This window comes from Gasterosteus aculeatus, chromosome 4 (genome assembly GCF_964276395.1).
Source record: "Gasterosteus aculeatus chromosome 4, fGasAcu3.hap1.1, whole genome shotgun sequence".
NCBI lineage: Eukaryota > Metazoa > Chordata > Actinopteri > Perciformes > Gasterosteidae > Gasterosteus > Gasterosteus aculeatus.
The window spans coordinates 21000530-21136236 of record NC_135691.1 but is presented as its reverse complement, the minus strand read 5'-3'; the positions used below and the strand labels follow the sequence as shown (position 1 = coordinate 21136236).

General features: G+C 44.7%; 6 protein-coding genes, 1 long non-coding RNA gene and 1 pseudogene across 27 annotated transcripts; 3 read left to right on the top strand and 5 right to left on the bottom strand.

Annotated features, from left to right (window-relative positions):
- The first annotated feature begins 701 nt into the window (after positions 1 to 701).
- On the top strand, positions 702 to 26232 carry LOC120817188 (NXPE family member 3). Of its 9 annotated transcripts, none has more exons than XM_078101001.1 (13): positions 705 to 2683; positions 4965 to 5014; positions 5434 to 5524; positions 6575 to 6723; positions 6990 to 7040; positions 7148 to 7591; positions 11934 to 12229; positions 21904 to 21974; positions 22136 to 22336; positions 22415 to 25195; positions 25326 to 25394; positions 25646 to 25764; positions 25856 to 26232. In XM_078101001.1, the coding sequence occupies exons 4-10, from the start codon at positions 6616 to 6618 to the stop codon at positions 22966 to 22968; spliced, it is 1725 nt and encodes a 574-aa protein (XP_077957127.1). In that variant the 5' UTR covers positions 705 to 2683; positions 4965 to 5014; positions 5434 to 5524; positions 6575 to 6615; the 3' UTR covers positions 22969 to 25195; positions 25326 to 25394; positions 25646 to 25764; positions 25856 to 26232. The 9 variants fall into 9 exon arrangements, with proteins under 9 accessions (XP_077957123.1, XP_077957126.1, XP_077957125.1 ...); XM_078100996.1 differs by having other exon boundaries at positions 709 to 878; XM_078100997.1 differs by lacking the exon at positions 6990 to 7040 and having other exon boundaries at positions 702 to 2683.
- An 11916-nt stretch (positions 26233 to 38148) lies between these two features.
- On the bottom strand, positions 38149 to 40174 carry LOC144406172 (NXPE family member 3-like). 2 transcript variants are annotated; one of them, XM_078101019.1, is made up of 3 exons: positions 40002 to 40174; positions 39702 to 39846; positions 38149 to 39623 (listed from the first exon to the last, which is right to left on the bottom strand). In XM_078101019.1, the coding sequence occupies exons 1-3, from the start codon at positions 40026 to 40028 to the stop codon at positions 39070 to 39072; spliced, it is 726 nt and encodes a 241-aa protein (XP_077957145.1). In that variant the 5' UTR covers positions 40029 to 40174; the 3' UTR covers positions 38149 to 39069. The 2 variants fall into 2 exon arrangements, with proteins under 2 accessions (XP_077957145.1, XP_077957144.1); XM_078101018.1 differs by having other exon boundaries at positions 39702 to 39905; positions 40002 to 40147.
- Positions 40175 to 46206: 6032 nt separating this feature from the next.
- On the bottom strand, positions 46207 to 71884 carry LOC120818304 (NXPE family member 3). Of its 7 annotated transcripts, none has more exons than XM_078101009.1 (8): positions 69673 to 69808; positions 58379 to 58841; positions 57397 to 57530; positions 56126 to 56569; positions 53073 to 53368; positions 48346 to 48416; positions 48046 to 48249; positions 46207 to 47967 (listed from the first exon to the last, which is right to left on the bottom strand). In XM_078101009.1, exons 3-8 carry the CDS (start codon positions 57493 to 57495, stop codon positions 47414 to 47416), a joined length of 1668 nt encoding a protein of 555 aa, XP_077957135.1. In that variant the 5' UTR covers positions 57496 to 57530; positions 58379 to 58841; positions 69673 to 69808; the 3' UTR covers positions 46207 to 47413. The 7 variants fall into 7 exon arrangements, with proteins under 7 accessions (XP_077957135.1, XP_077957132.1, XP_077957136.1 ...); XM_078101006.1 differs by having other exon boundaries at positions 58514 to 58841; XM_078101010.1 differs by lacking the exons at positions 58379 to 58841; positions 69673 to 69808 and adding an exon at positions 70816 to 71884.
- Positions 71885 to 73989: 2105 nt separating this feature from the next.
- On the top strand, positions 73990 to 94922 carry LOC120817087 (anoctamin-4-like; annotated as a pseudogene). The gene is made up of 20 exons (XR_013467359.1): positions 73990 to 74276; positions 74416 to 74565; positions 75632 to 75732; positions 76086 to 76130; positions 76204 to 76335; positions 76563 to 76669; positions 77229 to 77284; positions 77788 to 77925; positions 79018 to 79078; positions 82125 to 82207; positions 89513 to 89653; positions 89752 to 89916; positions 90062 to 90098; positions 90224 to 90331; positions 90449 to 90546; positions 90946 to 91088; positions 91339 to 91491; positions 91889 to 92008; positions 92784 to 92889; positions 93383 to 94922. The product of XR_013467359.1 is annotated as an anoctamin-4-like (transcript).
- On the bottom strand, positions 79402 to 82391 carry LOC144406174 (uncharacterized). The gene is made up of 4 exons (XM_078101021.1): positions 81456 to 82391; positions 80708 to 80809; positions 80163 to 80306; positions 79402 to 79780 (listed from the first exon to the last, which is right to left on the bottom strand). The coding sequence occupies exons 2-4, from the start codon at positions 80796 to 80798 to the stop codon at positions 79611 to 79613; spliced, it is 405 nt and encodes a 134-aa protein (XP_077957147.1). The 5' UTR covers positions 80799 to 80809; positions 81456 to 82391; the 3' UTR covers positions 79402 to 79610.
- Positions 94923 to 96016: 1094 nt separating the features above from the next.
- On the top strand, positions 96017 to 110843 carry LOC144406177 (uncharacterized). Its single transcript, XR_013467375.1, has 3 exons — positions 96017 to 96228; positions 97085 to 97243; positions 110680 to 110843. It is a non-coding gene; the product is annotated as an uncharacterized LOC144406177 (long non-coding RNA).
- Positions 105551 to 106922, bottom strand: LOC144406173 (uncharacterized). Of its 2 annotated transcripts, none has more exons than XR_013467372.1 (4): positions 106363 to 106547; positions 106195 to 106272; positions 105977 to 106091; positions 105551 to 105877 (listed from the first exon to the last, which is right to left on the bottom strand). XR_013467372.1 is itself a non-coding variant. In XM_078101020.1 (4 exons), the coding sequence occupies exons 1-4, from the start codon at positions 106816 to 106818 to the stop codon at positions 105846 to 105848; spliced, it is 465 nt and encodes a 154-aa protein (XP_077957146.1). In that variant the 5' UTR covers positions 106819 to 106922; the 3' UTR covers positions 105551 to 105845. The 2 variants fall into 2 exon arrangements, 1 of the variants encoding a protein (XP_077957146.1); XM_078101020.1 differs by lacking the exon at positions 106195 to 106272 and adding an exon at positions 106563 to 106922 and having other exon boundaries at positions 106363 to 106424.
- Positions 110844 to 113609: 2766 nt separating the features above from the next.
- LOC120818191 (amphoterin-induced protein 2) lies at positions 113610 to 118120 on the bottom strand. 4 transcript variants are annotated; one of them, XM_078101015.1, is made up of 4 exons: positions 117873 to 118120; positions 116547 to 116625; positions 116099 to 116357; positions 113610 to 115814 (listed from the first exon to the last, which is right to left on the bottom strand). In XM_078101015.1, exon 4 carries the CDS (start codon positions 115615 to 115617, stop codon positions 114301 to 114303), a length of 1317 nt encoding a protein of 438 aa, XP_077957141.1. In that variant the 5' UTR covers positions 115618 to 115814; positions 116099 to 116357; positions 116547 to 116625; positions 117873 to 118120; the 3' UTR covers positions 113610 to 114300. The 4 variants fall into 4 exon arrangements, 3 of the variants coding, with proteins under 3 accessions (XP_077957141.1, XP_077957140.1, XP_077957142.1); XM_078101014.1 differs by having other exon boundaries at positions 116099 to 116625; XM_078101016.1 differs by lacking the exon at positions 116099 to 116357.
- Positions 118121 to 135707: the final 17587 nt, after the last annotated feature.

The window sequence follows — 135707 nt, the reverse complement described above, 5'->3', positions numbered from 1 at the left end:
TAGTCAATTTGACCCAGCATTTGGGTAGAATATATAACAACTATATGTAGCTGAAACAACCCAGAATTGTAGTTAATTTTACCCAGTATTTGGGTAGAATATATAACAACTATATGTAGCTGAAACAACCCAGAATGGTAGTTAATTTTACCCAGTATTTGGGTAGAATATATAACAACTATATGTAGCTGAAACAACCCAGAATTGTAGTTAATTTGACCCAGCATTTGGGTAGAATATTTAACTAATCTGTTGGGTTAAAATGGCCAACCCATAGTGCTGGGTCAAATTAACTACTGCTAGCTTGGTGCAATAGTGACCCAGCGGTTGAGTTATAAAACAACCCAAATCGGGTTATTTTTAACCCTACCTTTTTTAGTGTGTGCCTTCACTGTCCCTGATCTCTTCGACAAGGTCAAAATTAAGAGTTGTGTATTAGTATGGCCACTCATCTTTCTGCAGTTTGCATTGGAGCTTTAGAAAGTGTTCTTATATCCTGTTAGAAGAATTCGACGTGAAAGCACAGATTGTTTTGCGATTACTGTCATCAAAACCTCTCTGCGACCGTAGTGACGTCAACAATTAGCTGCAAAGAGCCTGCGCATGCGCAAAACTCGTCATTCTAACGGCACCCTTCTTTTTTTTTTTCTACAGACGAGACCGACCTTTCGCCAGTCACAAGGAGCCTGCGCATGCGCATATCTTGTCATTCTAACTACTTTCAAACGGCACCCTTCTTTTTTTTTTTTAAGTGGCGGAAATGGGCTTCCACCGGTTTGAGGGCGGAAAATGTCAGTAGCTTTCGGTGCAAAAAAATGAATTTGGCGGGTGGTGATGTTTAGGCATTTATATCAGGTACCTCTTCAGCGGCGTGTATGGTAAGTAACTTTCTGTTCCCAGCTGATGCCCGGTGTCTGCGGCAGGTCTCATCAGGAATCAGTAAAAATGTATTGCCATAATATGTCCGACATACAAGGAATTTGACTTGGCGGTTGGTGCGTAACAGCAGACAGTGCGACAATGGCCAACAATGTTTAAAAAGTAAAAATAAAGTGCACCAGCGAACAGAAAGTGACGGGAGTAAGTGACGTGTGTCGTGTGAAGAAAGTGACCGGTGGAATGTCAGAGTCACTGGGGAACCGCGATCGGTTGACGAGCCCGACTGCCGACGGGAAGAAACTGTTCGTGTGGCGGGAGGTCTTAGTCCTGATGGACCTCAGCCTCCTGCCTCATGTCTTCGGCTGCGGCGTTGTTGTAGACGCAGTGGATCCTCATCCCGGCCGGGTACGGTGTCTGGAAGCGTATTTGATTCTCTTTGAGTACAAAGACATAAAGAAACGCCTTCAGTTTGTTTGCGCAAAGGCACAACTCTCCCTTCGTATGTGATCTTTCTGGCACAAGCTTTTAAAAGTATTTGGTTTGTGTCAAGGGTTCGCTCTGTCTTCCATAAATAACATTGAGCTTCCATCACTACCCTTCACCAACGGATATTGTTCCGACACGAGCGCGCTTCCTGACCCGCACTAGACGTGGAGATGCTGTTTGAGGCAGTGCCGCCGCGCTTCCTTCAACGTAATGTCCTGTACCCGTGTGAATGTTTTTTCATACTTCTACTACTTCTGCTCCACCACATTTCAATGGGAATTTTGTACTATACGTACATCACAATACATTTATTTGACGGTGTTGTTGTTGAGTAGCTTGTCAATAAAAGATTCACATACAGTTAAAAACATGTTCGAAGAGATTACATCAAGTATTTTTTTAATAAAACTGGTTCCTTGGGACAAATAAACACAGAGGTGAGGTCAATTTGTTTTCTATTTTGATTGCACTACAACATATCTGCCTTCACTGTCCCTGATCTCTTTGACAAGGTCAAAATTAAGAGTTGTGTACTAGTATGGCAACTCATCTTTCTGCAGTTTGCGTTGGATCTTTAAAAAGTGTTCTTATATCCTGTTAGAAGAATTCTCACTCGACACCGTGTAATATCATTAAAAAGGACATTTAATTTTTGAAAACAGTTGCCACAACACCACAACATTATAAACATCATTGCACAAACATGTTGATTATCAGATAAACCCAGAACACCATGTGCTGTGGAGAATTGTCCTCTTTCAAGTAAGAAGCTTTGCTAAAGAAAAGTATCTCCACCTGCACCCCAGTCACGTGTGGTTCATCCATATACCAACAAATCAAAATGACAATGGGGGGATGTATAGAAGTTCACTTCCGCCACAAAAATTATTTTTGTGGTGTCTGACGTGAAAGCACATATTGTTTTGCAGTTACTGTCCTTAGAGAGTCTTACAGAAATCTGGCGGCTTGCAGCAGTCAGGCTGCAGTCAGAGCACAGAGGAGACGCCCAGACTGAAAGTCGCGCGCGCATGCGCAGAGCCGACACTACAAGAGAACGACGGTTACGGAATAAATACCACCCGGAACGTATTTTACCTCCCAATAAGTTTGGTTTATTTCAGACTCGGAAATACCGAAAATGATTTAGACTCCGTTAAAAGCGGACCACTGTGCGCAGTGTGGTATTATATTCACAGATTCGGACTTCCCGGCGAGACGTTGTTAAAACACAAACGAAACCTCTCTGTGACCGTTATGACGCCAACAACCTGCTGCAAGGAGCCTGCGCACATCTCGTCATTCTAACGACTTTCTAACGGTAACCTTCATTTTTTTTTAATGGCGGAAATGGGCTTCCACAGGTTTGAGGACGGAAAATGTCAGTAGGTTTCGGTGCAACAAACAAAAAAGAAGTTGGCGGGTGGGGGGGTTCAGCGGCGTGTGCGGTCACTAACTTTCTGTTCCCAGCTGATATCTGCCCCCCCCGAGTGGATCCTCATCCCGGCCGGGTACGGTGTCTGAAAGCGTATTTGATTCTCTTTAAGGCGTTTCTTTAAGCTTTATAAAGTATTTGGTTTGTGTCAAGGGTTCGCTCTGTATTCCATAAATAACTTTGAGCTTCCATCACTACCCTTCACCAACGGATATTGTTCCGACACGAGGGCGCTTCCTGACCCGCACTAGACGTGGAGCTGCTGTTTGAGGCAGTGCCGCCGCGCTTCCTTCAACTCCGTTCTGGCGGCCTGTCTGTTCAACTCGTTGTTCTGTTTCTGTTAAACGTGTCACGTGGCCGCTGAGCTCTGTGGCGACACATGGACATAATGTGCATCTTAAAGTTGTCGAAGTCCTCCCAGTGAGCACAAGACGTAATTTCAACGTTGAAATATGGTTGAAATCGGGTTGAAATGAGGTCTGAACGTCTAAGACCTAATTTCAACGTCTTTTCAACCAAAAAATGCTCACTGGGTAAGATCGAACCGACCAGGTTGCGAACCCATGCAGCAAAATCCAAACACATCACAATGCTAGTCGCGCTGTGCGCAGCGCCACGGGGCAGTACGCAGTATTTGGTCTTAATATATTAATGGAAGGTGATTGACATGGAGGAAACTTTCTGGTGTCGTGGATCTGAAACAACTGGTTACCTTGGGCGTGTCTTGGAACACATCCAAAGAAATGTATCGATTCTTAATTGTCACCCAATTAAAGTTAACAAGCAGCATCCCTATAAAAACGCCATGAGGTCGTACATACGATCTTTCCGAACAAGAGATGGACACACAAAAAGTGAAGGAATTGAGTGAAACAGATTGTACACTTGCAAAACTTCTATTAGGAATCAAATACCTTATAAAGCTCCCAAAAGGAAATTTTATTAAATAATTGGGTTTTAACAGTCACGATAAATAAATCATTGAAAAACAAAATAAAGTAGCTCTAAAGAAAGCATGCTGGACAGCAGACGTCCTGCTCCAAAGGTGGTTTCCCAGTGCAAACCCAGTGGAACCACAGATGGATGTCACGGAAGACACGCCCAAGGTAACCAGTTGTTTTAGATGCCCTCCACCAGAAGGTTTCCTCCATGTCAATCACCTTCCATTAATATATTAAGACCAATTCCTGCGTACTGCTCCGTGGCGCAGCGCACAGAGCGAGCAGCAGCGTGATGCGTTTGCATTTTGCTGCATGGGTTCGCAACCTGGTCGGTTCGATCTTTTAATATATTTTCTAAACTTTGGCCGTAAGAAAACAATATCCTTTTTTTTATCAAAATGTGTCGCTGCAGCCTCGTGAAGAAGTAGCGTTGCACATGTCCTGAAGGGTTCCAAGACACCCCCAAGGTAACCAGTTGTTTTAAATCCACGACACCAAAGGTTTCCTCCATGCTGATCTACATCAACGAAATGAATAAATTATACTGAGGGTCAACAAATTGCTGTGGGTCTCCGTGGTGCACTGCTAAGAGCAGCTACCAGGTTAATATTTTGATGTTTTGATCCCCCGGGTTCGAATCCAGGTTGTGCCAATCTTTCCTTTAATATATTTTTTTATGTAAATGTTTTCATACGTGGCTGTGATGTGGTGCTCACTTATACAATCGTAAACGCTGCAATGGATTTGTGATGCGTTTTGAAGATTTTCAGCAATATGTTTGTGAATGTGTGACGAATCAGGGAACTGAGGCGGACACATCTGCAGCTGTGGAGTGAACACAAACACGCACGCGTAGGGAAACCAGTAGGTGGAAAAACCACTAGGGGTGTAACACCGGCGGTTCGCCAGAGATCATAGCAGTGGCAGAATGGCGTAATCGCAACCACGTTTGCCGGCGGACCGCCTTCTTTTCGCGGACGGACAGCAGGTCAACCTCCGTTCCGCCGCAGTTATAACAAAGGCAGCTTTACCGCGGCCCGCCGGAAGCAAACGCTATTTTGGAGCGATCTGTAATATATATATATATATATATATATATATATATATATATATATATATATATATATATATATGTATGTGTATATATATGTACATACATACCGTTATGTATTTTTCTTAAAAACACGTGTTGAAGTGGCGTGTCTCCTACTTTGTTCTACTCAAAGTTGCTACAGCCTGGAGTCTGAAGTCATCAACGTTGACTACCATCGTTTAGGTAAGTACATTTTTCCTTTGTGTTTAACGCAATAATATGTTTATATTCTTTTCAGTTTACTCATAAAATATGCTGTCTGGTAGTAATCACCTCAGCATTTAATAAAAATGGGTTTTAATCAGTAGTGTAAATTGTAGATACACGGTTCATTCCGAGCGCGGGGGGGCGCCTAACTAATGCCATTGTAGTTATTATGAAGAAAAAAAAGTTCAAATGTAATATGAAGTCAAACCCTTCTTAAATATAGTTGTTTTGCCAAGTTTCAAAGTGCTGCCGACTGTTTATCTGCACACAAAAAAACGACCTCACCAGCCCACACCCACCGGTTAACTTTTGGTGTTTCCTAACAAACGGATTTGTAATTCTGTGAACTGCATAACAACTGATTCCTAACGTTAACAATGCGTTTTGTTCCTTAGTTCACATTTTCTTGCAGATACCTTGACCAGAGCATTACCGGTTATCTTCACCCAAGAGACCTACTGTTGGACAATCTTTTTGGATTTAAAGGTAAATGCATTGTTAGTCACAATGTGTAGTTACTGGGCCAAAAGGAGAAGAATATTGAAAGTATTCGAGAGGGATAAAAAGGAAATTGCGGCTGCAAACAATGGTCTACTTGCTCTTTTTCCTGACTTTGACCAAGTAAATCCCCATGTTAATGAACATCTACATGGAATGGCTACAACAAGCCATGTACAAACTGTAACCCCTGTAGCACAGGAAATAATTGTTGATGAGGCATGTGAAGCTGGTGAGATGTTTTCCTCAAGCACAGAAGATGATGAAGAGGAAGAGGATTGCCTAAGGACACAATTGGCAGGGTGGGCTATTGACAACATGATCCCACATGTGGCACTTGGTAAGCTTTTAACCATTTTGTCCAAGGATCATCCAACCCTTCCTAAAGACCCAAGAACCCTTCTGAAAACGGTGACTTGTGTTAAAACAACAGAACTTTCAGGTGGTGTATTTTTTGTTTGTTATATCGGCCGTCTACACCCCTCCCTCTCCTTTTGTTGTAAATTGTTTGTTTGGTTAACATAACTAATATGGTTCCTGCTGCGTATGTAACACTGTAAATATAGTGTTAAGCTGTAGATGTGAGTAAGTCTACAGATTTACTTTGAAGAGCCACGAAGTAGCATCAGTATTTCCCCTGCCTCCCCCCATTTCTCCTGAAAAAGTGCATTATTATTAAAAAAATAAAATAATACATTGAAACACTGAGCATTGTACGTTGTCTTTTGTCTACGCAAAAAATATGATTATACATAGAAAACCTCATGTCGAGTGCAAGTGCGTTCAGCTCACAGTTGTAATACTGGAGGTAAGATAGTGAGAAAGTTCTGTTCAAACAAGGAGTGTCCTGCAAGTCAAGTGTCTTTGACTACCTTTTTAAACTCTATAGAAATTTAACGTTTTTGTATTATTACTCAAGATTGAAAGGCAAAGATAAAGCATAGAGGGAGAATTTCACAAATTCAACCCTAACTAGTAATATTCTCCCGCATACCAAAGCCTCAATTACCCATTTCCTTTTTCTTTTTTTTAATACAGTCAAGGAGGATGTGCTATGCTGAAGTTGAAGAGCAAGACTAATGACCATGAAGACAACATGCTGTACAAGAAGGTTGTACCATGCCATCTTCCTTTTTCTGGCTGTCTTTGCCTTAATGTTTGTGCTACGTCGCATGGATATTTTGCAGGTAAGAACTTGTTTTTATTGGGATCGTTTGATGGGTGGACTTTGCAGACTTATTTGAAATATCTCATCCACAAAGTGCATAACGTTTCTGGAAAAGTTTTCATCTCCTGCATTATTTGCATCTGTCAGAGTTGTATCTCTATTGGAAAATCCCAAAACCTCAATCTAATCGTTCAATTTAACAATCGCTTTCTTGGCTTGTGGCCTTTTACTTACTCGTTTGTTTGATGCATCTTTGACACCTTCTCTCCTTTGTCCCCCTGCCAGTATCATCCTCAAGTCAACCCCATCAAATCGCAAGATTCAATCATCCCCAAAGTAATTTATGGGTTTTGGGGAGGAAAATAATCCTCCCTGTCTTTTGCAGAATTTAGTTAAATATCTGTTGCATATTTGACACCCTGTCTCTCTTTACCCCCTGCCAGTTTCATCCTAAAGTCAATGCCACCATCATCATCCCGAGAGTCTCCCCTCATCATATCGTTAATCGCAGCTTCTGCACCTTCCAGCCGCTGTCCCTCCAAGACGCTCTGGAGGAACGTCTCATACTAGACTCCATTGCTTGGCCTGAAACTCCACTTTTGCCATCTCCTATTTCCTTGGAGCAGACCACTGATCCAGCCCACAGCACCTTCACCATTCTCCCAGGGAGGAAAGGGGGGCAGTGGCATGTAGGGGACCAGCTGGAGGTTATGATACAAACCTTTGACTTCCAGGGTCGTCCAAAGAAGTCTGGGGGGGACTTCATAACTGCCCGTCTGCACAACCGGAAGCTTGAAGCAGGTGTGGCCGGGCAAGTTGTGGACCATCTGAATGGGAGCTACTCTGCTGTGTTCTCTTTACTCTGGAAAGGAGACGCACAAGTTGAGGTGATGCTAAAACCATGATCTTCAATGAATTGGTACATAAAGTGTTTTGCTATCATTACATTCCATGTCATTTAGCGGATGAAACAAGACAGTGCTGCCAATGTTCCCAGTCTTTCACACCCATCCTGGAAAACAATGCAGCCGGTTTTCTTTGTTGTAGTGTACAGGGCCCCAGGTCCTTATTCAGAATTTCTTAACAAGTTTGGTTCTTAAAACGGACCAAGGAATTATATATTTAATATTCATGTGGATGTCGATAACGACAGCCTTGGTACTTCATTTCTCTAATTGTCATATTGTACAGAAACCTACTCATTGTGTTGAGCACACACTGAAATTGGTTCTGGTGTACGGTATTGGGATAGAACATTTAACGGTCTTTCCACAGAACCCTCCCTTTACCAGAATGAATTTACCAGAATCTGCTCCTCTTTCAAAGGGTTTTTACGGTCAAGGCTTTTCGGATACCGCTGAAGTCCCATTTAAAGAAGCCATTCCTTCTACTCTAAGTTCTACTCTGGTATAACCCACAATTTAAAGCAAACTGTGCATAAGCTTGAACAGTTATGCTGTTAGAAGAATCTAGGCTAGTATGGCGAGACAGTCTTAAAGCATATAAGAAGGCTCTTCGTAATGCAAAAGCAGCTTAGAGAAAAATAAAAATTAAATTACGTGACCTACTACAAAAACAATGTTTCGTTTGAGGATTTCCAGTCAGGATTTCGCGTGCATCATAACACAGCTCTGATGAAAATTACAAATGATCTACTACTTGCATCGGGCCAATCTCTTACCCTGTCTTGCTGGACCTGTCTTGCCATGGTTGTTGTCCCTGCAGTGGTCCTGCTGTACACCTGGCTTACTACTCTCACTTCATTTCTGTTATAGGAATTGAATGTATTCTACATATTTTACATTGTTCATTCTGTACACATGACATCCATTGTAGATTCCTCATGAAAGAAACCCTAGGGAGAAAGGTTTCTTCCATTTTTTCCCCATGGAGGGGTTTTCATTTTTGGAGGGGGGGGTTGTCTTGCATTGGACCAAGGGCTTGTCTCTGTTCTTATCTTGCTGGACCTCAGTGGCATGGACCATTAGATTGGTATTAAAGGAACTGCACTCAGATGGTTCAAGTCGTATTTATCGGATTGATCCCAGTTTGGGTTTGTAAACGGTGAAAAAATCTTCCCTCAAGATGTGTCATCTATGTAATATATCTAAAATCAGGAGCTTCCTATCTCAAACGGATGCAGAAATGAGTTACAGTGTCTGTTACTTCTAGACTAGATTACTGCAATCCTTTATTATCAGGCGGCTACCAGTTGATTCAGAATGCTGCAACACGTGAATTAAGAACTAAGAAAAGGGATCATATTACTTGTGTATTAGCTTCTCTGCACTGGCTCTCTGTTAAATCAAGAATAGTCTGATCTTAATGAGCTTATAATACCGTATTGCCCTACTAGAGAGCTGTGCTCCATAAATGCTGGGTTACTTGTTGTTCCTAGAGTCTTAAAGTAGGATGGGAGCCAGAGCCTTCAGTTATCAAGCTCCTCTTTGGTGGAACCAGCTTCCACTTTCAGTTCAGGGGATAGTCACAGTCAGCTCATTTAAGACAAAGCTTAAAACTTATAACGCTTATAGTTAGCTCAGGTTCAGGTTCAGACGTTACCCTGGACCACCCCTTAGATAAGCTGCTATAGGTCTAGACTGCTGGGGGATTTCTTCCCAAGCGGATCTCTCTCTCTCTCTATCCCTCTATTAATTTACATTTCATTAATGCACATCGCTAATTCAGCTTCTTGTGCTGTCTCACTTCACAGGTTTCCATGGTTCTATCTGGACCCTGTTCCTGTCTCCTGCCATAACCCTGCTGAAAACCGCTGCTGCTATTATTATTATTACTATTATAAATATTAATTCCATTACCACTAGTATTATTATTATTATCATCATAAACCAACATTACCCGCTTTTCTTCTTTCCTCCCTGCTTTCCCTACCCACAGGCTTCTGTGGATGGTTCTTGTGTCTGATGGTGGTTGTCCCTGCACTGGTCCTGCCATACACCTAGCATACTACTTGCAATTCAAGCCAAACTCCTCCCTCGTGAATTCCTTTCTGCTCCCAGGCATGACTCTCCCCTGGTTTTATCTGAAGGCCGAATCTGAAAGCCCTCACTGACCTGACCAATCCCTATTCAATATTATTATTTTTTCTAAATATTACAATACATTCAATGATCACACCTTTGGCTTAAAGCTTCTACATGTAAACATAACAAAGCATGCATAATATTGATATATATTTAATAGCTAGTACACTTTAATAATAACACATCTTAAATCATCACAGTTAATCACATTTTAACCATTATGTTTAACTCCATTTATTTGTTTCCGAAATCTAAATATTTGCCTCGCAAGGGAGACCTACATCCTTTTGCTCATAACAGCTTAACAGGAGACAAAAACGTCCAAAAAACCCTCTTTAGGGAGAAAGGGTGTAAGAAATCCATCAAGGAAGGCTTAAGTGTCCTTCCCCTAAGTTTTACACTGTGGGAGGATGTTATCTGTACAGTAATTTAAGTAGTTTAATTAAATGACTGTACATTATGATTAATTCATATTGCAGTTATTTAATCTAACATGTTAGTGTAATAACTAGTATCTAATAACAGACAAACTACAATTCTAACACTAATCATTATCGCATGTATTATAATTTTCACCGCTAGGTGTGATCCTCTGCTTAAATCCCTAACAATGGCCAGGTAATATTTTGCAGTTTAAGTTAAAAATGGAATAACATTGCTTCAGAGAGTGCAGTTATTGACAGTTAGGGCTAAATGGAGTAGCCAAGTGTATGAGGTGCCAGGCGGTTGTGGAGATACTCACAAGTCCCCAGCTGAGAGCTGCTACATTGGAGTTTACCCTGGTAGCAAAAAAGGGTTTCTTCCATACACCATTGAGTTATGGGGGCAGGGGGGACACTGGCTGTTGTCTGTTTGTAACAGACAGGTAACCCTCGAACATCATGGTGGACACCGGTGGTCAGGGAAGCCGTCCGACTATAGGAGAATGGCTTCCGGGTCATTATATCTGGTGGGACGCATGCAGTGGCAGTGCACCGACGGGCCCGAAGGTTGAGAAAGGATCATCATCAAATTGCCTGGTGAAGGTCGCTGAAGTAGTCAAACAACTCTGCAGAGGCAAGGCCCCATGAGATCCATCCAGAGACGCAGAGGGCAGTAGTTTTTCCGGGGAAGTCTGGGACAGTGCCTAAGGAGTAGTAGACCTGGGTGATGGTACCTCTCATCAAAAAGGGGGACCAGAGAGTGTATGCCAATTACAGAGGTATCACACTACTCAGCCTCCCTGGTAAAGTCCACTGCAGGGTTCTGGAAAGGTGCTTTTTGCCGAACCACGGATTGAAGAGGAACAATGTAGATTTCGTCAACGGACCAGCTGATCATGGAAGGGGTGTATGCTAATCTGGTCTACATGTATTTTGTGGACCTGGAGAAGGCTTATCACCAGGCCCCCCGCAATATACGTAGAGAGGTGCTGCAGTAGTACAGGGTGAGGGGCTCCCTACTTGGGGCCATCCAATCTGTCGTCAGGTTTTCTGCAGTAAGTCGCTTGTTTCTGGTGCGGGTTGGCCTCCGTCAGGGCTGCGCCTGGTCACCAATCCTGTTTGTGGTATTCATGGACAAGATATATAGGCGTATTTGGGGCGAGGGGGGTTTACAGTTCAGGGTCCTGCGGATCTCATTGTTCCTTTTTCCAGATGATGTGTTTCTGATGGCATCTTTGGTCTATGACCTCCAAAAATGAAGCGGTTCGCAGCAGAATGTAAAACGATCGGGATGAGGATCAGCACCTCTAAATCTGAGGCCATGGTTCTTGGCAGGAAACTGTTGAGATGTCTGGTAAGAAAGCCCCCTGTAAAGATCTAGGCTAGGTGGAAAGATTATATCTCCGCATTGGCCTGGGAATGCATTGGAACCCTCAGGTAGATGTGGCATAGAAAGTTTGAAGTACCCTGCTGGAAATGGTGCCCCCCAACCCGGGATGAGCACACGTTGAAGTATTGTAATGTGCAGCTCTGCAAAAAATATATATTTTCTCAATGATTGATCACAAAGTCTGCCCTCCCTATGTTACTTCTGGTATGCCTGTTAATGTTCACTTTTTGTACTGTCAGTATTCAGCTTGTAATGGTGAAACTATAAGTCAATTTTTAACACAGTTCACCTTTTCATGTTATACAAAAGCAATGTGTCATTTATAGCCATGAATTGTAGATTTCCATTGAGTACTGGTTATCTTTCCCATCAGGTGACTCTGGTTCATCCTAGTGAAGCTGTCACAGTGCTGAACAGACTAAACAGAGAACAGCCTGACAGGACTTACTTCAAGAGCCTCTACCGCTCAGGCTCATTCTCTGAAACCACCATCTGTAACGTCTGCCTCCGGCCAACCCAACAACTGCTGTGTAACTACACTGACCTCCGTACTGGTGAGCCTTGGTTCTGTTACAAGCCAAAGAACTTGAGCTGTGATACCAGGATCAACCACTTCAGGGTAGCATTCAAACAGAACATCATATCGAAGGAGGAGAAGCTCTTTCAGAGGTGAGTGAACAGAGAATCGTGAGAGGCATAGAGGTTTGTGACTTCAGGGAGTTAACATTGACCCCATAGTTATTTGAGATTTAAAAATAATACAAATACATTTTACTATTTCTGCAAGGATAATCATGGGCGCCTTTGTTCACGTGTCCGTTTTGTGAGCTAGCACTTCTGTATCTTTCAACAGCAAATCTCCCATTCTGATGCAGCAAACTGCATAATACATTCGGTGCTTATTTATGGCTGTATACTGAAAGACCTTAAATTGTTCCTGTAACTCGTTCTGAAAATACTTTTTGTATTTGGTTTTAAACCCACCTTAACTCTACTCTCTCAACACACTTAGCAGCTCACCCTCGTTGCTCTGAACAGTATGTTTGACCAACGGCACTAAGTAGGCTTGCAGCTGCTGTACCTTGCCACAACTGCTGCTGGCGCAGGGCTTGGTGAACTTTGTTATTTTTCGCTAGATTGTATGACGTGTATTATATCGATTGCCTCTATTCATTACCGCTTGGTCTTGAGTTTGCTTGAAGTTGAAGTTTTTTACGACAACAAAGCGCCATTTTGTGTATAGATGTAGAGTTAGTCAATTGTTGGTTGCATTCATTCAATCGCAATACATTTACATTTTTCATTTAGCTGATGGTTTTATCCAAAGCGACTTACAATAAGTGCATTCAGTCAAGAGGTCCCGATGGTCCTGATGTCATTGGGGAGCTCATCCCATCATTTAGAAGCTTTGACAGCAAACAGTTGGTATTTTGTTAAGTGTTTGTTGAGACGTGGAGTGAGTGTGGTGTAGGGCTGTCAACGAATATTATATATTCGAATAGTTGTTTTTAATAGCTATTCTATACTTGAACGTGAAAATTAATATTTGAATGTAAAAAAAAAAGAGAGAGTTTCAAAAATCTTTTTATTATATCTTTTTCTGGTTCAGATATAAAAACGTTTTACAAATGTGCTCTTAGTGAAAAACTACAACAAAACTAAGCAAAAGGAACAACAGATATCACAGGTGGAGAACAAGAGCGTTCTCCCTGACTGAACAGACCTCCAGACCCCAAATATTCATAAAGAGTTTGGTGGTGTTGGTGGGTCTGTAGTAGCCAACTCCACCCTGAGCCGAGCGGCCAGCAGCCCAGTCAGTATCAGACTCACATCCTCCGACCCTCCACCCCGCATACGGTTCTTCCTTGTTTTCCAAATGGCCAGTTTGGACATTCCTGAAAGGAAATTCAAGAGTGTGTGAACATTTTTTGTCCAGCAGAATATTTAGGGCCGTAAATGAATAGTGGTAAAGAGAAGGGTTCTCCTAGGCCCCAAAACCAGGCCTGCAAGCGTCCGAAGAGCCCCCACAGTCTGGAGCACTCAACGAAAAGGTGGTGGACGGTTTCTGGCAGTTGGCAAAAGGGACAGCCTTCCCCCAAACCCAGGTCCAGGTGTACCAGATATTTGTTGGTGGCTATGGCTCCATGCACGACCCTTCACTGGAGGTTTCCTGTCCGTTTGTCCACAGGAGGCTTGTACAGGGACCGCCAGCAGCCCCCCCGGGGATGACTCCCTGCCAAAATATTCATCCCACCGACACCCTCACCCCCGCCAACGAGCGTAGGTTGGAGACCTTCACACAGACCTGGTACACTGCTTTCCTCCCCAGAGACTCAAAGTCTCCCAACTGTGGTGTCTTCAGGGACAGCAAGGCATCTCCACCCGCAGTCCACTCTCTTACAGCAGCGTATTCACCCTCACCATCCCATTGGTCACCAAGTGATCGGTCCTCTACAAATAGCCTGAAAGCTTCTGGCAGGGAAGCACAGACCTCCTCCACCAGTCAGAACAGCAGCCTGTTGGACCGGACGTGGGTCATCTCCGCCAGGTGGGGGATGGAGATCTTCACCAGATGGCCCGGCTTCACACAGCTGGCCTCTTTCAATCGAGACCTCATGCTGACGGACATCAGGACCTGAGACGTGATGAAGCTGTGGCTCCTCAAAGAGCCACATCCCCGTTGTTGTCTCAGCACTCTGCTTGTGGGTGAAAACCTGCCACGCCTGGAGGACGGACTGGTAGAACGCTGTCAGGCCAGTAAAATCCACTGTCTGGGGCTCAAGCAGAAAGAGATGTTTGTCGTACCCCATGCATCCAGCCCTCCTCAGCAGCACACAGGCAGCATCAGTCCACAGGAGACCGAAACTGTAGAGCAGTCTCTGGGCGGTCTGCAGTCTTAAAGCTGCTACTCATGAGGCGATGTCCACTAGGCCCTGAACCCCCTCCTGGATCGGTAGGTACAGCACGGCAGATTTTAACCAGTGGAGGCCCAACCAGAAGAAATTTACAACGGCCTTCTGGATCTCTGCAATCAGGCCCTGCGGTGGAGGTAGGACTGCCAGTTTGTGCCAAAGAGCTGAGGCAACCAAGTTGTTAACAACGAGGACCCTCCCCCGGTAGGACAGCCGAGCAGCCATATCCATTTTGACAGTCTAGTGCGTACCCCGTCCACAGGCCCTTCCCAGTTCTGCCTCTGAAACTCTTCAGTTCCCAAAAAAACACCCCAAACCTTTAACCCCTCCCGGCCTCATCTGAGGTTGCCTGGTAGCCTGGTAGGAGCTGGACATCCCTCTGATCCTTCACGAAAAACAGTTACGTCATCAGCATACGCCAACACCATCAGAGGGGGGCGCTGAGGCAGCCCAGTTAGCATGACTCCTGACAGACGGGATCTCAACTTGTTGAGTAGGGGTTCAATGGCTATGGAGTACAGCTGTTCAGAGATAGGACATCCCTGCCTGATGCCTCTCTGGACCTGAACTGGACCACTCAGCGCGCCCCCCACCTTCACCAGACAAGTGGCTTTCGTATACATCACACCCAACAGGGACATAAACCCTTCGCCAAAACCAAAAGATCTTAACGTGGAAAAAAGAAAAACCATGATCCACCCTATCAAAAGCCTTTTCCTGATCTAAGGCAATGACACCAACATCAATTTTACAGTTTGCAAACATCCAACAGGTCCCTCACAAGAAAAATGTTATCCATTATGGATCTGTCCGGCACACAGTAGGTCTGGTCTCTGTGGATAATACAGTCAAGGCATTTCTTAAGCTGGTTGGCGAGCACCTTAGAAAACAGTTTATAGTCTGTGCATAGCAACGGCACCGGTCCCCAGTTCTTTAGGCAACAGAGACAGTACCGCATTTCAACACGACGTTGGTAGCAGGCGTGTCTGCAAGCTCTCCTGCAGCACCTGCCACAGGTTGGCTACCAAACAGTCCCAGAAGTGTTTATAAAAGTCCGCAGTCAGTCTGTCAAGTCCAGGAGCCTTACCAGCAGCCATCTGACCCACTGCAGCAGTCAGCTCCGCCAGGGAGATGTCGGTGTCGAGGAAGGCTTTGTCCTCAGGGCCCAGCTGTGGGAGACCCTGAAGCAGCTCAGCAGTACTCTCACATTGGTCGGCCTCTTTCCTGTAGAGGGCGCTGTAGAAGGCGACGGCATGCTGCCTCATCTCAGCAGAGTCGGTTGTCGTTTTTCAGGTAGGCGGAGACACACCATCTGTTTGGCCCGAGATACAGACCTCTCTAGGTTAAAGAAAAAGGATGTAGGAGCATCCATGTCCCTCACACTAGTGAACCTTGACCTGACCAAAGCACCTTTAGTAACCAGGTGATGGTCAGTGAATCCCACCGGGTGAATGTGACAGGCTAATAGGCGGTTACCATAACTTGAGGACAAGTAAACCCGGTCCAGCCTGGCTGCCCTAATGTTCCCCTCCAACATCTTCACCCACGTGTACTGCCTGACTCGAGGGTGCTTGACTCTTCAAGCATCCACCACGCCTGCCTCAGCAATCACCTGGGACAGAGTGGCAGATGACTGATGATGAGGCTTCTCCCAGGTCCTGTCTACAGAGAAATTGACAGTACAATTCCAGTCCCCCCATCACTATACACTCATCTTGGTTGTACTGCCGCAGGACATCCTTCAACTTGAGGAAGAGGTCCGTCCGAAGAGGGCCCTGATTCGGAACATATACGTTGACAAACACAAAGATGATGCCAGCTATAGATGCCCTGACCACTAAAGCCCTGCCTGTCTCTACCTCTGTGGAGGAGAGGATGCTAACATCTAGCCCGGGTGAGAAGAGGACGGCCACAGCTGCAGACAGGTTGGTCCCATGACACAGCCTCCACCCCCTCCGTTTCCTCTGTAGTAATACCGATAGCGCTCAGATCGCTCTTCTGAGCGCCTACCTGTCCGCCTTCACTCACCCCTACTTCGGCTCAGCCGGGGGCGCAGCGCGCTCCGCCGGCTCGTCATCCATTGGAGACCCGGTGTCACCGAGCCCTTCTGCCGGTACGGGTCCCGACTCCTCGGCGGGTTTGTGAGGACAAGCGGCACGCTTGTGCCCCACCCCCCCCACCCCCGCACAGAAAACACCTGATGCTGCCCGTATTTACATAGATCATGTAATGCCCCTCGCCATGCCTCACTCTGAAGGACACGTCTAGCATCTGTGAGGGACAAGTGAGGAACATGGACACTTGTCTCCTGAAGGACTGGACATGCTTGAGCTTCTCGCTCTTGCAGCCCAGTCCCACGGATTGGAAGCTACTCGCGAGCTTCCCGAAGCGCAGCAGCTCGCGCTCCAGCACCTGGTTGGGGATGAATGGGGGGACACCAGACAAAGTAACCCGCGTAGATGGCATTGCGAGCGGGAACACCTGCAGGTACACACCGTTCAGTAACACGCCGCTAGCCACTAGCTCCGCCACTAGCTCCGCCACTAAACGCTCCTCCTTAAGGAAAACCAGCATCCCCCGGTTCATTCGGGAGGCGTGGGACAGGTTAGCGTGACCCACGCACTCCCCAACGGCCAGCAGAACCGATTCTACCGGGACCCCCGGGTCCGGCTGGACCCGAATTCCATGCCTCAAAGACAGGGACGGCATCTCGGAGGACGCCATCCCCGACACGAGGTCCTCCGTCCCCTAAACCACCACAAAACCCTCTCCAAAAAAACACCCAGAACCAGTACAGACTACTTACTCATTCACCCTGTGAAATAGATAGGAGATAGGAAATTTTGGTATCACAGCAGCATGTACAGGAAAGAAAATAGAATAAAAAGACACATTATATACAATATAATGAGAGAAATATTAAATTATTAAATAAAATAAACTGAAACAAAAGAATAACCTTCCAACAGAGACAATAATAATAATAATTTGTAAAAGGAGAAGAAGAAAGAGCAGCAACATCACAGCAGTACAGGGGTATTATTGTCATTATTTAGCCTGGGATGATTTATTGTAGAGTGTTATTGCACCGGGCAGGAATGATCTCCTGTATCGGTCCTTGTGACAGCGGAGCTGAAGGAGTCTGTTGGAGAACGTGCTCCGCTGTCCCTGTAGCAGGTGGTGTAGGGGGTGGTCAGGATTATCCAATATGGATAACAGTTTCTTCAGTGACCTCCCCTCCAACACCTTTTCCAAGCTGTCCTGTTTGCAGCCAATGATGGAGCCGGCCTTCTTAACAAGTTTGTTAAGTCTGTTGGTGTCACCGGCTCCAATGCTGCTCCCCCAGCAGACAAAGCACTGGCCACGACAGACTGATAGAACATCTCCAACATCTTGCTGCACACATGGAAGGATCGAAGCTTCCTCAGGAAAAAGAGTCGACTCATCCCCTTCCTGTAGACGGCGTTGATGTTGGTCTTCCAGTTCAGTCTGTTGTCGATGGAGACACCCAGGTACTTGTAGTCCTCGACCATGGCCACCTCCTCTCCCAGAACCCTCAGCGGTAGCGGAGCCGTCGTCTTCCTCCCGAAGTCGACCACCATCTCTCTGGTCTTGGCCACGTTCAGGAGCAGGTGATTTCTGCCCGCCCACACCACAAAGTCCTCCACTACTGCCCTGTACTCCTCCTCCCGTCCATCCCTTATACACCCTACCACTGCAGAGTCATCAGAGAATTTCTGCCGATGGCAGGACTCCGGGTTATACTGAAAGTCAGTGGTATATAAGGTGAACAGGAAGGGAGACAGAACAGTTCCCTGTGGAGCTCCAGTACCACTGACAACTGTATCAGACAGCACGCTGCCCAGTCGGACAAACTGTGGCCTGCCTGTCAGGTAGTCAGTGATCCAGGAGACGGTGGACGAGTCCACCCCCACCACCCGCAGCTTCTCACTCAGCAGCAGTGGTTGGATGGTGTTGAAGGCACTGGAGAAATCAAAGAAAGTTATTCTCACAGAGCCACCCTTTCCATCCAGGTGCGACTGGGCTCGTTACAGCACGTAGATGATGGCGTCATCCACTCCCACACGGGGCTGGTATGCAAACTGCAGCGGGTCAAGTGAAGATTTCACCTGCGGCCTGAGGCGGGCCAAGTCCAGCCTCTCCAGCACCTTCATCACATGGGATGTGAGGGCGACCGGTCGATAGTCATTAAGGCCAGATAGAGTTGTCTTCTTGGGGACCGGAACCAGGCACGACGTCTTCCACAGCACTGGGACCTTCTGCTGCTGCAGGCTCAGGTTGAAGAGGGGTTGAAGGACCTCACCCAGCTGGAAAGTACAGGTCTTCAGGACCCTGGGGCTGATGCCATCAGGTCCTGCAGCCTTGCGTTGGTGAAGTCTCCTCAACTGTCTTCGAACCTGGTCAGTCGTCACCGAGAGGGGGGGGGTGGGGGTCACGGTCAGTTGGGGAAGGGCCCCTTGAAGTGGCCTCACAGTACATGCCGCTCACCAGGGGAGATAGAGGGGGGAGGGAGGAAGGCAGCAGAGGTGTGGGGGGGTGCAGGAGCCCTTTGAAGTTGGGGGCTCTGTGTCCATGCAGCTCACCAGAGGGGAACGGGGGGCGGGGGGAAGTCAGCTGAGGTGTTTGGGAGGTGAGGTGTGAGGAGGAGACAGATGAGGGCTGTGAGCTGAACCTGTTGAAGAAGCAGTTCAGCTCGTTTGCCCTCTCCAGGGAGCCCCCTGGTTGACTCTGTCTTCCCTTGAAGCCTGAGATCTCAGAAATAAGAGGAAAAGAAGAAAGACAGTCTGAAAAAATCACTAAACTCTCCGCCAAACTCACCAGCTCACCACGTAGAGAGAGCGAGAGAGTCGAATGTCAAAGCAATTTTGACAGCCCTAGTGTGGTGTCCCAACCCCACCGCATAAAGTTTGATCATGTTCTGGATCCCGGGCTCGTAGCTCTCACAGCATGGGCGTTGAGTTTTTGAAATTAACGAGACTGTTTGAGCTCAGATCAACCTTTGAGGAACCAAGATAACCTGACATCAATTATCTTGTTAATTTGAGCTGGCTAGTGGGACATTTGATTGACTTAGTTTAACCACGTGCGAGGAATAAGGCCCTGATCTGGAGAGACAGCGAGATCCTCCTTGTAGCAGTGGCAAGCAATGGCAAGTCTGGCAATCGGTAGAATGAAAAATTCGGCCATTCTGGGAAAATTTGGCTCCGCCCACTCAGCACACCGTTGTGACGCTTGCCCCAAACTTGCCACTCAGGCACTGTTACGGACCTGCCGGCTCCTCCTCCTCGTTTTGTCTATTTGCATCTCCCCTACAGGTGAGCGGAGCACAGATGTGACGGGTTTCCTATGATTCCTTCCAGGAACACCTGGGATGGCTTTATGTATCCTGAGGGGTTTAAAAGCAGGGAGACCTGGTGGAAGGGGGGGCTGCCGCTTCTCCTTCTCTCCCGCACCGTTTTCTGATTTTGTTTCCTTTTACATGACTTTTCATATACCCTGATTGCATACGCTTTCAGTTCTCCTGACTAACACTTATACTGACTTTATTTACTTTACGTTGCTCATTCGTTGTCCTTAATAAACGGTATTTTCTTTCAATCAACTCATCCGCGTGGTCTTCCCTCTCTGTTGCATGGCCAGGCACAGGCAGAATGTAACAGAATTGGGGGCTCGTCCGGGATCTTTACAAAACGACGTCGGTAAATATATAAATAAAAAATATATATATATAATAATTTATGCGTTTGAATGTATTGAGACCGTTTAGTTTAGGTGCGTCTGATTCGGAAAGTGCTTTTGATCGTTCATCGATTTGAACGTGTTTTTTTGGGAAGACGCATGCGGATTAAGGTGAAAATCAATTGCGTTTGGAACAATTGGTTTATTTATTTATTTTGTTGGTGCATGAGAGGAGGAGAACAATTAGGTAAATATGTACCTTGGCCGTCGTTAAAGTAGGCCAGGTTGAAGTATTGGCGTCATAGGAAACCCGTCACACCTGTGCTCCGCTCACCTGTAGGGGAGATGCAAATAGACAAAACGAGGAGGAGGAGCCGGCAGGTCCGCAACAGGCACTTTCACAGATAGACCTCTAGTGGTGCTCAAGCACCTGCCCTTTTGCCCTGGATGAGAAAAGTGCCCCTTCTGCTGGAGCACAATTTTTTCTTCATTCAACAATATTTAAGAATAAAAATAACTCATCAATTCCCCCAAATATTATTTGATATCTGACAGGGCATATATTTGAGTTCTTGTGAGAATTTCGCCCCAACATGCTCTGCGGCGCTCACAAACTCCGCTCCTCCCTCCTCCTTCTCCTCTTGCAGTGCTGAGCGCCAAACGGCTGTAGCGTCGGACAAACCGGTGATGACGGTGTACTTACAAACCTCCCAGCGCTGTTTGGTGATAAATTAAAACATTACGTCGCAACTGGTCCGACGTTTTCCAATAAACAAACCAAAAACTCACAAAATCTGTGATTTCAAAACCTTGTCCAGCTATTGACTGACGTTTGTCATGTTTAATGAAGAGAGAGATACAGACAGGTAGTGAGGCAGATCATTTAAAGGTAGTTTTACTATTCTACAAATAAGACAAGTTCACTAGTTTTGTTCAATTTAATTATTGAGATGAAATGTAGGTCTTAAGTTGAGCTACATGCCAGTCTGGTGAGTATATTATTAGTGTAATGCTAGTACTAATCCTTCAACTTTTCTGTCAGAAAAACTGTAAAAAAATGTGTGTTGTCAGCTTTATAGAGATTATTTCAGTCACTCCTGATTATTATGCACAACATTGATTTATCTCATTTACAAAATTTGCAGTATAATGCATAAAGAGATACTCCAAAAGCAGAAGGACAGGGGATATATATATCCTGTGTGTGTGTGTGTGTGTCTGTGTTTATTTTATTATTAGTATTTTTAGTTTCATGCCCTTGTTTGAGCACCTGCTCCCCAAAATGGCTGTGCACATGCCTGTGATTTACAGAAGATTGTCACTGACTTGCCAAAGACCTGCCATTGCTTGACGCTGCCACAAGGATCTCGGCCCTGCTGCTGATCTGTTGGCCGCACAGTACGCAAGTACCAATGTTTTGAAACGGGTGCAGGCAGCCACTGGACAGGAGAAAGTTACTAAAATGAGAACCCGGTCTGGAGACAGGGGGACGAAAGAGAAAAGACTGAAAGTGGATGGAAATGTAGTCACAGAATGTAATCACAAAATAAAATGGAATAAAACACTATATGAAAATCTTGATAAAGCGAGATAACTCATACAATGTGTTTTGTTTTAGTGGTTGATTTTTTTCTAGATTTAACTTTATTTAATTTATGTTTGTCACCTTTACTTTTATTTGAGTTGTTGTACTATGTTTCAGACATGTTTTATTTTTGCTTTCTTCTTCAGTGCTGTCAATCTGAAAGTTCCCATTCAGGCTACGGGACCTTCCAAAGTCGCTGGGTTGCCAAAAGAGCATGGTAAAGAAAGATTTTACTCATACTAATAGCGATCTTTTCGTTAGCAACATATCTAATCGTTAGGTTATAAGGATAGCCGATAAATGGTTCATACCTTCAACCTTTATACCTAAGTTTTGTTTTTTAATGGGACAAACCAAGCCTTATTATTTTCCTCTCAGGTCAGCTGAAGGTGAATAGCAGCTCTGTTACTGGACCCTCTGGTTATTACTACCAGGGTGTGTGGCGAGCACTAGGTGGCACCACAGTCTCTCAATTCAACAGTTCTGCCATCACTCAGTGTCTGAAAGGCAAAGCAGTTCACATGTATGGAGACTCCACAGTCAGGCAGTGGTTTGAATTCCTCAATGAAGTTCTACCAGGTAACTGATCCACAGGGATTCTAAGGATTGTTTGATTTTGTTTTGACTGCAGTTAAATATTTTATGTCAAACTTTCAGGTCTCAAGGAATTTGACTTACACAACCGGAAACAAGTTGGACCTTTTATGTCCTTAGACTATGAAAACAACATCTTGGTGACGTACCGCTGCCACGGTCCTCCTATTCATTGGATCACCATCCCAACCAGAGAGCTTCGTTACATTGCTAATGAGCTAGATGACTTGAACGCAGGCCCCAACACTGTCGTAGTCCTTAGCATCTGGGCTCACATCACCACTTACCCCATGGAGATCTACATCAGGAGACTACAGAGCATCCGTAGGGCGGTGGTGAGGCTTCTGGACACAAATCCTGGCACGATGGTCATCATCCGGACCGCAAACTCCAGAGCTTTGAGCCTTCAGGTTTCGCTAACCAACAGTGACTGGTATTCGCTGCAGTGTGATAAGGTGCTCAAAGCCATGTTCAAAGGACTGAACGTTCATCTGATAGATGCCTGGGAAATGACCCTGGCCCACCACCTGCCGCACGACATCCACCCACCACCTCCCATTATTAGGAATATGATGAACTGTCTGTTTTCCTATATATGTCCTCAAAAGCATTGTTAGATGTTTTTGTTTTGGGGGCGCAAACTGTATTTGAGCACATCTATGGCAGCAAATCACTGTCAAAATTCACGAGCGCAAATCAGGTTGATGCGCACGTGTAAATCAAACATCCACGACCAAAAGTCTGTCTCGCGCGAGACGGACATGTGTGAAGATGAAAATGAAGTCTGAATTTGTGAATATCTTGTCTGTAATAACTTTCAATTCTGATTGCTTTTTGGAAAATCTTAATTACGAGATAAGATATGCGCAGCCTCCTTCATAGTTAGTAGAATTAGTAAAAGTAAAATTGGCAAGATATTCACAGATTCAGACTTCATTTTACCAATACGAACTGGTCTGCGAGCTGGACGCATTAGTCGTAATGTGCGGCCGGAGGAGTGCCGGTAATGATGTTAACACATACAGCATTGATTGTACCGAGGCCCTCACACCAGAATGAGTAAAACTCTACCCAAATCGGAATTTTTTGTCGTGTGTAACACTGCATGAAAAGTGAGATTTTCGGCAGTATGCGGCACTGGAAATTGTCGTGGAATTTCAGGTTTGCGGCTGTTCACGGCAATTTGCGTTAGCATTTCATTCCACTTTATTTTATTACCTGTGCACTGTTGTCTTGTCTGTCTACTGTCGCGCACTAACCGCCAAGACAAATTCCTTGTATGTTTGACATATTTTGGCCAATAAATGTTTCCTGATTCCTGATTCCTGCGGGCCACGCCGAAAACTGCCGTAAATTGATGTGGGCCTCCCTTGGCAGTTGTCCCCCCATGACCCCCCTCCTCGTAATTCTAGGGGAGGCTTTGACATGTAAATGAAAATGCTGTGAGCTATACAAATGCAAATCAGGGTCGCAGAGGGAGTTTAAGCCCAGGTGACATTTTTTTAAAAGGTAAGAAAATCTCTGGTACAAATAGATCAGGCTCAGTAGCCTAATTATAGACTCTTACATTTTAGCTTGAATTGATTTATTTAATTCAAATATGCTAGATTACTGTGTACGCCATTAGCAATGGCAAATGTTATGTAAAAAAAATACACAAAATAACTTCTTTAAAAGAATGAGTTTTAATCAAGGTAAAATGAGCATTCCATGCAAACAACATTTGAGAATCAGAATGAGGGGTCTGCAGAGATCACTGTCTCCTAGAGCTCAACTACAGTGAATAGTGGCAGGACTACGGTGACCTTTTCTTTGGTTTTACTTAAATGCACAGAGGATGTATTAACCACACATCTTCTAGCAATGCGCTCAACTGGCAGAAATGATGCTGGGTATGACGTATCTGTTCCCTGCAAGTCCCAAACTTCTATTGGCTATCCATAAAAATGTCTGTCCGGGTGGGGATGAAGCCAGGAAACTTGTGCAAGAACATGTTTAAATGCCGTACCCTTTGACACAACATTAGCAACTATAAACTGCTTTATAATGGCTGGTCGTAGTTCTGCTAGAGGGTCAAGGACCCTTAGTGTTTCCACACCACTTAGCATAAACATATGCTGACCTTTCTGCTCTGCATCTATCGATTGAGTAAGTTACATTCATATATGTTACCCGTTTACATGGCAAAACATTCAACCTCAGTGACACAAGGGTACATCTGATGATACATTGTCAACATTGCATGTATGTCAGACTCATCCAAGATTGTCTGGTGGAATGGAGAAAGAGGCACCACTATACAGTTTTCTAAGGAAAGTCGTTTTGCTGACACCAAAACACTGCTTTACATAAAGCATATTAGCTGTTTAAAAGTCCCAAACATTTCTCTTCCTAAAATACTGGTCCTTCCGTACAACAATAACCTCGTATGTGATTGGAGGACCCTTAGACTCCTTGTCCAATCACGTGTGAGGTTATAGGCATGACTCAGACAGCAGTACTTGCATGACGAGCATGTTACTATATTCAGTATCTCCAGTTCCTTTGTTTGGTTTTTGCTGGTTCGTGAATAATGGCTGGACGACGTCTCGCGTTCAACTCGCCTTCAACTCCCCTCCGCGGTCAGCAACTTTCGGCCAGTCCACAGACAGACGAGAAGAAACTGCTGAATGCTCTCAGAGGATTGTCTCGTCAACTCCAACAACAAACTGCCGATATCAACGAGCGGTTCGCTCCCCTTGACCGTTCGGGACTCTCCAGGTTGCTGTCCATAGAGGAGAGGTTGGCGGCTCTGGAGGAACTGACTCAAAGAAGAGGAGACGGGCGCACAATCCCAAGATAGCGGTAAGAATATGTTCGATGACTGCTAGCTAAGCTAAAAGTAGTGAGCCTAAAACGAAAGCTAAAAGTAGCCTAGTAGCCTTACATGTGAGCAGAAACAGCTTTATTAAAGTGTATTTTCTTTGCCGTGTAGTTTATGGGAAGCGGTGCGCCGTCTTCACAACTCCGAGACGAATTATAGGCACTACGAACCAGAGCAAGGGTAAGATTTAAAGAATATGCTTTCATTCTGCGGTATAAGGAAATATATACGTATAGATACCATAGGATGGATACCGATCATAACTGTACATTTTGTTTTCAGACTAATCTGGCCTCATAATGAGGCGGTGACCTCGTATTTGCTCTGGGAAAAGTCCAGATTTCGGTTTAGAGAAAAGACGTCATTCCTTGTTCAATGTTACTGTGACTTGCGTTTTTTATTCATACCACACTCATTAAATTGTTTTCCAGCCGCCTGTAAGACGTATTTTGAGACGGTACGCAGGAGCTTCAGGTTTTGCCAGCCGGAACACTCATTGCGAGCGGAAGCTCCGAAGGATTCAGCGCTGAGTCGAGCGAGAAGAAAGAGGGTAAGAGTTTATTTGCTGACTTTTTTCAGGTGCATTGATAGACGTGTTGTGTCCATACGCATCGCACAGTACTGATTCATTGTTTTTACAGTTGCTGGAATTGAGGCAAAGTGTGCTGGCTGATGACGAGGTGGAACTCTGGAAATCCGCCACCGTAGAGCTCACGTTGGACGGAGAGGATGGCGTTGTTGGTGGGGTCTCGGGGTGGATTGTATGGTCGCCGCCATTTCTGAGTCAGTCCCGGTTAGAGGCGACTCAGAAATACAGAGCCACACACACTAGGCGCCTGCACAACAGACCTGCCTCGGAAAACACGCCGCCAGTGATGGTCTACAACCCCGAGGAGGCAAACAGACAGTTTACTGAGCTGTAGTTTTTTAAACCGCCTTGACCCAAGTGTGGGCAGATCCTCACTTTGTATATAGTTGTTGTTTGTATCTTGTTAATAAAGCTCTTTCTTTGCATAAACATGTGGCAAATGTTCATTTTATCTATAAATTTATGGATGTCCTAATAATAGTGTAGTAGCCTACATAGGATAACAATGAAATGAATATTCAGCATAATATGAATATATAAATAAAATGAGGCGGGTGACCAATAGCGGCAAATCTGCCAACCAAATCACGAGTGATTGAAAGTTGTGGTTTCATCCAATCATGAGCAAGGAAACTCAAGCCTGGTCTGCCCAGTTGTGGTTTTGCTGCCAATCACGAGGGAATTTTCTTGTTTGAAAGTTGTGGTTTCATCCAATAAGGAGTAAGGATATTCAACCCCGCTCGGCTTGGCCACCCGCGTTTTGCTGCAATCATATGCTAATTAGTGCCATTCGCACCTCCGCCAGCTCTCTACCTATGTCATGGTTCATTTCCGACAATTTGTGGCACAGACAAACGCGATGTGCGCGGGTTGCAAATTGTCGGAAACTGTCGGAAATTAGGGAGATTTCCGGCCGTTTACGGGAACGAAAATCTTACTTCATGCAGTGGCCTTGAAAGGTAAGCCCACGCACACCGTGGACTGGACTGAGGGCAGGGACAAAGCATTCGTGGACACTAAGGCAGCCCTGGCGCGGGCCACCATGCTGGCACATCCTTCAGCCAAAGCCTCTGTCGCCATCGGACACCTCGGACTACGCTGTCGGTGCCATCTACAAGCAGTGGGTAGGCGGGCCTGGCAGCCGCTTGCTTTCTTTAGCCGCCAGCTGCGCGCTAGCGAGCGTAAGTACAGCACTTTTGACCGGGTGCTGCTCGGTCTCTACCTCGCCATCAGGCACTTTCATTTCCTGCTGGAAGGTCGACCCTTCACCGCCTTTGTCGACCACAAGCCGCTGGTTTTCGCCATGGCCAAGGTGGCCGAGCCATGGTCCGCCCGCCAGCAACGTCATCTGTCTTACATTTCCGAGTTCACCACGGATTTCCAGCACGTGTCAGCACCTGACATCGTTGACAGCTGTCGAGATGACCCGGGCATTTATCGGCACCTGGGTTGCCCGTTTTGGCACCCCTTCGGACATATACTCTGACCGGGGCGCGTAGTTCACGTCCGAGCTGTGGAACGCGGTGGCCCAGAGCCTCGGAACGAAACTCCACCGCACGACTGCATACCACCTGCAGGCTACTTCCACCATTCCCTGGTCTGCAACCTTACAGCTGGCCGCACTACTGGACAATGCAAAGCTTTTCGCACCTGTCCCTACTTCCCGTCACGGCCTCCCTCAGTCGCACGTCCCTGCTGGGCTTCAGACGGCTGAATACGTCTTTATTCGCCACGACGCTCACAGAGGACCGCTGCGCCCGCCCTACGAGGGCCCATTCTGATTTTTGGAGACGGGAGACAAACATTTTGCGGTGGACATGGGTGGTAAACCGGAGCGACTCTCCATCGACCGCCTCAAACAAGCTAATTTAGACGTTGCTAGGCCCATTGAATCGGCCCAGCCCCCACGTCGCGGGCGTCCTCCAGCTCTGCGCCCACCCCCTGTGTCCCTCCCTCCCGGGACTCCCACACTTAACGCCCCACGCCCGTTTCACGGTGGTATACCTGCCACGGTTGTGGCTCCTCGACCCCCTCTGAAACACAGCCGTTCTGGTCGGTTAATACGACCACCTCCCAGATGATTATTTTTCTTACATGGTGAATTCTGGGGGGACGTGTGTAGTGAATGTGACTGAATAATTCACCTTTGTTCTTGTTTTGTTCTACACGTAATTGCGACTGTTCCGGGATCGCGGTCCCTTTAAACGTTTTGTTATTTATGACGTAGAGACCCTTGCTTGTGAGGTTACAGGGCTGCGCCATCTTATGAGTTTGTGGTGGTAAAAATAAACGAGACACACGCTGGTGTTCTCAACTCGCGGAATTGCCTTTTATTCCAAATGCAACTTCCACAATGTAACTATTGATAGTTTAATATTCAATCTAATCTGAAATTGACCAAAAGTAGTCTCGTGATGGAGAGTTTGAAAGAAATTTGCTCATGTATGGTATTTTGAGAGTCTTTAATTTTGGAATGGTAGATCAGAATGACCTGCTTATCCCTGGGTGACACGTTCGGCATGTTTACTATTACTCTGAAGTGAAATCATCCTGTTAATATTGATAGTATCCTTTTAAATCTAATGGGAATTAGATTAATTGACCTGAAGTAGTCTTGTGAATTAGATTTTGAAGGAAATTGGATGTTAAAGATGAAGTTTGCGAATCGGCATTCCTGGCGTCGATCCGTATGGTTAACGTGTGGAGTAGCGAGGACCTGTCCAACGTTGCTCGCAGCTTTAATTTTTCCTTTGTAACTTCATACCGAGACCCGACGAACAATTTATTTTGTAAAAAGAAAAAAAAAAATTGTGCCTTCAGAAGGCTTATTTCACAGAACCATCTGAAAAGCATGCAATTGAAAATTTCTTTAGAAAAGGGCAGGTACATTAAAGAAAATAATTATTAAATCATAATTTAGATGAACATTCTGTCAATAAAACATTCAACATAGTTAATTGGGAGATTAAACTACGCTTTGTGTCTGACCAACCCAAGCCACTACCATAGCTTCGGACTTTATTGCGCATTTGTTTACAAACTATTCAAGCTTCTTTTTTCTGTGATGGAACCAGTTAATGATAACTAGCGGAATATACTGTATATAAATCTGACACAGCGGTTAGGGGTTATCGCTTGTTCAAACATCTTTCTGGTATCTTAAAAGGTGAAGTATCAGTTGTGTTCAAGGGAGCTTTGATACAACAATAACACCTTATCTATGCTGAAGCATTAGAGAGTCCTGCATGAGAACAAGGAGACCAAGCAAAGTGAATCAAACCTTGGACGTTTGGAGAAGTCCCTGGAGTATTGGGAAGAACATAAAAAGTGTATCCTAACTTGTATAAACTTGCTGTGACTTTTCCATGTAGCCCAGCTTCATTTGTGCCCTGTGAAAGGGTTCTCTAAAGCAGTGTTTTTCAACCAGTGTGCCGCAGCACAGAGGCTGTCAGGTGTGCCATGAAAAAAAAATATTTTTACACACTGTCACTTCATTGGTGAAAAAAAAAGAGCCAACTTGTGTGTTTGTGTGTGTATGTGTCGTGGCGCTGTTGGTGGTATGAGGGCTCAATACTCGCCTCTGCCTGTGGGTGGCGGTACGCAGCGTAATTAATAGGTAGATTTGCTTAGGCGACAATTTATAAAAGTGAGTGTAACAGGTTGGTCCTCTGGGGGGGTCTTGGAATGACGAGCACGAGGCAGTCGGGTCCATTGTAAATGTTTTTATTTATTATTTCACACCAAAAACGCCACCTGGCTCCAGCCTCCTCGCCTCGCTCTCTTGCTGTCGCCGGATCTCTCCTACTTAACAGAATACTGATTAACATCAGCTGAGGCCAATTGCCTCCCCCGGCACCGTTCCCTGAACCAGTCCCTTCTCAGTCCCCCCCTGCAGCCGAGCCAAACCACGCCCGCCACCACATACCCCAACCGCCCGACCTAGGCCGGGGAGCCATCCGGCCGAACCCACCTCGCCCTCGAGAGGGCGGGAGAGAAAGTCTGCCACGACCATCTGCGCCCCGGCCTATGGACCACCTTGAAATTAAAAGGCTGTAGAGCCAGATACCACCGAGTGATCCGGGCGGAGCAATTGGAGCGGGCAAGCGAGCAATTGGAGCGGGGGGGCGTGGTCCGAACAGAGGGTGAATGAGCGTCCCAGGAGGTAGTAGCGTAGGGAGTCGACCGCCCACCGGATGGCCAGGCACTCCTTCTCTACTGTGCTGTACCTGGCCTCCCTCTCGGACAGCTTCCTACTGGTGTACACCACAGGGTGGTCCACCCCCCCCCACCTCCTGGGACAAAACGGCCCCCAGCCCCCTGTTCGACGCGTCGGTCTGCAGAATAAAGGGGAGAGAGAAGTTAGGAGTATGAAGGAGTGGTTCCCCACAGAGGGCCCCAAACAGCCCGAAGGGAAGTGTGGTAAATTGGTACAACCCGTACGGAGTGGAGAATGCAGTTTTCTCCTTGGACTCTGGCGATAGAGGAATCTGCCAGTAGCCCTTGGTTAAATCCAGTGTCGTGAAGAAACGTGCAGTGCCTTGCCGGTCAGGGAGTTCGTCGACCCGGGGCATTGGGTAGGCATCGAACCGTGACACATCATTCACCCTGCAATAGTCCACGCAGAACCGTACAGATCCATCCTTCTTAGCCACAAGGACGATGGGGCTGCACCAGGCACTGTTGGACTCTTCTATTACCCCCAACTCCAACATACTCGCCAATTCCCTCCGAACCACTTCTTTCTTGTGTTCGGGCAACCTGTAGGGTCGTGACCTCATTGTCACGCCCAGGGGCGTCTCGATACTGTGAACTATGAGGTCGGTCCGACACATTAGCAAACCGCTCCTGCAACCTGGCAACGTCCGCCCTCTGGCTCTCGGAGAGATGAGCGTCTCGAGAGAGCGAGGTATGATTACCTGCTTTTGGAACCTCCGGCCCCAGCTCCTCCCTTTCCGATACCGCAGAGACAAGAGAGACGGACTCCACCCCCCTCAGGCTTTCAGGAGGTCTGCCAGGTGGTATATCTGTGTACCCCCGCCCCTGTCAGACTGCACCACCTCGTAGTCGACATCCCCCACCTGCCGTGTGACCTCGATGGTAATCAGGTCCAGCACCGAGGTGCCCTGGTCAGTCAGAATCTCCTTAGGGATTCCAACTCGGGAGATGACCTGAAACAGAGCCTGCGCGACGGTCTTGCCGTCTGCAGAGATATTGCGCAACGGCACTGCCTCCGGATACCGCGTTGCGTAATCCACGAGAACTAACACAAAGCGATATCCGCGTGCGCTCCGGTGAAACGGCCCGATAAGGTCCATGCCGATCCGCTCGAACGGGACCTCCACCAACGGCAGAGGACGCAACGGCGCCCTTGGAATGGCCAGAGCGTTCACTAACTGATACTCCGGGCAGGACGCGCACCGGCGGCGCACGTCCCCCCGGATGCCTGGCCAATAAAATCGGGTCATTATCCGGTCTAGCGCTTTCTCGTATCCCATGTGACCATGAGTTGAGAGTTGACACTTTTCTTGCCCGACAGTGTGAGGCAGAACAGCAGTACTGGAAAGAAGTCCTTCGACGTGTGGTTGCCGTTAATACATTTTTGGGAGCGAGAGGACTGCCATTTCGAGGCGATAACGAACTGCTGGGCTCCGCACACAATGTGAACTATTTTTGGGACTGCTGGAACTGATCGCGGAGTTTGACCCCATTTTAAAGGAGCACCTTGAGAAGCATGGCAACAAGGGAAGAGGTAAGCCGTCTTACATGTCCTCAACTGTGTGTGAGGAATTTATTTCGTTAATGGGTGACAAAACTAAGCAAGTTACAGCAGAAGAAATCAGACACGCTAAATATTTCTCAGATTTAGCACACATAGATCAGCTCACATTTGTTTTTCGTTTTGTCAGTGCAGATGGCAGAGTAGTGGAAAGATTCATTGGGTTTGAGCCCATCCACAGCCACACAGGTGCAAGCCTAGCTGAAATGGTGCGAGGCTTGGGGTTAGACTTGTGGGGTTAGCCTTGTCAAAGTTTTGATAATGCTAGCAATATGTCTGGCAAATACAGCGCGCTCCAGGCGCACATGAAAAACAAAACCCACTAATTCATTATACACCGCGTGCTGCCCATTCGCTGAACCTCGTGGGTGTCAACTGAATTGATAATTGCTGTGAGGAGGTTAACTCCTTTTTTGAACTGTTGCAGTCGTATACATTTATACATTTTGCAGCACATCAACACATCGCTAGAATACAGTTTACAGTTTACAGCGAACATTACATTAGATACACTCTAAAATCCCTCAGCAGCACTCGATGGAGTTGCAGAGCAGACTCCACAAAAGGTCTCAATGAAAATTACAAGGCAATCAGAGATAAATAAGCCAAAATAGCTTTGGACCAAACACAAACCAAACTCGAAGCTGCTGCATTGGTCACAAAACTTGATAAACTTGAGACAGTAAAAATTTACTTTTGAATTGTGGGAGCGGGTACTGCATAGATTTAAGGCTACAAGTGACCAACTCTAAAGAAGCGATATAGATTTAGCTACTGCTCTTGGCCTTTTGCGGTCACTGCATTCATATGTTGGCACACTACGAGAACAGTTTGCAGAGCTCAAAGAATCCGCACACACTGTTTGTGCCACACAAAACTACCAGTTTGACACTCGACGTGTGAGAAAAAGAAAGAAATTTGCAGACGAGTCTGGTGATGGCAGTGAAGTAGCTTTTACTGATAGTAGTCAGAGATTTAAGGTTGAAACATATTATGTCATCATTGACAGACTTTGTTCGTGCCTATCCAAGCGCATCGAAGCCTACACATGTGTATGACCTCTTTGGAGTTTTATTTGAGAGGGACTGCAGTGATTGTAATGTGCGTGAAAGAGCTAAGCTGTGCTCCACTTATCCGACAGATCTGGATACTTCCTTCACAGACAAACTCATTCAGTTCAAGCACTGTGCAGAATGCGACTTCACCTGTACAGCTTCTGCAAGCTCTTGGGAGACATAGACTTAAGACAACATTTCCAAATGTTTGTGTTTTTAACCTTGCCTCTGTCTAACTGTGAGGGTGAGAGGTCGTTCTCTGTTTTGAAACGAGTTGAAAATGAGCTGAGCACCACAATGTCACAGACACGGCTCTCTGCACGTTCTCTCTTGGCCATTGAACATGAACTTGTTAGTGCCCTTGATTTTGAAGATATTGTACACCAGTTTGGACATTCAAAGTCCAGAAAAATGCCACTGTAAGATCTGTTTGCCAAATGAAATCAAGCATTTCACATTTAAACTAGGGCTGTCAAAAATAGCGCGTTAACGGCGTTAATTAGTTGTTTGTTGTTAATTACGTCAATTTTTCTAACACAATTCACGCATGCGCAGTGGGACAAATTATCAGGTCAGGAAAGTACCTCTTCCTCTAGGGAATGCACTTCATCTTATAGAACACATTACTGCCACCTGCAGGCATAAATCAGTACTCAGCAGTGGAGACCAACAGCCAATCACAATGGACCTTTAATTCTCTGATTGGTTGGTTTTGTGGCACAAATGTAACGCTGCTGAAAGTCGAGCGAGCGCAGAGTGAAGAGGTGGAGAGAGCGCAGCAACGGCTCCCTGCGCGCAGAAAACCAGTTTGTGGAGAGGGCACCTGAGTAAACTGCGCGCACGGAATATGTTTTTCTTTGCTAAAATATAGTTCTCTGTGCTCAAAACTTAAAATTACGCGCTCAGGATTGTGGCACAAATATAACGCCATAGACGACAACCATTGGGACTGACGCATTTTGCGCGCAACATGGTTGCCGCAATTAGACTTACACGCTATGAACACATTAACTGTGTCGCTCACATGGTGCAGAGAAGTGTCACAGTGTGTCTTGCTGACAGCGGCTTTGTAAATTCTTTGGCCAAGGCTCGCAAAGTTGTCGGTCATTTTAAGCACAGCCCAGCAAAGGCTGCGGAGCTTCAAGCACAACAAGTCAGCCTGGGAAAGAAGCAAGAGCCACTGATCCAGGATGTTCTTTGGTTTGATTTAAAAGTTGAAAATGTTTTTTTCCACGTAAAAACGCAACACATGACTCAAATTGTGCAAAAATGTGGTAGAGCACTGTTATGATTTGACTACATTTATTGCTTTCTGTTCTGAATACTGTAAATTGTACATCCTGGTTAAGAGGAATGCCAAAAAGGAAGCAATGGAACATTACAAAGACAAATATTATGGTGTGTAGTATGTTTCAGCTTGATTTAAACCACCATTATATGGCTGTGTTAATAAACAGACATAATAGGAAAATTATGTATCTGTGTCCTGTTATCTATCTTTTGGTATGCATTTCAGAAAGAAAAAATGGTTAGGATTCAGGTGTAATTGCAAATAGTGATTAATCCTGATTAATCCACAGAAAATTCTGATTAATTTGTGCCCACTTTCACATTGTTTAGGATAAAAATTGTGTATTGCCAGATTAAGTAGCATTTCTGTATATTGTTTATTGTTGTTGAGAAAAAAACGACAGATTTAAAAATGTTTATTTTTAACGGGTAAACGCCGTTTATGCACCTCTAGAATTTTGGAAAAAGGGTTTACGCACCTATAAATAGAGTTTACGCACCTTAAAGTTCCCTGCGCCTTGTATTCTTCCGTTGGAATAATCCGAAATAAAATTGGTGTAATTTTAAAACAGCTAAGACTACGTTTCCTATTGTTAAACATATAAACGCCGTAGTCTGAATCATTTTCATCTGCGCTGTATTACGGTCTATGAGCATCCAATCAGTGCCTTGCGGCTGCAGCAGCGACCCCAATCAGGATCCAGGAGGCACATACATGCTGTGGATCAGCCCAGTGGTCCCCAACCTTTCTTACCTCACGGACCGGTTTCATGTAGTAGTCGCGCGCTCTGTGTTCGCCGGTCGTGCACTGTAAAAGGACAAGAAAAACACCTGGTGACGCGTAGATTAGAAAACAAGTCAGTTCTCAATGTGAAAAACCTGACGTGGAGGACAAGGAGGCCCTCTGGGCACTACTGTAAAAAGGTTTTGTTTTCTTATATTTAACATTTAACATAATGCAATATAGCTAGGACAGCCTAACAGAGTTGCGACGCTTCACATCGCGTTGCTTCGCATCGCGTCGAGGTCTGTATGATCACAAAATTCAGAGTTTACCCACCTCTAATTTTACCACTACAGCACTGAGGTCGAATAGAGTGAGGAGAAGCACAGAGGAGCCATGAACCCCAGCAAGGCAGGACCTGACGTGGAGGACAAGGAGGCCCTCTGGGCACTACTGTAAAAAGGAGACTCCGTATGTAGATAGTTCTTAATCTGCAATTGTGTTGTTGTGTTGTGTTGACATACTTTTCTTTACTGTTTTCTTAAATTTAACATTTAACATAATGCAATATAGCTAGGACAGCCTAACAGAGTTGCGACGCTTCACATCGCGTTGCTTCGCATCGCGTCGAGGTCTGTATGATCACAAAATTCAGAGTTTATCCACCTCTAATTTTACCACTACAGCACTGAGGTCGAATAGAGTGAGGAGAAGCACAGAGGAGCCATGAACCCCAGCAAGGCAGGACCTGACGTGGAGGACAAGGAGGCCCTCTGGGCACTACTGTAAAAAGGAGACTCCATATGTAGATAGTTCTTAATCTGCAATTGTGTTGTTGTGTTGACATATTTTTCTTTACTGTTTTCTTTTAAATTTAATAAACTACAAACTACTAACACATTTATTCATTGTCATTGATTGTATATGACTTTTACTGATAACATAATGCAATATAGCCAGGACAGCCTTACAGAGTCGCAACGCTTTGTGTTGCATCGCGTCAAGGTCTGTATGATCACAAAATTCAGAGTTTACCCACCTCTAATTTTACCACTACAGCACTGTGCTCCACCAAACGTTGCAGCATCAAATATGTGCTGTTCAATCTGGTCTCCACTTCTTGCATTAGCTTCATGTTTGCCCATCCCCAAATAAAGTTGCACTTGTGTGAGCTTCTCCTAGAAAGATACAGATGAGTAGGCCATTAAATCACTGCAGTAGGAACACAGACAAACTCTTAGCGTTATTAGGAATTGGAATAAAAGGGAAAGAACATACCTTAGCACTGGTGCTGCTTCTAAAGAAGCCAACCAGCTTCCGTGCTTTGGCCCAGATGCCAGAGAGCACAGGCTGCTGGTCAAGTGCCTTCTTCAATTTCAGATTCAGTGTGTGTGCAATGCAAATATGGTGCCGAAGCTTCAGCTCTCTCACACAGACAACCATATTAGGAGCACCATCAGTGACCATACATGTCACCTAATTAGCAATTCCCATTCCTCTATCATGGAGGCTTTCACACAAGCTATATTTTCAGCAGTGTGTGATTGGGGGAATCCCTGCACTCCTAACAGCACTGAACTGAGTGCGGTTTTCTCACCCACAAAATGGCATGTTACAGCCAGGTAGGCATCCCCATTGATGTATGTCCACATGTCAGAAGTAAGGCTAACAGCAGCCACCTTTTCTACTTTAGCCTTGACCTTCTTCTTAGCCGACTCATACTTGGCCTCCACCATGGCCTTCAGAGCCTAAAGGAAAAAATGTATAGTGCTGAACTGTAAGACATAATAAAGTACTCATTTGTTTCATGCATGCACCCATACATACCTGCCTTGTAGGTAGAGAACCTAATTAGGATCCAGTTTGGACACAAATGCCCTGAATCCAACATCATCGACAATACTGAAGGGCTGTTTGTCCTTCACTATCATGGAGACGAGGGCTTCATCCAGCCCAGTTTTCTGGTGGCTGGATAAGAGAGAATAAATACAGTGTCTGTTACCTGTCTTTATTTGCACAATAAACAGTGAACAGGGAAGACGTGAAGGCTTTCTGCGGTCCTGGTGTCTTCAGAGAGCTCGTTCCACCATTTCGGAGCAAGGACAGCAAAGAGTCGTGATCTAGTCGAAGTGTTTTGCACTCAATGAGGGAGGGACAAGCAGTTTATCAGATGCAGAGCGGAGAGTGCGGGTCGGGATGTGGGGTTTGACCATGTCCTAGATGTAAGCTGGACCGGTAGCCAGTGAAGAGAGCGGAGGAGTGGAGTATTGTGGGAGAATTAAGGAAGGTTAAAGACCAGTCAAGCTGCTGCATTCTGAATGAGCTGCAGAGGTCGAATCGCGATAGCGGGGAGAACTGCCAGGAGTTACGATGGTCCAGGTGGGAGATGACAAGAGCCTGAATCAGTGCCTGTGTAGCAGTAGGAGTAGACTCCTAATCACCGTATGCCCGCGGGACCAATCAGAGGGCAGGGACCGGTATAAACAAACCACAGTAGTCTCCTCCCTCCTATCGCCCTCTTGGCCAGGTGACGGAACAGTGTCAGTCTTCCGCGTCATTCACCCGGCATGGTTGTTCGGTGCTGCTGCAGGTAAGGTTGTGAACTGTCTGTCTCCGCGCACTTTATCTCGCTACTGCCGTCACCTGCTTTTTATATCTCGTATGTGATCCCCATAGATCCCCGGCTGTCGGAACCGCGTAGCTCCCTAACATAGAGCGACCGCCACGAAGCTTGCAGAGCGGCGTGATCGCCCGAGCTGTCTCCTTCACGGCGACGTCAGTAACTTGTTTAATTGGGATTGTACCGGAGGATCTTGGCCACTGTTAGCAGTCCAACTAGCTGCTGTTTTGCCTATACGCCTTCTACCTCGGTTTGCGTATGAGAATCATGAGGTTGAAGGAACTGCTCAAGGAGCTCAGAGACAGAATTGTGGCAAGGCACAGATCAGGCTCAGACTCTTCCTAGACCTGGCTGTCCAGCCTAACTGAGCAATCGTGGGAGAAGAGCCTTGTTGAGAGAGGTAACAAAGAACCCAAACCTCACTGTGGTCAGCCACAGTGATCTTTGGGTCCCAAAGCTCCAAAGATGCAGTAGGGTGGTGGGAGGAAGTTCCACAAAGTCAACTATCACTGCAGCCCTCAACCAGTCGGGGCTTAATGGTAGAGTGGCCCGACGGAAGCCTCTCCTCAGTGCAAGACATATGAAAGCCTGCATAGAGTTTGTCAAAAACACACGAAGGACTCCCAGAGTATGAAAAATAAGGATCTCTGGTCTGATGAGAACAAGACTGAACTTTTTGGCGTTAATTCTAAGCACTATGTGTGGAGAAAATCAGGCACTGCTTATCACCTGCCCAATCACTGAAATATGGTGGTGGCAGCATGGGGGTGTTTTTCAGCTGCAGGGACAGGACTACTGCTTGCAATTGAAGGAAAGATGAATGCGGCCAAGTACAGAGATATCCTGGAAACCTCATCCAGAGTGCTCGAGACCTCAGAATAAAATAAAATAATAATAAAACCAGACATTAACCCAAACCGTGACAGTTACTCACGTTAAGAGACTGCAACAGAGACATAAAGACAAACATGTGATGCTATTTTTCATAGCTAACATCCCCCAATATATTTAATTCATACAATACCATGTGTAGAAGATGAAGCCTGTGAATGTTTTCTAGATTATAATAACATGCGACCGATTGATAATGTTAGAATATAGAGCATTAAGTCTAATTGCTGTATCTCTTTTTTTTAATTAATTGTAGTTAATTAGTAATTAGTTGAGGCAGCACGGTGGCGTGGTGGTTGGCACTGTCGCCTCACAGCAAGGAGGACCTGGGTTTGACTCCGCCCAGTTGCCTTTCTGTGTAGAGTCTGCGTGATCTCCCTGTGTCTGCGTGGGTTCTCTCCAGGTTCTCTTGCTTCCTCCCACAGTTCAAAGACATGCTCTGGCGATCAGGTTAACTGGGGACTTTAAATTGCCCGTACGTGTGTGAATGTGAGTGAATGGTTGGTTGTTTGTCTCTGTGTAGCCCTGCAATTGGCTGGCGACCAATCTAGGGTGTACCCTGTCTCTCGCCTGAAGTTGGCTGGGATAGAATCCAGCCACCCCCGCGACCCTGTGTGCGGTTTGACAATGGATAGATGGATTTTCTAGTTGTATAAATCACTATTGTATTTTGCATTTAATGTGTTGCAACTCTGTTATACAGTTAATTCTGTATGAATTACATTTGATTTAGTTCTGTCCATCCTGGAAAAAGGGATCCAGAAATAATCTGATTTGGGAGTTTTTCTCGTGCCGATTTGAGGGTCTTGGGACAATCAATGTTGTATGTGTGGAGATTGTAAAGGCCTTTTAGGAACATTTGTAATCTGAGCATTGAAAATCTAAAATAACCGTAACTTGTGCTTAAACACTAACCGTGCTTTAGAGGACATATATAGGACAACAGACAATTCATCATATTCCTAATAATGGGACGTGGTGGGTGGATGTTGTGCGGCAGGTGGTGGGCCAGGGTCATTTCCCAGGCATCGATCAGATAAACGTTCAGTCCTTTGAACATGGCTTTGAGCACCTTATCACACTGCAGCGAATACCAGTCGCTGTTGGTTAGGGACACTTGAAAGGTCAAAGCTCTGGAGTTTGCGGTCCGAATGATGACCATCGTGCCAGGATTTGTTTCCAGCAGCCGCACAACTGCTGTGCGGCTGCTCTGCAGCCTCCTGATGTAGATCTCCATGGGGTAAGTGCTGATGTGAGCCCAGATGCTAAGGACTACAACAGTGTTGGGGCCTGCGTTCAAGTCATCTAGCTCATTAGCAATGTAACGAAGCTCTCTGGTTGGGATGGTGATCCAATGAATAGGAGGACCGTGGCAGCGGTACGTCACCAAGATGTTGTTTTCGTAGTCTAAGGACATAAAAGGTCCAACTTGTTTCCGGTTGTGTAAGTCAAATTCCTTGAGACCTGAAAGTTTGACATAAAATATTTAACTGCAGTCAAAACAAAATCAAACAATCCTTAGAATCCCTGTGGATCAGTTACCTGGTAGAACTGCGTTGAGGAATTCAAACCACTGCCTGACTGTGGAGTCTCCATACATGTGAACTGCTTTGCCTTTCAGACACTGAGTGATGGCAGAACTGTTGAATTGAGATACTGTGGTGCCTCCTAGTGCTCGCCACACACCCTGGTAGTAATAACCAGATGGTAGAGATGTCACAGAGATGCTCTTCACCATCAGCTGACCTGAGAGCAAGTCAAGTCAAGTCAAGCTTATACTTGAGAGATAGATATATTGCTAACTAAAAGATAGCTATTAGTATGAGTAAAATCTTTCTATACCTTCTTCTTCTGGCAACACAGTGACATTGGAAGGTCCTGAAGCCTGAATGGAGACTTTCAGATTAACACCACTGAAGAAGAAAGCAAAAATAAAATTATCAAATGACCAATGTCTGAAACATAGTACAACAACTCAAATAAATGTAAAGGTGAAAGACATTTGAAATAATTTAAATCTAGAAAAATCAATTTTGTATGTTGCTTTATCAAGATTTGTATACTCTTTTACTGTATTTTATTGTGTGATTATGTCACGGTGTGGTTCACTTCCTGTCTTATATTGTCGTTTTCTGCCACTCGTGTCCCCGGGTAACTTCACTTCCTGCCTTGTCTCGTCATCCCCTGTGTTCGTCTAATAGTTTCCACCTGTGTTCCAATCACCTGCACCTCCCTTGTGTATTTAAGCCATGTGTCTCTTGTGTCACTTGTCGCGTCATTGTCTTTAGCCACGCATGTCCTGTCTTGGTCTCGGATCGCCGTAGTTTCTCGTCTGTGTGCTTTTGCCCCGGTTCCTGTGTTTTTTGAGCTTTGACTATTAAAGTCCTTTGTGTTCCTGTTGAACTCTGCGTCTGAGTCCTGCCTTCCACCCTCAGCCCTGACAGAATGACGCGACCAAGAAAGGACTCAGCAGAGTTTTTTCCCCTGGACGAGTTCAGGGGAACCCGTCTGGCAATGGGCGGTCCACGGAGTCTCCAGCGGGCTGCCCGTAGTGGGGGAACGGTCCTCCCGGGGGTTCCAGCTGGGTACCTATACTACTCTGTCTCCCCTTCTGGAGCCCTCAGTAGGCATCTGGGTCACCATCCGCCGCCCCCCACATGGTCCCCAGAGGAGGAGACCATTTCGTGGTCGTCTGGCGGCGATTCACACTGGGAGCGGGTAATGGACCTTGCGGTCCGACTACAGGCCACCTATGCTCCCCACGCTCGGCCGCAGCGCACTATGTCCAGCGCTGGGCCGCAGCGACGTCCTGACCCCGCTCGGTCGCAGCGCAAGATGTCCAGCGCTGGGCCGCAGCGACGTCCCGACCCCGCTCGGTCGCAGCGCAAGATGTCCCGCGCTGGGCCGCAGCAGATTCCCGTCCCGGCCTCCCGACCCAAGCCCATGACCCCCGAGCCAGTGCCACGATCCATGCCCCCGACCCCCGAGCCAGTGCCACGATCCATGCCCCCGACCCCCGAGCCAGTGCCACGATCCATGCCCCCGACCCCCGAGCCAGTGCCACGATCCATGCCCCCGACCCCCGAGCCAGTGCCACGATCCATGTCCCCGACCCCCAAGCCAGCGCCACGATCCATGCCCCCGGCACCGGCCCCACGTTCCATGCCCCCGACCCGACCAGTACCGGCCCCACGTTCCATGCCCCCGACCCGACCAGTACCGGCCCCACGTTCCATGCCCCCGACGCCCCCGACGCCCCCGGTCCCCGCTCCGAGACTCATGGCCCCGACGCCCCCGGTCCCCGCTCCGAGACTCAGACTCCCTCCCTCCCATCCCATGGTCCTCTCCCACCCTCCCGTTGGTGATTTGGGGGCCGTCTGGGATCCGGCCCTTGAGGGGGGGGCTGTAGGGTGGGTTATGGGGGGGGCTGAGCCGCCGCCGACTGCGGAGGTGTTCCGTGTCCCCGAGCTGGAGGCGACTATGGAGGTGTTCCGTGTCCCCGAGCTGGAGCCGACTATGGAGGTGTTCCGTGTCCCCGAGCTGGAGCCGACTACGGAGGTGTTCCGTGTCCCCGAGCTGGAGCCGACTACGGAGGTGTTCCGTGTCCCCGAGCTGGAGCCGACTACGGAGGTGTTCCGTGTCCCCGAGCTGGAGCCGACTACGGAGGTGTTCCGTGTCCCCGAGCTGGAGCCGACTACGGAGGTGTTCCGTGTCCCCGAGCTGGAGCCGACTACGGAGGTGTTCCCTGTCCCCGAGCCGACTACCCCGGACGTTTCCAGTGTCCCCGAGCCGGAGCCGACTACCCCGGACGTTTCCAGTGTCCCCGAGCCGGAGCCGACTACCCCGGACGTTTCCAGTGTCCCCGAGCCGGAGCCGACTACCCCGGACGTTTCCAGTGTCCCCGAGCCGGAGCCGACTACCCCGGACGTTTCCAGTGTCCCCGAGCCGGAGCCGACTACCCCGGACGTTTCCAGTGTCCCCGAGCCGGAGCCGACTACCCCGGACGTTTCCAGTGTCCCCGAGCCGGAGCCGACTACCCCGGACGTTTCCCGTGTCCCCGAGCCGGAGCCGACTACCCCGGACGTTTCCCGTGTCCCCGAGCCTGCCATGCCAGAGACGTTCCGGAGCTGGCCAAATGACCGTCCGCCGGGCCGACCACCGGAGGCTCCCCGGCAGTGTGCCTATCCGCCAGGCCGACCCCCAGAGGTTCCCCGGTCGCCTGGCCGCCCGCCGGGCCGCCCGCCAGAGTTTCCCGGGTGGTCCGACCAACGTCTCTGGTTTCCCTGCCCCCCCACCCCTTGTTTTGCTCTAGTGTGAGCCGCCTGGAAGTCGGTCCTTGAGGGGGGGGTACTGTCACGGTGTGGTTCACTTCCTGTCTTATATTGTCGTTTTCTGCCACTCGTGTCCCCGGGTAACTTCACTTCCTGCCTTGTCTCGTCATCCCCTGTGTTCGTCTAATAGTTTCCACCTGTGTTCCAATCACCTGCACCTCCCTTGTGTATTTAAGCCATGTGTCTCTTGTGTCACTTGTCGCGTCATTGTCTTTAGCCACGCATGTCCTGTCTTGGTCTCGGATCGCCGTAGTTTCTCGTCTGTGTGCTTTTGCCCCGGTTCCTGTGTTTTTTGAGCTTTGACTATTAAAGTCCTTTGTGTTCCTGTTGAACTCTGCGTCTGAGTCCTGCCTTCCACCCTCAGCCCTGACAGATTACATTCTGTGACTAGTTTTCCATCCACTTCGTCTTCATCCCCATCTTTTTCCTCCCGTTGTCTCCCGACCAGGTGCTCACCTTATAACTTTTGCCTATATAGCGGCTTCCTGCATCAGTTTCAAAACATTGGTGCTACAACAGCGTGCCGAGTAGGCGGAGACAAATCATATAGAATTTCCCAGAATAGCGTTGCTTGTACAACTGGTCAGCTGTTTTTTGATTTTAGTTGACCTGATTTTAGCGATTGCCACAGACTTGCCACTGCCACAAGGAGGATCTCGCTGTCTCTCTAATTCAGTGTTTTTTTAACCTTTTTTGCGTCAAGGCACACTTAAGACACAGAAAAAATGCGGTTGCTCTGCAACACACGCAAGACTTTTAGAAGCATGAATTGAAACGAGTGCGTCGACGCAAAGACGCAGAACCATTTTTTAAATTGTCACCTCAGCAAATCTGCCTATTAATTACGCTGCGTACCGACACCCACAGGCAGAGGGGAGTATTGAGCCTTCATACCACCAACAGCGCGACGAGACAAACACACAAGTTGGCTCTTTTTTTTTCACCAATGAAGTGACAGTATGTAAAAAATGTTTTTTTTTTTTCACGGCCCACCTGACAGCCTCTCGCGGCACACCAGTGTGTCACCGAAACAATGATTTTTTTAACAGTACAACAGCAAATAAACTTAAAGGAAGAGCCTATTTTTTCTCCGCTGATGAGCAAGATATGATCATGAACGCATATGAGGAGTTCCGAGGAATGCTGATGTTAAGTTTTCGGGACAAAGGATGTTACATATGTACAGACTGTAAAGCTCTCGGAGGCAGATTTGTGATCTTGGGCTATAGAAAATGTATAGGCTCATTTTATGTGTCTGATTTCTTTAGCTGTGCCTATTGGCAGTAGGCTTCATGGAATGCATCATCCAATTAGATCTCGCAAGTGAAAAAAAAAAGTGTCATGTGTCAAATAAGTAGATAAAAACAAACTCAAAGAGTATCTAATTTTTACGAATTAATAGATACATATGTACTGTACATATACTGTACATATGTACTGTATGCGATTATGTGTCATATGTGTAGATTATCATATAGAACAAGGAGTTTTATTATGTGTGTGTGAATCTGTCTATGGGCAGTTCTGTATGTATGTACTATTATTCATAAGATATTCGCAATTGAAGCAGTGAAACATCCAGAAGTTTATTAAGCGACAAATAAACAAACAGAACTTTACAAACAGCGCGACACGCAGCAGCTTTCTAGATGTTCTCTGCATCGCAAGACTGTACAAACATGTACACATGCTTCATGGAGCCAGAAAGCCTGATCTATATAATTGAGACACCCGCCAATGTGTTTACACATGTTTATTGGTGTTTACAGTAAATAGTGTGTATAGAGATTACTAGGGAACTGAAATGCCTTGTCGTATGCGATGTACATTCCACCCTGTGGCCAGCAGGGGGCAGGGTGGCGCTGTAGTCTGCTTTAAACGGCTTTACGGCAGCGGAAGAAGTTGCGAGCACAACGTCGCGAGTGACGTTCCCTTATTCTGTGGAGCGAGGCGCAATTACCAGACGTGTATGAGCTGTGTGTCATTTAGTGATGGGAAGTTCGGATCATTTTACCGACTCGGTGCTTTGAATCTCGTTCAGTAACATGAACGAATCTTTTCGAGTCATTCGTTCATTTGGGGGGGGGAAATGATGCTAAGATCCGTATCCGAAGACCCAGTCAAAATGAACGAATCATTTTTGTTTTCTCTACCAGTGCTGAGCCTATGCAGGTCACGTGAAAAATGAACAATTAACGAGTAAGAATCATTGCTACTAGCGAGTAGATCAATGATGGCTCTCAGTGGCACAACTCGCGTCAAGTAAGGGGCGGGCGTCGCAACGCCACGCCGAGTGGGCGGAGCCCGGCTTTTCCGGAAACGGCCGTTGTTTGTGCGACAGGTTAGCTGCCGTAAAGATGTTTTTTGTAGTTATTTTTATTTCATTGCATTTTTTTGTATGTATTTTATTTTATTTGATACACTACATATTCCCCACCTCTATCTCAAGTCCGACGTATTCCGCTGGGGGGCGCAAACGAGGGTGTTCCACAGGGGGGGGATCGGCGGTGTGAGGGGGATCGGGGGTACAGTAGCACATCAGTGGCAAAAGTGGCAGTTCTGTGGCGTCACAACAGGAATAGTTGTTCTGAACTCGAACTACCAACTCAAGTTTCCAATTTAAATACAACTTTTTTTCTTTACATGCAGCTCGGAGAGAAGAGAGCAAAAACAGCAGAGAGAAAGTTGACATTCCCCGAAGCACTTTCAGTGAGTTTGGAGAGCAGTGATCAAGGTTAACAGAGCTTCAGATCTTAGAATAAAATGAATACGAAAATAATATTGATCCATTTGAAGATGTTTAAGTGAATTTACAAAAACACTTTTGTAATATCACATTACTAGTTCAAAACGCAGATGAAAATTTGAAGTCAGCACTCTGTGCCTCTGTGGAGGGACAGATGAAAAAAACAAACTGAATCAATATTAATTTTTTTCTTTTTTGTTTGTATATACACACACTACATGTGATGTTTGCCTGCCTCCTTTAGTCTTTGTTTTAATATAGTAGTCCAACCGATGTCATGGGTATAAATCTGAATACTAACTATAGGATATATACACATTGTGACGCGTGGGTGTTCTAGGGGGGAATCTCGAACAGAGATGGACCACAGCAGAGTTGATAGATTCAGTCCTAGTATTGGCTCAAAATTGGCTGTGACCGAGCGGGGTTGGGGCATCGCTGCGGCCGAGCGTGGAGAGCGTAGGTGGCCTGGAGTCGGACCGCAAGGTCCATTACCCGCTCCCAGTGGGTCTCGCCGGCGGACGACAACGAAATGGCCTCCTCCTCTGGAGACCGCGTGGTGGGCGGCGGATGGCGAGAGCGGCGACCCAGATGCCTACTGAGGGCTCCGGGGGGGAGACCCGAGTAGTACATGTATTCATCTGGAACCCCCGGGAGGACCGTTCCACCATTACGGGCGGCCCGCTGGAGACTGCGTGGACCACCCATAGCCAGACGGGTTCCCCTGAAGTCTTCCAGGGGAAAAAACTGAGTCCTTTTTTGGTCGCGTCATTCTGTCAGGGAGCTGGTGTACACTAAATGCATTTTATTGGTCAAATGTATGAACAGTTATGAACATCAGTTTCTTTATAATAATCCACACTGACCAGAGGACCGGCTGGAGACGTCCACGGTTTAGTGGAGTATGTGAGGAAGTATCTTGTTACTGTCAGGGAGCTGCATGGCGGGGAGGCAGGACTCAGACGCAGAGTTCAAAAACAAAAGGGACTTTAATTGTCAAAAAGGTTTTCAAAAGCAAAAGGCCAAGGGGCAAAAAACGAAGACAGGAAACAGGAACGAGAACGAGAACGTGAACAGGGACTAAGACGTCCATACAATGAACAATGACGCGACAAGTGACGACAACAGACAACCGTGGCTTAAATACATAAGGGAGGTGCAGGTGATTGGACACAGCTGGGAACAATCATGACATGACAGACAATCACAGCGGACAAGACAAGGCAGGAAGTGACGTGTCCCAGGGAGAACAGAGGAAGGAAACTACAAAATAAAACCAGACATTAACCCAAACCGTGACAGTTACTCACGTTAAGAGACTGCAACAGAGACATAAAGACAAACATGTGATGCTATTTTTCATAGCTAACATCCCCCAATATATTTAATTCATACAATACCATGTGTAGAAGATGAAGCCTGTGAATGTTTTCTAGATTATAATAACATGCGACTGATTGATAATGTTAGAATATAGAGCATTAAGTCTAATTGCTTTATCTCTTTTTTTTAATTAATTGTAGTTAATTAGTAATTAGTTGAGGCAGCACGGTGGCGTGGTGGTTGGCACTGTCGCCTCACAGCAAGGAGGACCTGGGTTTGACTCCGCCCAGTTGCCTTTCTGTGTAGAGTCTGCGTGATCTCCCTGTGTCTGCGTGGGTTCTCTCCAGGTTCTCTTGCTTCCTCCCACAGTTCAAAGACATGCTCTGGCGATCAGGTTAACTGGGGACTTTAAATTGCCCGTACGTGTGTGAATGTGAGTGAATGGTTGGTTGTTTGTCTCTGTGTAGCCCTGCAATTGGCTGGCGACCAATCTAGGGTGTACCCTGTCTCTCGCCTGAAGTTGGCTGGGATAGAATCCAGCCACCCCCGCGACCCTGTGTGCGGTTTGACAATGGATAGATGGATTTTCTAGTTGTATAAATCACTATTGTATTTTGCATTTAATGTGTTGCAACTCTGTTATACAGTTAATTCTGTATGAATTACATTTGATTTAGTTCTGTCCATCCTGGAAAAAGGGATCCAGAAATAATCTGATTTGGGAGTTTTTCTCGTGCCGATTTGAGGGTCTTGGGACAATCAATGTTGTATGTGTGGAGATTGTAAAGGCCTTTTAGGAACATTTGTAATCTGAGCATTGAAAATCTAAAATAACCGTAACTTGTGCTTAAACACTAACCGTGCTTTAGAGGACATATATAGGACAACAGACAATTCATCATATTCCTAATAATGGGACGTGGTGGGTGGATGTTGTGCGGCAGGTGGTGGGCCAGGGTCATTTCCCAGGCATCGATCAGATAAACGTTCAGTCCTTTGAACATGGCTTTGAGCACCTTATCACACTGCAGCGAATACCAGTCGCTGTTGGTTAGGGACACTTGAAAGGTCAAAGCTCTGGAGTTTGCGGTCCGAATGATGACCATCGTGCCAGGATTTGTTTCCAGCAGCCGCACAACTGCTGTGCGGCTGCTCTGCAGCCTCCTGATGTAGATCTCCATGGGGTAAGTGCTGATGTGAGCCCAGATGCTAAGGACTACAACAGTGTTGGGGCCTGCGTTCAAGTCATCTAGCTCATTAGCAATGTAACGAAGCTCTCTGGTTGGGATGGTGATCCAATGAATAGGAGGACCGTGGCAGCGGTACGTCACCAAGATGTTGTTTTCATAGTCTAAGGACATAAAAGGTCCAACTTGTTTCCGGTTGTGTAAGTCAAATTCCTTGAGACCTGAAAGTTTGACATAAAATATTTAACTGCAGTCAAAACAAAATCAAACAATCCTTAGAATCCCTGTGGATCAGTTACCTGGTAGAACTGCGTTGAGGAATTCAAACCACTGCCTGACTGTGGAGTCTCCATACATGTGAACTGCTTTGCCTTTCAGACACTGAGTGATGGCAGAACTGTTGAATTGAGATACTGTGGTGCCTCCTAGTGCTCGCCACACACCCTGGTAGTAATAACCAGATGGTAGAGATGTCACAGAGATGCTCTTCACCATCAGCTGACCTGAGAGCAAGTCAAGTCAAGTCAAGCTTATACTTGAGAGATAGATATATTGCTAACTAAAAGATAGCTATTAGTATGAGTAAAATCTTTCTATACCTTCTTCTTCTGGCAACACAGTGACATTGGAAGGTCCTGAAGCCTGAATGGAGACTTTCAGATTAACACCACTGAAGAAGAAAGCAAAAATAAAATTATCAAATGACCAATGTCTGAAACATAGTACAACAACTCAAATAAATGTAAAGGTGAAAGACATTTGAAATAATTTAAATCTAGAAAAATCAATTTTGTATGTTGCTTTATCAAGATTTGTATACTCTTTTACTGTATTTTATTGTGTGATTACATTCTGTGACTAGTTTTCCATCCACTTCGTCTTCATCCCCATCTTTTTCCTCCCGTTGTCTCCCGACCAGGTGCTCACCTTATAACTTTTGCCTATATAGCGGCTTCCTGCATCAGTTTCAAAACATTGGTGCTACAACAGCGTGCCGAGTAGGCGGAGACAAATCATATAGAATTTCCCAGAATAGCGTTGCTTGTACAACTGGTCAGCTGTTTTTTGATTTTAGTTGACCTGATTTTAGCGATTGCCACAGACTTGCCACTGCCACAAGGAGGATCTCGCTGTCTCTCTAATTCAGTGTTTTTTTAACCTTTTTTGCGTCAAGGCACACTTAAGACACAGAAAAAATGCGGTTGCTCTGCAACACACGCAAGACTTTTAGAAGCATGAATTGAAACGAGTGCGTCGACGCAAAGACGCAGAACCATTTTTTAAATTGTCACCTCAGCAAATCTGCCTATTAATTACGCTGCGTACCGACACCCACAGGCAGAGGGGAGTATTGAGCCTTCATACCACCAACAGCGCGACGAGACAAACACACAAGTTGGCTCTTTTTTTTTCACCAATGAAGTGACAGTATGTAAAAAATGCTTTTTTTTTTTCACGGCCCACCTGACAGCCTCTCGCGGCACACCAGTGTGTCACCGAAACAATGATTTTTTTAACAGTACAACAGCAAATAAACTTAAAGGAAGAGCCTATTTTTTCTCCGCTGATGAGCAAGATATGATCATGAACGCATATGAGGAGTTCCGAGGAATGCTGATGTTAAGTTTTCGGGACAAAGGATGTTACATATGTACAGACTGTAAAGCTCTCGGAGGCAGATTTGTGATCTTGGGCTATAGAAAATGTATAGGCTCATTTTATGTGTCTGATTTCTTTAGCTGTGCCTATTGGCAGTAGGCTTCATGGAATGCATCATCCAATTAGATCTCGCAAGTGAAAAAAAAAAGTGTCATGTGTCAAATAAGTAGATAAAAACAAACTCAAAGAGTATCTAATTTTTACGAATTAATAGATACATATGTACTGTACATATACTGTACATATGTACTGTATGCGATTATGTGTCATATGTGTAGATTATCATATAGAACAAGGAGTTTTATTATGTGTGTGTGAATCTGTCTATGGGCAGTTCTGTATGTATGTACTATTATTCATAAGATATTCGCAATTGAAGCAGTGAAACATCCAGAAGTTTATTAAGCGACAAATAAACAAACAGAACTTTACAAACAGCGCGACACGCAGCAGCTTTCTAGATGTTCTCTGCATCGCAAGACTGTACAAACATGTACACATGCTTCATGGAGCCAGAAAGCCTGATCTATATAATTGAGACACCCGCCAATGTGTTTACACATGTTTATTGGTGTTTACAGTAAATAGTGTGTATAGAGATTACTAGGGAACTGAAATGCCTTGTCGTATGCGATGTACATTCCACCCTGTGGCCAGCAGGGGGCAGGGTGGCGCTGTAGTCTGCTTTAAACGGCTTTACGGCAGCGGAAGAAGTTGCGAGCACAACGTCGCGAGTGACGTTCCCTTATTCTGTGGAGCGAGGCGCAATTACCAGACGTGTATGAGCTGTGTGTCATTTAGTGATGGGAAGTTCGGATCATTTTACCGACTCGGTGCTTTGAATCTCGTTCAGTAACATGAACGAATCTTTTCGAGTCATTCGTTCATTTGGGGGGGGGAAATGATGCTAAGATCCGTATCCGAAGACCCAGTCAAAATGAACGAATCATTTTTGTTTTCTCTACCAGTGCTGAGCCTATGCAGGTCACGTGAAAAATGAACAATTAACGAGTAAGAATCATTGCTACTAGCGAGTAGATCAATGATGGCTCTCAGTGGCACAACTCGCGTCAAGTAAGGGGCGGGCGTCGCAACGCCACGCCGAGTGGGCGGAGCCCGGCTTTTCCGGAAACGGCCGTTGTTTGTGCGACAGGTTAGCTGCCGTAAAGATGTTTTTTGTAGTTATTTTTATTTCATTGCATTTTTTTGTATGTATTTTATTTTATTTGATACACTACATATTCCCCACCTCTATCTCAAGTCCGACGTATTCCGCTGGGGGGGGGGGGGGGGGGGGGGGCGCAAACGAGGGTGTTCCACAGGGGGGGGATCGGCGGTGTGAGGGGGATCGGGGGTACAGTAGCACATCAGTGGCAAAAGTGGCAGTTCTGTGGCGTCACAACAGGAATAGTTGTTCTGAACTCGAACTACCAACTCAAGTTTCCAATTTAAATACAACTTTTTTTCTTTACATGCAGCTCGGAGAGAAGAGAGCAAAAACAGCAGAGAGAAAGTTGACATTCCCCGAAGCACTTTCAGTGAGTTTGGAGAGCAGTGATCAAGGTTAACAGAGCTTCAGATCTTAGAATAAAATGAATACGAAAATAATATTGATCCATTTGAAGATGTTTAAGTGAATTTACAAAAACACTTTTGTAATATCACATTACTAGTTCAAAACGCAGATGAAAATTTGAAGTCAGCACTCTGTGCCTCTGTGGAGGGACAGATGAAAAAAACAAACTGAATCAATATTAATTTTTTTCTTTTTTGTTTGTATATACACACACTACATGTGATGTTTGCCTGCCTCCTTTAGTCTTTGTTTTAATATAGTAGTCCAACCGATGTCATGGGTATAAATCTGAATACTAACTATAGGATATATACACATTGTGACGCGTGGGTGTTCTAGGGGGGAATCTCGAACAGAGATGGACCACAGCAGAGTTGATAGATTCAGTCCTAGTATTGGCTCAAAAACCTACTTTGAAATAATAATAAAAAAGATACAAATAGGGGCTAATTCTAAATATATTGAAGAAATGAAATATATATTGATTATCCCCCCCAAAAAACAAATAATATTAAGAAGTGGATTTTGTACCACTGGTTTTATATAAGAAGGCTGCTGCAGGCAAAATTATGAGACAGACAATTTGTGGTCTTTTTTTTTTTAAGTGTGAAGTTAATGAAATTAATGACGTAAATGTTTGTGAATTAATTCCTAATAAATATAGGTGCTAGGAAGTCTGTGTTGAATGAAGAAATTATAGATTTCTACAACAACAATTAACAACAGATACATTCAATTTTTTAATAAATTTAGAAATGTGTGGTAATAAAATGATGTAGTTGCTTCGGATAACTGGACTTTATCTTTTAGAGAAAAGTATATCCTGCAAGTTATGTAATCGTTATGTTCAGTGAAGCAGATAGCCCAACCAGCAGCACTGCAGGCACAGATGAGAAAGACCAACAGGTAATGTTGGGCTAGATACATAGAATATATATCTCACACACACACACACACACACACAGTCTTGTTGAAATATAATTGGATTGCTTTTTAATTGTTTCATATTTTATAGTCAACGTTTATTAAAAATATATATATTTAAAATGTATGCCTTTTCATGATACTGACTTTTTTTCAAATGCAGAATGAGGGCAAAATCACAATGCTCAAACACACCTTGTTGGCAGCAAAGTGGTTGCAGACAAAAGCATTTAAGGGGAAGGTAACCTTGCCTGAAATTACTAACATGGACAGAGGCAACCAGCTACGAGCATTGCAAGACCTCAAGAACTCCATGGATGAAAATGAGGACGACGCAGACGCACCGATAAATGTCTTTGTCATGGAATTCCAGTACAGAAGTGACTACGAAATGTTTGTGGGACAGTTTATTGAAGTCTACAAAGTCAATGCTTTGTTCAAAGAGTGGGACTAGTTCAGTTTTTTTAATTTATTTTCAGTTTTTTTTTTACTTGTTTATATTATTTATTGTTAATGTTCTTTTTGTTTACGTTTGTTATTTCATTATATATATATATATATATATATATTATATACATACACACACACACACACACACACACACACACACACATCCTTCCTGACAGTCTCTGCGTCTTATTTAATTCTTCTAATGGTCCCAACTTCAGCTCTATTGATTAGGCAAATATTTATGCTTTCATGTGTAACTGAATTTCTGTTCCAATAGCACTTTTCATTGAAAACATAACAGAATAAAATAACCTTAAAAAGAGTATTTTTGGAATAAACTCTGACATCTAGGAGGTATTATTGTGGCAGCTTGAATATCCTCTGACAAGTGGCAATAGGAAAAATAAGTGCAAGTCCTAGAATAACAAAACAACATGCTCAACAAACCCAATAAATTGAAAAACAAAACCCCACTCAAGTCAATCAAGTCAATAAAAAACAAGAAACAGCTCGGCAGCCTCTCGGATCGAGTGGCGCTTTGAGGACACCTAACAGGTTGCCAATGAATTGCCAGAGTGGCCACTGATGTGCCACTATGGCCACGAGTTGTGCCACTGAGTGCCACTGTTGCCACTAAATTACACACCGGCGATTCCCCCCGCGGAACACCGCCGATCCCCCCCGTGGAACAACCCCGTCTGCGCTCAGTTCACTCACCTCTGAAAGAGCTTCTCCTCCTTCGATGTGAGGCTTTGTTTGAATGCTAACCTGAAGTGGTTGATCCTGGTATCACAGCTCAGGTTCTTTGGCTTGTAACAGAACCAAGGCTCGCCTGTACGGAGGTCAGTGTAGTTACACTGCAGCTGTTGGGTTGGCCGGAGGCAGACGTTACAGATGGTGGTTTCAGAGAGTGAGCCTGAGCGGTAGAGGCTCTTGAAGTAAGTCCTGTCAGGCTGTTCTCTGTTCAGCCTGTCCAGCACTGTGACAGCTTCACTAGGATGAACCAGAGTCACCTGATTGGAAAGAGACCCAGAGTACTCAATGGAAATATACAATTCATGGCTAGAAATGACACATTGCTTTTGTATAACATGAACATGTCTAGTCTGTTAAAATGGACTTATAATTTAACCAATTTTACCATATTGACAGTAGAAAAAGTAAACTTAGTAGAACACGTTAACAGGCATACCAACTGTAACATAAGGAGGGCAGACTTTGTGATCAATCATTGAGAAAAAGTATTTTTTTGCAGAGCTGTACATTACAACAATATTCATCCTCATCACAACGTCAACCTATGCTTCAACCGCTTATCCCAGGTCGCGTCGCAGGGGCAACATTTTCAGCAGGGTACTTCAAACTTTCATTTTCCATGCCACATCTACCAGCTCTGACTGGGGGTTCCAATTCATTCCCATGCCAATGCTTAGGTGATAATCTTTCCACCTAGTCTGAGTCTTTACAGGGGACTTTCTTACCAGACATCTCAACAGTTTTCTGCTAAGAACCATAGTGTGATACCTCTGTAATTGGCACACTCTCTGGTCCCATCACCCAGGCCTACCACTCCTTAGGCACTGTCCCAGACTTGTAATGTAATGTTGAAGAGCCGTGTCATCCAAGACAACCCCCCCATCACCTATTGCTCTCAGCGTATTATCAATCCCTGGGGCTTTGCCTCTGCGGAGTGGTTTGACGATTTCAGCGAGCTTCACCAGGCAATTTGACAATGATCCTTTCTCAGACCTCCTCTCCACCCGAGGGTCCAAAACATAACTCAATGGTGTATGGAGGCAACCCTGTTTTTGCTAACGGGGTGAACTCCAATGTAGCAGCTCTCACCCGGGCACTTATGAGTATCTCCACGACCGCCTGGCTCCTCATACCCCGGGCAACTCCATTTAGCCCTAACTGTCAATAACTGCACTCTCTGAAGCAATGCTATCAAATTTTTAAATTAAACTGCAAAATATTGCAGTTTTAAGCAGAAGAGCACACGTAGTGGTGGAAATTATAATACATGCAATTATGATTAGTCCTAGAATTGTGCTTGGTCTGGTATTAGATATTAGTTATTACATTAGCATGTTAGATATAAATAACTTCAATATGAATTAAACACAATTTATAGTAAAAGAAGTAGTTTGATGACTGTAATTAAACTACTTCAATGACTGTACACATGACATCCAAAGTGTAAAGTTAAAGCATCAAGGGGAAGGACGCTTAACCCTTCCTTGATGGATTTCTTCCACGCTTTCTCCGTAAAGAGGCTTTTTGGAGGTTTGTCTCCTGTAAGGCTGTTAATAGCCAAAAGATGAAGGACTGCCCTGCGAGGCAAAGATTTTGATTTTGGATCCATATAAACTGAGTTAAACATAATGGTTAAAATACGATGAACTGTGATGACTTAAGATGTGTTATTATTAAAGTATACTCGCTCTTAGATGATATCAATATTATGCATGCTTTGTTATGTTTACATGAAGAAGCTTTAAACCAAAGGTGTGATCATTGAGTGTATTGTAATATTAAGTGTATAATAATAATATACAACCATCAGCACCGGTTCCCCCCAAGGCTGCGTTCTTTCCCCTCTGCTCTCCCCGTACACCAACAGCTGCACCTCCAGTCACCAGTCCGTCAAGCTCCTGAAGTTTGCGGATGACACCACCCTCATTGGACTGATCTCTGGTGGGGACGAGTCCGCCTACAGGTGGAGTCTGACCATCTGGTGTCGTGGTGCAGCCAGAACAACCTGGAGCTCAACGCTCTAAAGACAGTGGAGATGTTTGTGGATTTCTGGAGGAACAGAGCCCCACCCTCCCCCCATCACCCTGCGTGACTCCCCCGTCACCATTGTGGATTCCTTCCGTTTCCTGGGCTCCATCATCACCCAGGACCTCAAGTGGGAGCTGAACATCAGCTCCATCACCAAGAAGGCTCAGCAGAGGTCGTTCTTCCTGAGGCAGCTGAAGAAATTCAACCTGCCAAAGACGATGATCCACTTTTACACGGCCATCATCGAGTCCATCCTCTGCTCCTCCATCACCGTCTGGTACGCTGCAGCCACAGCCAAGGACAAGGGCAGGCTGCAGCGTGTCATCCGCTCGGCAGTCGGGCTCATCAACAGAGCCCGGTCCCCCACTGACTGACTCTGACATCCCACCGATCACTCTCCTTCATACTGCACATGTCACTTTAACTGTCATTTTTCACTCATCACTTTCTCGTCACTCGTCACTTTGTCACTTGTTCGCTAGTGCACTTTATTTTTTTATTTTAATTTTTAATTTTTAACTTTAACTTTTATTTAATACCAACCCATAGCCTTATTCTACTAACCCATAGCATTAGCGTTTCATTTTATTTTATTACTTGTGCACTGCTGTCTTGTTGTCTATTGTTACACTGTCTACTGTCACGCACCAACCGCCAAGTCAAATTCCTTTGTAATTGTATTGGTTGTGTTAGTTATTAAATCTTTTATTCCAGTGTGACTAGACGTCTCAGCCGAGGCGTGGGTAAAAGGGAGCGTTCCTTGATCCGAAGTTCAGAACTCTACACCATTAAGCAACAACACACTTCTTCTAGAAGACTCGCTTTTTACAAGAAACAAAAAATTTCAGAAACAGTATCTCTCTCTCTCTCTCTCTCTCTCTCTCTCTCTCTCTCTCTCTCTCTCTCTCTCTCTGAGTATCTTGTATTTGTTATCGTTTTATTTTATGTGCGAACCACTGCTTTAACGTAATAGTTTTTAGCATCACCTCAACCTGTGCGTCTCCTTCCCAGAGTAAAGAGAACACAGCCGAGTAGCTCCCATTCAGATGGTCCACAACTTGCCCGGCCACACCTGCTTCAAGCTTCCGGTTGTGCAGACGGGCAGTTATGAAGTCCCCCCCAGACTTCTTTGGACGACCTTGGAAGTCAAAGGTTTGTATCATAACCTCCAGCTGGTCCCCGACATGCCACTGCCCCCCTTTCCTCCCTTGGAGAATGGTGAAGGTGCTGTGGGCTGGATCAGTGGTCTGCTCCAAGGAAATAGAAGATGGCAAAAGTGGAGTTTCAGGCCAAGCAATGGAGTCTAGTATGAGACGTTCCTCCAAAGCGTCCTCGGGGGACAGCGGCTGGAAGGTGCAGAAGCTGCGATTAACGATATGATGAGGGGAGACTCTCGGCATGATGATGGTGGACTTGACTTTAGGCTGAAACTGGCAGGGGGTCAAAAGAAAGATGATGTCAAAATACATCAAACATTGCATGGCCTTTTGAGTTGCAAGGGTTGGAATGTTGGATAGTGCTCTATATGGTCTGCTTCGCCATACTGAAGGTGTTCAGGCTAGTTGGGCCAAGATAAGTACTTCAGTAAGAACAAATGAAAACTAGTAGGTTGGACAACGTTTGTGTCTTTACATATCTAGGTAATTATATACTTTTTATAATCCACCATTATCACATTTTTTACAATAATTCCAGTTAAATTTTCCCACTGACCATGTCTCTCTCTTGACGACCCCACCCTCATATCTTCCCAGCTGATTGTGTCCACCTGTGTCTTTTTGAAGCACCCTCCCCTTGTGTACATAAGGGAAGTACTCTGTTGTTCGTTGCAAGTTTGTCTTATATCGACTACAGGTTGTCAGGACCCCAATACTTAGTAAGTGAGTAAGTGATTTACTGATAGTTTGAAGTTACAACATTCTCTGGATTCCAGCTCGGCCTAACCCTTTGAAACTTCTGCCTTAAACTATTTGTGTACCGGACCTTGTCTGTCATTGACTAAATTTATGAATAGAACCTTCTGTGACTTTTACATCATGTGGGTATACTTGTCAGTTATAGAGTAGTGCTAGTTTCATCCTGTGACTGGAGCTGCTGCTGTCAGCATGTCAAGGTGCAGAATTGAGGGAAAACACAATTTTAATCAAATTCCAAATATTTGCAATGAAGGACATTAAAACACATTTTGAAACTGCCACAAAACCTGAAAAACATTAAATAATTGAAACAAGGTCCTCCCTTCAAAAAAAGTTCTTACTTGCAGAATGTCCATGTGACGGAGCACAAAGATCAAGGCAAATACCATCAGAAAGAGGACGATGGCGCCAAAATCTTTTCTTGTACAAAATGTCTTCATGGTGAGAAGTCTTCACCTTCAGTGTAGCACTTACTCTGGAACAGTGCATAAAGAAAGATTTATACAAGAACAGGGCTGTCAATAGATATCATCTAACATTTTTAAATTATTTGTTTTCTTCTGGGGTCTCATTTATAAACGTTGCGTACGCACAAAAGAAATGTTCTGCAATAATATTGGCATGTTATGCAATTCGTCCTCAAAACACAGCGGTTGCTTGTCAGATGCAATCAAACGGACGGTAAAAAAATGCCATGATGCCATCACAATGCGTAATGATGCGTAATGGCTGATCTTGCGCTCTTAGAAGATGTGGCACATGGAAGGATTCGCGCTGTAGTGCAGCGCACCACCGGCCTGTTTAAGGGCAGATGACGCTGCCTCGAGTGCACTGGAGGGAGGTTATTGTCTACTCCTGAAAAGGTGTGCAAAATCGTGCTGGCATGTGCTGTGCTACATAATGTGGCACAGCTTCCAAACGTGCCTCGACCCCCCTGACGCCGATGTTGGCCCAGACCCTGTCCCCGATGCCCAATCATTGCCGCCAGTTTCTCATCAAGAGGGGACAGCTCCTACGCTCCTGTGCCTATTTGGCATTAGTAATGCCCATACTGTGCCCTCCAAAAAGCACTTTTGCTTCTCCTTTCCACCTCCCAATGATAATTTCGACTTGACACTGAGTGAAGTTATGTTTCTTCGGTGTTTGTCATGATTTCGCAATTGATGAATATTAATTTGTGGGCGTACCACAGACTATATATGGGTAACTATGGGCGTGACATGAAGCCGCAAAACGCTGCGCTGCATTTAGAAGTGATTGTGATTTATTAAAAGGCACAGTTCCGGGCACTATCCGTCCTAAAGTGGTCCGTTTGCCACTCACCTCCCCTTCTGTTTGATAGGTCGCGGAATTCCTCAGCAGTTTGCCGCACCTGTTTTTACTTCCAATGTAAAAAGCGCTCGCCATCTTCAACTATCTGACTGACTGCTGGTGGTTTCAGGGGTCAGATAAACTTACACCAGGTGGCGTGGTGATTAGCACTGTTGCCTCACAGCAAGAAGGTCCTGGGTTCGATTCCGCCCAGTGGCCTTTCTGTGTGGAGTCTGCATGTCCTCCCCGTGTCTGCGTGGGTTCTCTCCGGGTTCTCCGGCTTCCTCCCACAGTCCAAAGACATGCTCTGGGGATCAGGTTAATTGGGGACTTTAAATTGCCCGTAGATGTGTGAATGTGAGTGTGAACGGTTGTGTGTCTCTGTGTAGCCCTGCGATTGGCTGGCGACCAATCCAGGATGTACCCTGTCTATCGCCCGAAGTTGGCTGGGATGGACTCCAGCCCCCCCGCGACCCTGTGTGCAGAATAAGCGGTTTGACAATGGATGGATGGATGGATGGATGGTATTTAGAAAGTTCCAGCTGAACTCTTTCTAAATAGTAATATCTGCTAGCTAGCCTTCTGTTTGACAAAGGTCACGCTGGCCCACGGACCAATCTCAGCGCAAGTTACTGACAAACCATATCATCCCTATATACTTTAAACTGAAAAGTTGCGGTGACTGTTGCGCATGGAGGAGACTGTGCAGGGTTAGCGATTCCATAACCAGCTGCTCCGTGTCAAAGTGTCCTTGAGCAATACCCCTAACTGCTCCCCGAATAAAAAAGGATACTTTCTTCTTATTTTCATACTTCGAGGACCTTGAGCCTCATACATGTTTTTAGTCATAACAAAAAGTGTAACCATGGATTAAATCTGATCTAATAGACTGTAACTCTCAAATCTTGTGAATATACTGTTGTCAATGTTTACATTGAAATATCTTACTACAAATACTGTTGCAAGATCAAATGTAGTTGACCGCGCACATCGGGGCACCGGTCAAGCGGCTACAAACGGGGCCGAGAATGCCTGCGGCCGTCGGACAAAGCGTCCCCAAATCAGTCGTCATTAACCGCGTGGACAGACGCCGAGAATGAAGCTTTGCAAACTTCATCTTTAATATTATCATGGTCTTAGGTCTTTTCTGTCAACATTTGGGAGGGATCTGAATAATTTATGAGGAACAGGCTAAGGATGTCATGTCACATGAGAAATGTGGAGCAGATTCTGCTAAAAGTTTAATATTTCTTACTTTTATGCAATCTTTAAAGGCAAAGCTCAAGATCACACTGCTCAAATTGGCAAAGAATCAGGTTTATTCTCTGGGAGGAGTTTGGTCTTTTACAACTCTAAAAAACAATGGAAATGGGCAACAAAAAAAAAAGATTAACTAAAAACGATTAACTGCAGTGTCCCAGAGTCTTTAAATATCATAGGTTTAGGGGTGCACTATATACATATGCTACAAATGTGGTGAGGGCATACAGAGTCATTTGGACGTTCTGAGTCTTGACATACTAAGCCACTCCCCATAGAAGTTCATTGTCCCGTATTGTCTAAAAACAATGAGATATCAACAAGCATTATATGATTTCTGATGACATCAAACTAATATTTTTCCACAGAAAATCCTGCGAGTAATGGAATCAGCGTTTAGGAGACCTGGGAGCCAAAAGTTAGTTTTTACTAAATGGAAAATGGTGGAAAAGCTAAGTAGGCGAATTTAAATACCATGATTGACTTTTTTTGTAGCACATGTGTGGCAAATTTCATGTCAATTGGGCATCAGAGGTTAATGTAGTTATTTTTTAAATTTCTACGCTATTAGACATTTTGAAATGTAAAACTCGTTGTTGGAAAAACTGTAAATAATGTGTGTCATGATATCAATAGGGCTAGACTACACAAGGTTTTTGCTACCCAGCTGGCAGACATTTTGTTTGCAGAGATTAGGGCGCTGGCCTCGGGGTGGACGTTCTGTCCCGTGAGAGTAAACAATAAGTCCTCTGTACGTGCGTAACCATCCCTATGTTTTGATGCCATACCTGCAGTATATATTCCTGCTCCAAAGATGAAAACCTTTGAGCAGGCTTGGCGCATGACTTGTATGTGTGTCAACTCTGTCTCCTGTTTGCGAATAACCTGTTTTGATGATTTTACGCCGGTGTCGAGTAAGAATTTTTCTGACACTCGTGCAAGTTTTTTTTATAACATTACATGGCAATAGTGATTTACCGCTAAGCTGGGGTAAAGTGAGACACAAGACCACTTGTTAAAAAACAATCATATTTTCACTGCCCTCTGTCCTGAAGACATTCAGTAATTTCCTTTGCTAGGAAACATCCTGAATAAATGGGAAATGTGGCCATTTTACTGATATACCATTGTAGCTCGCCTATATAAGAGCAAATGGAAAAAGAGTCTTCCATTATCCCGCTCTCCCCTAATAATAATTCTTCGAAACACGTAAGGGCCTCGCCCGACTTTCAGTCAGCTCAGGCCTTAAGATCAAGTGTTTGACGTAAGCAAGTTTCTGTTGAAACCACCCGTAACTGATCTGATGATCAAACTGGTCCGGCCTGATTGTAAAATGAAAGCTGTTCCTACTAGTGAGCACGTAGCTGTTAAGACCTTTTTTTCCTTGCAAGGAAATGAACAGAGAAAGATATTTGGTTTGAGAGACGTCATTCCTCTTCTCCCATTGTCTGTGCAAATTTTCCACATAAAACAAAATGCCTTCAAGGAAAAAAAAAAAACAGAATTTGACACCAAACGAGGATATGTACCCCCTCACACGTTTGCATCATAGTAGAGGGGTTCTACTTATACTATTACAAAAAACAGTCTCAACGTAACAATTTGCGGCACTTTCCCTTGTAGCATCATTACCATTTATTTGTTGAAGGTATTTGACCTGTCTTGAAGCTGTGCATTGTATGTAATATGCTCGGTCGAACTGGATAATTTGAGTCTTTTATCTCCAATTAAACAGTTTCCTATTAAAGTTGTTTTTGTCATGCAGTCCAGTTGACTTGCAACTGTTTATCTGTTTACACACCATAATCCAAATAAGTCTATAAAAGAGAAAAAAGTTCCTCATTCATCTTTGGATTGATGGAAGGCATTTTGATTTTAAAAAGGTTGAGGAAGTTCACAATCAAGATGAAGACATTGTGGGTAACTGAGTTAATTAAATAATACAAAATAAACTGTAAAACATTAGATCACCTGCCTTTAGTGCTTAAAATGGCATTTCCACTACAAACGGCAAATAATTCTGGTATTGAATTGCAATTTTTTTGACTGAAATGACAAAGCTAGATCTAGCTTGACTTTCCAGTGACAAAGGGGCACTAAAAGGAAGCAGAGACACCCTTTTCAGTCGCTTTTCTTGGATTAATGTCAGGATATTGTATCATGTCAGCCTGACATGCATGCATGACTTGTATGTCTTTAAATTCTGTCTTCTGTTTGCAAACATTAAAGATCCTGTTTAAGCATTTTACACCTGTGTCAAGTATAACTCTTCTAATAGACAGTAGGTCTAATATTTTTGTTGTAAGAACACCTTTTTTTGCAACAAAACTTTGTAGTAAATAATCAGCTTCTTGCTTCTTTTCTGGTGTATTTTAATCCTGATACTTTTACTAACAAGTTTGATTCTATGAACACGGTCATATATTTTTAACTATGTCAATATTAAATTGAGAAACTATCCAATAATACAGTTAAATAACACAATTGGATCAATGTAGAAGTCAAATGCAATTGTAGCGGCCGAACGCCACTTCCTGTGTGTGAGTGTTGGTACTTTATTTTGAAATGTAATTAGCAGCAGAATCACGTGGGCAGGGGTGCAGTGGTTTATGAATGAGTGTAGGCACCCTGGCAGAGGGATGGTTGTATGGACATGGGGGTGAGTCGGGAGACGATACTTTTTGTTGACCGTATCCTACAGCGCACTTTATTGCATCGGCGCACATCGTGTATCGCTTCGCCCGCTTGGATGTGTTTTTAACTTAATAAAAAACAATGAACTTCATAGGAGGAATCAGCGTCTGTTTGGAACGAGTCCACAGCAATCTCCCGTACTTAGCCTCACGTGACTCTACCGGATTGCAGTCACCACATTTGTCAACAAAAAAGTAAACAAATAAGTGATCAGTTGCATACAACAAACGCGCAGTCTTTATCACGGATTCCCGTCGGATTCCGGGGTTATGGATCCGAAGAAGAAAGCTGGATTACATCGCGACAGAGATCCTTACCGAGCCACGGATTCATCCCAACGCGAACAGCCACGGTAGGCACGCAAAATCCCCACTCTCATTCATGCTGCGTTTGGAAAGTTTGACGGTTTGCGGGTGTCCATTGGGGATCGCCGTCTTTCCGGGTGACGTTCGCCTACATCGACTGTCGAATTGTTTGGCTTGGCAGTACGGAATCGGATGTTGAATCCCGTTTTGGAAACGTGAATTTAATTGAACGCTATTGACTCGTTGGTGCACTGTGAAACTTGAACTGTCGAACTTGAAGGCACAATGAGCGAAACACATGATCGCGATGTGAATAATGTTTCCGAAACAATGGAAAAACGAGAAGTCAAACTAACTGCAAAGGCTTTGGCAATAAAAATTGAAAAACTTCAAAAGGAGCGAAAGGTGCTCGTAGATAAAATCAAAGCGCTAATTCCTGCTATAAAAGAGCTTATGAAAAGAAAGGAAAATGTACATCAGGTGCAACAACAAATACAAACCCTTACTCAGCTCCACGACACGGCCATTGAGCTACATAAGTCATTAATCCCTTTGCTACCCGAAAGCGAACAAATTTTACAAAAGGAATGGTTCTTAAGCATCGAGAGTTACACCAACGTTTTCAAGGACAATGTTACCCAATGGCTGAGTGAAACTACTGTGAACTTGGATGGAAACGACTTTGATGGCTCAAACAAAGATGTGCCTGACTCTGATATGCACGCCCCACAAGCACCAGCAAAAGCAGTTTCCATGCAGGGAGATCCACAGGATTGTGTGAATCCATCTGACAGCATATCCAACGTGGGCAGCAGAGCCACGGCCAGAAGCTCTCAAAGGTCATCTATATCAAGCATTTCTTCTGCTCGCATAAATGCTGAAGCTGACCTGGCAGCACTAATGGCACGACAAGGACTTCTGAAGGACAGACATGCGCTGGAGGAGGAAGAGGAAAGGATACGAAAAGGAAAAGAGAGACTCAAGATGGACGAGGAAATTGCTGCACACATGGCTAAAGTGAGCGTGCTAAGGGCAGCAAGCATGACCGGTTCTAAAGGCAGCGCAAGACAATACGACAACATGAATCCTTACTTTGGTGAAGCACAAACACAGTCAATGCAGCAGAGAGCCGATGCTGCTACATTTGTTCCTCAGACGTTGGCAGTACCTAAGAGGGACGAGCAAGTCACAAATAGCATCAGCGATCCAGCCACAAGAGCTAAGGTCAGAATGGCCACCCAAAGTTCACATGTTCAACTTTGTACTTCTCAGCACCATATGCACGAGCATGGAACCACTTTTAGCAACGAAGGTCCTTTAGGCCAAAGTGGTCAAAACAACGTTATTGAAATTATGAAAAGGCAAAATGAAATAACCACCTTGCTGGTACAGCAACAACAAATGGCATCGCTACCCAAAAGAGATCTGCAGGCTTTCGATGGCAACCCATTACAGTTTCACACTTTTATAAGAGCTTTTGAGAACGGTGTCGAAAGCAAGTCGAGCAATTGCAGTGATCGCCTGTATTTCCTTGAACAGTTCACTAGAGGTCGCCCAAGGGAACTTGTACGAAGTTGTCAGCATGTTGACCCTGAAAGGGGTTATGCTCAGGCTAAGGCTTTGCTACAGGAACACTTCGGTAATGAGCAAATAATTGCCACTGCTTATATGAACCAAGTTCTGTCATGGGCCCCAATAAGATCTGAAGATGTTAATGCATTACAGGATTACGGTTTGTTTCTTCGAAGCTGTAGCAACGTGATGAATGGCGTACAGTATATGTATGAACTGGATATGCCCGCTAATATGCTCACAATAGTAAAGAAACTGCCATACAAGCTTCGGGATTGCTGGAGAACGGTAGCCTGCGAGATACAAGAGAGCCGTAACCAAAGGGCCACATTCAGCGACGTTGTTAATTTCGTTGAAAGGCAAGTTAGAATTCTAACACACCCAGTGTTCGGGAATATCCAAGACCCAGCGCCAGCATTAAGTAAAAGTACGAATCGAACCATCTCTAAACCCAAAGGAAGTATTTTCGCTACAACTGCGACCACGGTGGAAAATAGGAATATTGGAACACGGGAATGGAAACGCTACACTGCCTTACCCATCAAAGATTGTCTGTTTTGCGAAGGTGAACACACTCTAGAGTCATGCCCTCACCTGGAAGAGAAGACTCGCACCGAAAAGATCACATTCTTAAAAGAAAATGGTGTTTGCTTTGCCTGTTTATGTACAGGACATATCAGCAAAGATTGTCAAAAACGGTTGACATGCCAAGCGTGTTGTATGAAGCACCCCACAATGCTTCATATTCAGTTTAAGGAGAAGCAAGCAAAATCTGAAACTGAACAAGAGCCAGGCACGGCAGTGGGCAGGGCCTTAATGTCCAACGGCCTCACTGGGGCTGGTGAGGAAGAATGTAAACTTCCCATAGTCCCAGTACAGGTTAAGTCTAGAAAAGGTAATAAGACAGTGCTCACTTATGCTTTCCTAGATCAAGGAAGCACTGCCGTTTTCTGCACTGAGAACTTAATGAATAGGCTTAATCTCACAGGAAAGAAAACTCGTATCCTTTTACGTACTATGGGTCAAGAGAAGGTCATGAACACCCAATTAGTCACAGGTCTCGAGGTGGCTGGTCTGGATGGTGAGATATTTTGCGAATTGCCAAGTACTTTCACTCAGGAGAGTATGCCCGTCAATAAGGGAAATATTCCACGTCGACAGGATCTTCAGAGATGGCCTCACTTGCGACATGTTCATCTGCCAGAGATTGACGCAGAAATCGAGCTGCTAATAGGAACAAACGTGCCAAAGGCCTTGGAACCATTAGAAGTGATCCGTAGCGTGAACGATGGACCTTATGCCATCAAAACAATTCTAGGGTGGACTGTTAATGGACCATTGGTAGGAGACAGCAGCGACGCATTTGACATTGTCACAGTCAATAGAGTTTCAGTTTCAAACTTGGATAAGCTCTGGCAGCAACAGTTCAAAACTGATTTCCCAGAATGCAGCCACGAGGAGCAACCTGCTTTGTCAAGGGAAGACCAAAAATTCATGAAGCTGGTTAGAAATTCAGCGAGCCTTGTGAATGGACATTACCAGATCGCATTGCCCCTGAGAGAATGCAAATTAAACATGCCAAACAACAGAAAAGTCGCAGAGCAGCGCACTCTAAACCTTCAAAGGAGGTTCAAGAGAGATGTGTCTTTCCGACAGCAGTATGCAGACTTTATGGACAATCTTGTCTCCAAAGGATATGCTGAGCGAGTACCTACGGAGGAACTGGCTCGTGAGGATGGGAGATTGTGGTATATCCCCCACCATGGTGTCTACCACCCTCGAAAAGGGACGATGCGGGTGGTGTTCGACTGCGGAGCACCTTTCCAGATGACGTCTCTCAATGATCAGCTCCTGCAGGGACCAGATCTCACCAGCTCATTGATAGGCGTCGTGACCAGATTCAGAAAGGAACCAGTGATAATCTTGGCAGACATAGAGTCCATGTTCCATCAAGTGAGAGTACCAGCCGAAGACATGGATTTGCTGAGGTTTCTCTGGTGGCCCGATGGTGACTTTGTACAAGAACTGGCGGACTTCAGAATGAAGGTGCATCTCTTTGGTGCAACTTCATCACCAAGTTGTGCTAATTTTGCACTTAGAAAATGTGCCGAGGACAATGAAGGGCAGTTCAGCCGGGAAGCTATCGAGAAGGTTTTACATTGTTTCTATGTGGATGATTGCCTCGTAGCCACAGCCACCGAGAAAGAAGCTGTGGCACTCCAGCACGATCTGGTGTCCATCTGTTCCAAAGGCGGCTTTAAGTTGACTAAATGGACGAGTAATCGACATGCCGTGATTACAGCAATACCAGAAGATCAAAGGGCAAAAGATATGAAGGACTTGGACTTGGAACAGGACACACTTCCCGTGGAAAGGGTATTGGGGGTACAATTTTGCCTTCAGTCAGATACCTTTAAGTTTAAGATCACGGTGCAACAAAAACCTCTGACAAGAAGGGGTATCCTCTCTGTCATAAGTTCAATTTATGATCCTTTGGGAATTTTGAGTCCCGTCGTCCTTACTGCCAAGATCATCCTGAAACAGCTGTGTAGAAAAGAACTTGGTTGGGACGAGCCTATACCACCCTCCGCTGCACAGGGATGGACACAATGGTTGGAGGAACTCAGTCAGTTGGAAGACTTCCAGATCCCTAGGTGCCTAAAACCATTAGACTTTGGAGAAGTCATCGCAGCACAATTGCATCACTTTACAGATGCAAGTGAAGATGGTTATGGTGTTGTGACCTATCTGCTCTCGCAAAACGCACAGTCCCTGGTGCACAGCGCCTTCGTCATGGGAAAATCCAGGGTAGCGCCATTGAAGTCAGTTTCGATACCTCGTATGGAGCTTACGGCTGCTACCATGGCAAGCCGCATGGACACGTTTTGGAAAAGGGAATTACATATGAGGCTTCAGCCATCACTGTTTTGGACAGATAGCACGTCGGTGCTAAAGTACATAAGGAATGAAACATCAAGGTTCCGTACCTTTGTGGCCAATAGAGTATCAGAAATCCTTAAAGCGTCTCAGGCATCTCAATGGAGGTACGTAAGTACCACGAGCAATCCTGCAGATGTGGCTTCCAGAGGGTTGAAGGTAGATGCGTTCCTCAAGAATAAGACCTGGCCGTCAGGACCAGAGTATCTGCTACACCCCGAACAGGACTGGCCTGCGAATCCAGATCGTTCAAGTGAACTCCTACCAGATGATCCAGAGGTCAAGGTTAGCGTTACAGTGAATGCCATGCAAGGGTCAGAGGTGGACGCCACCACTCGCTTAATGAATCACTTCTCCTCTTGGACCCATCTGAAAAGGGCCGTGGCTTGGATCCTCAGGTTTAAGAATCTGCTTGTGTCCCTCAGCCAGAAAACGAGGCAGCTGAACTTGAGTAAGCAACAGCACCTTTCCTCAGAGCATAAAGCGGAGGTGATCAAAGCCCTGGCCTGTAGCAGTTTGCTCACAGTGGAAGAACTAGCGAAGGCAGAATTTGAAATTATCAAGTTTTGCCAGAGAAGGCGGTTTTCTGATGAGCGTATCAGCCTGCAGACTGACACAAGTGTTAGGAAGAACAGCTCCATTTACAAGCTTTCGCCAGTGTTGGAGGATGGCATTTTGAGAGTTGGTGGAAGACTAAGTAGGGCAGCTATGCCCGAAGAAAGTAGGCATCCCATCATCTTAGCCAAAGATTCCCACATCTCCAATATTCTTCTCAAACATATTCATGAAGAGGTGGGCCATGGCGGACGCAATTATGTGTTGTCAAGACTACGTCAGAAGTATTGGATTCCAGGTGCTACTACAGCTATAAGAAGACTCCTGACCAAGTGTGTCGTCTGTCGTAGGTTGCAAGCCGCTCCGGGGTGCCAACAGATGGCAGATCTGCCCGTTGACAGAGTCTGCCCAGAAGAAGCCCCATTCACCAGGGTAGGAGTGGACTTCTTTGGCCCTTTCGCAGTCAAGAGCCGCAGGAGCATGGTGAAGAGATATGGAGTCTTATTCACCTGTTTGACCATACGAGCAATCCATATTGAAGTAGCATCTTGTTTGGATACCAGTGCTTTTATCAATGCACTGCGACGTTTCGTAGCAAGGCGCGGCCAAGTCCAGGAAATACGCTCGGATAATGGAACAAACTTCGTTGGAGCAGAGCGTGAGCTGAGGGAGGCTATTGAAGTCTGGAACCATGCTCAGATTAATGACATTCTTCTACAGAAAGGCATCAAGTGGAACTTTAATCCTCCTACAGGTTCACATCATGGGGGAGTTTGGGAAAGATTGATAAGATCCATACGTAAAGTTCTCAATTCTACCTTTAAGGTACAGAATCTTGATGAGGACGGATTTCATACCGTTCTCTGTGAGGTAGAGTCCATCATTAACGGTCGTCCGCTCACCAACTCTTCTCCCGACCCTAATGATTTGGAGGCATTGACCCCCAATCATTTGTTGCTGCTGAAAACATCCCCATCTCTACCACCAGGGGAGTTTCAGAAGGACGACCTCTACACTCGCCGCCGCTGGAAGCAAGTCCAGTACATGTCCGATCTGTTCTGGAAGCGATGGGTCCAGGAGTACTTGACGCAGCTCCAGGAACGCCAGAAGTGGACTGGCGTGAAACGCAACTTCGTGATTGGAGATATAGTGCTCATAGTGGACGAAACAGCACCTCGTAATTCCTGGGTCATGGGAAAAGTAATTCAAACCTTTCCAGACAGAAAAGGACTAGTACGAAGGCTACTTATCAAGACTAAGACCAATTGTTTAGATAGGCCAATAACCAAAGTCTGTTTGCTACTGGAAGCAGACGTCTGAAGAGACAATTACTTTTGACTGACTTACTACTCACATGACAAAGGTGGTGGTAAAGATCACCTTGACAGGCTAAGTGCTTGAACCTCTGGCCTAGACTAGACTCGTTCGTGAAAGAAGATGACTACACCCCCTTATTGGAATATTAATCATGGACAATTGTTTGATGTATGTTTTATGGTGTCTTTTTTGTAATTACTACAGTGTTATAATTAGGGGCTGGGATGTAGCGGCCGAACGCCACTTCCTGTGTGTGAGTGTTGGTACTTTATTTTGAAATGTAATTAGCAGCAGAATCACGTGGGCAGGGGTGCAGTGGTTTATGAATGAGTGTAGGCACCCTGGCAGAGGGATGGTTGTATGGACATGGGGGTGAGTCGGGAGACGATACTTTTTGTTGACCGTATCCTACAGCGCACTTTATTGCATCGGCGCACATCGTGTATCGCTTCGCCCGCTTGGATGTGTTTTTAACTTAATAAAAAACAATGAACTTCATAGGAGGAATCAGCGTCTGTTTGGAACGAGTCCACAGCAATCTCCCGTACTTAGCCTCACGTGACTCTACCGGATTGCAGTCACCACAGCAATGTCAAACAAGCACATAAGTTACAATATAACTGAAAATTGGCTCCATATTTCATTCACACATTTCATGTGACTTACCTGAGCAAATATTCCTTTGGAGATTCTAACTGACAGGATGTGAGTCGCCACTTGTTTTAACCGGTTTACCGACTCAATGTACTCTGTGCGTGACTTTCAGCCTTTATTTAGTTAGTGACTTCAAACAGATTTGCATTCTGAATCTACGTCAGTCAAGTATAAATGCAGGAACAATGGAGTGTCATGTTAAAGAAACCTTTTGCAATAGCAATCATGACTCCAGACAGCAGTACGTCGTTATTTAAACCACAATAGTTATGTACAGTGCAAGTTTCTAAAAGCTGCGGATAAATGTTAACAATCAATTTAGACTTACTATTTTTTACTAAATTTGCTATTGTTTTTTACTTTAGGCAGACTTTTAAAATTAAATGATTCACTCAGTCACACAAATAAATGGTAGGCTACAGACAATCTGAATAAGAAAAATCTGGTTCCTCAGTGTTGTCTCGTGTTACGTCCCTAAAGTGTCTAGGGATGGAGGACGTAAACAAGTTAAAATAATAAACCCAGGAGATCTGGACCAGCGGCAAAAGGATATTTAATGATGGAAAACACAACAAGGCAACTGAAAACAATCTCCAAAAGGACGACGCGTATGGCCCCTTCTTCACTGGCTCCCAAAACCACCTCACGGCAGCACCTAAAGCCTAGTTTATGCTTCTGCGTTTTCCGAGCGACGCAGACGCAAGACCCCCTTGAGTGTCCCTTGCGTGCGTCGACCCATTTTTCCCTCCCGCAGCGCACAAAGCTGCGATTCGTCAGCTAACTACATCCTTTACGGAGTCTCACATTTCCGTTTTCATAGCACAATACCACCATTATTAAAACAAAGACTGTTTAGGAGAGAACGGATCAGATTGAAGAACTTTTGTCGGAAGAAATGCGTAAATACGCTTATACACGCAGTCATTGGCGGGTTGTATAAGCGGGTTGGATTCATGGACGAAGATCTCCGCAAATGCCAGTTTGCTGGTCGAGGGGAACAAAGTTGTGGAGGAAAATACGGGACAAATGTGTCGGAGATGAAAAGCAGCAGTGGCGATGCACAGGGCAATAAAGTCTATGATACATAAACAAACCAACAACTTCCACACATGAAGACATGACTCTCTAGGTCGTCAACAAAACACGTTACTCCACCTGTTGTTCTGGCGGTGAATTGCTCTCCAACACACGCAAGACTTCAAGAACCATGAATTGAACCGAGTGCGTCGATGCAACGACGCAGAAGCAACGCGCCGGCCTTAAAACCTCTCTGGTTCCGCTCTGGCTTCCACTGAAGCAACACTCCACTCTGGCTTGGCACATCCATTTAATCCCATGCTGATCAGCTGCAGGAGTGACGTCGCCAGCACACCTGAAGAGAATCACACCCACTCGCACAGACACACACACACACGCAAACACAAACAAGGCACGTAACATCTCGTTATTCCAAGTGACTTCTGAAAGATTCCACAACGCCGAAAGTAAAGGAATGTCTGACATCAAAAATATAAACTCAAACGGTCCAACATTTGTCTGGAAGAAACATATGTCTGTTTTCTGTAATCCATAGTTCTTTATTATTTATAAACATAATAAACCTGGGATTACGGGTTACAGGGTTGACGTCAAACAGCTTGACGTCTGTCTGTTTGTCATTGTGGAGATGGGTTTTATTGGGTTTGGCCGTGATTAATAAAACAAAGCACAGCATTCTGCAGTCTTTCTTTCTGGGCGGGTTCGCTTTTACAATTCAAAGACAATTGGAAGGTAATTCGAGAGATTGAACAAGTCAAGGCACCTCAGATTGGCAATGACAGTTGAAGACATGAGAGAGCCTTTAGCAGGGTTTTGTTTTGGGGTAGGCTACACTCTACAGTAGCCTGTTTTCAATACACTAACAACCAAGTTAACATCTCAAACACTCCTTTTGCTTTTTAACAGGTTCAAAAAAGGACAACCCACTATCCTAAAAGGCAGTCTCACTCCTACAGTCCCATTTATACCAAATCAACATTTAGACATACTGTTGATGAGCTTGGATTTGACAATTGCTAATTAGGGAAGTGTTTAGGAAAAAACATTTATAGAAATGATTGACTGCCGTCAATCTGGTGGAGAACTTGAAGACATCTTTATCGATTTGAGGAGCTTCAATGTGATTTAACAAAATTATCTCAATCAGGTGCCTCTGGTGAGGCCCGGTCAGTGCTGGACAGGCTGAACAGAGAACAGCCTGACAGGACTTAATTCCAGAGCCTCTTCCGCTCAGGCTCACTCTCTGAAACCACCATCTGTAACGTCTGTCTGCGGCCAACAAAAAACAGCTACTATAAAACTACACTGACCTTCGTACAGGCGAGCCTTGGTTCTGCTACAAACCAAAGAAACTGAGCTGTGATACAAGGATCAACCACGTCATGGGAGAAATGAAACCACATCAGAGCCGATGAGGAGAAGCTCTTTTACAGGTGTGCGGCTTCTAAATACATACATCCTGGCATGTCTATGGTCTCCTGGTGGAATGTTTCAAAAGTCAGCCCCTTTTTATACCAGTTGACACCAAGATATGTTGGCATTCATTTAGAGTTGTGTTTAATATTTATTTTCCTTTTAGCTTATTTTGTTCTTGATCAACGGCAGAGGGAATATCTTCCTTTATCTAATGTGCCGCTAAATTCAACACACTAGCAGTTGACTGTTTAGGGTTTGGTAGGGTAGTGTACCATTCACTTAGCCCCATCCTCCACTGATACCCGGAAGCCTGCACTCGCTGAATACGTATCTATATCTTTTTTTACAATATGTTATTGAAGGCTATATCAAAGGGATCCAGCATTTAAAACGTGTCACAATTGGCCAAAGCTACCCTTTGACTAGGCTGGACTGCACTTGATTGGAAAAGGGAACAGGTACATTTGTTAATAAGCGCAATATATTCAAATTAAAAAGAATTGAAAAAAGTGTTTATGGGACAAATTCACATTTTTTCATTCTTCAGTTTTTATATATTAAGGTCTTATATTTTTCACTTGCAATACTTTCGGTTGAGGAGGTTTTTAGCCTTCTTTGTTAAGCTGTCACTGATAATTAGACATCCATCTCAGTGAATCAAGACGGATCAAAGCCGGAAAGTCTGTATATGAACATATTGTATATCAATATAAGACATCAAAGACCAGAATATAGGTTTCCTTTAATCCATTGTCCTTTAATCCTTTTTTTTTTTTACAAAGTTACAAACCAGTTTGACAAACCAGCCTGGCGTCAGTCTGTCATGGTTCAAATCTGTTTCTGTGTTTTATTTCAGGCGTGATGATAAAACAAGAAGCACAACATTCTGCTCCCTGTCTCTGGGTGGGTTCGCTTTTACCCTGCATTGCCTTGAGGAGACGTAGGCACGCGAGACTTGAGAATCCACCCTTTCTCTTCACTGTATTTAAGATTGTATGTAAAACTATTGACACCAGAGACAAAGTTCTGTTTAGCGAGCTGTTTGGGATCCTACTTAGCATGAATCGCTAAATTAAACCAGGTCACCATCTCAGAATGAACCATTGGGGAAGTGAGCTTCCCTTTTTTTCCGGGGGAGTGGCAAACTAATCCATCTTATTTTATCATTACAAAACTCAGGCTGGACCTGAAGCAAATGAAATGAAATACAAGGGTGAAACCCTCACCAATTATGCCTCACCTTGTAAGTTACAGTGAGACCTACTGAAACCTGGGAATCTGAAGGGAGGGAGAAAATAGGTGTGGGGATTATATAGTGGAGGACACTAATTGATTGCCAGGAAGTAAGAAGGGGATTGGGTCTACCCAGCCCTACCGTAGGTCAGGAGGGACATTTCACTGCCGGTTATATAAGGTTATACCACAGTCCACATAAGTCAACAACAGTAAAAAACTAGTTAGCAAAAGTACAAAAACAGTGGATGACTGTATTTGGGTATTTTGGCTTGAATACTGTTTTAACTCAGTTCTTTTTAAAAAAAGAAAAGAAAAGAAAAAATGTAATTCTTCACATATATTATTTGATATTCGCAAAAATTTTTTGTTGAATTCAAAATTCAAGGAACTCAAACTTTCAGATTCAATTTTCGTTTTCAAATGATCAAACCTCATTTGGCTCCATGAATCAGCTCTCCAGCATGAAGCAGCTGCCTGCTGCATCTCATGAAATACTTAATGTGATCCCTGTGATTTACTTTGGTTTGGTCCTAAATTGTCAAACTGACATTTTAACCTACTTAAAGAACATACTAGAATAACTACAGTATGATGAACACAGTGGAGCACCAAGCAGCCAAAATATGTTTTCCTGTGAAGTCGTTTGAGTCCAACAAAGGGTTGAAGGGAAGGAGAACATTTGACTGGTGGCCAGAAACATGACTCTCCCTGTCTGATAGCTATTAATATACCCACCCAGCAGCTAATTATTATTTACACTGCTTGTCTATTGTCCAGTTGTGAAGGATGTCAAAGTGCTGCTAGACAGAGAAAGGTCGGAGGGCGTCAGCAGCCCGTCTAGAGACGATGACTCCACATTGCTCAACCAGGGAACCAATAGCAGCATCCTCGACGACAACACAAAGCCGGACTCTGGCGTCCGGGAGGTCAGTGGTGAAACTAGATGAGGTCATTGCTCCTGTCCATCCGTAATGGATGATGAATTAGAAGTAATTTAAAACAAGGAAGTAGACTTTTCCTCTTAATGGCTTGATACTCATTTTGTCCTGTTTGTTCGTCTGTTAGGGGAGGAGTAAGTCCAGCGGCCTTTGCTTCAGAGATGGACGGAGTCGCATTGACTACATCCTGGTTTACAGGAAGTCCAACTCGCAGTCAGAAAAGAGGGAGATATTTGAGAGGAACATCCGTGCGGAGGGCCTCCAGATGGAAAAGGAGGTAAAGGAACATTTACGCTTGCTGCTTCTTTAATTATGTTGACGTCAGTTGAGCTGCCTCCTCATGTCTCTCACACAAAGAGACAAGTTGTTTTTTTTCCCAAATGTAGCCCGAATCTAGTTACGTGACAGATGTGTTGTCATGAGTTGCCTATTGTCAGCAAACAACATTTGCATTTACTTGAAATTTTGGTTCTGGTCCCCTAAAGAATGTAGCTACAATATTCACTCTATTTTAAAAACAATTTCCCACCATCTCTGAGGTGAAAGACAGTGAAATGCATTGGAAAGCTTCTGAGATTGGTTTCTAAATGCTGAGTGCGTTCATCACTACAAGCAAACACCTTTCACATTGTAGTCATTTTGAAATTTCAAATATTACCAATTAATACATGTTCAATTAAAGTTTATTTACTTGTTGGGGCACATCAGCTGGCCAGAAGATATGATAAGGGGGGTCTGCCTGAGGAGTGACCTTCCATAATCACATTGGCCCTCCATCTTAGTGTTAATGAAAATCTGCTTTTGCTGTTCACTAAACCTTTTATTTTCTTCTTTCAAGTTGCCAAGTAAAAATACCCTAATAAAACACAGAGCGTTGTAGATTCACGTTGGACAGATGATTGGATTTGCAGTGATTAACTCTTTGTGTGACGAGGCGATTTAATGCTCAGCCTATAAAGCATGTCACCTCAATGGCCAGACTTTTAAGATGCTTTGAGCCTTCGTGCTTGGTCATACAACATCTGACGAGAAAGTGCTGCCGCGGCCGAAACAAATGTGCTGATGACCCTTTTGTCCTCAAGAGGCTTTAATCTGAACGAGTGGAACACGTGCCTGTTGAGGTATGTGTGTGTTTGTGTGCATCAACATCTGCAGTATCTGCTGACGCAGTAGCATCAAGGTCATAATTGTCTAGAACACGCCGGGTTAAACAACGATCCTTATGTCCCTCAATGTCGGCTCATGTCTGTTTTAATATTCCAGCAATGTACAGAGATGATATTTTGAAGTCGTCTCTATTTCAACACTCTATTTGTCTTTTCTTGGGTTTGGTTTCTCCTCAGGCCTCTTTGACAAACAGTGATGTGATTTTTCTGAAGCTTAATGCACCGTGGGATGTCCTTTGTCGCTATGCAGAGCTCATGAACATTCGCATGCCCTTCAGGTGAGACAACTAAGCCTCAGAATTGACTTTTAATGGAAGAACAAAAAAAAGGATTGAGGTAGACTGAAGAATTTTCTCGTAAACACATAAAAGTTATATTCACACTCGCCTTTGTTGCTGCACTACTGCGCTTCTTTGGTCCAGCTGTCAACCAGCAGCAGAGATGTATATTCCGTCACCCATGTGCATGTTCATGAAAACACTGCTCCATAGCGCTATTATTGGTTGAAGAACACCACTGGCTACATTTAATGTACTGTAATATATGTAGAGTATCGTTTTTGTTATTATTCACATTACTGAAAATGCACTATTTCCGGAGATAACTCTTCCCAACGTCCTGCATATTCCAGGAGGAAAATCTTTTTCATGCACCGACGGCACAAGTTCATGAGCAGGTGAGTGAGTTCAGTCAGAGGAGACAGCGTGAGATCGGCTAATTGCCGCTCTAACAGACAGCTTGGCTCGCAGGATGGAGAAGCGCATCAACAAGGTCCGCGGCTGGCTGCCCCGCAAGCCCATGAAGTTTGACAACGACGCTCTGCCCGACCTGGAGGAGAACGAGAGCTTTACCGCCCCCTTCAGTCGATCAAGGATACACCAGTGAGTTTTTGTTCAGCACCTTACGAAGTCGTCCTAGAGAAATGACTTGAACTTCATCCAACAGCGGTGCCTGGTACATTTTTTTTTATTGTCACACTTTCTTTTTACACTTTTGCCACTAAAGGTTTTCTCTGTTGCCGTTGGCATACTAGTTGACGTTGTACACACAAGCAAGAAGTATCATTCACAGCAGACTGATTTGTACTAACTGCTGCATTTCTCTGCAGTTTCATCATCCACAACAGAGACACTTTTTTCAGCAACGCCACCAGAAGTCGCATCATCCACCACATCCTCCAGCGGGTCAAATATGAAGAAGGTAAAAATAAGATGGGTGAGTTTCCCTTTGGGCACAATGAAAAATCCTAGAACTTTCTTAAATACGAGAAAAATGGTGATTTTGATCAACAAAGGTTTTAAAATTAAAAAAAAATACTGAGACACTGTGTTTGATCTTGTAAGGCATTACATTGTATTTCTATTTCCCCCATCATTTATAGTTTTTGCAAATTTGGTTAATAATGTTTCTTTTTTATCTTTCAGTTCAATAAAGTGCTCACTAACAATATGTGCATAGGCTGTCACTTTGAAAAATGTAATTAAAAATGAAGGCGCAACTAATTATAAAATATTGAATTTGTTCAAAGGAATCCCTACGAAACCCAATAATCCTGAACTGGTTTGTTGAATTGACATGGTTTTATTCTCCATTTTCTCCAATACCTCACTTTAGAGACAGGTCAACGTTACTGTGAGGGACTTCTATTCTACATAGTTTACAAAGCAAACATGTACCCAATTTTTACAATCTACTGATCAAATTAAAATGGACAGTAACGTACAAATCAGACTCCTGTTTAATTTCTTTCCCTCTTCTCTGTTTTTGCTTCCAGGGCTTAATCGTCTTTTGAGCAATAGTTCATATGAGGTAGCTTTCCCTCTTCACAAGGTAAGTTGGCTCATCTCCTTAAAATCATTAATTGATGGCATTGTCACATTTTACGTCATCACTTTCTTGTAAGTGGGCAGAGATTCCATGTACCAATATCAAGGGAATGCATATAGATCAGTTCAGATTAGAGTTTCTAAGGGAAAACAAGCTTTGGTTAATGCTGCAAATCTGATATTTATTTAGGGAGAAAGTCAGATAACTTTGTTTTATGGAAAACCATTAGATGTTACCGATAAGGCAACAGAGCTCGAAATGGGCCCTTCTTATGTTTTGTATTGAATGCCTGTTAAACCAAAAAGGAAATTAAACTTATTCAGGATTCTTTATTAAAAGTAAATGCTTAAGATGTAAATTTTCTCAGACGTCTCTTAGAAAAACTTCCCAGATGGAAAGCAACACCTTTTACATTTCTGATAAAAACACTTTTTTCCAGAAATCTGAATGTTGAATCACTTTGGGGGTTTTACTGTATCCACAAATGCTGGTGGAAACTGTGATACCAACGTAACTCGAGTTTGATAGGCTACATGTTATTCTCCAGTAAAGAAATCTGCCAGGCTACTGACATCATCATGTGCCCCATCTGTGACCAGTACTGCCCCTACCTGAGACTGTCAGACAGCTGCATCTACGCCAAGGTACCGTCCCCACAGCAACGGGACAAAACACTCGTAGCTGATGTTTTTCTTTGTTCCTTTACTTGTGTAAAATGTGTTTTGAGCCCATTGAGTTCATCAATATGAAACTTCTACTTTAAACGGATAAGCACAAAGTCAGCGAGGGACAACTCTGATGTGTTTGAAATGTAGGTCTGGGATTGAAGCACGACTGCATGAACATTAATTAAACATTAGAAGTTGATTTACCTACAAAATGATTCATACGGGGATTCACAGATGTTTCATTCCCACAAGCTTACAGGAAAAACATATTTCTGGGCCGTGTGACACGGGCGTGTGGCGGAGTGTTTGGTTAACGCTTTTATTAAACACGGCCTCACAGCAGGCGTTCGGCCACAATGAGAGGCAGAGCAGAGTGCGGTCCTCAGGATCGGGGAGGAGATGCCGGGAGACAGCTGGTGCGATCGCTGGGCCGGTCGGGGATCCGGAGCACAGGAGCAGAAGCGCCGGGCAGTCCAAGGGGCAGGCAACAGAAACCCGAGGCGCTCAGGCAGGACTCGTGGTCGGGGACAGAAGGCTGAGGTGCTCACCGGGGCGGAGACAGACGAACGGGTCGGGAACAGGCAGGGTCGAAACCGGGAGATCAGTCCAAGGTAGAGTGCTGGAGAGACTTGCATGACGCGAAGAACAATCTGGCAATGACAGGCTGGGTGTGCAGTGCTTATGTAGCAGGGCTGATTGTGAATGCGAAGCAGGTGTGGAAGGCAGGAGAGTGACTGATTGTGGATGCGGGGCAGGTGTGGAAGATCGAGCTGGCAGGTGAGTGTGACACCGTGTGACTTGACAATTATTTCATGAAGTTGAAATTCAAAATTTTGGCAATTTTGTTAAATTTGCTTCCAAGCCCGGGACTTTTCTTGGGGGCTTGATGTATTGCAGTTGTCGAGGGATTATTTTAAGATGACAAGGACACAACACTGTTATTTTAAAGTTATAATCTAATTAAACATTAAACAAATAAATTAAATCATTATCAATAATATCTATTTCAACTATCAGGCCTATCAACTATCAAATTCCTCTAACTGGACATTTTCTTATTCTTCACAGGTCACCCATCTTTTTGACAACGAAGGAACTGTTTTCTTTGCTGTTTTTATGGCTGTTTGGGGTGAGTTGAACAGTAAACTAATACCAAAACATTCATTTGTGTATTGTATCAGTGATTTTGTCTGCTGTTTGGTGCTGGGCGGGTAGCTTAATACGGTGGCTTTATCGAACCTTTATCCCTGAAAACAGATTCCCTCTACTAATGGAAGTGACACTCGTGAGAGGCTGAACCAAAACATTAAAGTTACAGGTTGCAAAAAACATTAAACAACCAGCTGAAAGGCACTAAAACATGGCAAAGAATTAAAAGGATTTTTTGTTTTTTTGCCGGTAGGATTAACACCTTCACATGTGACCCATTACTCAAATAAAGATATTTATTAGTGCGGCTTTAACTCGTTTTTTATTAAATTATTGAAATAATAACAACAATACATCACAGATCTGTAAAGAAAAAAGTATTATCGCTACATTTTAAAAGTGACATATGGTATTACATTGCATGTAAAATTATTTCAAAAGGATGCAAAAGGATGCAACTGCTGCATTCATCACGAAGGCATTTGGGTATCCACAAGAGGATTAGGAAGCTGTCAGCGCTGAACAAGGTCCCAGGGTATGGGAGGTGTGAGCAGAGAGTCCGTGATGGGCTCACACTCCCCTGCTGCTGCAAACCGGGCCGGTGATGAAGCAGCAGCATCAGCATCAGTGCATAGCAGATAACGGGCCTGTTTATACCTGTCTGTGTGGAGGCACGAGGTGTCTGAGGGACACAAAAGGGCAAGAAAACAATCACTCTGTTGAAGAATAAACCGATTCAGAAGGAAATTCTTCCAAAATAGATTTGAACCTCAACGAGGTGACTGTCAAGGCAATATTTAAACCGTGACAAGTGGTCTGCCCCCCTCCCCCACCACCCCCCTCCAAGGAAGAGGCAACAGTCAGCATCCAAGCTGCTTCTCTCATTTCATGCCTTACTATCTAGGGCTGCACAGAATACATTGCGTTTGTGTAGGATTGTGTCGGATCTATGCAATCTAAATAATTTGAACTCAGCTTAGCTTTTGCAGGAAAGTGTTAAGTATAATAAATGTATTATTATTATTATGATTGATAACACGCAGCAAGTTACGGTAAATGCTCACCAGTGAGTTTGTTACCAGTCTCTGAGTGTTTGAGAGCTTCTTGCACTCTGTTGTCGAATCTCCAACATTTCAGCATGAAGAACAGAGCCAAACACAGCTGTAGGGTAAAGGTCAACACGCCCAGCACGATGATGATGTTGTTAACTGTTGAGAGTAAAGAGGACAGAAAGGGTACAATAAGTAATGTGGCTTTGTAGCACAACGCATAGGCTGGATACCAATACTGCAAGGATAGTTTGCCCTTTAACTAAAGGCATATGAACTCCTTGTTCTATAGAAGCACTTTGTTTTTCTACTTCATGAGAAATTTGATCCCTGCGTTGTTACACACAATTTAAAATATGTACAGGAGTTTAAAGGTATTGGAGTGAAGAGCTCTAAATGAAAAGGGATTTGTTAAATTTATGTGACCCTCATACTACAGTATATTCCTATAAGCATGTTGGCACATACATACGCATTACAAAAAATAAATAAACAATTTTCCATGGAGAGATACTTTACTAAGATATGTAAGTAAACTGTTCCTTGCAATGTTACAGTACCAGCTGCAGAGCGGTGGGGTGTTGACTCCCAGCGGGTGACCTCTGGCTGAGTCAGGTTTTGGTTCTGAAGAAATCCCATCAGTCGGATCATTCATAGAAGCACTGGAAACCAAGACCATTTTGTATTATTTAATACCAAGTGTACTATATATAAAAATCCCTCTGCCCTGATAGATTTAATTTCAATAAGTTATGGGCTAAGAGCAAATCCCTTTACTGAAGATTTTTTGTCCTGACAATGCCGATTTCGGTTTCGATGCCGGTTTCTGGTCTGCTTGTTGTGTGGAAAGAGACCTACACAACAAAAAGACCTAATGTTTACTTTGCTTATATGATTCCCCCTCTTATCTAACTTTAACAACCTGCAATAAGTTACACACCTCTAAGCCACTTGCAAACGTGCTAACAAAAAAAATCACGCAGCAGATTTAAAGGGAAGGATAAAAGGATTTATATTTCAAAATAAGCGTTGAAAAGCATCATATAAGCAAAGGATACAACATCAAATCCCAAAAAATACTGACGGTGTAAAAAAAACAAGTAATGATCTGTTAAAATATACACATACAATGTAGAGGAAAATATATACAAGACAACACACAAGGCACTCAAAATAAAAATCTAACTAAAAGCATGATTGTATGATATTAAAAATTTGTACACGGAATTCTATGAGGAGCAATTTAGAAAAAATAGCTGCATAGATACACTAGAGCCCAGTACAAAAAAGTATTGTTAGTATACTGACCTCAGAATAACTGCTTCTTGCCACTGCTGCTGTCCAAGTGAATATGATTTTAGGGTTTGACTGCAGGGGAATTTTGCTCAAATCCTTCATTAAGGTTCCTCAGAAGTGGACTCCCCTGCTGTCTCCACATGGGGAAGCGCTGCCCTTCCCAGACAGCTGCAGCCACACACTTAAAACACACCGCTCGGCGTTTCACGAAGGACACTATAGAGAAAATAAACTACGAGCTTTCAGCAGGCTCCAGTGTTCAGTGGCATGATGTGTTTGTGTCCAATAAGTAAGCTATCCAAAGGACTTTGTTCAGCCGTACCTCGCCTCCATGCGAGGACACTGTGACTCTGTCTTGTTGAATAAAAGACTGCACCGACATCCTCAACCAAATGTATTTTATTCAAGATCCCCAGAAGACGGACTGGTTTATGTACATTATAAGTCTCGACAGAATGTTTCCCATGAAGCACTCGTGTTTATTTTTTAGTTTTTGAGAGAGTAAACTCCCCTTGCATGTTTTTTTGTTTTGTTGATGGAACCCACTCATTTTATAACCTCATATAAATAAACCAACTCAGTTAATATAGACGGTTTTGATATGTAGATAACATAATTTGCATAAAATGATCACATACTAATACCTAACACTTTTTATTTTTATTTTGGCATTTCGGATAGCGACGGTCTTCCTGGAGTTCTGGAAAAGGCGCAGGGCGGTCCTCGCGTACGACTGGGACCTCATTGACTGGGAGGAAGAGGAGGTGAAGCACTCTTTTATATTTCTGCATTCGTATTGAATCTGATCACAGATCAATTCATTTTTTATTCAGTTTCATTTTTGTAGTTACATTTTGCTAATGTGTTTTTTTTTTTAAGCCTAAGACTTTTATTCTCACACAGGCAATATTTCTTACTACTGAAAAAATTATATATATCCTTGTTTGCAGGCATGTACCAAGGGAGTCTCAAACGAATCCATGACTCACTGAAAATGCTCCACTAAATAGCTGTCGTGCAGCAATTTAGGTTTTGTCAGAACTTTTAGCAGGTTTGTAATGATTCTGCCTCTCCCATGGATTGTGGATTAGAAAAGATTTATTAATCCCCAGAGAGGAAATTTGTTTGCCACCAAAAACTCAAGACATGACAACACATAAATAAAACCAACCCTCTTCAAACTCAAACTGCTAAACGTGTTCCTTTGGAGCAAGGTTACTATCGTTAACGAAAACGAAGAAAAAAAATCACACCTTGTTAACTGAAATAAAAATAAAAACGAGCCTTTATAAAAAAAACGATAACTAACTGAAACTGTATTGTGTCTTTACAAAACTAACTAAAATAAAATTGAATTATAGAGAAAATGTCTTTAGTTTTCGTCTTTGTCAATGCTATAGAACGTCCTGGGTTACGTATGTAACCCTAGTTCCCCGAAGGGACGGACGCTGCGTGTAATCGCAGTGGGAACGCCCTCAGCGTGACGCGTCTGAAGCATGAATGAAATCAGTCAATGGAGAGAAAGAGCGTACGGCGAGTGACGTCATCGACCAGGAAGCTATAAATATCCCCTGAGCACACAACACGCCAGCTTAAAAGTTACTGAAGCAGCGACCCAAGGGGATGCCGAGAGTATGGCAGGACACGCAGCGTCCGTCCCTTCGGGGAACTAGGGTTACATACGTAACCCAGGACGTTCCCCTTCAGGGACTACCGCTGCGTGTAATCGCAGTGGGAACGCAATACCCACATCCCCATACGACCAAATCCCCGTCGTGTGTCATCAGGAGATACAAACCGACGAGAGAACCTGAGCCCCTGGAGTGGAGCTAAGGTCAAGGGAATAAAATCTGACGAAAGTGTGCGGTGAGGACCAGCCTGCCGCATCACAAACGTCCTGAAGAGAAACTCCTGAAAGAAGAGCTGTAGAGGCCGCCATACTCCTGGTGGAATGAGCCCTTACAGCCAAAGGTGAAGGCTGATGGGCCGAACCGTAAGCAAGCGAGATGGCCTCGACCACCCACTTGCTCATCCTTTGCTTAGATGCAGGACACCCTTTCTTAGGTGACCCAAAACAGACAAACAGTTGTTCCGATCTCCTCCACAGAGAAGCTCTGTGGACATACGCATCTAAAGCCCTAACAGGGCACAGCAAATTAAGTTTCCTCTGGTCTGACGTCAGAAAAGGCGGAGGACAGAAAGCCTGCAGAGCTATAGGTCTAACCAAATTGGTTGGCACCTTAGGAACATAACCTGGTCTCGGACAGAGAAAGGCCTTAACCATACCAGGAGCAAATTCCAGACACGAGGGAGCCACCGAGAGTGCTTGAATATCACCAATCCTTTTTAGAGATGAAATAGCAAGAAGAAGGATAGTCTTAAGAGTAAGAAACTTTTCCGAAACTTCCTCGATGGGCTCGAAAGGAGCAAGGGAGAGACCTTCTAATACGATGGCCAGATCCCAAGCTGGTACCCTCGTGCGAACTGCAGGCCTCAGCCTCAGGGTGCCACGAAGGAAGCGAGATATAAGTGGGTGTCTCCCAAGGGAACCTCCACTTGAAGGGGCGTGGTAAGCAGCTAAGGCCGCCACATACACCTTCAGTGTGGAGTGGGATAACCCTGTGGAGAGACGGTCCTGCAGAAAATCCAGCACTGTACCAACCGGGCAGTTGACTGGGTCCTGCTGGCGCTCTCCACACCAAGAGGTGAAAAGTTTCCACCTCGCGGCATATAACTTCCTCGTGGAGGGAGCTCTGGATTGGAGGATGGTCTCAACGACCTCAGCCGAGAGACCAGAATCTATGAGCTGGGCCCCCTCAGAGGCCAAGCCCACAGCCTCCATAGCTCTGGACGGGGGTGAAGGATCGACCCACTCGCCTGAGAGAGCAGATCTCTCCTGATCGGTATCTCTAGGGGAGAGCCGTCGAGGAGAGATACTAGGTCCGAAAACCATACTTGGGCCGGCCAGAACGGGGCTATAAGCAGGAGACTGAGCCCGTCCCGGCGAACCCTCTCCAGAACTCCTGGGAGCAGAGCGATCGGGGGAAAAGCGTACAGGCGTGACCTCGGCCACGGATGTACCATAGCATCCAACCCCAGTGGGGCTGGCTGGCTGAGAGAGAACCACAGTGGACAGTGTGATGTCTCTCGGGACGCAAATAGGTCTACCTCGGCACGACCGAAATGTCCCCATAGGAGCTCCACCACCTCGGGGTGAAGACTCCACTCCCCGGGCCTCGGCCCCTGCCTCGACAGGATGTCTGCCTCCTGATTCAAATACCCCGGAAGATAAATAGCTCTGAGAGAGAGAATTTTCCCCTGGGACCACAGAAGGATCTGACGTGCCAGCCTGTAAAGCGGGCGAGAACGCAGACCCCCCTGGTGGTTGATATAGGAGACCACCGATGTGTTGTCTGTCCGGACAAGAACATGGTGGCCTCTTAGGTCCGGGAGGAAATGTTTCAGGGCCTGAAACACTGCCAACATCTCTAGACAATTTATGTGCCATAGACGGTGATGGTCCTCCCACAGACCCTGAGCGGGGCGACCACTCATGATCGCCCCCCAACCCGTGAGAGAAGCATCTGTCGTTAGCATTACGCGACGACAAGGAGCTCCCAACACAGGGCCTTGGGACAGAAACCAAGGATCTTTCCACATAACCAGGGCGTGATGACACCGTCGCGAACTCATGATCATGCGAAGCGGATTTCCCCTCGGGGAGAATCCTCTGGTTCTGAGCCACCACTGTAACGGTCTCATGTGCAGGAGGCCAAAAGGTATCACGTTGGACGCAGCCGCCATGAGACCCAACAGTCTCTGGAACTGTTTTACAGTGGATGACCGGCCTAGCTTGACTTGATGTACTGCGGCGAGAATCGAAGCAACACGAGCAGGTGACAATTGTGCCTGCAACGTCGCCGAATCCCACACTACACCGAGAAAAGTGGTTCTCTGTAATGGAGAAAGAACACTCTTCTTGGCGTTGAGTCTCAACCCCAACCTCTGGATGTGAGCAAGAACGACATCTCGATGCCGAACCGCCTGATGTTCCGATTGAGCTAGAATTAACCAATCGTCTATATAGTTCAGAATACGGATGCCCTGCAGCCTGAGCGGAGCTATAGCTGCATCCATACACTTCGTGAACGTGCGGGGTGACAGTGCTAGGCCAAACGGAAGAACCCGATATTGGTAAGCTTCGCCCCCGAAAGCGAACCTCAAGAACTTCCTGTGTTGAGGGAGGATAGATACATGAAAGTAAGCGTCCTTTAGATCTATCGTGACAAACCAGTCCTCGGATCTGATTTGTGACACGATCTGCTTGAGAGTGAGCATCTTGAACTTGAGCTTCCCTACAGTGTGATTTAAGACACGCAGATCTAGAATGGGACGCAGCCCTCCATCTTTTTTCGGAACGATGAAGTACCGGCTGTAGTATCCTAACTCCCTGCTGGGTGGAGGAACCCGCTCTATAACCCCTTTTAGCAGCAGAGTTTTTACCTCCTGTTCTAATACCAGAGCCTGCTCGGGGCCCACCACAGTGGGCAGAACCCCTCTGAACCGAGGTGGACGCGTTCTGAACTGAATAGCGTACCCGTTCTTTATAATATTCAGGACCCACTGAGAAACATTGGGAAGCATTTCCCATTCCGCCAGGAACTCTACTAAGGGAACCAGCCTCTCGAGGCTGGCCTCTGGATGAACATCCCGAGTGACAGACACAGCGCCCTGTAACATACTGGCAGGAAACAGCTGGTCTGAACACTCCACAACCCTCCTCGGAGGGGGCGAGCGTCCCTCGGGAAATCGCTCGCCGAGTCTCTCTACGCCCTGTGTAGGCAGGGTTAGTAGAACAGACCCCTGAGGGCATTGGGAAAGACAGGGCACCGTGTTCTTGTGCGGTGAACTCAAGTCTCTCCCGATGGGGACCACCCTCAGAGTCCTGACGTTCAGCCCGTCAGGACTTTTTCGACGCGGCCTTTCTGGCGACAATGACTGTCCTCAGATCAGTCCTGCCCCGAGAAGGCCGCGCCGGAGAGCGCTCAAGTCTTTCCCTCAGGTCGGCCTGATAAGCCTGCATAATAGCCATAGTGTGCAAACACGCAGCCGCCTGCCCAGCAGCCGAGTAAGCCTTCCCCACCAGCACAGAGGTATTTTTTAATGGTCTAGATGGAAGAGCCGGTGCTTTAAGTGAAACCGAAGAAGCAGGAGAGAGATAGCTCGCGAGCGTCTCCTCCGCCTTCGGCATTGTCACATAACCAGCAGATTTTGCACCAAAAATGTTTCCATAAGCATTAGATTGATTCGTGTAAATTCTGCTAGAAACCGGTCTAACCCAGGTCTTTGAAACCTCATCATGAAGGTCTGGGAAGAACGGTAAGCACCGGCGAGAAGGTTGAGGTCGTGCAGACAGAAATCTATCATCAAGTTTGCTTCTAATTTTAGAATCCTGTCTATCAGCTGGCCACTCGATACTGAGCTTTTCAACAGCGCGAGATAACACATCCATCAAACCTTCTTCATTCGCAGTATAATGTGAGACACTAGTTTCCTCTGATGCAAAACTTTCGACATCCAGATCCTCAGAACTGGATAATCTCAATTCAACATCATCATGTGCCTCCACCTGGGCAGAAGTAACCGCCGCAGCGCGTGCTTCCGAAACCGGGTGAAAGGCACTGGATCCCGCCGGAGAAGGCTGAGATAGGGCGGGGCCCGTCACAACATCGCCGGTGAGATCCATCTGCGAACCCCAAGACAAGCGCCGCCGCTCTGCCTCAACAGAAGCGGGACCCGAGCCTTGGGGAGCTCGCAGCATACCACTCTCCTCAAAGAGCGATCGCCGCGAGCGCAGAGTTCTAAGAGGAAAGCGTTCGCAATGCTTACAGTCGACTCCCTCAAGAGCCGACTGGGCATGTTGAACACCCAAACAAGCCACACATAACTCGTGTGAATCCCCACCCGTGATATATCGAGTACAGGGAGGAACACACTTCTTATACTGCTCGCTCATATTGTTTTTTTTATATATATATAAATATATAGTGATAAACTCCTGACAGAACAGACAAACACAATCGACAGATTCAGACACACATACCGAGCTGCTGAAGTAACAAAAAGCTGGCGTGTTGTGTGCTCAGGGGATATTTATAGCTTCCTGGTTGATGACGTCACTCGCCGTACGCTCTTTCTCTCCATTGACTGATTTCATTCATGCTTCAGACGCGTCACGCTGAGGGCATTCCCACTGCGATTACACGCAGCGGTAGTCCCTGAAGGGGAACAGAGGTTCCCAAACTGAATGCCGCGGCCCAATTTGAAATCTGAAAATCTTTCGCGGCCCACCCAAACCTTTAATCACAACTCTGATCAAAACATAATGATTAAATGACCTTAAGAATTTAACCCAAATCAAACATCCGCGAGCAAAAGTCCGTCTGGCGCGAGCAAAGGTTCGTCTCCGCGAGGTATTTGCTCGCTTGCGAAACGTGAACTTTGTTGCTCACGAGGAGATTCTCTGCTCGCGCTCGAAGGAGTTTTCTACGCGCTCGCTGTTGTTCTTTTTGACAGTAAGGTGGAGACGGTGCTTTCAGGGTCCGATCGATGCCGTGAGGTGCGTCCCCTCCCGCCGCCCCCCTCGCCATCCACGCCTTAAATCTTTGGCTGCTTTTACAATTATTTCCCCGTTAAGATGGTTCAGCTACTGTAGAGAAAAGGGCACCGTCTCTCTCTCTTTAATCTCATGAAGTGCTCGGCAAGAACGACAGCTTTGTTTCTCCGACGCGCCCTGAAACAAGCTCCATATCTCACATGCTTGAGCGCCACTCAGCATCTCGCCGTCGTAGAGGAGCTTTGGCATGTTTGAGCGCCGTGTACAACCAGTATGGATCAACCGATTAACCAATTGATCCATATATATAAGGCGCTCCGGATTATAAGGCACTGTCGTTTTTGAGAAAATTAAAGGCTTTTAAGTGCGCCTTGGAGTGCGGAAAATGCGGTATATTTACTTTAATACTACAAGAGGGCACCACGTTTGTTGAACAACGACAGGCGGACAAGAGCAGCCGTTTCGATCGAGAGCCTTATTGTTTTATTAATCTGTCCGTTTAAATTGTTTGTGCTTCATCAACTAATGTTTCACATACCTAATGTGCCGCATCATAAATATTTTTATATTAGTTTCAAACTTTTAAAAATTGAAAATTAAAAAACTTTATTGATTTATTGTAAATGACCTCTCGCGGCCCACACTTTGGGAATCGCTGCTCTAGAGTTTTTATTGGGTTTTAGATTTTTTTCAGATTTAGCTCTCTGAGACTCCCGGCTCCCAATGTCATGTGTGGCTCATTAATGGGTTTAGTACATGCTGTTGACGTGTGTCTTTAGTCTATTGGCTTTTGCATCTTGTGTAGACGGTTTACATATTTGTACCCATATCTACATTTTATGTTCTGTTGTTGATATTGTTGTGTCCAGTGGAATTTTTCTGGTTAATGACACAAACACACTGACTGACACATATTTCATAGTTGTCTTTTGTGGATGGCTGTTCATCTGTCCTAAATACATTTTTTTAAATGGTATGTTTTGTTGAGTTTTTATTACTTATTATAGCTTGAATCTACAATTCATTTTGAGCATTTTGTTTTGCAAGCACAAAATGAAGCTTCCCTGACTGCCCCCCCCCCCCCCTGGTCTGTTACATTCTACATTCAACTAATACTGGAATTAATAAAAACTAAACTAAAACTAAGCATTTTCAAAAAATAAAAACTAAACTTGCAAACGTGCTTTAAAAACTAATTAAAACTAAACTGAAATTGAAAACAAAAAGTCAAAACTAAATAAAAGTAAAAACTTGTGAAAAATTCAAAACTATAATAACTTTGCTTGGAGGCGGCTGTTCGTGGGTGCGAAAGTAAGTTAGTCGGCTTCAGAACAAAGGTTACGACTGATTATAAACTTTATGATTCTAGGTTTTGAACCATAAATAAAGCTTTTGAGAGCTAATTACAGACACTGCAGACGTCTGCTCATGCATGTCTCCTTTTGTCTTTCAGGATGAGATACGCCCCCAGTTTGAGGCCAAATACTCCAAGGAGGAGAGGATGAACCCCATATCTGGAAAGCCTGAACCTCACCAGGCTTTCAGCGACAAATACAGTCGCCTCATTGTCTCAGCATCTGGGATCTTCTTCATGGTAAGCGCAGCCCTCATCTTTGTCTTAGAGGACATTTAATGTCAATGGAAGATTTTGAGCGCTGTTCGTGATCACTGCGTGACTCTATGTCCCTGCAGATTCTGGTGGTGATTGCCGCCGTGTTTGGCATTGTCATATACCGCGTCATCACCGTCAGCACCTTCGCCGCCTTCGGCTGGGCGCTCATCAGGAACAACTCTCAGGTGGCGACCACAGGAACAGCGGTGTGCATTAACTTCTGCATGATCATGCTCCTCAACGTGGTGAGTGTAAAGTGGTACAGAAAAAATTACATCAACCCAAGCCTGACACAAAAAATAGTGTATTTTTTTGTTAAACAATATAAAGTTCACACACAATTCAAAGTCTTTCCCCATTAATGGGTGACAACGTTGCATTTTCCTCCAGCTCTATGAAAAGGTTGCTCTTCTCCTCACTAATTTAGGTAAGTTGATTACAGCAGCAGATCGAATGTTCTTGGAGCTGAACGGGGGATGCAGACTTAATTACTACTGTACATTAGTGTTGGCTCCGTACCGTTGTTATCAGTTTCTCTCCTTGCCACCACAGAACAGCCGAGGACAGAGTCAGAGTGGGAGAACAGCTTCACACTCAAGATGTTCCTTTTGCCGGCCTGGTGCTTATCTGCGCCTCATCAATCGCTGGAAACTGGAGGAGGTGAGTAGTTATCTTGCTTACTCAAAGGGGAAATAACAGTAAAGCATTATGGAATAGGAATATTTTGGTTCTTATTTTTAATTTTTATATTGCTCTCTCTCCTTCTTTTCTCCGTAGTGCCATCCAAGTGGCTGTCTCATTGACCTCTGTATGCAGATGGGCATCATCATGGTTCTAAAGCAGACATGGAATAATTTCATGGAGCTTGGCTACCCGTGAGTATTTTTTCTCACCTTCAAATGTCAGACATACCAAAACAGTTTCTGATCCAACCAAATTAAAACAACTAATTGAGTGTTAAAGTTACTGGGAGGAAGAGGCCGTACTGCTGGGCCCACTGGAGCCAGGTCTGGGTGGGGGAGACCGTCGGACCCCTGCAATAAAATTAGAGCTTTTCAAAACAGAATTTGGTCCTCGGACACGTTACTGCTTTTGTACACAGAGGGCGCCAAACTTAGCACAAGTTTAAAGTTGCTTGTAGAAGCTTTAATTATCCTCAGTCAGATGCTGTGAAAGTCAACTATTGTCCTGACTGCAGAGTCAAGCAGATGCCATTCAATCTTGTTTCAGTACTGAAACAATCTGTGTTGTTTTTCCTGGTGTTGTTTGGCCAGGCTGATCCAGAACTGGTGGACACGTCGGAGGCTGCGTAGAGAGCACGGACAGAAAGCCAAGGCCAGCTTCCCTCAGTGGGAGAGGGATTACAACCTGCAGCCAATGAATGCTTATGGACTCTTTGATGAATACTTGGAAATGAGTATGTTGAGTCTTAAGTTCCATGTATACATCTTCTATTCAGATTTAGCAGGGATACTAAAAACCTTATCTATATTACCCCGAGAACCCTTAGGTAACAGAGATCTATAGATATTAGGTATAAATGAATCCCAATGAGTTTACTGTCAACTGCATTGACAAAGAAATGTCAATTAACTGTGCAGTTTGTGCGTTAAAGTAGCCCGTTTTCTGTTTTTGGGGTATATAATACTTATACGCTTTTGTTGAAGGGATCTGGTACGGCATTCTGGAGGGCATCGGCATCTTGTCTGTCATCACCAACGCCTTTGTCATCGCTGTTACCTCAGACTTTATCCCTCGCCTTGTTTACGCCAAGGTCCTAAGTATGGACCTTGTGCTGGTCAGGGTCGAGCAGGGGAGGGGTGAGTGATGATTTAACCGTTAATTTATTTTGTGTATTAATATTAGATAATAGTGATAAGCTGGTCTCTGTTAGTTTATTTTTTTCCTTTACTTCTTAACTGAAATGACGTAGCAAGGTTTAGGCCTGTACCAAATAGTTGCAAAGCCTCATTCATACCATTGACATTGAATTTCTAAAAACAACATTTGAATGCTGTTTGTTTTTCTTTTGCACAGTCGCAGATAATGATTTGGCTGCGCTAATAAGTCTGTACCCATTCTAACCAAAAAAAAGGTTCAGGTGACATAAAACGTACGAACAAACCAAAATCAGATTTGGTACCCATGTTGGTGTATTTTGTTCCTCTTTTAGATGTGGCAAATGTTGGATAAAATCTTTTCTCATATGTTTCTCAGGTGTATGATTGGTTACGTCAACGCCAGCCTCTCAGTGTTTAGGGTGTCTGACTTTGAGAGCAGATCACAGCCGATGACTAATGGCTCTGAGCTGTTTGGAGAAGCTGTAAAGTATTGTAGGTAAGTTATGTGTGTGTGTTTGTGTGTGTGTCAGCTTGCAGTGCCCCTCAAGCATAAGATGTTAAAAATTATACTGTAAACTGTCATTTCAGTGTCTGTTACTTTAAAAAAAGAATCTCGTCGGAAGAGAATTCATTATAACAGGAATTGGCTGCAAGCATTTGGCCGACCCCAGGGAAGTGTGTGTGGATGTGTTCATGCGTCACTTCATTAATGAATAAAATATACACTGTATGCAAAATTATTAGCAGTGAGTATTTTCCAGGGCGGCACGGTGGCGTGGTGGTTAGCACTGTTGCCTCACAGCAAGAAGGTCCTGGGTTCGATTCCGCCCAGTGGCCTTTCTGTGTGGAGTCTGCATGTTCTCCCCGTGTCTGCGTGGGTTCTCTCCGGGTTCTCTGGCTTCCTCCCACAGTCCAAAGACATGCTCTGTGGATCAGGTTAATTGGGGACTTTAAATTGCCCGTAGATGTGTGAATGGTTGTATGTCTCTGTGTTGGCCCTGCGATTGGCTGGCGACCAATCCAGAAGTTGGCTGGGATGGACTCCAGTTGGCTGGGATGGACTCCAGCCCCCCCCGCGACCCTGTGTGCAGGATAAGCGGTTTGACGATGGATGGATGGAGTAATTTCCAACCGAAAAGCAAGCCGGGGATTTCAAATTTTAAAAGTTAAAAACAGTACACAATTTATTTAGAATTCTACTGAGATTCATTTATGACTGAGTTAGCATTGGGGCTGTGATGACCTTTGAACTTGTCTGTTTGACCCACCAGGTATCGGGACTACAGGGAGCCCCCAGACTCTGCAGAGCCCTACTCCTACACGCTACAGTTCTGGCATGTCCTGGCAGCCCGGCTAGCATTCATCATCGTATTTGAGGTAAGGATTTTGAATCAGTGACAAATAGCAAGGTAGAACAGGTGGCCAGAAATTCTTTCATGATTTGTTGTCAATCCGTTTTACTTCTCTCTTTCTAGTCTGGAGTGCCCTTAAATAGCTAGCTAGCTGTAATTTCTAATTTAACTCCTGTGGTTTTCCAGGGATTTAGATACTCCTTTCAGAATCATTTGTGCCTCTTTATGTTTTCACTTTGGATTGCTCCCGATCACGTAAATACTTTGACAAGCCACCAGCACTATACGTTGGCCATATCAAATCAATTATATGATTAGAAATAGCACAAAAAGTCCTCCATTTCTTCTTTCGATTGAAAGCTATGTCTGATAACTAAACGATCGTCTGTCTCCACCTTACAGTGGGTCAATAAGTTCCCTGTGCTCGATTGTTCCCGCCTCCTCACTTTAGTATTTGGCTTGTTTTTATTGAGCAGGTAAGGCTCTGGTATTTGTGATAGCGTCCTCTGCTCTTGCAGCACATGGTCTTTGCCATCAAGACCCTGATCGCATACCTGATCCCCGACCTGCCCAAGGATCTACGCGACAGAATGCGCAGAGAGAAATATCTGATCCAGGAGATGATGTATGAGGCCGAGTTGGAGAGACTGCAGAGGGAGAAAAACGAGAAGAAGAAGAAAGACAGGGCCCATCACAAGGAATGGCCCTAAAGTGTGGCAAATGCACCCAAGATCCAGAAACAGTTTGTACAAGAGATCATTTAGTTCTGTCCACGACTCTTGTGAGGTTCACTTTGTGGCAGGTTGTATGGGTTTAGCTCTCTCCTGCTCAATATGGGAGACAAAAAAAACTAAAAAACATATTGTTATTTAAGTAATGGACGTTTTTTTTATTGTAGCATTACTATGTTTAGAATATATACAATTGTATAACAATGCATTTTGCAAGTTTTAAAGATCAACAATTTAAAGGGTTTCAATAATTTTGTTGATGTAAAGAGATTTATTGGTTGAGAAAATTCTTTCAATTGTTTCTTCTTCATTTCTCACTTGGTTTTGTTGTTCTCCATTTTCATTCAGTTTTAATCCTCTCAAATCTTCAACCACAAATACAGTTCATCAGTTCATCAATTGCTTTAAAAAAATATGTTTTCCTTCTGGAGATACGGCACTCTCAAGCTGTTTAGAAATAATTGAAAATAGAATAAAAATAAGCTGTGCACAATGAAGTGTCTTTTTGGCATAGTGTAAAACCCTCAGCTGAGGTCTAAACTCAGTAAGCACTAGCCGGAAAAAGTTATTATTCCAGTAATGTCCTCAATGAGCTGAACGATTTGAATCAAGTTTTGTTTAAAATGAATATATAAAAGATAACCTAAGAATTCCATAGATTGGACTTTATCTGATGCCCAGCAATCTCACTAATAAAGACAAACTGAAGAACATGGACTGCCCACTATGATACTCACAAGAGTAAAATCTATAACAGCTGTCTTCCGTTGACTTAAATGACAAATACTTGCCATTTAGATCCATAAATGCAGTACTAAACCATATTTATTGTAAATAAATGTTACTCTTCTTCAACGTGTGGAACCATCCGTCACCCTGTCAACCACTCGACAGATACTCGGCACTCCAATTAAATGTGAACGGGTCATGGATCATCTAAGCGCACAGCAATTCTTTAAAACAAGAAAAATATGTATATTCGCCCCCAATAAATACATAAAAACTATGGACAAATAAACACCTATGTTTCCAATGTAAATATTTGATATCTTAGTCAGCCCTGTTAGAGTTAAAACAATGACTTAACATGTTTTTTTTCTTATATTTCATTTTGTTTTAATATATCTTGGACGAATATTTTCTATTGTTGTCATCTATGAAGAGATGAACAATCCAAGAGTAAAACAACTTAAAAAATGTCATCACCCTTGCTTGTATTGTTTTTATTACTACTCTTTTTACAGTAGTTTTTACCATGTTAAATGCCTTGTGTACCTTAAAAGTACTATACAAATGCAATGTATTATTATTATAAAACATTGCATCATGGTAATTTTCACGTAATATTTTTCACTAATACATCCATCCATCCATCCATTGTCAAACCGCTTATCCTGCACACAGGTCGCAGGGGGGCTGGAGTCCACTTCGGGCGATGGACAGGGTACACTCTGGACTGGTCGCCAGCCAATCGCAGGGCTACACAGAGACACACAACCATTCACACTCACATCCACACATCTACGGGCAATTTAAAGTCCCCAATTTATGGAATGCCGTTTTAGTCAAAATGAAATAAATTAATAAATATGTAAATACATGAAATATGCATTTGAAATACATCATGAAATAAATTAATGAGGCAATAAATACATAAATATTAAATACATTTAATTATTTCATGGTACTTTTATTTCATAATGCCACTTTTCATTTTCAGAGTCTTTTATTTTATAATGCCACTTTTCATTTCCAGAGTCTTTTATTTCATAATGCCACTTTTCATTTCCAGAGACTTATTTCATAATGCCGTTTTACATTTCACGTTCTTATATGAAAATCAGGGGGCGTGGCTACATCTAACATTCAGAACAGACAACAGAGCCGTGTGGAAAAGAAGGCTGGCTAAGGGACATGAGATTAGCGCTGGTACTACAAGCACAGGTGCTGGACACCCGCCTCTGGATATTCCTGGATATTGGATTTCTCGGGTTGATAGACCGGACAACACAAAGTTAGCCAGCTTGTCGCCAGGAATATCCAGAGGCGGGCGTCCAGCACCTGTGCATGTAGTACCAGCGCTAATGTCGACTTCTTCAACTTGGACCTCTTCCACACGCACGCGGTGCTCAATCAGTCTTAAACAATTTAAAACTTCGTTGTCTATGTATACATCTTGAAGAGCACTTATCCGCCCCAGTATTTCCAAAAAAAACTCAATATGTGTCTGTTATGACTGGGGTCATATGTGTAGTGTAGTGTTTTGGGGTTTCCTTTTGTGTCTTTCTGTTTTCCCTTCATTCAAACAGGGATGTGCCACAACCCGGCGCGGATTGGTGGACGGTCTCCTACCCGTCCTGTGATTGGCTGCAGCCTGCACATAAGGGAAGCAAAGATGCCGTCCGAGGCAGAGCAGGCCAGAGCGGGGAGAACAGCAGCAGCAGCAGCAGCAGCAGCAGCAGCAGCAGCAGCAGCAGCAGCAGCAGCAGCAGCAGCAGCAGCAGCAGCAGCAGCAGCAGCACACAACCCTCGTCCTCCTGCTCTTCCAACCAGCCACTTGTATCATACCGTGAAGCCTAATAAGTATGCCGTTTTTCTTTTGAGTTGGTTTTCTCCTGTTTTAAAGTAGTAAGGTAGGTAAGACTGATGTCATTATTTTTCTACTTTGTTTTGGTAGGTCAGCGTCTTATTTTTAGCTAGTATCGTTTTTTGGTTTGTTTGTTATATTGGGGATGGGCAACGGCGAAGCCGTGGTTTGTTTTTACCCCAACATACCGGGTTTTACTCAACCTAGCTCTTTTTGTCAATAAATAGCCCCTATATAAACGCAAAGTGTGTGTGGCTACTTGGGAGACGGGGAAGATTGGGGCCTATCCATGTTGCACCTTAGGCACCCCTAGACTGGGGCGTAACAGTGTCAAAATCGTATCTGCAGAAAACCCATGTTGATCGATTTGATCTGCTAATGCTAGCATGCTACCTCGGATCCCACCGATGTCTTCCATTATGTCAACACTCACGTCCCTTAGCCAGCCTTCTTGAATGTTAGATGTAGCCACGCCCCCTGATTTGCATATAAGAACGTGAAATATGAAACGGCATTATGAAATAAGTCTCTGGAAATGAAAAACGGCATTGTGAAATAAAAGACTCTGGAAATGAAAAGTGGCATTACGAAATAAAAGACTCTGGAAATGAAAAGTGGCATTATGAAATAAAAGACTCTGAAAGTGAAAAGTGGCATTATGAAATAAACGTACCATGAAATGAAAAAGTGGCATTATGAAATAAAAGTACCATGAAATTAAAAGTGGCATTATGAAATAAAAGTACCATGAAATAATTAAATGTATTTAATATTTATTGCCTCATTTATGTATTTCATAATGTATTTCAAATGCATATTTCATGTATTTACGTATTTATTCATTTATCATTCATTAATTTTGACTAAAATGTCATTTCCATACCAATTAACCTGATCCCCAGAGCCTGTCTTTGGACTGTGGGAGGAACCCGGAGAGAACCCACGCAGACACGGGGAGAACATGCAGACTCCACACAGAAAGGCCACTGGGCGGAATCGAACCTTCTTGCTGTGAGGCGACAGTACTAAGCACACGCCACCGTGCCGCTTCACTAATACAGGTTAGATTTGTTTTTCCACAATATATTTTTATTGAATTTATTGTGCATTTACATTTTTCATACATTTCATTTTACAACTAAATATGGTCTTATTCATTTTATTAAAAACCTACATGTTCAAAGTTACTTAGTGTCCTCAGTACGGCCTCTGGGTCAAAGGTCAACGGTTATTAAGCGCAACCAAAGATTCTCTCTCACACCAGCAGAGGGGGCTGGAGTGCTTAGTTTTTTCTGCATCATCCTTATGGCCCCTTACTATATGTTTTCACACAGCACTGCCCGCATAATGATAATGCAGGTATGATAAGTCAGGTATCCACTGGAGTGCAGGAAAATGCGTTCAGATACTGGGCTGTATAAAGAGAGTTGATTTTCATTTCCTCTGACAGCACAACACGTCAGACAAGAATTTCCATTGTGTTGGACATCTTTGCGTTTTATTGCCCAAACACATGCAAATAATCATTTGAAAGCGGGGGCTTGTCCTCTGGCATGAATTACTTCGATGGGGTGTCCTTTCTACAAACTCCGTTCTTGATTATTAAAAGCAAGGGACAGGGGAGGCAAACTGCATTTTGGTTCCTATTAAGGCAACTCCTCTCCTCTCTAAGAAGATTATCTCTGACACACACTCGGGAGTTACATAACGCTGTCAGGGGATAATATCGGACATTTCCTAACATCCTGCATCCTGCAAGTGAAAAAGTAATGGTGAAATAAATTGTGTTGATAATGATTGTTGGAGCTCTGCAAGATTTTTTCTTCACTTGTTAATCCTCTTTTCCAGCCGTTGCATGTTGCAAACGGCACGGTGGAATGAGTGGGCCACTCTGCCATTGCAGTCATGTATAGCAGTGGTCCCCAACCACCGGGCGGTCTGCAGGCCGTTTGGTACCGGGCCGCACCACAGAAAGAATTTATTGTTTTTTTTCTGAAAAATATTTCGGTCTGCGAAATATAGCCTAACATGAAAACGTTCCGTGAGGTAAAAAAGGTTGAGGACCCCTTTACACCATGTATAGTAATGAGACAGTCCAATAACAGAAATTCAGCCACTTTGACTCGAGTGCAATGTTGTCTGTTAAATAACAAAACAACGAATGTCCTAGTTTCATTTGTTATCACCCATGAAAGCAACGTGATCTCCAAAACCTGTTCGTAAAAATGTATACGAAATATTTGACATAAAAATTCGTAACAATACATACTAACCCCCTTGACCCCCTTGAGTGAACGTCTCTCCGCCATGGGCTAACCCTTTGATTCTGATGAAAGAGAAAAATGACACCAAGTTCGGCCCTGTAAAGCTTTTCATCTTAAAGTCACAATTGTGCGAGGGGACAAGGGAAAAGTGTGGGACGAGTGCCCGCAGGGTCCGTAGATATGATTCAAGTTTACAAGATTAAAATAAGTCAAAGAGGTTTCCACAGCTTGTTATGACTTCAAGTGGCAACACAAATACCAGAATAATGTAGCCTTTTAGTCTTCGATCAGACAAGGTTACATTTTTCCTTGTAAAGGTTAAAGGGACGTCGTCCTAAAAGTTACTCTGTTGTGGCCCGAAACAACCGCATCAAATCAGTTACACTGGAAACATCAACCAACCCAGGAGTGAATGAACCAGAACCCGGGATCGCTGTGCAGGCCAGTGTGGTGATGGATTGAGTGAGACCGCTGCATGAATTAGATGTTTGATCGACGTCATGGCCAAATCAACAGTATGTGCTGGAGGACCCGGGATTCACGTGCATCAGGTGAAAAAAAGACGTTTTACCTGCTGCTTTGTAACCCTCTTACACAACCCCTCACCAAAAAACATTTGTTATTGTTTGCGCTTTATTTGTGCACCATGAACTGAACTAAGAATCCCTTTGAGAAAGCTTTTCAGCAAAGAGCCCTTTCAACAGTCAACATTTCCTTTTGGAATTGAGTTACTCAATTTTGATTACTACAACGGCCAAAATATAACTAAATTTTTGTCGTCTTGAACTTGCTGACCTCTCAATTCCACCAACGTCTGATCCCACTAGCTATTCATCAAACATTTTGAACTTGGTGGATATTACTTGTTCCATCAATGTGGCGCAGCCTCAGGCTTTGAGTGACAGATCATATTATTTAGTGAACCTGCTCGACTTGCACAAAGGAAAGGTGGAAAGGCAGCGCACATTTTCTGTAAAGTACATATTGCCCAAAATATTTCTTAATTCAGTTATTAGTTCCCTCCCCAAATCCCTCTTCACCTTGAATCTTTCCATTCTTCAGAGGCTCAGCACATGTTTCCCCCCCGTAACCTACACCCGCGTGCCAGAAGCATGCGTCCTTTAAATATCAACCCTGCCTGGTGTTTAAATATCCAATAACAAGTTCTGCATGTGAACTTCGCCGTTCGCAATCATAAACATTAGAAAGCTTTGTTCTTATGTCACATCCTGGATTATTGATGTACAAGTCGGTAAAACAAAAAAAAGACTCCTGCTGTTTTCTGTCTGCAGTTGCCAGGCTGATGCAGCCATAACTCTACCCCCTCCCACCCTTTTTTTCTCTTTCTCCTTCTGATGCTTTCACTCTTGATATCTGTAGGTTTTAGCTTCTATCTTTGTCTTTTAAACCGGTTTTCCCTGCGGAGTCAGTTTGACATCCTGGATATATAATTGCAAAAAATGCATATTGCAGATTACGTCTGCTTCTCTCTAAATCCCTTGATCGTTTCCACAGGGAGGACAGGTAGTGACAGTGTGATAGAAAGTAATAGCAGTATTTTTGATACTCATAGTAACTTTAAATTGTCCTTGATCATAACCCAACTCTCTTTGGATAGGAACAGTGGGAAAGTCTTCAAACATAGTATTTTACATTACATTACAGGTCATTTAGCGGACACTTTTATCCAAAGCGACTTACAATTTAAACCCATGGCTTTAAATTCCTGGAAGGAAGACTCATTCTTCTGCCAACTCCGGAAGCACCATCAGACGAGACATGGGTCTGATGTAAGTTTGACGGCCGACTTGGACGTCAACTGACCGTACGCGTCCATCTCTACCGGCCGTGACAGCTGTAACTCGACCTGTTGGCCAAGAGGCCCGAGGCAGTTGTGGGTCAAGGATCAGAACAGTCTTCCCTACTTCCAGATTCTGGATTTCCCTCAGCCACTTTCCTCTGCGTTGTAGGTTAGGCAAATAGTTACGAATGAACCGTGTCCAGAAATGGTCGGCCAACATCTGGCTACTTCCTTCGCCCAAGGAGCTTGCTGTTGGCAAAGATGGCTTGTGGGAGGGAGGTGTCCCGCCACCCCATCAGGAGCAAATTGGGAGTGACAGGATCAGGATCACTGGCAGCAGATGAAAGATAGCCTAAAGGCTTTGAATTCATAATGCCTTCTACCTCAATCAGGACAGTGTGAAGGACAGCTTCCGAAGAGGTCTGATTCCCGAGAATCACTCTTAGGGCGTTCTTGACGGATCTGAGTTCGCGCTCCCAGACTCCTCCAAAGTGTGGAGAACCTGGCGTATTGAAGTTGAATTATATCTGCTGATTGGCCAAGTGTTCCTGAAGCTGAGGTTCCATGGCCTGGAAACATCGATTTAACGCCCTGTCCCCATATACGGCAAGCATATACGTGCTGGGCATCTCGCAGGGCCACACATTGTAATAAACTTCCGCGCTGCGGAAGGATCGTTCCCCTGTCTGCCCAGATCTCGAAGGGCTTGCCATGACGGGAGATGAAACGACGGAGTGCTAGGAGAAAGGCATCAACATCCATCATTCCAAGCAAATCCAGATGTAAGCAACGAGTGGTTAAGCATTTGCAGATAATTCCCCATCGCTTTTCTGTTCTACGGCCATGGTGAATGATAAAGGGTCCGAAACAGTCTACACCGGTAGACCAGAATGGTGGTTTAAAGAGACGCAGCCTTGCAGGGGGCAGATCAGCCATCTTGGGCACTTTAGGAGAGGATTTCCACCTCTGGCACTCCCTGCAACCGTGCTGATGTTTACGGATGGCTGGTCTTCCTCCCACGATCCAGTACTTGCGTCTCAACTCTCGTCTCGTCTCACTCGTCTCAAGACCCTCTCTGGGCCCGGATGCAGCAGGAACTCGTCATATTGCTTAATTATGAGCTGCATAGTGGGATGCTTTGGGTCCAGAATGATTGGGTGGATGATGTCTGGGTCCAGGTCCCGGGATCTACGGAGTCTTCCTCCCACCCTCATCAGCCCAACATCTGGATACAGTTCAGGAGAGAGTTGGAGTAGACGACTTTGCCTAGAGAGAGGCTTTCCTTTATGGAGAGCGTCAAGTTCTTCAGGGAAGCAGGACTCCTGGGCTTGTTGCAAAAGGAAAGTTTCCGCTGCTGCACCTTTGGCCACTTCATCGGATTGGGTCAATGTTTGCTCAGTGGCAGTGATGAGGTCACTCCAGCTTTGATGCTGAGAGGCATTCGGCCATGTACTGGTGGCAGCAGAAACATTCAGGCACATAGCAGCTTTCCTTAATTCAGTGCTGTTTGCGAGTGATGAGATGTGGAAGACACCCGGCGCAACAGGCCAGCAAGTCTGTTGGTGTTGAAGGAAGGAAGGTCCGTCCGTCTAGCAGTTAGGTTGAGCTAGGTCACCCAGTGTCTTGCCTCGGGTCAGGGCATCTCCAGTCATCTGAGTCTGAGTTCTTGGATCTCTGCAGTGGCACGACTCAGACTTCAACCAGGTCAATACTGTTGTGGAGTCACTCCAAAGGATGGTTCGGGCCAATGACAAGGTTGAAGTTCAGACTTCAAGGTAGTGGCCCAACTGCGCCCCTAACCAGACAGCACTCAGTTCAAGTTGAGGCATTGACAACTGTCTCTTTGGTGACACTCTAGAGCGGGCCATGACGAATGCCACATGAACATGATTTTGGCTGTCATGGACACGTAAATAGACCACGGTGCCATAGGCCCTTTCCGAGGCATCACAGAAGACATGCAGCTCTCTGTATACACCTGACTGGTCAGCACAAGAGGGCACATATCAGCGAAGCAGTCTGATGCGTGGGAGCCTCTGCCGGCCATTGATTAAGAAAACTAGGACTACCTTCAACATCACACGGGGAGATCTGTTTGGCTGATCTATGTACAGAGTGTCGGCAGGGCAGGGTGCACTGACGAGCAGATTGAGGATGTTCCCCGTAGCTGATTTCTCTGAGCTATGGGGGCCTGTGGATGGTTGAGGTACGATATTATGCAGGATGGTGAGATGAAACTCTTTGCAGATGTTGCAGGGCTTTTTGAGGGTGCAGTTATCTGGCTTATGACAGCAGGCACATCTGTAGCAACAATCATTCTTCTCTATCCATGTTCTTGGTTGTGATGGGCTGAACTCCTTCACTTTCCCAGGAAGTGTTCCTTGTTGTTACAGTATTGACAAAAAGGTTGGCACTGGTTTCCCACAGATGATCGCCCCCCCTTCCACGGCTCTGTTGGACATCAGGCTGGCTCTCCACAGTGGCTGTGTTGCTCAGGTACATCGTCGGCGTAGCCCTTCTCCCCAGGTTTGTCTGGACTGGCTCTCGTCTCTCCATTAACGGAAGTCCCGAGGCATGTTGGGCAATACTCTTGGCCTGGGCTTTAACCTGGAGCCATGCCGAAAAGTCTTCCAAGGTGTATGTTTGTTCTGAACCCTCTCTTAGGATGCCACGAAGCAGGCAGTGCTCAATGAAACCGTCTCGGTTTTGAATAGGAAGTTTGGTAAGTAGCCTGTCTACGTGAGAGCCACATCGCAACGCACTTCCGTCTGCACCTTCCACTGACCGCAGCATGCCAATCAATGAATGCACAGAAAGAGCAAAGTCCTGGAACGCGTTGCTGTCACCAAGTCTGACAGGTGGTGAATGAAGGATGCTAGCGATTTCGCTTTGGACCAACTGCTGTGGCTGGCCATACTTTGCCTTAAGGGCAGCAAGAGCAGATGTGTAGGGAGTTGAGGCGTGCATATAAGACTTCGCTAGTTTGTATGCACTTGGCAGCCTCAAGTGATCCATAAGGACCTGGAACTTTTACTGTTCAGAAAGGTGAGCGTGGATATCTAACAGATTCTCCAGCACCATGTTAAGCAGAACAAAGTCACTTTCCTTTCCACTGTCAAAATAAGGCAATCTTGGCTTCGGGACGCCAAAGGCAGTCGCCACTAATAGCTCCATGATACTAGCGCCCTCTGATACCCTCTCAGTGGGGCTAGGCAGGGAAAGAGGTGCAGGTTTCTCACAAACTGGATCTGAAGGCCTTTGACTCCTAGCCGGACGAGGTGCGGTCAGCGCTATATGGTGAAAAGAAGGAGGTGAGGGAGCTGCATGCTCTGGAATGGAAGGTTGAACTACTGGGTGACCCTCTGTGGTGGGATAAGAAGTCGCAGCCTGACTCACAGCATCTACGGGTAGACTCACAGCTGGAGGTAAGTGTTGGAGCAGAGAAGGGGATCGTCGACCCACAGGAACTGGATAGGAGGCAGATATTTGAGGAAAGGGAACCTGCTGTGCGCAAAGGGAACCTGCTGCTCGGAGAACAGGTCAAGAGGTTCGGCTGAATATAGAACTCTGGTTCTCGTGGAGAAAGGAGCCAGCACTTGAGGTGGGTCATTCACACTGGACATAGCCGGCAGAGCGGGTGGATGTTCTGTGGTCATTCCTACATCTCCTGTGAAGGATGTTATTAATCGAGCCTCTTCCAATTCTCTTTGGACTTTCCGCAGCCGTCGCTGTAGAGTAAGAGACCGGGTCATCCTCACTCGCTCCTTTAAAGCTTCTTGTGCTTGCCTATCCAGTTATTGTGCCTGTTCATCTATAGCTTGTTCCTCTTTAATCTGATTCTGCATCTCCTGCAGTTCTCCAAGTTTTCTCCTCTCCCCAATCATGGCCGCCCGGAGAGGGGTGAGCTCGACCTGCCGGCTCCTGTGTGAGCTTCGGGAACTAGCTAGAAGAGAAGGACCTTGGTACTGGCTCGCGCTTGCCTCTAGATCTGCTGGGTCCCACCTCTCCCAGATGGGGTGGAGCTGACGCCGACTGTGGAGCTGGGTGTAGAGCGGGCTGTAGAGCTGGGTGTAGGGCGGGCTGTAGAGCAGGCTGTAGAGCTGGCTGTGGAGCTGGCTGTGGAGCTGGCTGTGGAGCTGGCTGTGGAGCTGGCTGTGGAGCTGGTGGCTCTCCCACTGCTGATTCAGGCTGGCCGTAGTTGTGGCTGACTTCCTCTTCCTCCAACGCCAGGACATCAGCAGCATCTGGGGGTGGAGGCAGGCCTGCTTGGCTGTGATGAGGGAGGCTTTTGGGCTTCTTCCTGGAGATTCCTCCAGGGTCCGAGAAGCCATAGCGGTCAGGTTACCGTCTCTTTACTACTGGTTCCAGCTTGGGAAGCCTTCTCTTCCAGGTCCAAGTCTCTTGACTCCTTACCATTGCCTGCCATGGTATCACTCACTCAGTCTCCGGCTCGAAGGACCATTGAAGGAACTTTAGGGGTGATGTTGTTTGGGGGGAGTGAATGTTGGGTGAGCAGACAGAGTCTCGGTCAGAAGACCCGAACGGCAAGGAGTGAGAAAACGATGCAAGGCAGGTTGGATGTAACACCAGTAGTTTATTTCCTTTTTGTGAGCTTGAGATTTCTTCTGTGTGCTGCATCAAAAACAAACAAAGAAACAATACAATTAAATTAAATAACGGAGTGGTCAATCAAACAACAAACAATCCTACATGGCTCCTGGCACATGTCTGAGAACAAAGGAATTTGTCAACGTAGGACATGTCACAAAAAGGCATCAAAGTCATAAAAAATAAACAATCAAAAGGATAAATTGAATTGACCACTCACGTTAACTTGAATACGCACACTTTAGGATACGCTGGAGTACTGGCAGGGAGTGGAAAAGGGTGAACTGCCAGGGGAGCAGACTATTTATAGTGTGGCCCGAATTAGCACATGAATGCAGCGAAACCGCGGGTGGCCGAGCGGGCTTGAATATCCTTACTCCTTATTGGATGAAACCACAACTTACTAACAAATAAAATCACTCGTGATTGGCAGCAAAACCACACATGGGCAGACCAGGCTTGAGTTTCCTCGTTCATGATTGGATGAAAACACAACCTTCAATCACTCTGCCAACTCATTGGTTGGCAGATCTTTCGCTAATGATCACCCGCCTCATTTTATTTATATATATTTATATATTCATATTATGCTGTATATTCATTTCATGGTTATCCTATGTAGGCTACTACACTATTATTAGGATACCAACCAGGACATTAATGAATTTATAGAGAAAATGAACATTTGCCACATGTTTATGCAAAGAAAGAGCTTTATTAACAACACACAAACAACAACTACATACAAAGTGAGGATCTGCCCACACTTGGGTAACGGCGGTTTAAAAACTACAGCTCAGTAAACTGTCGGTTTGCCTCCTCGGGGTTGTAGACTGTCACTGGCGCCGTGTTTTCCGAGGCAGGTCAGTTATGCAGGCGCCTCGTGTGTGTGGCGACCGTACAATCCACCCCGAGACCCCGCCAACAACGCCATCCTCTCCGTCCGACGTGAGCTCTACGGTGGCGGATTTCCAGAGTTCCACCTCGTCATCAGCCAGGACACTTTGTCTCGATTCCAGCAGCTGTAAAAACAACAATGAATCAGTACTGTGCGATGCGATGCGTACGGACACAATACATCTATCAATGCACCTGAAACAAGTCAGAAAATAAACTCTGACCCTCTTTCTTCTCGCTCGACTCTGCGCTGAATCCTTCGCAGCTTCCGCCCGCAATGAGTGTTCCGCCTGAACCTGAAGCTCCTGCGTCCCGTCTCAAAATACGTCTCACAGGCGGCTGGAAAACAATTAAATGAGTGTGGTATGAATACAAAAAAAATCAAACGCAAGTCACAGTAACATTTAACAAAGAAGGAGAAACAGTAAACAGTGTCACTTACACACAATGACGTCGTCTAAATCTGGACTTTTCCCGGAGCAAATACGAGGTCACCGCCTCATTATGAAGCGAGATTAGTCTGTGAAAACAACATGTACAGTTATGATTGGTATCCATACGTATATATTTCCTTATACCGCAGAATGAAAGCATATTCTTTAAATCTGACCCTTGCTCCGGTTCGTAGCGCCTGTGATTCGTCTCGGAGTTGTGAAGACGGCGCACCGCTTCCTGTAAACGACACGGCAAAGAAAATACACTTTAATAAAGCTGTTTCTGCTCACTTGTAAGGCTACTAGGCTACTCTTAGCTTTCGTTTTAGGCTACGCTACTTTTAGCTTAGCTTGCAGTCATCGAACATATTCTTACCGCTATCTTGGGATTGTGCGCCCGTCTCCTCTTCTTTGAGTCGGTTCCTCTCCTCCATGGACAGAAACCCGGAGAGTCCCGAACGCTCCAGTGGAGCGAACCGCTCGTTGATATCGGCAGTTTGTTGTTGGAGTTGACGAGACGATCCACTGAGAGCATTCAGCAGTTTCTTCTCGTCTGTCTGCGGACTGGCCGAAAGTTGGTGACCGCGGAGAGGAGTTGAAGGCGAGTTGAACGCGAGACGTCGTCCCGCCATTATTCACGAACCAGCAAAAACCAAACAAAGGAACTGGAGATACAGTTCTTCTGAATATAGTAACACACGTGTCTGTTTCTATGCTCGTCTTGCAAGTACTGCTGTCTGAGTCATGCCTAAGACCTCACACGTGATTGGACGAGGAGTCTAAGGGTCCTCCAATCACATACAAGGTTATTGTTATACGGAAGGACCAGTATTTTAGGAAGACAAATGGTTGGGACTTTGAAACAGCTGATATGCTTTATGTAAAGCAATGTTTTGGTGTCAGCAGAACGACTTTCCCTAGAAAACTGTACAGTGGTGTCTCTTTCTCCATTCCACCAGACAATCTAGGATGAGTCTGACAGACATGCAATGTTGACAATGTATCATCAGATGTACCCTTGTGTCACTGAGGTTGAATGTTTTGCCATGACATGTAAGCGGGTAACGTATATGAATGTAACTTACTCAATCGATAGATGCAGAGCATAAAGGTCAGCATATGTTTATGCTAAGTGGTGTGGAAACACAGTTTTGAGGAACCCGTCCTTGACCCTCTAGCAGAACTACGACCTGCCATTATAAAGCAGTTTATAGTTGTTAATGTTGTGTCAAAGGGTACGGCATTTAAACATGTTCTTGCACAAGTTTCCTGGCTTCATCCCCACCCGGACAGACATTTTTATGGAAAGCCAATAGAAGTTTGGGGCTTGCAGGGAACAGACACGTCATACCCAGCATCATTTCTGCCAGTTGAGCGCATTGCTAGAAGATGTGTGGTTAATACATCCTCTGTGCATTTAAGTAAGACCAAAGAAAAGGTCACTGTAGTCCTGCCACTATGCACTGTAGTTGAGCTCTAGGAGACTGATCTCTGCAGACCCCTCATGCTGATTCAAATGTTGTTTGTATGGAATGCTCATTTTACCTTGATTAAAACTAATTTTTAAAGAAGTTATTTTGTGTATCTTTTTTACATAACATTTGCCATTGCTAATGGCGTACACAGTAATCTAGCATATTTGAATTAAATAAATCAATTCAAGCTAAAATGTAAGAGTCTATAATTAGGCTACTGAGCCTGATCCATTTGTACCAGAGATTTTCTTACCTTTTAAAAAAATGTCACCTGGGCTAAAACTCCCTATGCGACCCTGATTTGCATTTGTATAGCTCACAGCACTTTCATTTACATGTCAAAGCCTCCCCTAGAATTAGGAGGAGGGGGGTCATGGGGGGACAACTGCCAAGGGAGGCCCACATCAATTTCTGACAATTTACGGCAGTTTTCGGCGTTGCCCGCAAATTGCCGCAAACCTGAAATTCCACGACAATTTACAGTGCCGCATACTGCCGAAAATCCCACTTTTCATGCAGTATGAGGCTCTCATCTACAGTCATAAGATTACCATTCTTCCCTATCTAATTGTAGCCTGAACACTCATCCCTTCACCAAAAAGCTCACATCACTCAGGACTGAATCACATTCCCTCCTCTGTCTGCCTCCTCCACTCTCGCTCACATGCCCCTTAAATCAGTTGGTGAAGCTCCCGTTCTCTCTCCCGAGCTTTTAACGCCATGATCTCGAGCACTCCATCAGTCGAAGCTTGCAAAACGATGTTCATGCACTTTGATTATATCCTTTGCACTTCATAAAACCGTACTTACATTTTTTGTGTCAGCATTTGAAATATTTTCGGCTGCACATATTCATCTATTAAATTGTCACAGTAAAGGCACGTTACAATGTTGTATTTTAAGCATGCATTTCATTGGATTCAACACGTTGGTTGAAAACATTCGCAGTTCTAGTTGATGGCACAAATGTATGTGTTTCCTGTAAAAACAGTAAGCCAAAGTAGCCAGTAGCACCAAATATGAATTACAGCCCTCGCCACTACATTATACATTGACAGCAGCTACTAGCTAAAACTAGATATTTAGTTAGATCTAGATGGGGCTGTTGTGGCTGAGAAGGTAGAGCGGGTCATCCCTCAATTAGAAGCACCTGCTGTTTAATCCCAGATTCCTCTAGTCCATGGCACGGTGTCCTTGCAGGATGGCCGAAGTTGCTCCCAAAGGTAGTGCAATCAGTGTATGGATGTGAATGAATGATTGAATGGATACAATACAGCAGAAAATTACAGCCTCAAACCCTTCTTCCTTTACTGTGATGAGAGATTAGGAGATGCAAAGCCTTTATACTATTGGGGAAAATTGATAAAATGTGGTGGCTACAGATTCAACAACTTGAAGCTGACCCAGATTCCATGAGAAAAAACGTGCACAGAGTGTCTTATTTTCAAAATGATTTCTTGTCTTTGAGGCAGCTACGGATAGCTTTGCCCTTAGAGAATGTCAGATCAAATATTTCAGTGAGAAGGAAAGGTCACAGGGACGGATGTGAGCTGCTACCTGTATCTTCAACATGTTATCAGGCAGTATTACAGGTCCACTGTCCACGGGTAATGTGTGCATGCTTGTATTAGCAAAACCATGACAGCGAAATGACCTTGGTGAAGTAAATGACATGAAATACTGTTTGAAGACTTTCCCACTGTTCCTATCCAAAGAGAGTTGGGTTACGATCAAGGACAATTTAAAGTTAGTATCAGAAATACTGCTATTACTTTCTATCACACTGTCACTACCTGTACTCCCTGTGGAAAACAAGGGATTTAGAGAGAAGCAGACCAAAGTATCTGTAATATGCATTTTTTGTAATTATATATCCAGGATGTCAAACTGACTCAGCAGTGAAAACCGGTAACATTAGTATGTGAGTGGATGAATTATGCGCAGTATTCAATGACTTCGAGTGGTCAGACAATGAGCACGGCACTGTACAATACAATAAATTGTACAGTGATTAAATGGAGGAAGAAGACAATCACGAATCAGTCACTTATCTTAATGGTAGTGTTGGGCCCTCCATTTTGCTAGTAAACCTCACCATGTTTTTCTTTACTTAAGACAAAGGAAAAACACAGAAACATGGGGGGATCATGTCTGATCCAGGGTCCTATAATAACGACCCTCGCTGGGAGCCAGACCATAAAAAGAGGATGAACGAAAAAACGCACAGAGCTCCGATTGGACAAGAACTGTGTCACATGAGCAAGAATCTTCCTCTTTCATTTAACTTCCCGTTAACAACAGATTGAGACACTACAAGGCTCTCAACATTCTCGGGTAAAGATTTTATAACTTCAAATTCAGGCTTGATATCACATTCAGCAAGGTTTTTTTAAAAGATAAGTAGTGGCTTGATTATTATTTTGAGTTTTACAGTAGTGTAAAACTCAAAATAATCTGATTACAATTAAGATTTTGAAAGCAAAATTACAAAAAGTAAATTTTTTTAAACATTTTCTCCACCAAAATATTTTCTCCCAGGCATAGATACACACAAGATCACATGGCCTTTAAAAAATGACCTTTAAGAGGCCAATTGTCCGCTGTTATTTTGAATACTATCATTCTGTGATTTCTCATCGGAGGCTAACTCAATTTCAAGTCAACCTCAGTTAGCGTTGTATTATTGTCCCCTAATATTTAAAGCAAAGGAAAAAAGAAACAACGTTTTGAAGTATCAATTGACTGTTGGGTGTATCAGAACAGTAACATTGGTGGGTTTTTTAGGGTTACATTGTTGAGAGTAGCTAAGCTAGTTAACCACTAGCCACTAACCACTAGCATTGTTGATTTTCAACGACCTGGAGGCCCGATTCCCCTTTGTCCACTGAGTTTTTCCACTAAGCTCAAACCTTCACTGCGCCGATCGAGCCCATCAAAAGAGTAAGAGACTGGTTTTCTGGGCAGATGAATTTAGCGTGTTTTATATAAACTTTGATGCTTAGGCCTACTCTATTTCAGGGGTCTTCAACGGTTTCAGGCCAAGGTCCCCCAAACTGATGGCGAGATGGACCAGGGACCCCCTATTCTACGGAGTTTGGTCGCCGTCTTTTTAAGAGCAGTGAGAGCGGCGGCGAGGAGGGAGACGCGGAGACCTCACTGCTCCGTGTGTGTGAAAACTTCAAATAAAGAACTATTGTATTGCAATCAACCCTGCCGTGTCATGCTGTCTCTGCGCCCCGAGGACCTACATCCTTGACAAACCTCTTCTCCATCAATGTATCTGTTCGCTACAATGTGTATTTAAAGACAATAACTTCAGTTCTGATTCTGAAGACATTTCAATTTGTGGAAAAAATTGGTTGAAAAAAAAATTGTCTTATCAACCTAAAATTTCGTGACTCCCCTTTCGTACCTCCATGGACCCCCCTTGTTGAAGACCTCTTCCCTACATAAAGCTTCAGAAACACTGGATCCTGTAGTTGTGCAATGTGATTTGAAGTTGGGGACTCTGTGTCTATGCAGCTCCTCTCCCCCCGGTCCCCTCTGGTGAGCTGCATGGACACAGAGTCCCCAACTTCAAAGGGCTCCTCCACCCTCCTACACCTCTGCTGCCTTCCTCCCTCCCCCCTCTATCTCCCCTGGTGAGCGGCTTGGACTGTGAGGCCACTTCAAAGGGCTCTTCCCCAACTGACGCCGTGACCCCCCGCCTTCCTACCTCTCGGTGACGACTGACCAGGTTCGGAGACAGTTGAGGAGACTCCACCAACGCAAGGCTGCAGGACCTGACGGCTTGGACTGTGAGGCCACTTCAAAGGGCCCTTCCCCAACTGACGCCGTGACCCCCCGCCTTCCTACCTCTCGGTGATGACTGACCAGGTTCGGAGACAGTTGAGGAGACTCCACCAACGCAAGGCTGCAGGACCTGATGGCATCAGCCCCAGAGTCCTGAGGACCTGTACTTTCCAGCTGGCTGAGGTCCTTCAACCCCTCTTCAACCTGAGCCTGAAGCAGCAGAAGGTCCCGGTGCTGTGGAAGACGTCGTGCCTGGTTCCGGTTCCCAAGAAGACGACTCCATCTGGCCTTAATGACTATCGACCGGTCGCCCTCACATCCCATGTGATGAAGGTGCTGGAGAGGCTGGTCTCTGTGAGAATAACTTTCTTTGATTTCTCCAGTGCCTTCAACACCATCCAACCACTTCTGCTGAGTGAGAAGCTGCGGGTGGTGGGGGTGGACTCGTCCACCGTCTCCTGGATCACTGACTACCTGACAGGCAGGCCACAGTTTGTCCGACTGGGCAGCGTGCTGTCTGATACAGTGGTCAGTGGTACTGGAGCTCCACAGGGAACTGTTCTGTCTCCCTTCCTGTTTACCTTATACACCACTGACTTTCAGTATAACTCGGAGTCCTGCCATCTGCAGAAATTCTCTGATGACTCTGCAGTGGTAGGGTGTATAAGGGATGGATGGGAGGAGGAGTACAGCGCAATAGTGGAGGACTTTGATGGAATGTCCTATTGGTGGGCTTTTTCTGCTACAAATGCTAAAGGTTGTTGCAGTCACTCAGTTTAATTTATTATTTAGGAAAGTGACCAGGCTGGTGACTGGAATGAGGAAATCTGTAGCTAGTTCTGTGGCTCAGACTGACAGCACCTGTAGCACTCCAAATGTCACTGCCTGTGAAAAGCCTCTTGTCAGGACGGAGGCGAGAAACGCTTCAATTGGTCCCAGTGGTGTCCATCACCACCAGAAGTCTAGTCACTTCCATTGGCCCGAAAAATGCACAAGAAAAACAGATTTTTTAAAATGTTATTTGTTGACTCACTGAGATTATTCGTCATCCCTAAATTCTTCTGACACTGCTTTTCCTTTTTCACCCAAATCACCACCAAAAGCAAGCTTGAACCAAACCCCAAGGGTGGAGCCAAACAAGTTATGACATTCACATTTAGGGAGAAGAAAACTCATCCTCCGAATTAAAACATTTTCATACCTCCGAATATAATTGCCATTTTGGTCACAACAAAGTTTTACTTTCACTTCTCTACTTGAAATTGATAAACATATAATAACTTACTATTCAGACAGGATTAGTGTTAACTAGGCCATGGAAACAATGTCAATGCCTTGTAAATTATTTCACACACATATGACACCATAAGAGGGAGGCAACCCTGCGTCAGATTTACGACACTAATCTGGGCTAACTTGGCTCTCACCGCCGAGCCCAAACTCCTATCCTGTCTGAACCAATAAGATTCCCTTCCTATGTTGTTTTGTAAAGCCATGGTGTAACAAGGTGGAGGGAGAAAGGAAGTCATTTAAAAAATGATCACCAAAGATCCAGTGCCTGCTCAAGAGTCAATCTAAACCAACATCATGGGTTTAGACCACAAATTGGACTTCCCTCTGAAGAACTGTAACAGGTGCTACTTTTTAAATGTAGTACTAAAATTAAGGCAGTTAAACAATAGCTGCTACTACATAAATAACTGATTGAATATGGAATTATGGTAAATTTCCTGATATCAATTGCAGGCTTCAGTGAATATTTTGCGGCTTTTCAGGACTGAAAAATGGCATTAAAAACACAACATACATTTTTCAACAATTATTGTAAGAACTATTCATTTAGGTCAACGGACGTTTTGAAGAAAACTGTTAACAGTGAGTTCACATGCTGAACATTTTAGCAAACAGTTGCCTGTGATGTTCGATAATCACTCTCCTTTTCCAGTTTTTTGGTCTCGACCAACTCTTAAAAATAATTTTGCTGATATATACTATATAGCTTTTAAAAAAGATATTTGACATTGTTTGCAAGCTAGTATTTATTTCCGTGTGCTGTTTACTGCTGAGCGCTAAGCTGCTATTTTCACTGAAAATAAAGAAGGTTAAGAGAGTAGTCGGACAGAAGAAAAAAAAAATGGAAAATGTCCTTGATAGTTGTGTTCACAACAAGAGTTATGTTATGGTTCTTAGTTTATTAGTTTCAGAGTCTTTGCAAAGTAATTTGACCAATCATTAGAAAAAATAAAAAACACATCCCACAAGTTTATCAAATGTATTTTATGTGTAATTAAACACAAAGTTAACGTGTGCTAGCAACATAAAACTATACTATGGCTCACTTGGAGGGTTTCCATGCTTTCAATAAACGACCCTTGACATGTTTTATTTAATTTCTATAATTTGAAGGGGGTGGGTAGCACACACGTGACTTCAAAGCTCAACATTTCACACATATTACCATTATATTTTAAAATAATCCACAGTATGAGACAGGAGACAATTTAAAACAGTTATGTTTGTTGTGATCTTGGCAATCACAACTCAACCTTGAAGTCTTTGAGTTATTAATGTAAAAAATGGATACCCCTTACAATAGAGACACAATTTAAGCGTCGCCCCTGACAGGACTACATTGCTTCAGACCAAACACCCACATCCCTAAAGTGCATAACGAGAATCACAGTACACTACTTCACATTAAACTGATTTTCTCATTTGTATCCTGAAATAAGACAGTGAAAACAAAACACTTGGGATCAGACTGTAAGTATACAATAATGTGAAAAGGTAACTTTGTTGTTATGCAATGTGAGCGGTGTCCATGATGGTCTGTCCCACTGTCCTACTTCAATTTTTGAGAATTCCTTCGGTGGTGATAATATGACCCAAATTCATTACTTGTGTCTTGGGACCACCAATGACTGAGTCCTCGACTTGTGGCTCTAAGAAAGCCACCCTCTTTCCACTTGACCGCCGCTCTCCTGACTCGACTTGTCTGGGGTCTGAGCAGAGGATGAAGGCTCGCCCACCGCACCCTCTCGATCCCCCACCCCGGTTTTCCCGGCATCGGCAAGGGGTGAGGTAGAGGTAGAGCAGCACCAGAATGATACTGACCACACAGGAGGCCAGGGTGGTGAACGCTGTGTTGAAATGTTCGGCACTCCTGCCGACTGCTAAGCCGCTGGTGGAGACCGTGCTTAGGTTTCCAACCACTACATTGACCTCCAAAGATCCGTTGGGGTTGTTGTGGTGCCCGCGGGCTGCCACGCATCCATAAGTCCCAGAATCCTCCATTTGGGCTCCCCAGATTTCAAGCGTGCCATTGGGTAATACTACTAACGGAGTATTCGGATCATTGGTTGATGAATTCACTACACTCTTCGGGGTTAGCCAGAACACCTCTCGGCCTTGAGCGTCCAACCCTGGACATGGCACTCTTAGCCTTTTGCCAAGCTCCACTTGGTAGGTTTGTGCCTCAAATGGCATCTCTAACACTACCTCCTGGCCACATTCAGATACCGGTCCCGATCCGTCCCTGCATGGATATCCACCTCTGAAATCCACTAGTGGCCGATACTGTTTCCACATCCAATACTCCAGCAAGGCAAGTAAAGCACAATCACAGACTAAAGGGTTTTCCTGCAAATAAATCCCACCACCCCGGGTAAGAGCCAAAAGGCTCTGGACAGGCACCTCACAAAGCCTGTTGTATGACAGATCAAGAAAGGTCAGATTACGAGGCCCTCCAGGTTCCCAATAAAGCCCAAGGGGGAAAACCGTCAGTCTGTTCCCAGAGAGGTAAAGCTTCTGCAGGCTGTAAAGATTGCTGAAGGCCCCAGTGTTGATCTGAACAATCTCGTTGCCAAACAAGAGCAGCTCTTTAAGTTCCTCCATCCTGGCAAAAATGGACTTGTTCAATGCTATTAGTTGGTTGAAAGAGAGGTCCAGATGGAGGAGGTGTGGCTTTGCAGTGAAGGCATCTACCTTGATATGGCTGATAGAGTTGCGGCTGACAACGAGTGTAGCAAGTCTGTCAAATGGCCGGGAAATCCAATCCGGGGTCTGCAGGACAGTGAGAGCATTGTGGCTCAAGTCCAACAGTGTGGCATAGCCTGGGAGATCAGAGGGCACTATGGACAGATTGCGCCCGCTGCAGGAAATCATATCACTGGCACAAAGGCAGCAGGCACAGGAAGAGCAGAAAGGCTGCAGCAGCAGGTTTCCATTGGCTGCCACCAACAAAAGTCTTGCTGAAAAGCTGTGAGGAAATGGGATGCATCCTGGTGTTCCTTCGAAATGGGGTTCGAGGTTACTGTCTCACTGGATGTACACGTATCCGGGTTCTGATGTGAATTCGAGATCTGTGAAGTGAGGACAGAGAGAGAGGATACAACGAAGAGGTTAAATGGAAATAATTCTAATATTCTCAACTAGTTTTAGAAATAATCTACTGATCTTTTTTATCCGCCCCACAATTCCTCCAACATGGTTGAACAATAGACAAACTCTTATGTAAATTACATTGTGCCTTAGCTCAAGATACTGTCATAGCTGGCTCAAGCTATGCCAAACATCAGGAGCAGGAGACAGTGTATGAGATTAAAGAATATAACCCAACAGGAAGAACATAACTGATGAAACATACCCCAAAACCATAACGATCCTATGAGGTGGGAAGTCAGTGCTGTAAGTGTGGATGTGTGAAACATGGTGTGGTGCATGTGTGAATGAAGAGAACAGCTCAAACACAACGGAAATAACGCATGGAGACTGAAGCAGGGAGTGGAAGGCCAGGTCTGCCTCCTCTGGATCCTCCTGTCAACTGGCAGGGGCATGGCATATATGGACCTTAGGAGACAGGTGCTCTCCATTAGCCATCAGGACAATGCCCCACCCAGGCTCACCTACAGGGCGACAGTTAGTATGAGTAGTGGATGGTGTTTAAACATAACCAATTAAATGCACATCAATCAACTTTTCAATGTTAACATTAGCTCATACCTGGTTTAAATCTTAAAATACTTTTAGATGTTCAAACCCCCAGAGTGTAACCACTCTTAGCACTGGCCCTGCACCACCTGGACTCTCCTTACCCCTTAACAGCTGGATGATGATGTTTCAGCTACAATAAGGCTGTCAGGAGAAGAACAGGCCAGGGCAGTCCACGCCAGTCTACAAAAAAAACATCAGAGATTAGATAGGGCTCTAAACAGGAGCACGAGACAACATATCCGCCACCACATTATCCTTCCCTTTAATGTGCCTGATATCCAGAGCAAAGGACTGCAGAAGCAAAGACCACCTAATAAGCCTTTAGTTCAGACGCTTAAGTGAGTTAAGAAATTTAAGTGGGTTGTGATCTGTATAAACTATAACAGGTACCCCAGACCCAACATACACACTAAAATTACACTATTATTACAAGTAAAATTACACCCTATACCTGCCATAGGACAGCCATTTGAACATATTATAATTGATGGTGTTGGTCCTCTTCCTCCATCAGCGTCTGGTGCTAAGTATCTGTTAACAGTGATGTGCCAGGCGATTAGGTATCCTGCTGCCTATCCGTTGCGTTCCATGACAACTAGAGCTGTGGTTAAAGCTCTGTCACAGTTTATCTCCATATTTTGCATTCCGCGGGTTCTCCAGAGCGACAGGGTTTCAATTTTTACTTCTCACATGTTTGCCCAGATTCTGAAACAACTCCGGGTAAGACATTCTAAATCCTCGGCGTATCATGCTCAAAGTCAGGGGGCGCTAGAGAGGTTTCACCAGACCTTGACCCCCAATTGATTGGGTATGGTATTGTGATGCCCCACTCCATACCCAAGGTTTCAATCCATCGATCAACCACGTTGCTCTGTTCCTCTAATTATAGCATTAAAATGTATTGGAGTATTCAATGTGACACCAAGAACATTAAACCAAATGTAAAACGCTTGCAATATATTTATATTATATTGAAATTAAACTACATAACTTATTTATTTCAAAATCAAAAACTGTTTTTCTTGTTTGTTAAACCGTTATCTCAAAATAACTCATAACGCCCAGCAGATAAATAGTAAACAAGAAAAGTTTAGAGCTGCAGCATTTAGGCAGTAAATAAACCAACAGCAACTTTTCAAATAATTAATAAATTATTTTGTAATAATACTAATAATACCATTTAAAGTAAGGACTTTTGAAAAGGGGACTATTTGTAGCCCAAACAACCAATTGATTAATCAAGAAAATAATAATAAGCAAATTGAAAACAACGGAATGACTAAATAGATAAATGTATCAAGTGGTTGTGAACGACAGATTAACTATTTTATTTTACTGCATCCCACTCTCCAAACACTGGTTCAGAAGGGAAAATATGAACCAGGATTTGACGACAAAACAAACTGAATAAACACCGTACGTCTCACCCTTCGTTCCCACACCGCTGCCCGTTCAAACCATCATCTCGTCCGCGTTCACTATGCGCACACCGCGCTCTCCTGGACGCGATGCCGATCCGCATCCCATGAGTGGAACCTGAGACCTACCGGTCACTTCGCTCGTTACCCAAACGGTCCGCCCGAAGTGTGAGGAAGGACGTGGAGCAGACGTCTAGAGAGTTCATCTGCATCTCGGCTTGCACGCCGCCGCGGAAGTGGTACGCCCCGGGAGCAGACACACACATATACAGGCAGCACACCAGTGCGAGAGAAAGGGGGGGGGGGTGCAGCATCAGCACCACCAACTCAAGCGTTAGTGTTGTATTATCTATCTAAACTGTATTACTGTGGATTAATGTTGTTGTTGAAAAAAGCTGAATTATAAAACGATATGGCTTTAGGTCATTTAAATGTGCTTGTGGTAGTTTCATACCTGATGAATATGCAAATTAAAATTAAATATCTGTTCATGAATGTCTAATTTAAATCTCTCTCTCTCTCTCTCTCTCTCTCTCTCTCTCTCCTTCTCTCAAAAAGTCAACTAGTAAGAGTGACGTCATTGTGATTCCCAGGTAACAACGTTACACTGTCTTGTTTGTCCAATTTAAATGTGTGATTTGCACCTAACTGTAACGACAAAGGTTCACAGGAAACTTTTTTTTTCCAATCCTTCCAATCAATCCACTTATTTGAGGTTGGGTCGCGGAGGGGGGGGGGGGCATCTACTAGCTCTGACTGGGGGAGCCCAAGGCATTCCTAGACCAGTGTCCTCCAGCTATAGTCCTGGATCTTTCCGTGGCCTTTTCCCCAGTTGACCTTTGTTGGATCTCACCAGATCCACCACAACTGGCGGGATGACCACTCACCCTATCTCTAAGGGAGATGCCTGCCCCGCTCCCCAGGAAACCTTTTTTCCGCTTGCACCAGTAACCTAGTTTGTTCGGTCATGACCATAGGTGAGGGTAGGAACGAAGATTGCCCGTAGATCGAGAGCTTTGCCTTCTGGCTCAGCTCTCTTTTCGTCACAGCGGTTTTGACTTTCCCAGTTTTTCAAAAGTATGGATGCTTGATGCTTTATAACCTCGAGAGCCCCAAACTATGGCTTTGGAAACTGTGGGCAACAGGACAAGATTTTGGTATCGGAAACGTTCTACTTTCCGTTTATAATCCGATGGTTTCCATCAGGGTCGAGGAGGCTTTGGATGAATGACTTTGGTCAAGCACATTGTCTCTTCACTGCATGGATTTGAGCTAAAGATCTCTGGGGCATAAGGGATTTTTTACCCTTTTAAGGCACCCTGACAGTGTAGTATATGTACCTGTGTATGCTTACAGTGAATGTCAATTTAAATAGTTTAATCTTCAGCAAACTAAAGCGCGCCTCATGTCAATCTCACAGCACTGCTGTCCATGGCGGTTCAGCGGTGGAGATCTTGCTTTGTTAGAGATAATGTCAATGTAGTTCCCCATCCGTGTCTTTAAACATGTCTTTTTAGTTTGTCTCTAATAGAGCAAAGCAGGGTTTTCACTGTGCTGTTAAATGCTAAATGCATGCTCAATCTTTGTGCCAGAAAATAAATAAGTAAACCAACACTGTTGGAGCTTGCAAAAACTGCCTTATTTTTTGTTTTTCCTGTAAAAAAACAAACAGCATTTGTAGGATTTGCTTGTTGAGGCAGAATACTACAGCTGCCATTAAGCTGTACAAAAGGTTTTACATAATCCCCGTCATTGTATTCTTAACCGCATAGTGCTGAAGAATACAAGATTTAGCTTACAGCCTTATTCATTCACGTAATATGTCCACATTTGATCCCAAGTGTTCCCCATTACTGTGACTAGAAGCTTTATTTTCTGCAGCACTTATCTCTATCTGTGCTGTTTTACACTGTGTGTTTCCAGATGGTGTCTTTAACACCACATGACAGTATCTTCCGCTTAACCAATTTGTCAAGGTTGTAACCTTTGGGCTTGAAGCTCAATCTTTCCCTCTTTTTTTTCCCGATCTTATGGATACTCACACACATGTCCGGTTCGATGTCAGACAAAAAAAAGGTAAATATATCATTTGGTTTTTAAACATGAGTCTATTCCATTAGCTGACAGAGGAGAGAGTAACATGAATGTCATGCTCCGGAAATCACACATCCTTTTACACTAAATGGGATTTGAATTCAATCCATAATCCTAATCTTAGGGCAGATATAAGAACTATAAGGTTATTTGGTTTTCTCATGTGATTCCACAATTTAAGGTTTCTTGTTGCAGATAATAGTGCAGACGTGAGGTTATGTGTTCATAGAAGGCAGCTTATTTTATGGCAAAATCCTATTTCCTATACATACCAACATATTATGGTATCAGATTTGAGAACATGGAAGTGTTGCCTTTTGATTGAATCACATTTTTCATTATTATTCACTGCAGGACACAGCCATAGAGTGTGCGTGTTGATGCATTAACTGTCTCCTTTTACACTTGAACACTAAGCAGCAGGTATCCTAAACCTAAGTGTGTTTTTTAGAACACAAGGTGAGCATGTTGAAATGGAAATTCTGTCCAACGTCTGTGCGCAAACCGGAGCAAATCATGAAGTAGATCATTTGTGTGATTTCACAACATTTGCAAGCAGAAATGTATTTGTGCATGAGGGACACAATCTGTGTCTTCAATAACGTAATTGAACACCTGTCTTGGGGTTTTCTCTTAGAATAATTGTACATTGACATTAATTAGATGCTTGCAGGTCATGATTCAAGCCTACTCAAAGGATTCTTCCTTTGGCTTTGATTTATATAGTCTCTCGTGTCACAATCTGTGCCGCAGAATCAGCTCCCACTGGTCACTTCCACATGACAGAGAGATCGAGAGCATTGCCATCCGGAGTAGATGAGAGAGAACACTTTGTTTACGCTTAAACAAACACGCTTTGTTAAATGACTTCCTGGGATACTGTCCTGATCCCGATGATCGAAACTGATCTGTTTAACACAGGAAACCATGTCCCAGTTCAAGAGGTCACATACCTGCTGTCCACTCACTCTGAACCTTATTGGAAATTTTCTGTAGGTTCCAATGCACTTCCATGCCACAGTCATTTTCTCGGGCTAAACAACGTGTTGCAAGACACAAACACACAAGCACTTGGCGCACGGCATGGCCTTTTTTTTGCAGCCATAAAGGCTTTGTGATTATTTAAACCCTTAGAACCAAAAGATAAAGCTTCCTTCTCTGTGCCTTATTCCTCAATGCCATCACATGAAACAGCAATATTGCACTGATGGAAATCCTCTTTTAAACTTATGTCGTTGAAAATAGTTTCTGTAATAGAAAAAAATCTATATTGATCTGCAGATGGAAATAATCCCCAACAAATATACTATTAACAACTTTGACATTAACTGAAACTAAAATTATGGAGCCATTTTCTTTTTCAATTAAAGTTTATGTATGAACATACATGTATGAGCTGTATTTAAAGAATAGGAACCTAAAGATTGTGTGTGCCACAAGCAAGCTTTGGACTAGAACATATTGAAAGATGGACATACACAGTGTTGGTTTATGTGTTGTCTATTTGTGGTATTTGTTGACAGTAGCTAAATAAAAAATAAAAAAGTTGTTCTCACATATTTAGCTTAACATTGTTGGTCTCACAGTGAACAGATAAAAAAATATGCAGAAGGACCACAGATATTTTATGTTTTCAGTCACACATTCAGTCACACATCTTTTTAATCATTCAACCTGCATTGCCCAAAATGCAACCTGACCTCTGATAGGGAAAGGATTAGTGTGTGTGTGCGTGTGTGTGTGTGTGTGTGTGTGTGTGTGTGTGTGTGTGTGTGTGTGTGTGTGTGTGTGTTATGCAAGCCACGGCTGGTGTAGCTTCAAAGAAACTCATTCTTATGAGCTCAGTTCTACCAACTCATATTGACTTTTGTAAATTTTCCATCTGAGTGCTAAGGTAATGTTAACGCTCAGCCTCAGCAGATAGAAGGTCAGGTCAAGCAGCTGAGTATTTGTTCGTTACTAGTGAAGGGTTTAGAGCCAGCTTGAAGGTTATAGGTCAGAGTTAGTTAGAGGGGCTCGTCATGGGGCCCTGTAGATTTATGACAGCACAGGTTGCAGAGTGGACAAAACATCATTAAACATAGATGCAGGACTAATCATCCCGCAAAGTTTGGCATATTTAGCTCTGTGTTGATCAAAGTAGAAGAGCGAGGTAAGAATTAAAAATAACAGAAATTGGGTTTTGAATAAATTAACAGATTAACATTTGTAGATGTTAAGTGAACCAATTGAATTCCTTTAGTGATGCTTTCATTCATCTTAATCCATTCTGCTCCCCAGATTCTCTTGAGAATTATCATCAACAATATTATGTATTTTCTTTTACACCTGTTAAAGGTGCCAACTGAAACTTCAAATACACAACCACGGATGATGTAACACCCCTCGCATGTTTCAAAGTCTTTGCTCCCTCGGGGCGGCTGTGCCTCTGGAAACCGTGTATGTTCTGCACTAGAAACACGGGCGTTGTGACCTCCACACGTCTCCCCTGTTCAAAGAGCTACTTGTGTGTGTGGAAGACAATGTGTGGGTTTAAATAATGTAGCATGTAGCACCATGCACAATGTTTTAGACACTTGGACAAGTGTCCAAACCAATATTGGGGTGTGACCAATATCAGTCAGTGCAGCAATGCAATGTTTGTTTATTTCATTTTCATCAGTTGCAGTTACATGACGTTAAAAAAAACGTATTACTGCAAAAAGCATTAACTCCCAAAATAATGCAGCAACCACCAGCCAGTTGGTTTTCATGGGACAATTTACCCCTTTTAAGATTCCAGGCAACACATCATATGAATGTAACCTAAAACCAGTGAGTGGAAAATTCAATCCAACACACACCCACGGTTACTTACTGACCGTTGACAGCAAACACACAAACTTCACGAGAAAGTACTGAGTCACATTCTGCTCCATGAATCAAACAAATCTCACTTTCATCTGCTGCTTTGTAGGAGAGCACTGCTAGATTCCACAAACTAATGTTGACAATAAAAGACAGGTAACAATTGTGCGTTGAGTGATAACAATGGATGATATGAAAGTGTTACAGGGTGGGAAATACAAATTAGCAGCTTCAAGCAACAAACATAATTAACAATCAGTTTTGAGTTTTACTCATGTGGCATGTCCATCCCATACGACTACATATTCACTAGTTGTATTGGATGGACATCCATGCTCAGTTAGGTTCTGTCAATGCTCGCTCAAAGTCAAGCCTTATTAAGCTATTTTTATTTCATACATCAAGGTGCAAAGCAACAGAACATGTCTCTAAAGGGGTGCAAGCATATAATCAAGATAGATACGCGAGCAGAATGGCTGTGTGGGTGGCAGTGTCTGTTGGGAGGTCCACTACTTCCGAGTCGAAATGTCAAAAAAAACCATTAGATGGATTGACTTAAAATGTGGCTCAGGCATTTATGTCCCACTCACAGGGTTGTTAGTGGCTTTTCCTCCAGCGCCATCATCTGGTACTTGGTTTTAATGTGTTCAATTGCATTTTTATTTGATCTGTTTCTAATTTATTTATTTGCTTTAATTGGCTCAGCTATTGAATCAGTTGGACATTCTTACCGTAGTTTGTATGCATTATGCGTTTATTGGGGCCCAATGTTGGGCTTTCTGTTATCATAGTTCCTTGCTTTTACTTTGCTGTTCATGTCAGAGTTATTGGTAAACTAAACTAACTATGCAAATTTGAATGATTTCCCTCAAGGCACCAAATTGTTGCATTTGGGAGAATGGACACAGGGATAGAGAACCCCAAAACTTAATGTACATAATGTACAATAACATTAATAGGCTGCTGTAGATTCAGCTATGTCGTCACCAGAGTGATTCTCTGGGCATATTAAACTCCCACACATTCCAGAATATTGTAATAAAAAATAATTTTATAAACCCTTGATTGATGAGGCTAATAAAGTGTCTGAAAATCAATACAAAACATGGCTTGCCTTTCACAAAAGTATCTGTTTCCTGTGCTGTAAGTAAAAACCTTTGAGAATTAGCCATCTTGAGCCATTTACTGTATCTCATTTAAAACAACTGTTTTTATTCAGGAGCTGAAACAAATCCAAAAGCTGATATGAGCTTTGCTATCTGGAACTGCATTTGAAATCAACAGGATTTGAAATAATTTGCAATAAATGTGTATTTCTTAGAGGATGTGAATATTTTTCTGTATACTAATTGGAGTAAACCCTTAAAAAAAAAACTTGTATCATATAACCCTTCAAATATTAATATTTTACTCAGTATTAGTAAATTAGTAGTCTTTTGTGTCTTTAGAAGTTAAAGCTCTACAGAAGCAATCTGTAGGATAAATTGTTAGAGGGTAATATCTACTAATCTAAACAAATCCTCTGGCAGTTATAGATAAACAGTGCTCCCAGGTGGACACATGAGGTATTTCTACTTACTCACTGCTCAATTCAGCGTGTTCAAACCTGGAAGACATCCTACGACACAAGAATGAATAACAAAAAAACGGCTATCCAACAATTATCCTCTGGGATGCATGACAGTACGCACATTTCAAATGGCATCAGATGTTTGAAATCAGTTGAAGCAAGAAAAAAACAGAAATGTTGTAATGTTGGTGCAGCTTGTTTACCCAAAATAATTGCTCTTTTTTATAGTTTGTCACGGTACGTTGACCTTTTTTTTTAGCATCTCCAAGAATGTGTGAGATCATCAGTTGGACCAGAAGGACAGTCTGAAAGACATTAATATTTGTGCACAAATGAGGACAAAGGTGCATTTGATGTCTTTGGTGTTTCTGATGTCCCCTCTCATAGTATTCACATAAAGTTAGGGATGAAGTTTCATGAGCTCGCCAGCTAGATCTGAAAAGGAGTGTATAAACAGATAATATAAGTTAAAACACGTATGTATGTACATTCTTTGGTGAGAAATCACTGTGCTGATGTTCCGGGAATTGAGTATTCGGGTCAATGGGGGACTTGGACTTGGTTCATGACACCAATACTTAAGATTGAATTTAAGACTGGACTACGCTGAGCAGCTAATTAGAGAAATACACAGAGATCTCAAAGAGAGCAGCATTACACCACTTCTGTGTGTAAATCCAAGAGGAAAAAAACATGAAGACACTTTCCAATCCAGGTTGTTGATCACCTCATCAATAATTAGATTTTTCTGCACAACACACGTTCCGTTTGTATTTGTATAGCTCTATGCTCTGTATGTATAGGTGCTTGTTTTGAGCCTGTTTATCAAGCTGGTGTGTGTATGTGTGTGTGTGTGTGTGTGTGTGTGTGTGTCCCTTCCCGTTGAGGTTTGTTCTCCTTTGCCACCATGTTGACACACATGTGCTTGCACTGACACATGTGTGTGGTGGAAAGGGCTATGCACACGTCATACATCATGCTATCATCACTGTATGAATACAAAGACAACCCGCCTAAACACACACACATGCAGCAGCAGCAGCCCGGGAAAGGTGCGGCTTAGTGAAGGTTGACAAGTTCATATTCCAGGTAGGGAATATGAGGTCCGTCCTTCAGAAAGTTTCACCAGCCTTCATTTGGCATTTCATTATCGTCTATTAACTCTTTTCAACATTGTGTTACCCAACTTTCCAAAATGCTGCTTTTACAGGGTCGTTGATATTTTTTCACACCAATTTCCTGCGTAAGCACAAACTTCTTGTCGGTTTGTAAGGTCAGAGATTCAAATCCAAAGATACAATGTTGACAGGAAGATGGCGGGGCCCATGCAGGCGGCAGGCGTTCAGATAAAGCGACCCCCCCCCCCCCCCCCCCCCCCCCCGCCCCTCTCAGCAGTCCGTTCCTCGGTTGCTAAAAAGAGTGTCTTTTGCAGCTCCAGAAACAATAACATTTTGAACTTCAACTTTCCCGGACAAAGGTAGAAGGAGAGGGGGGGGGGTTCCACTTGACAAGGCATGGACACTTCCAGGGGCCCTTCAGACTTGTCCAGCAGCCCGATGGAAAAGTACAAGGCTTCGGCCTGCCAACAACCTCTCGCTCAAATGGAAGCATTTCATCATCCGGAGGTGCAGCTCTGCGTGCAGAATTAGCGCAACTCAATTTATGAAAACAACTGCCACATGACGCTCGGTCGAACAAATCCCCATTTGTGCAAACGGTCTCACGAGGGACAAGTTCTAGTCATGAGTGGTGAGACAGCAGAAAGAAAACCCCAGACAAGGAAGGAGCCCGAGACATCAGAGGAAAATTACATTAAAGCATATTTTTCTCTCAGCAAAGGGATGAGACATGAACACGCAACTCTCTGCCAAAGATAGAACAGCTTGGGATATTCCCCAGAGATTTGTGTTTGTGTTTTTGTTGCTGTATTGTCATTGGTTAAGAGGAAGTAGAAAAAAACTGAGTGCATGTACTTCCATCCCCCAATGAGGGTTCAGAAACATTTAATGGAAAATGACATGAATTGCGGGGTTATTGCTAATGGTGTTATCAATGAAATCTGATTAAACCTCAATCATGCATATTTATTTGGACTTGGGACTTAAATTACGTTTCAGGGTATTTGAAGGACAACACAAAACAGAGCATACGCCGTCTCAGTGCTCCTGTGCTATTTACAGGTTCATAATGAGGTAATGGTCAAACATAAACTCTAGAAAATGGATGAGGATAATTGGTGGCACATCTAAGAGGGGGCTGTCCAAACCTATTTCTTTTTGGATCCAGTGACATTAAAAATGAATTAATAAAGGTTCCCTAAGGCTTTTTTTCCTAAATGTTGTGCTGCAGCCAATGTTATTATTGGGTGATCCCTTTTGACAATCACACTTTGAAATGGAGCAGACAGCCGTTAACAGTGTTGTGCAAGCCATGGATTCTGCGGTAATACAGTACTTGTAAGGTTACATATAAAGTGTACTAGCATCATTTCTTCTTCCTTTGTGTGCTAGACAACTGCTTTACATACTGTGTACATGCAGTACATACTTCAATAAGAAGCCCTTTTTTAAAGTTGCTGTAATATTGTCGTTCTTTTTTTTTTATAAGCTGGTCTAGGCGCTCTCAGATCAGGCTGGCCGCTGTGGAGGTTTTATAAATTTCATGGAGCAAGACGTTATTCCCCTCTGACTGCAGGAGGCCAGGAGACCCACTAAAAGGGACAAAGATGATTACCTCATGACACCAGTAAAGGTAACCTTGTCGGTCACGTGGGGACAAAGATAGCTTATGGCTATTCTGGGGTTGGAAAGAGAGGTCTGCCTGTTGGTTCTTGTCAGAGACTTATTACAAGTGCTGTGTGTAGGGTTAGTATTTATGTTTGAAAAGTTTGTTATTCCAGATGTGGTAGATATAATGGCTTATGTATTAGGAGTGGGCAACCCAGCTATTAAATAACCGATTTAATGGAGGAGCCCCTTTAAAGTTTTGGTAACTTCGACTGGGAAGTACCGACAGTAGTATGCTCACTGAGAATGTAGATACTGTACATTATACACCTGAGGCTCTCACGCAGTTGCACTGATTTCTAAAAAAGGGGAGAAGAATAAACCACAGATTTGAATACACCTTCACCACACTATCTTTTTGCTTTGTTTTTTATGGATCACAAATGGAATAAACACTTACAGCACTGTTAAGCTAGTAAAGACGTTTACATCTGGCTCATGTAGAAAGTCATGTTGGAGTTGGATTCTCATTAGCTGATCTAAGATGGGACTAACGGTGACCAGACGTTCTGGTTGGTCTGGCATTGCCTCTGTTTAAGACTGCTCTCCAGAGTCACAACGATTATCTGTAGCAGTACTAGAATTTCAGTACTAAAATTTCAGTTTTCTCTCTGGGAACCATCACCTTATCGTGGTGGAGAGGTTTGTGTGTCCCTATGAACCTGAGGGCTGTGTTGTCGGGAGCCTTGTGCTCCTGGTAGGGTTACCCTTGGCAAAGTGGTCTCAGGCGAGGGGCCAGACTAAGAATGGTTCAAGACTCCCATGAAAAAACGGAAGAGGGAAGGAGTTACCCGGCCCGGAGGAAGCCCGGGGCCCCCATTTGGAGCCAGGCCCAGATGGAGGGCCCGACAGCGAGCGTCTGGTGGCCGGGTTTACCGCGGAGCCCGGCCGGGCACAGCCCGAAGGAGTGACGCGGCAGCCCAACACTCTACTCCCCATGGGCTCACCACCTGTGGAAACCGATGGGGTCGGGTGCGCTGCTACATGGGTGGCAGTGACAGTGGGGGGTCTAGACGGAACAGACCTGGGCAGCAGATGCTGGCTCTGGGGACGTGGAACGTAACCTCTCTGGGGGGGAAGGAGCCGGAGCTTGTGCGGGAGGTGGAGCGTTATCAGTTGGATCTGGTGGGGCTTACCTCTACGCACAGCCTTGGCTCTGGAACCACACTCCTGGATAGGGGGTGGACTCTATTCTACTCCGGAGTGGCCCATGGTGTGAGGCGCCAGGCGGGTGTGGGGATACTCATAAGTCCCCGGCTGAGTGCTGCTACATTGGAGTTTACCCCGGTGGACAAAAGGGTCGCCTCCCTACGCCTTCGGGTGGTGGGGGGGAAAACTCTGACTGTTGTCTGTGCATATGCACCAAACAGCAGCTCAGAGTATTCAGCCTTTTTGGAGACCCTGAATGGAGTCCTGCATGGGGCTCCAGTAGGGGACTCCATAGTCCTACTGGGAGACTTCAATGCGCACGTGGGCGACGATGGAGATAACTGGAGAGGCGTGATTGGGAGGAATGGCCTCCCTGATCTGAACCCGAACGGGTGTTTGTTACTGGACTTCTGTGCCAGTCACGGATTGTCCATAACAAACACCATGTTCGAACATAAGGATGTTCATAAGTGTACGTGGTACCAGAGCACCCTAGGCCAAAGATCAATGATCGATTTTGTAATCGTATCGTCTGATCTGAGGCCGCATGTTCTGGACACTCGGGTAAAGAGAGGGGCAGAGCTGTCAACTGATCACCATCTGGTTGTGAACTGGGTCAGAGGATGGGGGAAGACTCGGGACAGACCCGGTAAACCCAAGCGTGTAGTGAGGGTGAACTGGGAACGGAGCTTCTCTCACACTCCTGTGGAGGTAGGGGACATTGAACCAGAGTGGTCTATGTTCAAAACCTCCATTGCTGAAGCCGCGGCGGTGAGTTGTGGCCTCAAGGTCTTCAAGGTGCATCAAGGGGCGGTAACCCTCGAACCCCGTGGTGGACACCGGTGGTCCGACTGAAGAAGGAGGCCTTCCGGGTTATGATATTCGGTGGGACTCCAGAGGCAGTTGCAGTGTACCGACAGGCTCGAAGGGCAGCAGCCTCTGCCGTGATGGAGGCAAAGCAGCGAGTATGGGAGGAGTTCGGGGTAACTATGGAGAAGGACTTTCGGTCGGCACCAAAGTGTTTTTGGAAGACCATCCGGCACCTCAGGAGGGGGAAACGGGGAACCATCGAAGCTGTGTACAGTAAGGATGGGACCCTGTTGACCGCGACTGAGGAGGTTATCGGGCGGTGGAAGGAACACTTTGAGGAACTCCTGAACCCAACTACTATGCCCTCGTTGGTAGAGGCGGAGCTGGAGGCGGAGGAGGGATCATCGTCAATTGGCCTGGTGGAGGTCACTGAGGTAGTCAAACAACTCCGCAGTGGCAAAGCCCCGGGGATTGATGAGATCCGTCCAGAGATGCTAAAAGCAATGGGTGTTGGGGGGTTGTCTTGGATGACACGCCTCTTCAACATTGCGTGGAAGTCTGGGACAGTGCCAAAAGAGTGACAGATCGAGGTGGTGGTACCCCTCTTCAAAAAGGGGGACCAGAGAGTGTGTGCCAATTACAGGGGTATCACACTACTCAGCCTCCCGGGTAAAGTCTACTCTAAGGTGCTGGAAAGGAGGGTTCGGCCGATAGTCGAACCAAGGATTGAAGAGGAACAATGCGGTTTTCGTCCTGGTCGTGGAACAACGGACCAGCTCTTCACTCTTTCCAGGATCATAGAGGGGGCTTGGGAGTATGCTCATCCAGTCTACATGTGTTTTGTGGACTTGGAGAAGGCGTATGACCGGGTCCCCCGAGAGATACTGTGGGAGGTGCTGCGGGAGTACGGGGTGAGGGGGTCCTTGCTTGGGGCCATCCAATCCTTGTACGCCCAAAGCGAGAGCTGTGTTCGGGTGCTCGGCAGAAAGTCGAAGGCGTTTCCGGTGGGGGTTGGCCTTCGCCAGGGCTGCGCCTTGTCACCAATCTTGTTTGTGGTTTTCATGGACAGGATATCGAGGCGTAGTCGGGGGGAGGAGGGTCTACAGTTCGGGGGGCTGCGGATCACATCGCTGCTTTTTGCAGATGATGTGGTCCTGATGGCATCTTCCGTCTGTGACCTCCAACTCTCACTGGAGCGTTTCGCAGTCGAGTGTGAAGCGGTCGGGATGAGGATTAGCACCTCTAAATCTGAGGCCATGGTTCTCAGCAGGAAACCGATGGATTGCCTACTCCAGGTAGGGAATGTGTCCCTACCCCAAGTGAAGGAGTTCAAGTACCTCGGGGTCTTGTTCACGAGTGAGGGGAAGATGGAGTGTGAGTTTGGCCGGAGAATCGGAGCAGCGGGGGCGGTATTGCACTTGCTTTACTGCACCGTTGTGACGAAAAGAGAGCTGAGCCGGAAGGCAAAGCTCTCGATCTACCGGTCAATCTTCGTTCCTACCCTCACCTATGGTCATGAAGGATGGGTCATGACCGAAAGAACTAGGTCACGGGTACAAGCGGCCGAAATGGGTTTCCTCAGGAGAGTGGCTGGCGTCTCCCTTAGGGATAGGGTGAGAAGCTCAGCCATTCGCGAGGAGCTCAGAGTAGAGCCGCTGCTCCTTTGCGTCGAAAGGAGCCAGTTGAGGTGGTTTGGGCATCTGGTGAGGATGCCCCCTGGGCGCCTCCCTAGGGAGGTGTTTCAGGCACGGCCAGCTGGGAAGAGGCCCCGGGGAAGACCCAGGACTAGGTGGAAAGATTATATCTCTGCACTGGCCTGGGAACGCCTTGGGATCCCCCAGTCAGAGCTGGTAGATGTGGCCCGGGAAAGGGAAGTTTGGGGTCCCCTGCTGGAGCTGCTGCCCCCGCGACCCGACCCCGGATAAGCGGTTGAAGATGGATGGATGGAAATTTCAGTTTCCCTAAAACTATCTATGCTTGTTTTCACAGCTTGCATCACCATTAATCATTTTCTGTCCAACTCATGAGATGTTTCTATATGTCGTTGTCAGGGCTGTTGCTACAACACTTGCTGCTCTTTCTAAAGCCTAGTTTATGCTTCTGCATTTTCAGAGCGACGCAAGTACACGCACAGGCAAGACCCCCTTGCGTGTCTCTTGCGTGTCCCTTGCGGGCCTTTTCACAGACTAGCGTCAAAGGCGATGCAAGCCTCCTGCAGCCCGCAAAGCTGCGATTGGTCTGCTAACTACGTCCTTTACGGAGTCTCACATTTCCGTTTTCATAGCACAATACCACCATTATTAAAACAAAGAATGTTTAGGAGAGAACGGATCAGATTGAAGAACTTTTGTCAGAAGAAATGCGTAAATATGACCGCTTATACAAGCCTCACAGTGGGACATTTGGCCCACACTTTTGTCCTTCTGACAATCCGTGTGGTTACATGGATTCGAATAACTGGCTTAGTCGGACTGAAATCGAATTATCCGTTTCATGTAAACACCTTTGTCCGACTATGTGCGGTCCGACTACGATCTGACTAACACCCCTGGATAACTCGATCCGATCCAGTTCATAGTTCGACTATTGCGGCCTGTAACGGTGAATCGGATAAGGAACTGGACTTTGCGTCTTTGCGCATGCTTGAGATCCCGACGGCGTCTTCTCTCCGTTATCAAATCAGCCGATAGCGCCATTTGCATTCGCTGTACTCCTATTAACATCATGCAAACATAGTAGAGGGATGTAGCTTCACCTTGCTCTCCGTTCGCCATCTTTCTCGTAATGTTGATGTTGTTGGTTGTTGTTGGTAGTGGTGAGAGGTCAAGCGGAAATGGTTGTATCACAACTAGTTGTAATGAAAACAGCGTTGTTCTGAAAACGCAGAAGCATAAACTAGGCTGTAGTCCCTCACTATTTAGGCCTGAACACTCTGTAATCACAATAAATTAAAGAACGTCCAGTTTACTTTTGGATCATTAGATATGGCTCCATCTAGATGTTTACTTGTTTAAACAGTTCTCAAACAACAGACAAATCAGTTCAAAACAGACCAGATCCAAAAGATGTCACATTTGCTGTGACTGTATACCATTGTTTGTCCCGTGTTGAAAAAATCTCAAAACAAAGCAGATCCCATCGACAATCAGGATGAGCCAAGCTGTGCAGTAATTGACAAACTGCACGTGCCTTGTTTTGTCCCAAACCTTTTGGGACACGTGTTTGTGGCGGTGGTGGTCCCTCCTGCCCAGCCGACCGTTGGCCTGTCTGGGCTCGGTGCTGCTGGCCTCCAACAGCAGGGGGGCCCTGAACAGGGGTGGGATGGGGGGGTTCCTTCCATGAACGTGCATAAGAATGTCAACAGCAGCTTCAGCCACCAACAACCTGCCCCCCCCCCGGAGCCAATAGCGAGCAGGGGGCAGAAAAATAGACGTTGGAAAAACACATTGCATAAGAGCTTATGTAATGCCCCTCAGAAATTAGTAGCGGAGTCGGAGTAGTGGAAGAATCGGGAAATTATGCCGAGGCTTTGAACTATTGTTTAGTCGTCCTGGCGTGAGGGGTTCAGGGGAGGGCTCGGAGGACACAAACCCTCACTGCTTAGAATGAAAAGAAAAAAGATTGTGATGATAAAGAGATCTAGATAACATTCCCTTCACACAGCAATCAGTTTGTCGTTTGGATAAATCCGAAAACCTAGCGCAGACAATCTTTCTTCAGTTCTCTGTCAAACCATCTCTTTACAGTTGTATGGGGCGACGTTTGCAAAACTGCATATAGTATTTATACACAACACAAGTTGAGATAAAGAAGGAAAGCTTCAGTTTCTCTTTTGGGGTTTTCACAGCGTGACAGGGCGATGACATGTTTCTCACACTGAGAGACAGAATGTGTCATTCCTGACAACAAAACTGCAGGTTTAGTTCCATTTGGTGTAGCTGATGCTTTTTTGACTCCTCATTGTGACTCCTGAAAGTATGACTGCTGCCTCAGCAATCAAAACACAAGTGGGGCATAGTCATGTCAGCACAATCATTTCAATTAAAATGTCTTTCCTTTATCTGATAGTCAGTCCGTCATCAGTAAAGTCAAGTTAGTGAACATGAATTGCGGGAGCATTCTTGTATAAATGATCGTACCTTCGTAAAATGGAGACCTTTCCTCTTCCTAGATTTCCGACAGAAAAGGATTTAAACATTTTGAAGCATGAAATCGACACAAGAAGCCAAGCTTTAACAAGCGTGTTATAAAGAAGCTCAGGTGGTAGGGACCCGCTTGGAGGAACGTCTGAGCCGGAGAGTGTATTGAGGTTCAGACAAGAAAATGACCCTGTTGTGCAGGTTAGGGTGAACTGTTTTTCTTCAAGCCCACAGTCCTTACCTGGCTTCACGTGCTGTGACTAATGTGCTGTCAGGGAACATTCTGGCTAAACGCTGTACTAACGTTTTCGGACTGCAGATACATTGATTGAAAAAGCTTCCTGATACTGATACAACAAGTCAATTAGGTGGCATTGCATTTCCCTCAAAATGCCAATTATTAGTTTTGAATCTACTTAGGTGGTTGGATTAAATTGCAAGGGATGTGACAAAGAAGGAGAAAGAAAGTTTAGTGTAGCTTGCAATTCTGTATTTGGAAATTAATCTAAATGAAATGATACAAATGAGTCTACTTCTCACTTGATTTATGATCAGTTAACATCTCTCAGTACACCACAAAGTGGTTGACCAGGTTGCCGCCGCTGACAGAGATGGCGACGGTCCGGTCACAGAAGTCGGCAATTTCTGGGCCACTCTAATGCTGTCTATGGGATCCGGGGGGGGGAATTATAAATTGCAGGTATTGTTTGACTGGAGACGTTTGCCACTAATTGGTACTGTTTTTTTTTTCGGTCAGACACGGATTTCCAGTCCTAGTTCTCATAGTAAAATAACAGACATCTGGATAAACATTCACTTGTAAGAGGTGAAGGGTCTTTGTCGAGGCCAGTGCTCTCTCTCTCTCTCCCCGACAGATGAAAGCTTCTTTTTACTCTGAATCAACCAGGCAGATGTTGAAATTGAACAAAAACACACAGATCTGAGCATTCACCCTCCTGTGCCTTTTTGTCCTACAGATTCTTAACCACAGCAACAACACAGATGTGTTTATTATCCGGTAAACAGTCGGTCATCGCACGACACATTTCTCTGTAATCGTGAGCAAAGCACTGTGAGAGGTTCTCAGCACAGTACATTTCTCCCAGTAATAACTCAAACAAGGGAAGACATTTGCGCAGTGCTTTTGTTTCTGAACTGGTTGCATAACAAAAACTTTTGTTCGACGGGTTTGCCCAATGGGTTTGCCCAATGGGAAGTTCATGCAAGCTCGGTGTGTCAGAAATTGGTGAGGTTGACCAAGGCTCAGCAGGGCGGCAGCCGGAGGTTTAGTTGGATTTGTTTATCAAATTTAACTCTCAACCAACTGGGGCCACACTGTTAGCCGCTGGACAGGGCAAAGCCATGCAGAAAGTGGACAATCAACATCCCTGGACGCTGCCCCGTATCTTTTTTCATCCTGCAGGTCAAATGTAATCTCACTATAGAGCTAATTGGTGTTTACTCATTGAATTATCTATATTGAGGTTAATTAAAGAAGCTCACGTTCATGCATGTGAGGACTTCCCCGGTTACTTCCCCGAGTAAAGAACGAATGGAAATGGAAACTTCAGAATGGCCCCATTCTACTATGGTCGTCTCAGTTCCAGGTTCTGAACTATATGATTATACTATAACATGGACTATGCCAAATGATTGCTGATGATAATCAGCCTTTTACTCTGTTTGTGTACAATCATGTGTATTGGAGCAGCTTTTTGAAATTAGGTTAATAAGCCACAAGAATGATCTAGTAAATTGTCATCATAAAACTTTGATTAAAAATAGGCAAAAACGTTATTTTGGTTCAATGCGAGTAAGTTGTTGAGCTTACACATTGAATTATTAATTAGGAAAAAACTGACTAGGAGAGCTTTTAAGGAACCATACATTCAAAATGTCCTGTATTTCCACATACGCGTATCTGCGCCAAATATAAGTCTGCCATTGTGAGATCATCAATCAAGTATTTATGGGCAAACTTCAAGTCCACTCTTTCACTTCAATATTTTCTATTCGCAAATGGTCGGGAACCACTTCAGTCTGCTGATGAAGGGAAAGTAGCATCGCCAGCATCAGGTAGTTTTTAGCAATAGAGCCTCCTTTTTGGTGAATTTTAAATACTTAAATCTTTCTTGCCTGAAACTAATGCAGATATTTAACAGTGTTGGGGGTATTTCATGATTATCAGCTGAAGGCTTCTCATGTGAGATTCTTTAATGAGTTTCTGTCTTGTAATTTGGAACATGAGACAACTCATGAAACATAGACCCAAAGAAGCGGCACACTGACAGCCCCTCTCACATCTGACATCAGTATCTGTATTCGGTCCCGATCATCAGGAAACGTCATTTTTAGATTGATCTTCAGAATGATCACATTACATGTGTAGTGAATCAAACTGATCTGAAGACCGTTTGACATCCGTTCTTTCCCATTTGGTCGAGCTGAA

What these genes read in the sequence shown, in the direction of transcription:
- LOC120817188 (XM_078101003.1), top strand. Translation starts at nt 6,616, where the DNA reads ATGACCATGAAGACAACATGCTGTACAAGAAGGTTGTACCATGCCATC. An exon ending in GAGGAGAAGCTCTTTCAGAG is followed by an intron (nt 12,230 to 21,903) that starts GTGAGTGAACAG and finishes TTTCTTCTTCAG; the next exon opens with TGCTGTCAATCTGAAAGTTC. An exon ending in TGGGTTGCCAAAAGAGCATG is followed by an intron (nt 21,975 to 22,135) that starts GTAAAGAAAGAT and finishes TTTTCCTCTCAG; the next exon opens with GTCAGCTGAAGGTGAATAGC.
- LOC144406172 (XM_078101018.1), bottom strand. Translation starts at nt 39,897, where the DNA reads ATGGTGAAGAGCATCTCTGTGACATCTCTACCATCTGGTTATTACTAC. An exon ending in CCTCAACGCAGTTCTACCAG is followed by an intron (nt 39,624 to 39,701) that starts GTAACTGATCCA and finishes TCAAACTTTCAG; the next exon opens with GTCTCAAGGAATTTGACTTA.
- LOC120818304 (XM_078101010.1), bottom strand. Translation starts at nt 57,495, where the DNA reads ATGAAGACATTTTGTACAAGAAAAGATTTTGGCGCCATCGTCCTCTTT. An exon ending in GAGGAGAAGCTCTTTCAGAG is followed by an intron (nt 48,417 to 53,072) that starts GTGAGTGAACTG and finishes TTTCTTCTTCAG; the next exon opens with TGGTGTTAATCTGAAAGTCT. An exon ending in CCTCAACGCAGTTCTACCAG is followed by an intron (nt 47,968 to 48,045) that starts GTAACTGATCCA and finishes TCAAACTTTCAG; the next exon opens with GTCTCAAGGAATTTGACTTA.
- LOC144406174 (XM_078101021.1), bottom strand. Translation starts at nt 80,798, where the DNA reads ATGATCCGACTGATGGGATTTCTTCAGAACCAAAACCTGACTCAGCCA. An exon ending in ACCCCACCGCTCTGCAGCTG is followed by an intron (nt 80,307 to 80,707) that starts GTACTGTAACAT and finishes TACTCTCAACAG; the next exon opens with TTAACAACATCATCATCGTG. An exon ending in GACTGGTAACAAACTCACTG is followed by an intron (nt 79,781 to 80,162) that starts GTGAGCATTTAC and finishes TGTGTCCCTCAG; the next exon opens with ACACCTCGTGCCTCCACACA.
- LOC144406173 (XM_078101020.1), bottom strand. Translation starts at nt 106,818, where the DNA reads ATGGCGGGACGACGTCTCGCGTTCAACTCGCCTTCAACTCCTCTCCGC. An exon ending in CGCTACGAACCGGAGCAAGG is followed by an intron (nt 106,092 to 106,362) that starts GTCAGATTTAAA and finishes ATTGTTTTCCAG; the next exon opens with CCGCCTGTGAGACGTATTTT. An exon ending in GTCGAGCGAGAAGAAAGAGG is followed by an intron (nt 105,878 to 105,976) that starts GTCAGAGTTTAT and finishes TTGTTTTTACAG; the next exon opens with CTGCTGGAATCGAGACAAAG.
- LOC120818191 (XM_078101014.1), bottom strand. Translation starts at nt 115,617, where the DNA reads ATGATTTCCTGCAGCGGGCGCAATCTGTCCATAGTGCCCTCTGATCTC.